The sequence below is a fragment of the Haliotis asinina genome, chromosome 11, assembly GCF_037392515.1.
Source record: "Haliotis asinina isolate JCU_RB_2024 chromosome 11, JCU_Hal_asi_v2, whole genome shotgun sequence".
Lineage (NCBI taxonomy): Eukaryota > Metazoa > Mollusca > Gastropoda > Lepetellida > Haliotidae > Haliotis > Haliotis asinina.
The window spans coordinates 6,535,720-6,679,898 of NC_090290.1; the positions used below are offsets into that span (position 1 = coordinate 6,535,720).

General features: G+C 38.7%; 3 protein-coding genes across 3 annotated transcripts; 2 read left to right on the plus strand and 1 right to left on the minus strand.

Annotated features, from left to right (window-relative positions):
- Positions 1-6,216: 6,216 nt before the first annotated feature.
- LOC137255611 (mediator of RNA polymerase II transcription subunit 1-like) lies at positions 6,217-78,308 on the plus strand. The gene is made up of 15 exons (XM_067793051.1): positions 6,217-6,497; positions 18,830-18,942; positions 44,925-45,003; positions 47,055-47,242; positions 54,048-54,076; positions 55,005-55,076; positions 61,986-62,060; positions 63,453-63,520; positions 65,340-65,426; positions 66,875-66,986; positions 67,472-67,596; positions 68,519-68,619; positions 68,984-69,176; positions 70,467-70,668; positions 72,321-78,308. The coding sequence occupies exons 1-15, from the start codon at positions 6,443-6,445 to the stop codon at positions 77,176-77,178; spliced, it is 6,357 nt and encodes a 2,118-aa protein (XP_067649152.1). The 5' UTR covers positions 6,217-6,442; the 3' UTR covers positions 77,179-78,308.
- Positions 78,309-92,207: 13,899 nt separating this feature from the next.
- LOC137255274 (serine/arginine repetitive matrix protein 2-like) lies at positions 92,208-110,796 on the minus strand. The gene is made up of 12 exons (XM_067792726.1): positions 110,313-110,796; positions 109,309-109,463; positions 108,510-108,701; positions 107,479-107,526; positions 106,353-106,410; positions 105,241-105,311; positions 104,297-104,321; positions 102,673-102,931; positions 97,635-97,794; positions 96,689-96,843; positions 94,565-96,057; positions 92,208-94,417 (listed from the first exon to the last, which is right to left on the minus strand). The coding sequence occupies exons 1-12, from the start codon at positions 110,341-110,343 to the stop codon at positions 92,208-92,210; spliced, it is 4,857 nt and encodes a 1,618-aa protein (XP_067648827.1). The 5' UTR covers positions 110,344-110,796.
- A 636-nt stretch (positions 110,797-111,432) lies between these two features.
- LOC137255758 (WD repeat-containing protein 74-like) lies at positions 111,433-112,909 on the plus strand. Its single transcript, XM_067793276.1, has one exon. It carries the CDS (start codon positions 111,446-111,448, stop codon positions 112,631-112,633), a length of 1,188 nt encoding a protein of 395 aa, XP_067649377.1. The 5' UTR covers positions 111,433-111,445; the 3' UTR covers positions 112,634-112,909.
- The last annotated feature ends 31,270 nt before the right edge of the window (positions 112,910-144,179 follow it).

Consider the following 144,179-nt stretch of genomic DNA (forward strand, 5'->3'; position numbering starts at 1 on the left):
GAAGAAAAGCCATTTTTGACATTTATTGCGGGCCATGTTTAATGTTGAGCGTATAAAGTTGTGCATTAGCACATAAATCCATTCCACATGCACATATATGTCGTTCAGACACCAGGCTGTGTTTCTCGCACTTTCTCTTTTCGTATAGATGACAAATTAAAACAAATCGCAGCAGAGTGCTTTTATTGGTGCACGATAAAAAAAGAAATAAACGGAGAAATTGTATGTTTTTTAAAGCACACAAAAGTTTTGGACAACATTTAGCAGTGTCTATTTCTCAAACCCCTGAAGTAGTCGCAGTTACATTTATACCAACGGATAGGAAATTAAATATTCTACATTTCTGCGTAATTTTATAGCCGTACGAAGATCCAGGACCATGCGAGCGCATTTCTCGCACAATGTTCACTTTTCAAGCCTTACGAAAATGTGCGCCTGAAAAAAAACTCGGCATCCAGAGGATTAAGGGTCCACTTGGACAGTCAAATCAGAAACAGTCAAATATCACCAGCCAACAGAAATCAGCAAACGAGTATGGACATAAGTTGCGGTATCCCTCTGACGTCATCAGGCGACTGACGTCATAAGTTATTGCACTGTCATTACACCCCTCCAAAGAATATCTGGAGAACTACAACAGACCTTTTATTGCAATGACCTTTATGAAACTACCCTTTTGGACTCCACCTTAGTCTGTCTCAGAGTCCCAGAACCACGTGATTTCCCTACCGCCAAGTCCTATCTGCAATGCTATTAGAACACCCTAGAGCGATGAAAGATGCCTGGATTTCCCCAGGTTCTGATTTTTTCGTCTGACTGGGGATCCTTTTCAATTCAACAGGGTTTTATTTTCTATCAAAATCATGCACACTCAGTCTAGACTCCACCTGCGTTCAAGTCTATTTACACAGGGGTTATTGTGCGCTTAGTTTACTGTTTACATTAAATTAAACATTAAATAAAAACATTAAATATTCTATTGCAGTAGTTTTTCATAGCTACATTTGTTTTTACTTTCATTCATATTTAGCGGGAAGTTTCACACCGTCAGTGAACTGCTATTAGTTAATGAGGCGGTAGTGTAGTCCAGTGGGTACAAACGAGAACCCACGTTCGATTCCCCCATGGATACAATATGTGAAGCCCATTTATGGTATTTTGATGGAAATATTACTAAGAGGGACTATTAACTAAACTCATTCTCTCAATCGCTCTGTCTAGATGAGTGAGTCGATGTTGTTGTAATGAAATATGTATATCTGCATTTGTAATTAGTTTTATTTAAAAAACATAATTCATAAAACATACTGCGACGTGTTACAGACTATTGCCCATGCATGACATTAGCTTCACCGGCAACAAAACTTTGACGTCATCATGAATAGCACGTGACGTTCACAAATCTGTATATTAATCGAACAAAAATGTTAAATGTAAATAATAGAATGTTTTCTGTCTCCAAGTGACTGCCTACTGTTCATCCATAAATTTGGATGGTACGCACTGTGCTGTCTTGGAATTTTAAAAAAGATGTTGACAGTTTTTCTCATGTCTTGCAGAGTTACGTTAATGAAGCAGAGTCGGAAGTCGAACACTGAGTTTAGTTTCAGCAGAAATTCGGCTCATTTGGAAGTTTCGTAAAATCTGCTCAACAATGTCGATTGTGTGTTTTGTTTATTCCGCAGTCCAGTTACACGATGCCAGTCTGAAGAATATCGAGTCGTGGACCAGACAATCCAATGACAGGCGCACTGAGCGTAGATCAACCGTTGAAATATATTTGTCATTCATTATTAGCTTCTCTTGTCACAAAATGGCTGAAATATTGCTGATGTGACGATAACTTCATCTCTCTCCACCACTCTGACCGGACATCACTGTGAGCCGACTCGGCATTGGACGCTGATGACCATCACAGTGCTCTGATTTCGTCACATTTAAATGGGTCTTAACTATTCATGAAATATTGTTGAATAAATCCTAGTACCTCTTTCAAAAACAATATGCCATATGAAACCTTTAGTGTATATTAAAGGGGGATATTTATGGATGTCAACTTCTATAATATGGGGATACGACGCATATACTCCGCAACTTCGTGTTCTTCATGTAACAGAATTTGACATCCATAGCTTCCCCCTTCATGTGTATCTCTTTTAAATGGAATTCAAAAACAGTTATTGTTGTTTAACGATGAGCAAATAACTGAAAAGAAAACAAAGGGCGAAAACGTTTGCATGCTCATCTGCACGACATTGCAATGACACAGTGTGAGGAGCTACCAGTATAAAGATTCATACAGAAGAAACGAGCATCACCAGCAGCACTGAAAAATGTAAATATACACGAATCTTATAATTAATGATTTACTACATATGCAAATGAGCGTTTGTGAATGTTCAATTTTTTAGAGTGGTCGAAAAGGCTAATGCATTACTCCATTTGGAAAATGGCTTTTATTAACTTGCGAGTAATTATAGTGTTTTTGTTAGTTAAACCGCGAATGTTACAAATATAGTACAATGGACCCCATTTACCGTTATTAATAATCATGATAACAAGTAATGTTTTTGTCAAGGACAGGGGAATACATCTAATGTTGTAGAGTATCCTGTTTGTTGTCAAGGACAAGGAATACATCTAATGTTGTAGAGTACCTTGTTTGTTGTCAAGGACGGGGAAGACATCTCATGCTGTAGAGTATCCTGTTTGTTGTCAAGGACAAGGTAGACATGTAATGTTGCATTGTATCTTGTTTGTTGTCAAGGACAGGGAAGAAATCTCATGTTGTAGAGTATCCTGTTTTGTTGTCAAGGACAAGGTAGACATTACATGTTGTAGAGTATCCTGTTTTGTTGTCAAGGACAATGTGGACATCTAATGTTGTAGAGTATCCTGTTTGTTGTCAAGGACAGTGGGGATATCTGATGTTGTAGAGTATCCTGAGTGTTGTCAAGGCCCAAGTAGACATGTAATGTTGCTGTGTATCCTGTTGGTTGTCAAGGACAAGGAAGACATTAAATGTATCATGTGTTTGTTGTCAAGGACAGTGGGGTCATCTAATGTTGTAGAGTATCCTGTTGGTTGTCAAGGACAGTGGGGTCATCTAATGCTGTAGAGTATCCTGTTGGTTGTCAAGGACAAGGAAGACATTAAATGTTGTAGAGTACTCTGCTGTCAAGGATACTGAAGACACCAAATACTGGACTGTAATCTGTTTCTGTCAAGGATAAGTGATCACTTGTTTGGGTCAACACACTGCAGTCACTGTGTGAATTGGGTTTTCGACCGCCTTTTGGCAATTTTCCGCCAATATTACGGCGGGACACACCAGAAACGGACTTACCCTCAGAACATCGGGACGCGTGGAAGAGCGTTTTTTTCCAAGAGGACTTCACAACAACTGAGACCTGCTTTATTGCTGTTAAGCTTTACATCAGCTGCTGAGACCTGCGTTATTGCTGTTAAGCTTTACATCAGCTGCTGAGACCTGCGTTATTGCTGTTAAGCTTTACATCAGCTGCTGAGATCTGCGTTATTGCTGCTAAGCTTTACATCAGCTGCTGAGATATGCTTATTGTTACAGTTTCACATCAGCTGCTGAGATCTGCATTACTGATACAGCTTTACATCAGCTGCTGAGACCTGCGTTATTGCTGTTAAGTTTTACATCAGCTGCTGAGACCTGCGTTATTGCTGTTAAGCTTTACATCAGCTGCTGAGATATGCTTATTGTTACAGTTTCACATCAGCTGCTGAGATCTGCATTACTGATACAGCTTTACATCAGCTGCTGAGACCTGCGTATTGCTGTTAAGCTTTACATCAGCTGCTGAGACCTGCGTTATTGCTGTTAAGCTTTACATCAGCTGCTGAGACCTGCGTTATTGCTGTTAAGCTTTACATCAGCTGCTGAGATATGCTTATTGTTACAGTTTCACATCAGCTGCTGAGATCTGCATTACTGCTACAGCTTTACATCAGCAGCTGGGATCTGCGTCATTGCTACAGCTTTACATCAGCAGCTGGGATCTGCGTCATTGCTACAGCTTTACATCAGCAGCTGGGATCTGCGTCATTGCTACAGCTTTACATCAGCAGCTGGGATCTGCGTCATTGCTACAGCTTTACATCAGCAGCTGGGATCTGCGTCATTGCTACAGCTTTACATCAGCTGTAATGTGGGCTGACGCGTGGGCAGTATTTATGGGAACTAGGCACTGAATATTGTGAGAGATGTCAAATTGTTGACGGTAGTGAATGGAGTTCATATGAGTCATGTTGAATGTATAGTTGGACTAATTCTCGATCTACTCACCCTGGGTCGACTAGTCTTCGTTTCAGCTTCTGACGCTGAGCGCAGGCAGGGTAATAGGAAGTAAACCCAACACCCCCATCCCAACCCCCATCACCCCTACCCCTACCACTCCACTCCCACCCACGGCTCTGCCCATAGGTGACCACCGAACAAATTAACAAACACACCCAAATTACCAAACCTACAAAAAACAACCAACCAACAAACAGACAATGAACATGTAACCGTATCTAATTGTATCACGGGTCTAATACAACATTGGATCGCGACACGATAGATTCATTTCTAATTACAAGTTTAAATTATGTAAATAATAATGGAAAGTGTTCAACAACCCCCCACCCCCACTCCACCCCCCATCTCTCTCTCACTCTCCTCTATACAACCCCCTATTTGTCCAGAAATTCTGTTGTATGGCCATGGAATTGAAACTCGGGTGAAAAATAACGGATGCAACCCCATCCCCTTCCCCTGTTCCCCATTTTGTCAAAAAGCTGTATCCGCCCCTGTTGTGTTTCCTAATATGCTGTAAATATCTGGTTATGCTTGGTGCTCCAAAGCTTGTATTTTTGCCCCTTGCAACATCCATTCCATTTCCGCGTATATAACGAGTACATGGGTGACAACCATTTCTTTATTATATAACACGACATTTCTGGGCTACTTCTTGCCCCTTCTTTAGGTGGTTAAAGAGAGGCGTAAAATGTATTTACAAACTTCTAAATGCCTCTCAAGTATCTCCATTTCCGCAGTGTAGAATTGTGATTTCGCTGAAAAAAAGTAGAATAGGCACTTATGAAATGAAGTCCTGTATCAACATATTGTCGGGATATACCTTTCATCATGGGACATACGTGTATGAATTTAGTATAATTTTTGTTAATTGCAACTTTGTGCTTATTGTGCGCGTGTGCATTGATGCATCCGCGCGGTTGTGCGTGATCGTGTGTGCGTGCGGACATGTGCTTGCGTGACAATTTGTGAGTATCATTGGACAAAATTCTGTGAGTGTATGTCCCATTTCATCCAGCTGCATGAGTTGAATATCCCCATGGATCTGGAGTTGTTGATAAGCAGTAACAGTGAAAATGAGGCTATCCGTTGATCAAGGGAACACTCTAGTAGCGGGGAGATGTGCATTATATAAGAAGGAATACCCTATAATGATATCCTATAATGATAATGAGTGAGTGAGTGTGTGTGTATGTCAGAGAGAGAGAGAGAGAGAGAGAGAGAGAGAGAGAGAGAACGGATTTTCTGACAGCATGTGCTCTGTATGCTAGTGATTTTATGCTAATACACAAGTAAATGACAAAATAGCTTGACGGACTCTTTGACCAGAATCTTTTGCAAACGATCTCAGAATAATCCCTGCTGTTTGCATTGATGAACATTTCAAAACTATATTTACGCTCAAAATATTTACAGAAATATCGTAGATTGATAAGATTAATCAGTAAAACGAACAGATTTGTATTCCAGCGAACATAAACTATGACATGTACAGCACAACAAATGCCGGATAAACCGTAGACGGGCATTTGCTTTTGTCGATATGACATAATGGCGTGTACAGAAATTTGAGAATAAAATATTCACTTATACGTTTCTCTATTTAAAAAGCCATGTCAGCTTATACCCAACCTTGAACGTAAGAGGTTATTTTTAATGATTTGGAAACGTGATACAGACATTTGTTTCTCAGTCTGTGGCGTTATGTGAGACTGAAATATTACCATGCGATATATATATTTTGTCTTAGTCAGCAAATCGTCGATTCTATAAATTTCATTGTTGACGCAAAGGAGGGGACATAACTGTGTGCGTTTTACTCACACTCACAGGTATTTGGATAGTTGTTCGGGAAATAGTGTCTCAGTGCCCGATGACGTCAGAGCGACCCAGCCAGTGACCCCGGCGACCGGGGATAGAAGTGCGTTTGTACACCAGTGGAGTTTTTCTTCCTGGGAATTTGCAGAGATCGTGCAATGGATTCATTAAATTTACCGATCACTTAACTGCATATTCGACTAATGAAATGTGAAGTTTACAGTTGCAATGCCTTGGAATATTGTTGGTTTTGAAGGCAGAGCTTGCCCGTAGGCTTGTTGTACTGGATCCAAGATGGCAGATCCAACGGGGATATTTCCCGTTAGTTTGGAGCAAAATAAACCCGAAGGTAAAGTTACACGACCATGTTACATGCAGAGGCATCCTATTTTGTCTAAATCAGTTAGTAAGCTTTCGTGGCTTTCAGTTCTGTGGATTCTCAATCGTATATATCTGTGATAATGAGAAACTACATCAAAATTTTCCATTTTCTTTTAGTCAGTCCGCAATTTACATCTGTCAAGTTTTAATTATTCACACTAGTGCCTTGTTTTTTTTAAAAACACATAGATTGCTTCTTATTGATAATGTTCTTTTCTTCAACCTCTGTGTGATAACATTCAGCGCTGAGTTACTTCAGCTACAGTGTGTGTGAGTTTGTAAGATATCTTCCATATGTTGATTTCATAGGCTAAAAATATTCAGGTGATCGTACATTGTAATGCTACGTTTTGAAATAGACTTTGTGTATTGAAAGTTACAACAGCCTTCAGATATCAAATTAAAGATGGCATGTTCAGAAAGTTGAACTGAATCCACACTGTATTATTTTGAGAAGGGTGTCTTACATCTGTGGATTAAGTTTCAGCTCGTCTCTTCTGGGTCAGACATTATGTAGGTCAGAGCTGGCTTGCATCTAGCAAATATTATTTTCTCGTTGATCACAGACACTTTCAAAAGTGTAGGATGACCATTTGCAATACTAACAAAAGTGCATTGTTGTTTGTGCAAGTTAAACACATAGATTTCATTTTGCGTCTTAAAAGATTTGTATGACAGCTATATCTTTTAAGCATCACATCCGTGTACCCATTGACATTTCAAAGGGGGTCATGGACAAATCGTACATTCCTGTCTTTGCATGTTTTATCAATTCTTTTGTATTTAGTGGAGTTTCGTCAGTATTTTCCATAGAATTGACTGAAGACTTAGCTGAGAATGTTTAAGGAAAAAAATTAATGAATAATATTACCTCCCCTGACAAGAGGTCAAGAGGTTAATGTGAATGTATGTAAACAAACTGACAACTTGGGCTAGATATTGGCTATGAAAAGCTTTGGGCTATTGTTTGGGTATATAAAGGAGTTGCTTCAGATATTCAGTAAATTCCGTCAGTGAGTCATACTGAAAGTTTAACTGTTGAGTGTTTTTTCAATGAATCGAGGGAGATTTCTTTGTGCACAGCTGTACTTCCATGAGCAGATGGTACAATATCAAAGCAACTCAGGTATTTTCATTTAAAAATTGAATTCAATATTTTTATGGTTTATGGTCGCATAAACACAAAAAATATGTGCTTTGTTATCCTGTCAGTGTTATATAATGACTTGCGTTCTATTTATTGTCACTTACACCTTGTGTTATTTATCATTTATATATGATCTCGAATCTTCACATTTCAGGAATTGAAGAACAGATCTGAAGATATATGATTTGCATTGTTTTCATGTGCAGAAACCCCTTGGTGTTTCAGATATTTTAATTTATTGCTTTACTGCAACAGGTTTGCAAACCATGACACTTTTTCATGTTTTTATCTGCACAAAATGTTTGTTGTTTATTACCTTTGTTGCCATAGTAACAGGGTTATTAATTTTAGGGATATTGATCATAATTATGTTTGATGATAATTTTGACCTGTCTTCTATTGGGAGATGTTGCAGTCCTTGAGACCTCTGTTAATCTCATGGCTAGTGATCTTTGTGTATTAGGCCAAAGGAACAAGGCAAAGGAAATTTTATCCCTTTTTAGTCTGAAATTTATAGTTAGCAAGTCAGGACAGTCCCAGGTCTTTTGACTTTTGGTAGTTTTAGACATGAGTCCTGTTTTTTCTTAGGGGGATGCTTAACCCTTGACATGTAATTGCCAATTTTATAGACAAGCTCAGGCTCTTGCAATCTGTCACTTTCAGCTGACCATGGTAACAGCAGATTACATAACTGGCACTCATTCTTTGAATGAGTGGGTGGTATGTGTGTCACTAGTCTTATTAATATTCTAGTGATATAGCGGGAGACACCACACATTCCACCCATGTGCAAAATCAAATCTGTGTCACAAAAGGATGTTTTAACCACCAGGGGAAACCCAGTGGTTAATAAATCATTCTCTTATGCTGAAGATCCAGGTTCGATTCCTCACAAAGTCACATGGTTACAATGTGTGTATTACATTTCAGGTATCCTCTGCCATGATATTGCTGGAATATTGCTAAACGTTGTATGAAAGCCAACCCAACTCACTCACACATATTCTTTGACAGTCTGTTTAGTATCCCGACTGCCAACAGGTTTTTTGGTAACCAGTTGGTGTTCAGCTGTAAAACCTATGTCAGCTTCCTGCTCAGCCAGACCTCAAGTTCTCACTGATCTGAAGTCAATCACAAGTAAATGGTGGTTCAGTAAATTCATTCTAAGTATTAGATTATCAAGTATATGTTGGGGCAACTTAGCAGGGATTAAAATATTTCTTAAACTAAAGCCACTTGCCATAGGGCAAGCAGCTTTAAGAAAGTCACTTGTCCTGACTAATGTTCCACTTGCCCTGATTTTTATGACATGATGATGATGATGATGATGAAATTATGAAAGAATAAATCAACATGGTATTTGATGTTAATATTTAATGTACTATTTATCAAAAAGCGACAACAAGCAAAGAATGATAACCCTATATATTATCATTATGAAATTTAGCAGCTACATTTTGAGCAGATATGAAATGAAATCCAAGTTTATTTTCAAACTGAAACTTTAAGTGGGAAGTATGTAGTAGCCCATGGACAAGTAAGATACCATTATTTCATTGCTCGAATTGAACATTGACTTTTCCCTGGAGTTGGGCGATGGGAATTTTGAACTCCTCCATAGACTAAACTCACATTAGAAATTGTCACTTTGTATCTTTGTGTAGATTTGTTGTATGTTAATTACACACTCATGGAATATCATGATATTTATAATGTTAGCATTTTTTGTGTTAGAGGAATTCTGAATATCTCTTTCTTCTTGCTCAAAACAAATCGTCTGCCATTTATTCGAAGCCAGAGTCATATAGAAATGTGTGATCTATAAATGTGCTAGTAATGGGTACCCGGTGGGATAAGTCATGTGGTTATGAACCTTCTAGTGCCTCACAGGCAGCTTGGATTATCATGGGTATTAATCAATTTAATGTCTATCACGTTGAATGCGCTTAGAGAAAGTCCCCACTTTGTGGGGTTCAGTGCTTTATATTGGTGACCTTATTATTTTCATTATGATTAAGATAGCGTTGAAGTGCACCAAAGAAAATAATATGTTGGGGAGTGGACAAAGGCTGTGACAGCTAATAATTGGTTGGTGGCTTTTATGGCGGTGGTGGGGGGTAGCCTAGTTGTAATGTGTTTGCTTGTCACACTGAAGACCCAGGTTTGATTCCCCACATGGGTACAAAGTCTGAAGCCCATTTCTGGTGTCACTTGCTGTGATATTGCTGGAATATTGCTAGAAGTGCTGCAGAACTATGCTCATTCACTTTGTTTTTGTAATACAGTATTTCCACCATTAGACTTACGCTTTGATTTAACAAAGGTTTGAATATGACGACATGCTCATACAACCTTTTTTTTTTCTCACACAACAATGATTTTTGATTAAATAACCTTCTAATCATGAGCCAACAAAATGTACAAGGGCTGCTGATCAAGTTCTGATATTTAATTCATTTAAGTAGTCTTATTATGTTAGCAATATAACATTTGATATGATTACCATGTCTGTGGTAGTAGATTGTAACTCCACTTTATAACCTTATCTTTGGAGTCGTGGAAAAATCCAGATAAGAATCAAGTCATGGGTTCCATATGATATTAACAATACAGTCCTTTGAATAATGAGACTTGTATTGATTACTGGTAATTTTCCGGAATGGAGGCTAGGTTTGGAATTTCTTGGTTACGTGGTTGCTGTAGTTGGTGTGAAATACACACCTGCTCAGCTACTGCTATTTTTGATCGTTTATTGGTAACAATTCTTGCACTTTGTTTGCTTGGTGTAACAATAAGATTTCAGCGTTCGATGATGATTGTATTTACTAGCCATTCAGCTATACAGTACAAAAGTAGTCATTGAACATGTTAGATATTTTAATATGTCCATAGATGCCAAAATTTTAAGCACAAGCCTAAAGTCTGCGTCTTTTCCAAGATCAGATGGTAATAGTAAAATTTTGTTAGGATGTGAATAACATTTAATTATGATGAAAGTGTTGTCTGTGCTAGAAGACGCAGGTATTTCTGTCACAGGTCACAGTGCCAGTAGCCAACTGCTTGTGGTATGGTGGGGAAGCCCAGTGGTTGAAGCATTCGCTCATCGCGCCAAAGACCTAGGTTCAGTTCACCACATGAGCACAACGTGCGAAGCCCATTTCTGGTGTCCCCTACTATGATGGAATACTGTTTAAGGCTGCATAGAATCATGGAAAATGTTTTTTTTTCAGTGTGAACTGAACTCACTCTCTGCTTGTGTGTATATGATATGTATCATTATCATGATTATGTGCAGAATATGCATGTGCTATGAAATGTGAAGCTTGAAATTACAAGTGCATCTAAGTGAATAGACATGACAACTCATTATGAACAGGATAATGAAAACAGCTGATTCTAATCTCCATTTTATTATCATAATTCCTTGGGCCAATTTGCCATAATGTTTTCAGGCTGGATGACATGCCTCCCTACCAGCAATACCTGTCCAGTCTAGGAACTGTTTAGGATTATATTAATATTTAGATGACCAGAGTTTGAAAGTAACGTAAACCTGCAAGGCAAAATTACACTAGTAAAATTTTGGAGGAATAGTGCCATTCTTTTTTGACCCATCAGTTTTACCATATCTCTGTAGCAGTTCGATTTTTATGCACTAGTGGGGATAAAAGTTCATTTCCAACCCTGAAAAATGTGGGTTTTTAATCTGTGAAACTTTGAGGGCAGTTAGGTCTCACATGTCATTGTTAAGAAAGGAGGTTGGGCTGGTGGTAAGGTCCATGAGATTTGTTGCTGCAGTATTTCAACCTGTAAGCTTACTATATTTGAAGGGTTGAAAGGGAGGATTCCTTTGTAATTGTTGCTGTAGTAAATGAAGTCAGAGTTATTTAATGCCGACAGCTGCAGTGTTACCTGTAAAGGCCTGTGTCTCATGCTTGATGTAAATACCTGTGTATTGGCTGTCATAGGTCTCAAGTGCCTCATGCTTGTTGTAAATACCTGTGTCTAGGCTATCATAGGTCCTCAGTGCCTCATGCTTGATGTAAATACCTGTGTATTGGCTGTCATAGGTCCCCAGTGCCTCATGCTTGATGTAAATACCTGTGTCTGGGCTATCATAGGTCCTCAGTGCCTCATGCTTGATGTAAATACCTGTGCATTGGCTGTCATAGGTCCCCAGTGCTTCATGCTTGATGTAAATACCTGTGTCTTGGTTATCATAGGTCCTCATTGCTTCATGCTTGATGTAAATACCTGTGTCTTGGCTGTCATAGGTCTCCAGTGCCTCATGCTTGATGTAAATACCTGTGTCTTGGCTGTCATAGGTCCCCAGTGCTTCATGCTTGACGAAAATACCTGTGTCTTGGCTGCCAGAGGTCCCCAGTGCCTCATGCTTGATGTAAATACCTGTGTCTTGGCTATCATAGGTCCCCAGTGCCTCATGCTTGATGTAAATACCTGTGTCTGGGCTATCATAGGTCAGCAGTGCTTCATGCTTGATGTAAATACCTGTGTCTTGGCTGTCATAGGTCCCCAGTGCCTCATGCTTGATGTAAATAAATGCATCTGGGTTATTATAGGTCCCCAGTCCTTCATGTTTGATGTAAATACCTGTGTCTTGGCTATCATAGGTCCCCGTGGCTTCATGCTTGATGTAAATACCTGTGTCTTGGCTATCATAGGTCCCCAGTGCTTCATGCTTGATGTAAATACCTGTGTCTGGGCTGTCATAGGTCCCCAATGCTTCATGTTTGATGTAAATACCTGTGTCTTGGTTATCATAGGTCCCCAGTGCTTCATGCTTGACGAAAATACCTGTGTCTTGGCTATCATAGGTCCCCAGTGCCCCATGCGTGATGTAAATACCTGTGTCTTGGTTATCATAGGTCCCCAGCGCCTCATGCTTGAAGTAAATACCTGTATCTGGGTTATCCCAGGTCCCCAGTGCCTCATGGGTAGCTAGGCTTGCGTTCTTGGTTGAGACTGTCATTGTATCCCAGTTCTGTTGATCGATGCTAATGATGTTGATGACAGGATTGTTTGATGCAGACTTGATTATTTAGACAACCACCATAGAGCTGGAATATTACTGAGTGTGGCTTAGAACAAAACTCACTCATTCTTTGTGCTCTTTGCTCATGGTACGTATGGTTCACTTATACTGGTTTACAGTATCAAGTCTGGAAAACTGCATTCATGCCTGTCCGTTTGTTTTTGATGTCTCCCAGTTCATAGTGGTAAAGCATATTTCATTCGTCAACCTATGTGAACATTTCTACATGCCTTCATAAACAAGAGACTGCATATTGAGACAGCAGTTGCTGAACCTGTTCTGTACAATTGTGTACATGGTCCAGGTAGTATTTTTGGAAATGTTGAAATTTCATCAGAAAGATTCATACTTGCTTCTTTTTTCATTAATGTTTGTCAAAGTTCAGAGATTTGGGATCCAGTTATGTAGGTACATGTTGTCACAGGAATGTATTTTGTTTTCGGAAGTTCAGTGGGAGGTAGAGTTTGTATGTTGCATCATGCTTTGTGCTGCCTTAATTTCATGTGAAGTAAATTGAATAGTCAAAGTATGTATAAAACATACTACAGTCATTTCATTGAGGGATTTAGGAATTCACTGGAGATATAGTGAGTGAGTTTAGTTTTATGCCACACTCAGCATTATTCCAGCTATATGGCATTGGCCTATAAACATAATCGAATCTGGATCAGATAAACCAGTGATGAACAGCATGAGCATCAATCTGCTGATAGATGAAAAGAAGTCAATGGTTACCTTTTCTTTGATACTATGGATAATATGTCAGAGTGTGATAGATTAACTATTGTGATTTGAATGATCTGTGTGGTCTTTCACCTGTTTGACTTCTATATATCTGCCACTAGTTTGTAGAGAATGTATCTTAAGAATGTTTTGTGTTGTTGTGATGGAAAGTGCCTAAACCTTTGGTTTGAGTGTGACCTGGATAATTATGTTGACAACTTCCTGCTTTTAACTGTTTGTCAAATTTCACATCCTGAATATTGAAGTGTTTGTGTCTGTGTGTTTCATTTTGAAATGCAGCTCTGTATTCTATATTATTACCATGTTTGTAGTTTGGGACTTTAACCACTAGCCTTAAAGTTGTGTCAGATAATATTCCTTCACTAAAGTTTACAAGGTGACTTTATGGGTCAGGTGGTCTGGTTCAGTGACTGTGTGATTGCAGGTCAGTGTAACCTGATGACATGATATATTGCTCATGGGATCAGTCCCAGGTTTATAGTGGTGAAATAATTGAAAATTGGTCATAATGACTAAACAGTCATGTTTTCTCATAATCGAACACAAACAGCACATATTTGCATAACAATATTTTTCTCTGTTTGGTTTGTTTGTTACACTTCGTAAACGCTACAAGTTCGTTTCAAGTCATGATTGAATTTAGCTTAAAGACTCAGGAAATGTTTGTTCCTAACATACTGGCCATCCTTTAAAAATGTATTTGCTGCTATTTGACAAAAACAACCCCAAAAAAACACATGCTTTCTTTTTCTCTATTTTTTGAGAATTAACAAAGTTAACCAGGAAATACAGTGGAAGCTGTCAAAACGGGCATCTGTCCATTCCGACAAGTTTTCAACACCGGCATAAAATCTCAGTCCCATTTGTGACATGTACATTTATCATCAGCTCTCTAATCCGGCACGTCGTCTAAACTTGATTAATTCTTCAGTCCCGATGAGTGCTGGTTTAGACAGCTTCCACTGAATTGATGAATGACACTAATCAATTGTTTTCGATGACTGATCGGTTGTAATCAACCAATCATCAATTATCACATTCTAACCAGTTCCCAACACTACTAGTTTGCACATTCGAAACTCCATATTTGTAAACTGTAGAGGCTGTATAATGTTATTACTGAGTGTGGCATGAAACAAGAAATGATTTATTTTGAACAAGAAGATTTATGGTGTAAATATTTAGCACAAAACCAGGAGTATCTTTGTACTTCTTGTATTGTTGTAGTGAAAGTTGTACAGCATTTTGAAAATATTGAAAAATGAATTTTTTGTATGGAAGTTGTGTGGTCATTATCACGAAAGTTCCTCCCAACAGAAATTCCTTGAAAGGGCTGACAACAAAGCAGGCACACACAGATGTGTGTCTGACAACAAGAACTGTTTACTATATTGTCGTTCGCAGGTATAGCAAACATAGTTGTTGAATAGATTTTATGAATGAAATTGGCAACAACTTAACAGCTTTCCTATGAATCAGTTTGAATGAAAATATTTAATGCTGTCTATAAGTCAAGATATCGATGATTAGAATAGCACCAGTGATATGCTGGTTGTAAGAGGCATTAAAATGGATTGGATGGTCAGGCATATATATGGTTATACATTTTGTCATTTTACATTGTGGTTGTAGATATGTAGATAGCTGCACATCATATGAATGGCTTGGTTGAATATTTACTGACTGTTGTTAAGCACCTGAGTACTACCAATATAAACTTAAACAACAAATGGTCCATATCCACAGATTGCCACAAGTACAAAGTTGAGTCAGTATAGTTTTACGCCACCTTTGGCAATATTGCCTCAATATCACATACCCATATAGGGAATCAAACCTAGGTCTTCGGCGTAACAAGCAATGCTTTAAACACTGGGCTACCCCGCCGTCCTCCTCCAGTTCAAAGAGTGAATCTCAAAACAATTCTGTTCAGACTGTATGGGTAAGGATGGTTTTAGTGATATTCCAGCATTCTAATGGCAAAGGACACCAGAAACAGGCTTCACACTTAGTATCCATATGGGAATCGAATCCAGGGCTTCGACATGACAAGCGAATGCATTGGGCCACCACACTGTACCTCTGTCTGTGAGATCAGCTAACAAGTGCGACAACAGGAATGTCTACTGAGAACAATGTGCAAAGTCTCTCTGGACTAACACTAAGTGTCTGAAAATATGTATATATATATTGACAGTTATTTGATATCTGTTCTTAAGTTAAGAACACAGGATGTCACATTTTGGTAGATCAGAAATTTAATACTTTTTTTTCTTGAATTATGTATAACAATAGCATTTACATTGCCAGCAGCTGTTGAAGATATCTGTTGTTTTTCCCACCAGACCTGGTCTAGACAGCTGTCAATAGATAATATTGATTTATCATCTTTTTTTTTGCTCTGATGTTTTTTTGTATTTTCTTTCTAAATGTAGGCATGGTTTAAATGTAAACAATATTAGTGAGCTGAAGTTTAATAATTCAGAAACTGGTTTACAGGGTTGGGAAAGTAGGATTTCGAATTCTCCGTATTTTGATGGGCATTTTGGGAAAGGTTTCAGGAAAAGTAAATATGTGATAGGATTTATTAAAGATGTCTTGGGAATTTGTGAGACTGAGTGTTTCATTCAACAATATTGAGTATCCATCAATTCATATCGAACCAATTTTTTATTATAAATGTATCATGAAATTATGAATGGGCAATAAAAATAGAATTAGAGACCAAAATGAAGAAGTCTATCTATGAAAATTATCTTTTAGCAAATTCAGGGAAGGCAGCGCGTTGAAGCGCTGGGTTTGATCCCTGAGATGTACAATGAGTGGAGCCATCTTTGGTGTCCCCTGTCATGATATTGCTGGAACATTGCTAAAAGCATTGTGGAGCAAACTCCCTGTTGCCTCCAACTATCTGGTAGATCTGATACCAAGATACAGAAAGTACAAGTTTGATATCAAGTATTGATTTTTCTAAAAGAAAATGTGAATTGCTCTGTAAAGCTTTTCTGTTTGCTGTAAACGTGTGTGGAGAACATTAGGCAGAAATACAGCTTGGATTCGGCTTTCAGTCTGTGCAGAGAATTCCTTTGTACATGTTGCATTGAATATGGCATAAAAGTTTCATATCCTGGTGCAAAGGTTAATTGTATGGTATCATATTTGGGCGTGTTGTGATACCCTTTGTGATAATACACAATTGTAATGAATAATGCCTGAATTTTACTTCTATGTATGCTCACTCAAGTAAATCATGAGATTCAGTACATGTAAGGTCAGCGTGACCTGCTGCAGCAATGGAATTTACAAGTTGTTCATGTTTTAGAAAAGGTTATTCCAATGGTGAACTTTCCCTTAAACGTTCATGGTGCTGTTTCTGTGTGAAAATTTATTTTGGCTACAGTATTTGCCAACAACATTTCAAAAGATGTCAAGGAAAGGCACTTTGTATCCGGTTTGGCACTTGACTTGAAAGAAATATGAGGAGTGGCCTGCCTTGAGCCTGTAGATTGCGTGGGGTATCTATGTTAAAAAACAGTATCACTGTGGCTAGGCTTATATTATAAAATGGGTATTGGACAGAAATGTTTGAGCAGCCTCACACCAGTAAATGTATGAGTTTGGTTTTACGCCACTTTTAGATTTCTTCTAGCAATATCATTACAGGTTACACCAGAAATTGGCTCCACAATTGTACCCATGTGGAAATTGAACCCAGGTCCTCACCGGACACATTAACTAACCATCAGGTTAGTCCACAGCACAAGCCCCTGTTGTAAGAGTGATACTGTGGAAAGTGATGTAACCCCATTTAGTCTCACATCTACCAGAGATAAGATGTGGGAGGTTGGTTAGGATAGATGCATTTATTCCTTATTATTGGAAGTGACTATGTTGGATTAGCTGCCTAGACTTGATTGATTCTCATCGTTGTACACTAGCCGCATGGGATGTGCCTTGTAATAGCTTTAAGTGGTTTGTCTGACCTAGGCTGTTGTGGTACAGCTGGAATGTTGCTGGAATGTTGCTGACTGGCATTTAACAAAATATTCACTAATGTAGTTAATAACATTCTGCTTGGTTTTGTTAGTCCCAGCTAGTAACAGTTGTTGATCCAGGTTTTTAAGGGAAAGGGCTAGGGACTTTGGGCTAAGGAGTTATAGGGGGAGCTGGGAGTTACTGGTTGGGGATATGGATCCAGGGATGGGGACTTATTGGTGAGGGGTTGGGAAATGGAGAGTTGTTGGTAGGGAATTAGTTGGGGGTAGATAATTATTATTGGTGGTAGGGAGGTGGGTGTTATTGGTTTGGGGATTTGGAGGTAGTAGTGGGGATTTATTTGTGGAAAGTGTGGGGAATGGAGTTATTGGAGTTGGGGGTAGGGAATTGGTGGTCGGGAGTCGGGGATTATTTGTAGGGGGTGGGATTCAGAGTTATTGTTGTGCCGTGGGAAATGGGGAGTTATTGGAGTAGGGGGTATTGAATAGTGGTGTTGAGTTGGGGGTTATTGAAATGGGATGGGGAGTTGGTGGTAGGGCATTGGTTTTGGAGAGGTATTGGTAGGTGTTTAGGGATTTGGAGGTGGGGAGTTTGGGTCTAGTGAGTTATTGTTTGGAGTAGGTGGTGGTGAGTTATTGCCTGGGGAGTTGGGGTGGGGAGTTATTGGTTGTGGGAGGAGAGTTTGGGATGGAGAGATGTTACTATGGCTGTAACAAATATTCCATGAGGCGAATATGATACATATCATGAATATATCATAACGAATTATAATATTGATCCACAAATACCTTATGTTTATTGTAAAGAAGTCAAACTGCTTTACACTACAGAATTATGAATTGAATTTAAGAAGAGATATGGTTCGATTAACCCGAAATAAGAGAAAATTGCAACATTTTACATTTTACTGAAGTCACAATTACAGTTGGTTGAAGAGTCAGTAACATGTAAGGTTTCAGAAATATATTTTCATACACTTATTTGCAGGGGAACATTCATGGAAAAAAACAGCCCCATATCCCCCTACTCAATTTCCCAACATCCCTATCTGCTGAATCCACCATTGAATAACTCAATATAAAACCGCAAAAACTAAACTTCCAGTTTGATTAGAACTGAAGGTTTGGCACAGTTGTGTATTGAAAAATATTTTGGTCGATTGAATATTAAATTTTATGTATTGTTCTATGCTGCAATATTCAGCTACATGGCGGTGGAATGTAAACAATGGAGTCAGGACCAGACAGTCCAGGGATCAACAGCATGAGCATTGATCTACACAATTGTGATATGATGACATTTGTCAAGCTAGTCAGTGAGCCTGATGTTAAATGAGTTTATAAGTGTATGTTTTTTTTAGGGGAACGAGACAAACGCCGGCGTCTCACCACCCTCATGGAATCGCTCCGTAGCCGCACATCTCAACACAAGACATGGGTAGATTGCGTCAAGGCCGTGCGCACCGCCATATCGGTAAGTGAAATTTATACCAGACTGCTTGATTAAATGCACGAGTGTCATTTTTAGATTCATATTGTTTATTACTTCAGGAAAAATGCCAGTATTTTTTTCAGGATGAATTTGAATAAGGACATGAGGATATTGTTATTTGCCTTTTGGATCACAGTACCATTCACATGGTCCCATTCTACAAAGTGGTCTAAGCGCTATGGTAGCTAAAAGTTCATGTTACAATCAACATTAGCACTATGGTAGCTTCCTGAAGCAGGGTCTTGAGGGTAGCTGTTGTAGTAATGTTTGGTATTTTGTACAACACCCCGGGCCAAATATGGACTTATGACATTGGTAACTCTTTGGTTGCTTTGTACAACACCCCGGGCCTAATATGGACTTACGACATTGGTAACTCTTTGGTTGTTTTGTACAACACCCCGGGCCTAATATGGACTAATGACATTGGTAACTCTTTGGTTGTTTTGTACAACACCCCGGGCCTAATGTGGACTTATGACATTGGTAACTCTTTGGTTGCTTTGTACAACACCCCAGGCCTAATATGGACTAATGACATTGGTAACGCTTTGGTTGTTTTGTACAACACCCTGGACGTTATACGGACTTATGACATATGGCATTGGTAATGCTTTAATTGTTTCGTACAACTCCCTGGGCCTAATATAGACTTATGACATCGGTAACACTTTGGTCGTTTTGTAGAACATCCTGGACGTTGAGATGGACTTCCTACAGTTGTAACAGTTTGTGGTTGTGTATAACACCCAACATCTTTGTGTTCTTATCTTAATGGACAAAGTTGGTATATACTTTTAAGCAATTCTGCAGTTGAAAAATGTATACATGGATTTAGAATATGTGAGTTAAGTATTGACCAATAAATAACCAATAATATGTGTTTGGTGTTTGCACAAAGGTCCCTTTGTACAAGGCCCATCCAGACTAGTATGGATCATATACATTTCAGGAGGGGAAATTTTGTCAGTGTTATGTCTAACTTGACTAAATAACTTCATGGAGATTCTTTGATAAACACGCACGCACGCACGCACGCACGCACGCACGCACGCACGCACGCACGCACGCACGCACGCACGCACGCACGCACGCACGCACGCACGCACGCACGCACGCACGCACGCACGCACGCACGCACGCACGCACGCACGCACGCACGCACGCACGCACGCACGCACGCACGCACGCACGCACAGAGAGAGAGAGATCGAGATCTTGGTCAAGTGTTACTTAGGTTAGGTAGTCCAGTGATTTGGTCTATTGAATGTCATTGATGTGCAACCAGAACATAAATGACTTGCTTGTCTGTTGTTGAGTCTGTGACATAGATCGATTATGAGTGTGTGTGATAATAATAAATGTACTGGTCTGAAATGAGTTAAACTTTGGAAGGAGGAAATTCCATCGTCAACTACAAATATTTTCTTTGTGAAATTTCTCTGGAACTCTGAAACATGTTATTTGTTGAGGAAAAGTGAAAAGATTAATTCTTTTTGACTGAAATTTGGTGTTGGCTAATACAAATTCTGTATTGATTCCAAGCTTTCAAACTGGAGACACCTCTACAGGAAATCTCTATCTGATTTATATCTGATGTTTCTCTGAAATAACAACTTACTGCTACGGGCAACGCATCCTTATTCAGTTTACTGATTCTAAATGTAGGATGGTCTTCCTCTTACAGCAGTCAGATGTCAGCTTCCTAAAATGACTTTACTTCATTTTGGAAATTGTTATTCCAGCATAACACCAATATTCCTTCATGGCTTCAATGGTACTGCTACTATTTCGGTTTAGAATGAAGTGCAGGGAAACCTTTCAAACTTTCTGACAAGACCACAGGACCAGTGAGTGGACAGTAATTAGTGGTCCTGTCTGTATTTCACTGCTCCAAACCAACATTTGTAGATTTACTTAACTATCAATACAAAATTCACTAAAATTCACTGGCCACAGGACCACTTTAAGCTTATCATTTAGTGGTCCTGATGCATTTTTACTAGCAAGGGACCACAGGACCAGCGTAAATTTCACACACTCTCAAGTTGAGATAATACAGGATTTTAAAAATATTATGAATAATCTACAATGCATGTATTCCAGAAAAGGTCGTTAAGTTAATTTACCATATAATGAAATTAGATACGCATGTCTGAATGTTCAGCAGGTTTTAATGTTCCGTGCATTCATACTACTGTTCGGAAGCCTTGACACTGACTGGCTGATTAGAAAGTTCACCAGACATAAGTCATATGGTGTGTTGTCTGATTGTCAACTGTACAAATAGTCAAAGGATTCAGGTGTCCCAAAGCATGACATGACACACTTCTTACTTTGGAATCTGTGTGTCGTTTGATTGTTAACTGTTCAATTATTCAAAGGGTCTGGGTGTCCCTAAACATGACATGACACACTTCTTACTTTGGAATCTGTGTGTCGTTTGATTGTTAACTGTTCAATTAATCAAAGGGTCTGGGTGTCCCTAAACATGACATGACACACTTCTTACTTTGGAATCTGTATGTCGTTTGATTGTTAACTGTTCAATTAATCAAAGGGTCTGGGTGTCCCTAAACATGACAAGACAACAACAATACTGTGGAATCCTGTCCACCATTTCTAGTTTTCAACACAATGCGTTGAAATGCTCTGAGTCTACTTTTCAAAGCTTCACCTTGCCGCCTGTTATCATTTTCTTCAGATTTTTGTGCCTATTTTGGGGCATTTTCAGTGAATCTTCAACGCCAAGAGAAATTTATCATCATTGTCTTACATGTGTATGACAGAGTAGAAATTGCAATCTGGTAGAATTGGAGTTCTACCAGTAGAGATTGCAAGATGGCAGTCAGAATCTCTGTAGAGATTGCTACTGATATATATTTAGTTGAGCGAGAAAACTGATAGAACCTGGGCAAAAGTTACAAATTGATATTTGGATTTAATTGAATTCTTACTTGTATCTCAGGAATGAATGTTGTTTTCAAGCTTTCTCATTCATGAAAAGGGATTTTATGAAAAGTCCTCAGATGCCATTATTTGCCTGTAAGTCTGTAGCAATGACAGGCAATATTGTCAATTTGACCTAAAATTATCTCATTTTGTCAGAGGTCATGAACATAACATTTGAAGAAGCCAGTTCCTGACAATATCACCAGTTTTTACCTTTTTGTGTGCCATTGGTTCCTAATTTGAAATTCTAGATAATCCATGACAGTATTTTGTTTTGTCTCTTAGTAATTCTCTATAGTTGTGGAATCCATCTATTCAAAATGTGAGAGTTTGCATGTGAGATAATGAATATCATGGTATATACCACCTGTAATTATTGACAGTGGTTTAGTATGACTCAAGGTAGGACTATCTCTCATTATTTGTTTTTGAGAAATGAAATTGTGGGTGTTTTGAGGATTGAGGAGCAGAATGTATATTTCATCATCCAGTCCATCCAAGCCTTTATATATTTCCTGCTATTTTCGCAGTCCGACTAATCATAATTGACCTCCCATCCTGCCTTCCAGTCAGCCACGCTATTCTTGTCATATTTTCTTGGAACCTAATTGTCCAAAGGCATTTCATTAGTAAATATTGGCTTGGTTTGGTTGGTTTGTTGTTTAACATAGGACTCCGCCATATTTCAGTTATAGAGTGGTGGTCTGTCAGTAACTGTGGTGGGACCAGACAGTCCAGTGATCAACATCATGAGCATTGATCTACGCAACTGGGATATGGTGACATATCTCAAACAAGTCAGGGAGCCTGACCATCTGATACCATTAGTCACCCCTTAAGACAAGCATGGGTTGGAATCATCAGAGGTCTAACATGCATTGAAGTGGAATGTATTTATGATGCTTTAAATGCATACATTACAGTTTGTTGGTTTGTTTGGTTATGAACACAACACATTGTGGGATTGTGTTCAGGTACTGAAGATGAATCAGAGCTACTAGTTCGTTCGTCTGTACCTCTTGATATTATGGAATAATCTGTTGTCTCCCCCAAATGTACCTTGAACAATTGTCTACTTGGAGTCAACTCATTGGGCTACACTGCCTTAGATGATGATTTGTGCATGTTAGGTTCTGACGATACTGTCCTCATCCCAAGAAGCAGGTTTTGTTTCGACAACATGCTCAGAATCAATAAGACTGCTTAGATCAGCAACTTTAATCATGCATGCCAGACAATGCATAGAAGGATTTGCACCTGTTACTGGTTGTTGCATGGACCAATACTTGTTGGTTACTCTTGACTTGGCGTTGAAATGGGAATTTCTTAGTTTGAGGTGTAATTCAAAGTCCTCTTTAGGTACTGGTATTGTCAGGGTTTGAATTGTTTCCATTTCCATTTTCATTTTCATTTTATTGAAAAGTCATCTCTGAATGACTACTTTCGAATTGCAGAGGGTTTTTTTTAGGAGGAGGATTTATGACTAGTTTTTACTGAACTTAACTTGTCACAGGCTAGTGGTCTAGCGTTCACAAGTAAGAATGAAAGTCAAGGAATAAATTCATTCCCTAAATGTTCAAAGTTGAAGATTTGGGGCATCTTTTGATTCACATGTTTTCGGTCCAAATCTCAAGGACCTTGTAACTTATGTTTGTGAGACAATATTTCTATCTCAAATATGGGTTCATGTTTTCGGAAAGACAACTCAATATAGTGCATGTGCTTCATTTTTCTTGCTTGAAAACTCCATCTTGGTCATCTTCCTGGAAACATAGTTTCGATATTGCCTCAAAACAAATCAGTTCCTTTAGACTGTTGGAAATTTGACGCTACTGGTCCTGTGTAGCATATGTATGTCATGAATAACACAGTCTGTGCCTTAATCATTGAGCCTCCTGCATTGGACACTGCTATTTACCTCAACAAAGCATAGACTTTAAGGAGTTGTGTGATTTATTAGTGGCCAATATTACCAACCAAAATATCACCAGACCTTGAACTATCATCCAGAGACTGTAAGAAAGAACTCAAGTAGACCAGGTGATGTTTCTATGCGATGGATCAATAGCCATGGTGTCTCAGTTGTGTGGACCATTGCTCATTTCAGTCACTGGATTGCCTGGTCCAGATTCCATAATTTTCTTCCAATCCAGGTGTAGCTAGAACATAGGTTATGTTGGTATAAAATTCACACTTCAGTCTGGGCTTTAAGAGTTGGTGGTATTCACCTGTTAATGAGCATGATGAAATGCATTGGCTTCAACACAAAGGTATTCTAAATCCGTGCAAACCAGTTTAGAAGATCCTGAGATCGTGAAGATTATGATCAGGTGAGGGAAGAGAATATGAAGAACGGGTCATGTAGGCGTTGTCAGTTTTGGATGTCTTGTAACACCTTGCTTGTGAAACCCAGGCTACCTTCATTATGTGCAACAGCACTAGGCTCTCCCAGAAGAGCACTGGTCTCTGAGGCCAGGCTAATATTGATCTGTAAGCCGTGGTCTTGCTACATTGATCAGTGACTCATATCACATGACCTTCACCTTGCTGCAGACTGACCACATACTCAGCTGTTAGGGAGGACTGGAATGGGCAATGACCTGCCATGTTATGGGACATTGTAAAGCTGCAGAAAGGGTTCTGTTGGTTTATTTCTGGTCTTCCTGAATAAACATATTGACCTTGAAATTCTTTGATATAGCCAACTGTTGGTGGTTTATATGTGGACTCTTGATGGTTTATTACCTGTTAGGGACACTGACATGAACTAGTTGCATGTTTGTAATGCAGGTGTGTTATGCTGACCATCCTGTTGTCTGTTCGGTCAGTTTACTACAAACCACCAAAGGCTCCCAGTCAGGGAGTGAAATTTGTGAATACATTGTCCTCCCTTGACCACTCCAGGAAGTCATGATTGTTGGTTTGAATCACCATTTCAACAAAATTATCTTTCCAGGTTTGTAAGCATATCCACAGTGGAAGGTGGGAGGGTAGCCTGGTAGTTAAGATGTTCGCTGATCACACTGGTCAGGGTTCGATTCCCATTGGTACAGTACGAAGCCTATTTCTGGTGTCCCCACTGTGATACTACTGGAATATTGCTAAAAGCAGTGGTAAACAAAACTCCCTCAATAAAGTGGTAAGCGTCTAAGACCTGCGTTACTTACAGCTAACCTGAAACAGTAAGCAGACATGCTGAGGGGACTGTGGTGTGAAGTCCTACTTACTTACTGAAGCCACAGTACAACCAGTAGTTGTCAACGTGAATGAACCAGCTTTAACACCAGAGCTGTTGAAAGCGGAATGTCATGTTGTAGGCTTGTAAACAGCTTGGCATTATCTTGAATAGGTTTGAACCATATGTTCTTGTTGCTTGTGAAAAGGAGTTGAGATCTGGGAGATTGCTACTTTTGGCAAAAACATGGCAACTTGCTTATAGTTTGTGAGTACTTGTTGACTTACAGATTAACATAGTGTTTGCAGGAACATCTATCGCATCATTCGCATGTCAGCTGATCATTTAGCCATGTTGATGAGTGGCTATTAATATGTAAGTGGTGTTTACTACTCCGCAGAGGAAATAGAGATGGTGTTGTTTATCAATACTGCTCAAAATAAGTTTTAGAGAACACTGATTTTGGACCTGTGAATATCGAAGTGTAGGTCTGTGTATTGGCAGATGAATTGCATTTCAACATACTGCGATTCAGGTGTGTTCTGTTTTGAGATATATTGGAAACTTAAGTGTTTAGCAGTAATTAACACTATTTGTGCATGTGAATCCTATTCTCTACATTGTGAGTCCCTATGCATATGTTATGGTTCTAATAACAGCAATCTTAAAATTAGGTTGCCTAGTCAGGGATTCTATTTTCTTTTTTATACAATGAATAGTATCACAGTATGGCATTTTGTCATTGATTAACAAAGGAAAGTTTGTGTGTAGTTTAAGTTAAACCATAAAGATATGTGTGTAGTTTAAGTTAAACCATAAAGATAGTCACAAAAACTTCCTATATTTATACCCATATACTGTTTCTCAGGAAAAATATTGCAATATATATCATGTGAAAAGTGTATAGCAGTATACTGATAAAAGCACACAGACCCAGTTAGACTTGATCTTTAGCAACACATTCATGTTGTGAGAGGCGACTAACTGGATGGGGTGATCAGGCTCTTTGACACTGTTGACATGTCATCATATCCCAGTTGCGTAGGGATGGCGATCATCTTCATCACTGGATTGTCTGATCGAGACTATATTTATTTACAGACTGCGACTATTTTTCTGGAATATTGGTGAGCATGGCGTAAAACTCAACTCACTCATTTCATAGTAATATGGCTATGCTGTCAATTAGGAAGTGGTTAAGTTTTATTTTTCTTTCTTTGAGCAGTGTACGTCATCCACCACAAATGATATACATATAATATGTCATCTCGATCAAAGCTTTTGCTTTGACTGGAATATGATGAAGTTTGAAATTCCATTTTGTGGTGCAAATTCATGAATATTTTAAATCGTAAGTGCTGCTCCCTGATAATTTGCATTGAGGCAGCGATAAAATTGTCTGTCATCCTCATTATATCCTTAATTAATAACATTATCATAGTAATGAGAATCACTTTGCTCATACCTAGCTTTAACCTTTGGAACGAAAAGTCTCCCACGGATGAAAAAATGTTTGCTTTAATTCCCAATTCGTATGCATGGTGTAGGGTATTAAATCACATTAACTATGCAAGGATTTTCTGAAACCTTGAATTTTTCATGAGATACCATATCTAATTACAACAGTGCTTTGCAGCATTTAGGAAAAAATGAATTTTGACCCAGCTTATTACCATTTAACCTGTAAACTAAGATTTGTTCTGCAGGTTCATGCATATAAATAGCATTGAACTGAATTACATCAAAGCAGTTTTTAGCAGTTATTAAGTAAATTGTAATATACAAGTGCAAAATGATGTGCTTAGGTACAAGAACGATAAGATTTCAGTGCAAAGATTGGATATAATTGCAAATGGAATAAATGTGTTTGGCAGGCGCCCATCTCAAAGCATTTCAGTGTGTCTATCACATCAGGCGGCCTTATCAAGTTGATGTACTTGGAAACTTGAGAAATTGCAAATTGTTAGCAATAATTTCAACTGGGAAGTGATATTGTTTATCAGCCAGCTGTCGCTTGCATGAAGCCTGCTGTATATTGACATGTGTCTGATGTAATGGCAAAATGCCAAATGTTTTCATCCATGACCAGATATTCATTGAGGTGACATTATTGCATTGAACTCTTGTTTAACAGGTTAATGTAATATTTGTTATAATCAACTGGTTAATTGGCATTAGAGAATGGATTGGACCCAGAAGTTGCTGTTTTAGTGTGTCGAGGGAAAATGACAAAAGACATCACTTTCCTTTACTGAATATGCAACTGGAATCAACATGTTCTGGCTATGTTATGTAACTTAGTATTTAGGAGATAATGTTTAATAACTACTCAAGTGGGACTCTGGATAGAACTTAGTTCCCCTCATCTAAAGCTGGTGAGGTCATCCCATGTTGATTAAATGTCATTCTAAGTTTTCAGTGTGGATAATTGCTTCCAATATCAATCATTGTATTGTCTGGTCCAGACTTGATTACATAAAGGCCTTTGTTGTATACTTCAATCCAAGTTTTTTGTGTTGGTATTGTCATGCCAGATGGTGCATCTCTATCCACCGCTGTGGTTCAACTCTCTGCCTGTCCACTTAGTCTTTTGAAAGAGTGTCTGCTTGGAGAGTGGAATGGTGCCTTTGGGCATTGGTGAATAGATGTTAGAAAGTGGTATTTGAAGGTGCATTGCTTGATGAGAACACAGATTCACACATGCACATACACACATTCATATACACACATTCATGCATGCACATGTACAGATGAGAATGCTGACATATGCACACACAAAACAGACAGAAACACATATGCACACAGATATAAGGACCAAACCAGACTTACTTCACACGTACACAGGAAACAAATATGCCATGAGTTCAAAAACCCCATCGCCCAGCACTGGTTACTAGTCAGTTTTAATTTTGGGCAATCAAATAATGGCATCTTCTTTGTCCGTGGGCTACTAGATAATTTTCGCTTATGGTTTGAGACTGCAAGTAATCAAGGATTTCAGTTCATATCTGTTCATAATGTAGCTGTTGGATTTCATGTTATGATAAAGTAGAGTTATTGTTCTTTGAAATTTATCATTCTTCATTAAATAGTCCAGTAAACATTAACATTAAACATTGTGTCATAAAATGAAGGTAAGTGGAAAATTGATCAGGACAAGTGACTTTCTTGAAGGCACTTGCCCTGTGGCAAATGGCTTTAAAAAAAATTGACCTCCTGCAAGCATGTGTGCACACATGTACGCACATGTACAGACACACGTACGTACGCACGCACGCACGCACGCACGCACGCACGCACGCACGCACGCACGCACGCACGCACGCACGCACGCACGCACGCACGCACGTGTGCATGCATGCAAGTGCAGTAATCTTTGCTGCAATATTACACCTGATTCCACCTCACTTATTGTGAGAGTGACTTGCTCAGTGTTCAGTTGATGTGATAAGTAAATACTTTTCACTTCCGTCTTCACAGTGGTATAGGATCTCAACTGAAGGTAGAATGTTTGAACAGGCTTGTGTTGTGACTTGCTTCAGACTGTGCTCCCTCTCCTGCTCTGACTTGTCCCAGGCTTGTCTTTGTTGACCCACAAATATCCAAACATTCGACTAAAACACAAGCAAACAGACGGCCTATAAACTGTCACCATTTCAACCATGTTGTTGCTGTTTCTTTTCACACAATATTCAACACTGCCAGGTGGTAACATGGTCCCTCAGATATTCAAATTTAAATGTTTTAATTTGCTTTTTCTGCTCGGTTGCCATGACAATGTTCCAAGCTATTTCACAAGCAATGCATTGTTGGAGATATTGTCCTTTTAAATTCAATTATGGCTGAATTTCATTGGTTGATTTTTTTTTTATACATGCTACAAGTGTAATCAGTTGTGAAAATGAGTGATTAAATATGTTCAAAATATTTTTAAAAGGCCTATGGAGCCACATGCTGTATTACATTTTTGTCACAGGTTGAAATTCAGGTATTGGATACAATATCAGAATAAATTTTGCAGATAGTCATAGAAATGTTGTATTTATAGACACTGAAGTTTTTTCAAATTGTTTTTGTTGCTAGAAAATGTCTAAAAATTTAAATTCTTTCTAAATATGGAACATACTCATAAATATATCAGTATTGTGTGTAGTTCCATAACTGCATTCGATATTTTTTCAATGTTATTGTTAAAATCTATGTTGTATTGCCTTGCAGTCTGGGATAGCGTTGAATTTTGAATCAACATGTCTAAATTAAGAGCTGTCTATTGTACACAGCTGTTAGCTGATTTTAATGGCAATTTTTATTGATAGAAAATTTTGCAAGCTTATATTAGAGGCTCTTACGGTATGGTATAGCATACACCAACAAAGCGATATTGTGAATGTGGGTCTTATATTTTATCTGTCAACTCAATCAGTTTGTCGGTTTGTGGTAGCGTTACTTGTCATTTAGAAATTTGTCCAGCATTTTAAGTGAAGATAATCAATCATTTTGCAATGATCAAGTGCAACGAGTTGGGTTTTATGCCACATTTAGCAATATTGCAGCAATATGACGGCAGGGTACACCAGTATTGGCTTGATACACTGCCCATGTAGGGTATCGAACCCGGGGCTTCGGCGTAACAAGCAAACGCTTTAACCACTTGGCTACCCCGCTGCCTGTTTAATCTAGGGATTAATTGCAGCAATATGACGGCAGGGTACACCAGTATTGGCTTGATACACTACCCATGTAGGGTATCGAACCCGGGGCTTCGGCGTAACAAGCAAACGCTTTAACCACTTGGCTACCCCGCTGCCTGTTTAATCTAGGGATTAATGAGTGTTGAAAGGTGCTGGAGACTAAAAAGCGATTTTATTTTGTTTGTTTTCTGTTCGCCAACCTTTGCATCCAGAAAACCATAGGATATGCTGAACCGGAGATTTAATATGTTGGAAGTGTGGAGGAGTTTTGTGTTAAGATACATAGCCCTTTTTCTTCTACATTCATGAATAAGTGGGGCGTGGTTGACTGGTCACTTGGGTGCCAAATGTCGTAATCATTCATCTTTGTGGAAATCTATGGTCCATGGATTGAATCCTGTTCACTTTGATTTTGTCTTCTGGTTCGTCAGTAATGTTAGTCATGTACCCGAAGCTGAAACCCAATTTATCATTGTTTGGGGTTAACAATGAATTATATTTATGCATGTTTCTATTTCACATAGCTTTTTATATTATGCATGTGAGAACTATAGGGCATTTAATCTAATATTTAATAAATCAATCCTGAGTTAAGTTTTAGAAACCTCATTATTAAGAGGAATATTTATTTTTGCATATATATAAATATTAAATGGAAAATTATGTCTTGCTTTGTTCCTCTGTGTTTTCCTGACCCTCCTTAAGCGAGAAATACTGGAATACAAATGATGCTTTGAATTTTTTTTAATCATTTCAGTAAAATCATTAATGCAAAGAAATAAAAAAGAACTTATTGTGATCCTTATATTTTTATGAAATTGAAACCAGCTTCTCTGTATACCGGTAGTTGTTATTGATAATCTTTGTTAATGTGAAGGAAGCTTGTGAAACCTGTAAAACCTGTATTTTCATGATCTTAATTAACACTGCCTAACCAAATCTCAACCAACATAAGCCCACTAAGTTAAGTGACTGCTCATCTTTGCTCTGCATGTATAGATTGAATTACTGACTCCTTCACTTGGCCTTGATTTGTTACTTGACACTGTAGAACAGCAATGGTTGGCATATACATTTAGATTTCTTGAATAAAATGCCTCCTACGCACAGTTTTGAAAATATCAGAGTCAGGGTCTTGAAGCAGAGGATAGATCATGTGTAATATCACCTCCCTTTCAAGTCTGCTTGTGATCCCAAAATAGACGTGCGAAATGAGGTCACAGTCAGAATGGTGTATTATTGGGACCTGCCGATTTCTCTCCGCACCAGGGAGGAGTAATTTTAGAAAGTTGTTTTTGTTGTAAAATTCATAGGAGCTGTTGCTGTCCGGCCCTGAGACTTTGCCAGTGTTGCTTGGGAACTTGTGGCGTCCATTGCTCACTAATGACTGGGCTACTGGATTCTAAACATAATCAGGGGAGTTTTGTGATGAAAATCAATGGGATTTCAATTACTAGGCTTCGTCTGATGACTTGCTATCGATTGTTTTTGTTGCTTGTTTGTCCAATGATTGGACGGCTGCTCGAACTTATTCTGATCACTGATGGCATCCAAATTTCACCCGTCTTTCCTTCTGTAAGAGATGTGATGGTGAATTGAGTAGAACGCTATGGAATGATTTTCAGTTTCAGGATCTATTTTGTCAATGGAAGGTGCTGGCTGGCATATCCATTCTGGCAATATCTAAGTGAGGGCTGTTTTCCTTGCAGAATTTAATATTTGAAGTATCTGTTCATGAATGTTTAACATGTTTGAATCGAGAAATGATTGATGATAGTGATATTAAAATGCATTTGAATGTGCTCATGCATCAATGAAATATTGATTTTTAAAAAGAATTTTCAGTTCCATTAGAACAGTCCACCTCTCTTGTCTTTCCAGTAATGTGTGATATATATATGTATCTAAATGTACAGTCACTGCTCAGTCATCATGCTTCTTCAGTAAGACATGCCATGGTACAGTGGAAACAGTCTGCTGGATAAGAAGGAGGTCAGTGGTTTGAACTCCTTCTTTCAGGGCTTGCAAAAATGATAGATAATCGGAAATAAATAATCAACAGGAAAGATATTCTTGGTGTTTATGCTGAAACTTACCTTTCCGATATTTATCAATAATAAGTCCATATTTAGTTATGAAAATAATAAAAAATCAATCAAAAGAAGGATTGAAATTGATTATCGATTGTGAAAAACATCTTTTCGATTAATCATAATTTTGTTGTTTTAATATGACACCTGAATGAAGTAAACTAACTGTTAAATTTGATGAATATTCACAAACAAATGTGCTTAACAGCACAAGGCTATGTCCATTGTAAAATTGTAACCACTTATAATTGTTTAATTACAATTCCAGTGTCTGTCTTGCATGCTGGTATTAGTTATAAAAATTATTAATCAGAAAAAAACAACTGGGTAAAACCCCGTAGAATTGGTGATTACATTTAAAATGTAAATATTTCGATTATAATCAATAATCATTCAGCTCCAGTCCTCCAATATTGACAGTGGTTTCCGTTTCCAACACTAATTATTGATCTATATGATATGTATTGCTAGTTAACCCTAAGTTCTGCATCACACAAGAGGTGTTAAAAGATGTTTCTACTCTGGTGCTTTGCGTTAAAGGGACAAAACTAGAACTGGACAGCTTTGGGTCAGCATGTCATAGATGGGTGTCGAGGTTAAAAACAATCAAATCCTGACCCAAGACACACATATTAGTGTATGCAGACACATAGGTACACATATACCTTGCTGTATTGTCATACAGTTGTAAAAATATTTCACCCCACCTCTCCATGCCTCGGCTCGTCGTATCTCATCAGAAACTTAATGTTACAATTTTTAGGTTTTTCGGTTTTTTTACTATCACACTGTCTATAACTATCATGAACTTTCATTTCTGACACCACTCAGAGCAGATTGATTTCATGTTCATACCATAAATCTGTAATGGCAAATATGCTCTGAACTTAGTAGCATGTGAATTATTTAGCATTTTGTTCAGAGCCAATGAAAAATAGTTGAACGAGGAAGTTTAAAAGGTTAGAAAGGTTTTACTTGAATGGCTACTGCTATTGCCATCTTCTTAATGAAAAATGTTAAGCGAAATGAAATGTCACAAAACATTGAATTTGATGAAAAACTGACTTTTTTTTGTGGTTATGGAGCGTATTTTCTTCAATGACTTGGTTGATACATGTCATCGTATCACATTTGTGTAAGTCAGTGCTCATGTTATTGATCACAGGATTGTCTGGTTCAGGCTTGATTATTTGCAGACAGTTGTCATATATCTGTAATATTCCTGAGTGCAACGTAAAACTAAACTCACCTACTCACTTTCTTCAATAACAGCACAGTGAAGGACAGCATCAGTACACTGATTGAGAACAAGATATTATCCCAAATTGATTTTGATACGGTCCCTTGTTCAGTGGAGAATGGCCATGCGTGGCATTCCAGTGGCACCAACAAACCTACAGACATGACTCACGGTTCTCTGAATTATTAATATCTCACTGTGTGGTCCTTCTTAGTTTCCTTTGATGCCAATTGCAACTTGTCAACTGCCATATTAGGCACCACTTCCACTGATAAAAACATACTGGTGAAACTGGGAAAGCATTTATTATTGAAATTGCGATTTGAAATGTCGATGAGATGGGTTGTATCATAAGCAGGCAAACGTAAGTGACAGTCAGGGATGAGGATTATGATCGTCCATAGGGATCTGTGTGACAAAACATTAAACACTCTTCACAAATTTCAAAATATGAATTAATTTTTTTCGGTTAAGCAATCAATGGTTGTTGGCGTTTTATCCTTATTCATTATTTTTGTAGTCAGAGCTAAGTGTTGAAATTTCACTTGTGGAAGTGCAGGAGTGCGAACTGTAGTTAACCACAATCACAATAAGATCAAGGCTAAAGTGATCATTACTAACTCATGCTTGACATCCAAGGTGTAACCCAGTGAAGATCCGGTAATTGATCACCAGTAACCCCCCCTGCTTGACATTTGATTGGAACCCCATGAAGATCCAGGTTAAAATTGATCTTCATTACCAATGTTTGATGTAAGTGGTGCTGAAAGGATCAGATGGTTATACTTGCTGTAGCTTGCTGTTATATTGACAGTAGTATATGGCATATATAGTATACTGCACATCATGCCATAAACCTATGACGATTATGTGGCTTGTCATCATGGATCATTTGGCCAATTATTCAAACATAAATGCTGTGAGGTGTAGAAAACATTAAGAAGAAAACTCATAGATAACTGTAGAATGCTGTCATCTGCCGCTGTTGGTTGATGTTCCTCACAAATGTTTTAGCAGTCTGTCATTATTTGTCCTTCCAGATTAGAGAAGAAGGTATCAGCTTATATTATGTTTTTCATGTACACTTACGAATGACCAGACTCTCATCCAGTGGAAAACTATGTCTTGGAAACTTTAAACAATACAAGCATACCTGTGTTTTAGGTTCAACCACAATGGCTGGATAGATTCTGTCAGAGAGTTTTTCGTGATAAGACTGAATTGTTAATTTCAGTGTATCCACTTGTGCATGCTCAGTGCTCTGATGCAGTATTATGACAGATAACCCAAGCTCCCCGTGAGGCTCTAGAAGGATATTAGTCATGACATATCCTACAGGGTACCCAATCACTTCTGGGTGAACAGAGCAATTTTGATCTAACTTGCCTAAGGTGAGACCACGTGTGTCATGTATGCTTTATTGTGACGCAGGATGAAAGTTAGAAACTCCCAGAAGTCAAACTGCCAAACACTTTCACCCATCAAGGACTGTGCTGTTTAACTTCAACTGATTTGTGACATTGGCTCGATGGACAGGTCATCACACTAAATTATTCTAAATATATAGACTTATGCATCAACTGCTGACTTGTTATTAGTTTCGTTTTAACCTAATATTCATATTCGTTCCACAAATTTCATGACGTGTCATATTCGCCTCATGGGAAATTCTCTACAGCCCAAGTAGTGTGGGGATTAGGCTTTGTTTTGAATGAGTGCATGATGACTTATCCCTGGGCAAAATGACAATTTCATCAATTTACCTTAGCTTTTAGACAAACAGACCACATCTACAAAGTGTCAATACTTAATCATCATATCCCTTCTCCGTCAAACCTTAGTCAGAATTTCGCTTGTAATTGAACACTTAACCCGATTCTATAAAACAGTCAACTTTGGCTGAATGATATTTGCAGTGTATACTGTCTGTGACCTTAGCCATTTGGTCTGAAGAAGGTGTTAAGTCAAATTTCAGACAAGTCTATACTGCTCCATGTACTGAATAGGAAAACCTATCATTCTTGTCAGAGGCATTGGTAAATCAATTGGGTGGTCAGACTTTTGGGACTAAAAGCCTCAGCTTGGCTCTCAACATCATTTTCAGCAGAAAATAGTGTTATTAAAGGGACTATATTTAGCTGGGCTTACTGGACCTAACATAATTTTACTAGACATGTATCTGGGCTAGCGGCTAAAGTTGAACATACAGTGGTCTGTTACTTCTTATACCAATCCAAAGTCAAGGTGAAAATAGTTCTGATTTAGTAACATCATAATGTATTCTACCATAAATTTAGAGAAAATGTTTTTTTTTTAAAATTGTGACATTATGCATCATGGTCTGTAGACTCAAAAGTCTTTGCACAGACTTCCACGACCTGTTTAATTTCTCACACTTTACATAGAATATAAATAAGTCTCTTAAATGTCAGAGACTGAATTCAATTTCACACTTGATCACAGCTTCTTGTGAGTATGAGTATAAATCATCATTTTTATTATGGTACCTATAAATCATTTTGACATAACATGGCAGCAGACAAACCCTGTGTGTGGAGCCATTTGTTATGAGGATATTTTAAACAATATGGACAGAGAGCCCTGATAAACCTCATCCAGGACAAGTGGTTGGACATTCATTTGAGGGGTTTCTAATCTCGCCTGCTGTTTTGAATAACTCATCTGTAAGCTTTCCTGTCTGGTCTTTATTGCTTGACCTTCAAGCCAAGGTCACTTGAACAAGGCTGAACGTACATTTTCCTGGTTTGTTTTTTCAGGTATATCAGCCAATCATACTTCTGCACAGGAATGGTTAAAATCATCTCTTGCCTGTGTCGTATCATATTTGTGAAAGGAAATTAAAGTTTTGGTCCCAAACCAAACCAACATGTCTTGCACAGGCTTCGATTTTATGTTATCACTGATAAGACTTTTTAAGACTGAAGTTCCATCGTAAGCCTGCCTGTATAATCATAGATTCAAGTTGATGGTATTTTAAACTTTATGACAAACTTTAGCTTTAGTGAACTAAATATATGGACAGGCTAAATCTTCTGTTTCCATGATTGTCAGATTGTCATTGTTTGATTGTTTTTCTGATGCTGAAAGGTTACTGAATAAACCAGATTCTGCTTGGGATTTGGCAACAAACATGTGGCATTGAACATCCAAGCAGCTAATGAGAGATCGGCATGCAAGATCAGCTCCCCATGTTACCATCCAGATTAATGCCAATCAAAAAGCCGAGGGTTCAAGTTCTGTCTTTTCTGCAAAACATTTCTTAAGTATATCTTCATGGTTGTTCATGGTTGTCACATAGGGTTCTTACCAATGAATCTGTGGCAATTTTTTGGTGCTCGTCATGAAACCTGAGTATTGAGGATTGGGTAAGAGAATATGTCTTGGGTGATTAGAGAATATATCGGTTGAATGATCAAAGAATAATGGGTTAGGTGGTTAGAAAATATTAATTGGGTGGTTAGAGAATATGGGTTGATTGGGTGGTTAGAGATTAGGTGGTTCCATAAAATCTTTGCACAAAGATGATGCTTTAACATATATTTGCAACAGATTTAGCATTACAATTGCTTTGTTGAACAGACCTGGGACTCCTTTCACGAAGCAATCATTACTAAGGTTAGCCTCAACTCCCATTCTTTAACAATGCGCTAAGGTTACCTTAATGACTTACAATCACCATAGTGCTTTGTAAAATGATGCCCTGGATGTGTGCTCGATGGCTTTGATGATTACTGCTAACCTTGGGTTTGTCAGATGAAAAATGTTAGTGTTGACTGGACATAAAACTACATTCATTCTCAATGCTGATTTCCCAGGCAAACCTATTTTTGCTTCCTGATGAATCCACAGAATTCTGTTTTGAAATGGTGATAGAAATTGATTTCTGGAAAGGTCAAGAGGTTCTGAAAATATATGAGTGTGGGAGTTCCAAGATGAGAATTGGGACCAGAATGGCCCTGTATGCATTATTAGGAGATAATCATTGCTTTCTGAGCTGTAATGCCTGTCTCAGTCCCTTGACGTGCCCTGTTACACCATATGATGATTTCCTACAGCTTCTTGTTACAAGAAAAGGGGTAATTGTGATTGAGGGGAAAATTATTTCTTGAAATCTTTTGACAAAAATAGGGTTAGGAGGCAACAAAATTGATGTGCAACACAAGCATCAAGAATGATGTGAGTTTTCTATGGAAGTATTGACGTGCTGATTATGTTCCTGGAAGGATTTTCAGATATTTCAAGGAATAATGGGATGACCACATATGTCGGTGGTATTAATCTGTAATAGAAATTCTCATTCAGTCTAAGCGTCTCATATGGACAATAAAATCTGATTTTTATGTATATGTTTTGAAAGATAGTGGCAGTTTGTTCCAGGAGATATGGCTCATAGACCATATTTGTAAAGATGCAAATTGGTTCTTACTGCAGGTATGAAAGCTTTTGGCTATATTCTGATTTCATACACATCATCTGTGTTCCCTACTCATCGTTAAGTATGAATTATTGTTCGATTTTAATAAGAAGCAAAGAAAATCTCATGTGTACGAAATGGATGGATATGCTTGTATTGTGTGAATGGGCTTGCCTGTCCTGTCAGCCCTTGGCTAATCTAGGCATAGAATAACTCAGCTTTCAATGAGATGACTTGTCATTAAGAAGCAGCATTTGAGGGCTATGATTCTGAACCAGTTCTGTGTGTTTTTATGTAGTTTGAATGTGGAACTGTATATCATTGTCAGAAAATTCAGGCACAGTAAGCATTATTGTTTTGCTTGAGTAGGATCAGCTACAAGGGATGAGGATCAGTCAAACAGCAGTTATGCTATTCTTCTTATTTTACCATTTCATTGCGAAATTTGTAGGACTCTAATGATCCAAATGTACGACTTTGCTGACTTAGATTTTTGTTTAATCTTGTTAACACCATTGACATGACAGTGGTCTGTTAATAATGAAGTCTGGACCAGACAATCCAGTCTCTGACATCATGATCATCTAGGATGTGAAGAAACCAAGATATGACTGATCGGACCCATAAATGTTGGGAACTTTATTCTTCCATGGAAGTAATACTCTCTACCTTGATGAGATTAATATTGCACTATTTTTCCAGCTTTACGACAAGGTTCTAAATATAATTTTGTCAATCCTGACAGGAAAACCAGAAAATCAAGTGATTGACATAATGAAACTTGATCCATGCAGTAGGGATACGATGACATGCATCCACCAGGTTGATGTGCCTGACCACCCAGTCCCATAACTTGATGCTTACAAGCATTGATTGCTGCAAATCAATTGTAACCTGAATCTTCACTTGATGCATACATGAGATACTGCACATACACATTTGTTAATGGAGTAGATCTGAAAATCACTGTGATAAATCACATTGTGAGTCAGTTATTGTCTCTACCACTTCTTGTAAGTCACTGAATTGTTTTGACCCGTAAGGGTCCCAGGGTAGAAAAGGCATTCAGCAACCCAAGCTTGTCGTGAGAGGTGACTAACTGGATTGGATGGTCAGGCTTGCTGACTCAGTTGATACATGTTATCGGTTCCCATTTGCGCAGATCGATGCTCATGTTGTTGATTACTGGATTGTCTGGTCCAGACTCAAATATTTATAGACCTCCACCATATAGCTGGAACATTGCTGAGTGCAGTGTAAAAATAAACTCACTCACTAATTATTTTGATAAGTTCAGTATACATTGCATACAGATAGACAACAGTTTGTAGGACATGTCCTAATGTATTTCACACCCTTTTTGTCCTCTTTAACAAACCAAGGCGTGTCTCCTTTCACAATCAATAATTGTGTCAGGAATGTTGCTTGACATGTGTTGGAAAAGTGAAATATTGGTTTTATTAACTGTATTTCATGCATGCCACAAGTTTACAGCCTCAGGCTATCCTGGATATTTTATGAAGGTTGAATAAATTCCTCACAGTGATGGTAGGCGGGGTAAACAAAGAAATATTTGGTTGCTAGGCTTCATACGATTCGTTGGACTAAGTTGGTGTGGTCAGCAACGTTTTGGTCCCTGGTTTTGATGCCCTATGCATCATTTTCTGTAGTTGTTCATTTTTAGCATTAAACTACTAGCCCTAAAAGAAAACTAGCGAAAAGTACAACATAGCAAGAAAGTCTTTATTTATGTATTAGTTGATGGCATTGATATTCATGTTATTTTATTTTCATTCATTTTATTTTTTTAATTGTTTTTTTGCTGGGTTGGGGAAGACATGTCAGAATGCTCAGATCAATGAATCAATGAATGAAATGATCCTCAAGTGTCTTTTTACCCCTTCTTACCTTATCACTTGATTGTCTGGTCTAACATTCAAAACTACTACTACTACTACTACTACTACTACTACTACTACTACTACTACTACTACTACTACTCTTCATTAGATAAAGAATAATACTTGAGATTTCATGATGCCATAATTTCACTATATTTGATTATACTTATAGAAACACAATACAAGGTATTCATTTGTGGGTTTCTTGAGTTAACATTATTCTACATAGCCTCAATGAGGTCTTTGGCAGAATCCCTGATGGGAATTTTATGGGAATTTGATTGTTAAAGGAAGCATACATTGCAGACTATATTGTCAGGTCTTGTGTTCTTTTACATGTTGCACTAATGTTACACCTGTGGGATCTGGCAATATTGTGGCAGGCCCTTCCTTGTGTAACATGTTGCACTGATGTTACAACTGTGGAATCAGGCTATTTGTGGCAGGCTATTCCTTGTGTAACATGTTGTACTGATGTTACACATGTGGGGTCAGGCTATATTGTGGCAGGCCCTGCCTTCTGTAACATATTGTACTGATGTTACACCTGTGGGATCAAGCTATATTGTGGCCAACCCTCCATTGTGTAACATGTTGCACTGATGTTACACCTGCAGGATCAGGCTATATTGTGGCAGGCCCTGCCTTCTGTAACATATTGCACTGATGTTATACCCATGTGATCGGAGCCATATAGTGTAGATGCAAAGACTGGGTTTACTTCTAGTACACTGGAGCACTTAAATATACTCTAGAGCTCAAAGGCAACAGGTTGACAGTGATGATGCGTCATTTATAAAAACAAGGTGTCAACTGGTTGATTGAACACTGCAGGAAACGTTCAATGTAGCGTCTTACTCCTTTAGGCATTGTTTCAGTTTCTTGTCCTCATGAACTAATGCTATATAAATGAGTTGACCTCAAGTCACAGAACATTCTAAGAAGTCAATTTCTTGATCAAACTCACCAAACCCTTGTTGTCCTTGACCTTTCTGCTCTTTAGTGCAGTTGATAGAGTTCTTTGAGGTTCTCTCTCTGTCCTTGTTATACCAAACAATATGAAAAAGATGGTAGTCACTACCCCTAATGCTGGGAGGGGTATTCATTATGAAACTGCTGCTTTGTATCTCAGTGAGCTTAGTAAAGCACTCCACCAGTCTTGACTAAAGCAGCACCCTCCCCATGCATGTTCATGAACTTCAGCCCCAGTACACTGAAAATTCATCAATACCACCCTCCACCCAGTCCTTACCATGACATGTCTCGTTGTTTGCATAGTATGGTCAGCCCGTTGACTCTGATGAACAGTCACTAGGGAACATGTAAGCTAATTTCCATGCTTCTCCAAATGAGAAAGAAAGAAATCAATCTCTTTCGCATGGCTTCCAATCCAAATTAGTCCTAGCTAGGGTGATATGACCGTCTTCTTCCAGTGTTGCAGATGCTGAGCTCAACTCATAGTAGTCCAGGCGATACCAAGGGAAATTAATTTGTCCATACTTTCACAGCTCCAGTTTGCACCCTCAGCTGCCCTTGAAAAAAGGCAAATTAATCTAAGGGAGGTAATTCTGATTTAGTGTCTGAAAAGTTGATCATGACATTTTGAGCAGTAGTTTCCTCACGACTGATTTCAAGTGCCTTTCTAACCATGTACCATTTTCAGATTGCTGGAAGGGGAAGGTTCTTATTTGAGAACATGCTGTTTTTGTGCTTGAGTGACATTTCCAAATGCAACAAGGGGGAAATTCCTCAGCCGTAAACATTTAACTAATCATCAGGAAAGACAAGCATGTTTTCTGAATCGTTTTTATCAGTTAGTCAGTTGGTGTTAAGGAAAGGATTCTGATGGAAGTTTTAACAGGGGGGAAACTAATTCTGTTGATTTCTTTGTCAGTATTTATTCATAAACATGTAATGATTTATTTCAGATTTTAATAAGTTTAAATTTTATTTGAAAAAATGAAAGTTTCATAAGTTTAAATTTTATTTGAATACGTGTAATTTTTTTGTTAGATTTTTACTCCCTGAGTTCTATGGCTTAGAAATGTTAGAATTGTTTTGATTACTGGTTCAGATCTCTGATAATGATCCTGTTTGTTAGTAACTCATCCCTGGTTGTGGTTTCTGTGAAGGCGTAGACATCTAGGATCTACATCACGCCTGGCTCTGTTCCTATTTTCATTTGACATGCATTGATTAAATAGAATAGCATTAAGCCTTAATCAGTCAATCATCTACTCTGTAGGGATTCAGGAAAATATGTAGGCCTCTGCAACCAATGTTTGACACATAATTAATAGCCAAATTAACAAGTGGTTTGACTATAAGACATGTTTATAGTGTGTCTTGGTGCCTCGATGGTGTGTGGGCAGTGGGGTAGCGTAGTGGTTAAGGTATTCGCTTGTCATGCTGACTACCTGGGTTCGATTCTTCACATGGGTTCTGGTGTTCCCTGCAGTGAGTTTGCTGGAATATTGCAAAAAGTAACATAAAACCAAACTCACTGTCTCACATTGATAGTGTGGATCATCGATGTGGTATCAGTCACTGGATTGTCTGGTTTTGACTCAATTTTTTGCAGGACTTGAATATTGCAGCTTTGAAATCATACTGACTCAGTTATGTTAGCAGTGTTCGACTTATGTCACAAAGTCTGACTAAACAAGCATTTCCTTCTTCCTAGTTCATAACAGGATGTAGTAACATGGATGCGTCTACTGTGAATCATGCTGAAGAAAACTTGTTTGTGCAGATATCTTATTCAGAGATAGAGTGGCCTTTCTACAGGCTTGAAACGCTGACCTGAAACCTGTGTATTGTATTTGAAATGCTATCAGGAAACTTTTGTATTGTGTTTGAAACAGCAAACACACAAACTTAGATCTTTAGAACTTAGATCTTTATCGGTCTGGCCACTAAATACAGGTCATTATAGAACATCACACTTAATATAAACATCTGCTTGCTGTTTGCCAATCAATATCATTAGAGGGGTGTCAGCTGAAGAGATTTGAGTTGTGTCATCTGTCATTAATGGCTTGCAGCCTTCCCAACATCAGGATAAGCATCTCTTGTTCACGGTTTGCTGGACACCACTGAGGACTTCCCACCTGTGATTGTTGTTCCCAAGTGTTCAGGAGAGTGCAAGGTGGAGCTGGTGTTTGACGATGCTTTAGCTGTTGTACTTCAGCCGATTGATGGAGTTTGTTTGCATGCACAGCATGCGTAGGCACCTCGCTCTGCATATGAAATGCAGCAAAAGTGCCTATTAACTTCCAGTATTGTTACACTTGGCTTGTGTTGGAGGTATTATTAAAGTGTGAATTTAAGCATGAGCTCTACGTTTGTTTATGGTCGACGGGTGAATAACTTGGTCCTTAGACACCTGGCTAATTTCATTTTAATTCTGTGCCATATTAGTTTATGGTGCATCTCTTGAGTACATAACAGTGTGCTGATGAAGACACTGTGTGTTGGAAATAAGCTGTAGCAGCAGAAGGGTTTTTATGCTTTTTTCAGAGGCTTAACTTAATCTCCAAATCTCATTTTTCTTCAGAGTTAAGGATTTCATCATAATATCATTTCTAACAGTTTCAAAATCTAAATGTAGTCAAAAGATAAAATGTATGAGTGATGAATCATTATCTCAAAACCAACGTCACAGTCAGCAGGATAAGAAATAAACTTATTTCTGATTTAAACAGTGTCTGTAAAAGTCATGCTGTCTACTAAGTTGTAAACATTTACTATGCAGAATATGTCACTAGCCTTTCCAGAATTTTAGTGATGACCAAATTTTGAACCTTGGCTGAGTTGTGATGTTTTGGTGTAAATTCTGTTTTGTGTGTTCCCATTATTTTCTCATAAACTGTCATGGGTATTGTTTAATGTGCTTAACCAACCTCAGCTTTGAAGCAAGCTTACGGAATCGAGGTTATTGCTGTCAATCTTTTCTTGTCCGAGAAATATACATTTCACGATGAAGTTAACCACGAGACTGTCTCACACTTCTTAAGTTGTTATGTTTACAGTCGAACCCCGTTTACCTGGACCCCACATATCCGGAAACCCTGCCTTCCGGACGATTTTTATGTGAAACGAAACTTACGTTGATTGATTGTACTCGCTTAACCGGGCCCCACACTTCCGGACCCGGACGGCGAATTTTGAAAGCATTCCCATACATTTCCATTGAAAAATGATCCAGTTATCCATACGGAATTGTCGTGATGCAAGTTAAATATAGCCTGCCACATGATGTAAGTCATGTGATCCCGTCCGGAAATTTACTTTCTGCAAACAGCATAAATTCGATACGATGTCGTATGTTTTTAGGCCATTTAAAATTAACAAAAGAATATGCAATTGGCAAAATAGAAACTTTGTGTCATAAATTTATGTTTTTCATCTAACTTACCTTCTAAAGCTCCACACGCTACATGATTACGTCCGAGACAACTTGACAAGTGGTGACCTACGTTCCGCCTTCCATGTATTATCGGAACACTTACATGTTATGATGTGGGATAAATCACTGTCAGAAGTACTTGTGAATGGATATGTATGGTAATAGTCCTGTATAATATGTATACAGGTTTCTATGAGAAATATTGGATGTGTTACGATTATATAGATTTTGCTGCATTGTCATGGTCATAGACTCTCAGTTAAATATATCAGATATAATCCATTCAAGTGTTTGGTAGTTCTGTGTTAGAATTGGTCTATAGTAGCATATATTTGTTGTGAGAAACAACTAACTGGATGCTATAGTCAGGCTTGTTGATTTGGTTGATGGATGTCACTGTGCCCTGACTGATCGGTGCTCATGTTGTCAGTCACTAGATTGTCTTACCCAGCTTGGATAATTCAATATGTTGCCACATAGCTTGATAATTACTGAGTGCAGTTTAAACAAATGTGGTTATTGTGATAATGAGGTGTATCTTCATCAACTAAACAGTTGCTACGTATGAAGAATAAAAACTTGACAGTTTTCACATGTTTGCAAACCTCAAAGAACTCATCAAGTCCCCTTAATTATAAACATTGCTGATGATGGCTTAAAATTTCTACCATTGAAGTGCTAATGGGACAGGTTCAAATTGTAATGGCCCAGTTTAATATGTTGCATGTGGTAACATGCTTTAGGGTCCTCTTAGAAATTATATTTTGTGAAATAGAAATACTGTTATGATTTTTAGGATATGAAGCTGATGATAACTGTGTTCTACATAACGTAACTTGGCAAAGGCATGGTAAACTCATGACCATGCTAAATTAACAGGAGTTAGTTTTTAGTTTAGCATTTAAATTTTTCACTTGAAGTATAACTCTTGCTCATTTAAATCTAAAAGGGCACACTTGAACATCCTTGAGTGCTTTTTGACATGCTTGAAAAGACTACATTTCTTGTTTTTGTGCCATTTGTTTGGTGTGTATGTCAGATGCAAGACTTATGCCTGTCCTCTTTGTTGTAGGACAAACGACATCAGCCAGACGCTCTGGACAAAGGACACCTGCAACGATGTCTTGACTCACTGCAAAGAGCTATCAAAGGTAGGGGAGGTTCTTAGAGACTCATAGCAAGTCATATTTTTTACTTTCGAGTTTTCAAGTTTAATGATAATAATTTACCTCAGTTACTCAGGCTGTGATGAATTTTGTATGTTGTATTGGACAGCAGTTTGTCAACATGCAGCTTGAGAAATCAGAAAAATCTGTTGGTTTTTAAAGTGAAGATACAGGTTAGAATTTGTCTTCAGCAACCCATGCTTGTTGTAAGAGGCGACTAACGGGACCAGGCATTCAGGCTTGTTGAGACTTGGTTGACACATGTCATTATATCCTTGTTGTGTAGATCAGTGCTCATAATGGTGATCACAGGATTGTCTGATTCAGACTCCGTTATTGACAGGCTGCCACCATACTGCTGGAATATTGCCGAGTACAGTGTTTCAGACCAACCAACCAGTTTGATTCTGGAGTCATAATCATCAAACCATATTGTGACTGATGTTGTTTCTGTAGGATTTTGTTTGGTGGCCTGCAGTAGGGCCTGTTTGAGAAACTGGCTAGGACAGTATAAACCAGTGCTCTGCATGGTTGTTAGGTCTCCTGTGGCATTTAGAAGCAGGTATGATGAAGAGGAATACTTTTCATGGATTGAAAACTTCTATAGATAGAAGTGACATCTAGGTGTAGATCACAACTCTGTTGACGTCATTTACTTCATAAGGGTATTAAATCTACTCAGAAATATCGCACAAATTCCAATACTGAAGTTACTTATCCATAAAAAGTGTTCCTCTCTGTTACAGATTTGGAGTGTTATGTACCTTTGTGAACTAACCGTAATTATACCTATGGTATATGAATACTACTCTGTTTAGTGACATCCTATGGTATTACACATTACACAACACTCTTACAACTGCTGGTATTTTGGGTGGTGCACAACTTCCCAAGGCAAGGGAGTTAATTGACCATTATAGTCTAATATACAAACAACCTAAAGACACTTGTGTTGATCAATATGTGTCTGTCATGTTACAATATTATCACAAATAAAAAGATCTGCTTTTAGTTTAGTCTATGAAGCATTAAACTCTTGAGATGTTGTATATTATGGCAAGGGCCCCTTGACTTTGATGCTAAGTTTAGAACATTGTTTGTTCAAGACTTCTGAAGTACAGATCTGTGTCTGACATCTCTATATTACTACAGTAGGTCAGTAGGTTGCAAATGTATCATATTGGGTTTAGATTATACAATAACCAGCCTCATTGAGGATGTTGAAACTGGTATTTGTTATTGATATTTATTATTGGTTGGTACCTGTGCTATTTTGTCCTGTTCGGTTAACAAGAAAATACATCTGTGCACAAATCAATAACGTTACAGTTATAATTAATATGGTTGCCTTTGGTTGGAAGTATTTCATTATTTCCAATTCTATAGATATATCAATTTAAAAAAAAATAGACGGAGTTTTTTCCCATGGCTTTATGATGTGCATAACAGATTTTGTATAATATGCACTTTTTAATATTAAGAGGATAGGTAGGGTCACTGAAGGTCTTTCTATACCACTGTTCCTCGATCAGATTTGTGACATATTCTTGTCAAAAATTGTCCAGAAATTTTGTAAACCTGGAGCTTTAGGACAGTGGATGTTTCCTTTCCAATCATGAACCAGTATTCAAACAAAAGCTAATATGGATATCATTCTACACTGTGTGTCATTTAAAATAATGTATCATTATATGGGGGTATTTAAGATTAGGGATCTCCTAATTCTTACAAAGTTACCGAAATGGTTATGACAAGAGTAGTTTCACTCTGATGCTTAATTTCCCAGATGCTAAATCTTGAAGGCTAGTTTGCCATTGGTGGTGTCCTTGAATGTTAATACTCCATGTCCATCAGTTATCAGCCAGCAGTCTCTGATTCAGAAGCTGGAGACAATAGCCAGACAATAGCCAGACAGAGGCTGAATACAGTATCCGGACAATAGCCAGACAGCTCAACGGTTTAGTAACGTTCCTGATGCTGGTACCTCTGAGTATCTTCACCCATCCCTATTTGACCTTCAGTGTGTGTTGTTTCAGTTATCAGCCAGCAGTCTCTGATCGAGAGGCTGGAGACAATAGCCAGACAGCTCAGCTTGAGTTCCAGCATCCAAACTGGTCCAGAGCAGCACCTGATCATCTCCTCCGATATGTTCCATGTCCAGATCATCTTTGACAAGGGCGGAGGGGTCAAGGATGTCAAAGTCGCCCATGGAGGAGAAGCTAATGTAGGTTCCTTGTGTCACCTTGCATGACCCTGCAAGATCCAGGGTGTAGATTTTCAAAGCTCTTTTGACGCTAAGATACTCATAAGTAAATGTTAATGTATGGCTACCTTAGTGCTAAGGGAGCTTTGATAATCTAGGCCAAGGAATTAGGAAAAGTTCCTTGTAGCAGGGTATGAAACATGACTCAGGTGGAATGGAAAATTGACCTGAAAGTGTTTCGTGTTCATCGTCCTCTGGTTTGTGGGGGCCATTATTTGCAAACTGGCTCAATATGGCCGAAATAACATTGATAATGACTGAGTTGTACAAAGAAAGTAACAAACTTATTCACTCTGCAGTAAATTTTAACTCTGTATATTTTGTGTCCTTGTTTGCTTAGTTATCATGAGATATTTGCATATGCATCAAAATAGATATTACTTCTGTCCCTATACAAAGGCTGAATAACCATTTGGAAGCAAGTGATCACATGTGGTATGTTGGCCCAAAAGTCAGTTTCGTGGCAAAACACTGGTACTTATTTCACAATCTTCCTTGATCCAAGGAAAAGCCCGAGACTTATCAAACTTTGCAATCAAATTAAACATCTTGTTATCCCCAACTGCGCGTTTAGCGTGAGCTGGGAATATAGTATTAGGCTCCATCCATCCATCTGTAGCTACATACAAATAGGAATATCTTAAGAACCATTCACTAGATTCTTTTCATATTTGGTATCTAGGTTCATCATAGTAAAAGACTCAGTCTCAGTCAGGTTTGGTCACTTTTACCTTCATTTCAAGGTCATATGGGGACTTTAACGTTTTACCCTTGTCAGATATCTCAAGAACCATTCCCAGAATTATCTTCATGTGATGCTTGTTTAATCATCAGTTAGTCTTTTGGGAGCAGTGTCAGCATACTTGAAACTGTTTTCTGAAATAAGGTCAGGTTACCATGACAACGTGATAATTGTATCTGTATCCCGAAAGAAGGGAGACATGACCCCCCCCCCCCCCCCCCCGTGGTCCAGCTACATGGGCAATTAGTGGATGGTTTTGTCATCGACATCACAGATGACAGGTTGGGTCATCAGTCACAAGCAGTATCTGATTTATAGTTTCTGATGACATGAAAGAAATTGATATTTTCCAAATCTCAATCTCAATGTCATGGGATAAGCCCTTGAGGCAAAGGTTTGACTTAAGAGCATTCACACAATGTGAATTTATGAAGTGTTATTTGAAGTGTCCATGGAAGGGGAGCATACTGATAAATGTCAACTCATTGTTGAATTACAGTAATAACTCAATTACAAATTAGGAAAAGGCACTGAAAGCATAGGCTGTGTGTGAAATGTCTTCACTGTGTATCACTCCTTTTTAAAGTATTTACTAAATGCTTTCGAGAATGGTTGCCCTTGTACGCCAAAGCTCAAATGCATTAAACATGTCCTGAATTTATTGTATTTCTCAACTTATGTATGAAGATGAAATTTTTGACTCATGATTTGTTTTTAACAGTATTAATTTGGCATAGGTGACACATATGACATGCTGATGGGATTAACATGTATTTTTGTTTTCATCAGGTTCTGCTGCATAGTTTGATGCTCACTGTAATTATTAAATAAGAATATGTGGGAGAGAAATATTGACTGATATTTAGTTTCGAATTTTTGTTATCTTGGTTTTCAAAATTACTCTTGGCCGTTTCCAATCAATTCTGTCTTGAGAAAATTGTCTACCCTTCAAATGAAAGTGAGAATTTGGACAGATGATCAGGAATAGATAATTAGTTCTGCCAGATCATTCATCTTTTTGAAACCAAGGTATTTAACCAAGAGAAGTTATCATAGCTACGAAAGATCAGACCTTTTTCAAAGCCTTATGAATTTCCAGAGGCAAAATTCCTGCCAAGAAAGAAGAAAAGTGTAGCTGATTGATAAACCTGGAGGTACAAGCATGGTTGTGGTCGATACAATCAATATCAAAGTATTTTTTACCATTTCAGCAAGGCGCCTTCTGAACCCTGTATCTGATGAGATTCGAGGCACTGAAATGTTTCTGTCTCAATTCTGGTTAAATTCATGTAAAAATTCCTGTCAAAGGAGGGTGGTATATATGAAAGTGAGGTTTGGAATATTGATTATTTTCACTTTGGCTTCGTAAAGCCTTGTCCTTTGTTTATTGTAATTCTTACACTCTCTGTGAGTAACTTTATTCCAGTTTGGTAACTGGATTTAGAATGGAAATTGTCTTGAAGCTGGCAGCAGGAATCAATTTTGTCAGCCATGGTTTGGTTAGGTTTGGTGTCTTATCAGAATTCCATGTGGGTAATTGTTGTTTTGGATGGAAATAGCTTTGACATTTTGCTGGTGACTCTTCTCAGTGTCTTTACATCTTATTAATCTAAGGATTTAACCACCTTGATTTGAAGCTGATGTCACGCCTAGTCTGAACATGCACACTGACATTGTACTTTTGACAATACCGAAATGTTTTAAAAGTTTGTGACTGATTAATGATTCTTTTACAAAGAGACCTGTAGCAGTTGTGTCAGGTTTAGGCAATAATGTTGGAAATTTCTACTACAGTCTTTGTATCACAATTATGTAGATCAGTGTTGATGATTTTGATCACTGGATTTCGTGGTTGATTATTTGCAAACAGCTGCATGCACCTGTGATGTTGCTGCATGCTGTGTTAGACAACAAACAGACAATTCATATAGCACTCTGCAACATTGTCTGAAGCCTGTGTTTAGTAAAAGTGAGTTTGGTCACGTAAGTCCAGCTATTCATAACATCCATTGTTTGGCAAAGTGGAATTAGGTTGTTGTCAGAGAGTATAAGGTACTGGGGAATGTGTGCTGAAAGCAGAATTGTCCCCTTTCCATGAGCACCTGTGAAGAAGCAGATTAGAATACTGGTCTTCAAAAAGAAATGCTTTTTGTATGATTCGACTATCAGGCTCGGGTGGTGAGACTTGTTGACTTGGTTGACACGCCAATGGTACCCATTTGCATGGATTGATGTTCATGCTGTTGACCACTGGTTATTTGGTCCAGACTCCATTATTTACAGACTGCCACCATATAGCTGAAATATTGTTGAGTGCAGCGTAAAACTATGCTCACCCGATCATTTTGCTATGAGTCTGTTGCTAGTAAATATTTGCAAGGACTAGTAAAAGGTATATGTTGCCAAGCCAGCTTTTGTAATTTTCCACATAACCGTTAAGATAAATTGCCATGGAATAAATGTAAATCGTTTTGCAGATGTTTTTGATACATTGTAAGTAGCACTCAATGTATGGTATCAGCAAACATGAACATTTTGAATTAGTACCTGGATTCAGTATGTCACAAGTCAAGGGTAAACAGTCTTATGTTACGATGAAAAATGGATCAGGAAGGTTATGGGATTGTTTGATAATTAATTGTATAAGTAATTACGGAAATGTCATTTGAAGGAGGAAGAATGCACCCATGATAGTTCTAGCTTCTTTGAGAAAACAGCCTGTGAATATTGGCACTTGAAGATGCAGTCTATGGTTGATGAATCTTCACATTTTCTTGTTTATATGACACATAACTACATACTTTAAGTTCATTGCTGATCTCTATCTAGTATATACTAAGTTTTTTTTATATTGGAAAGACAATTATCAATATTTAAACATGTGGTGAGAAGATGACAAGGTGTTGCTATGCACTTACTTGAGGCACACAGCCAAGTTAATTCCCAGACAGTTTCTGCACCAGAAGTTAACTTGACCTGCTGCAGGATTTCAGGTTTAGCTTGTGTTTTTCAAAACAGGAATTATGCTCATTGAGAGTCAGTCAGTGGTGTTGAATTGTCAGTTTGAAGCTGCTAAGTGTTGAAGGACTTTGGCGGAAACTTGCACTCATGTTTAGATGTTTTGATGTTTGATTTTGTACATTTTCACTTTCCTTTGGCTAAAACTTTTCTTCTCTTGCTATGACATTTGTAGATATGGGAGTGAAACTGGACAGTATTAAGGGGGTCCAAGATATTGACTGAATCTGTGTGGGGTGGTGGGGTAGCCTTGACAAAGACCAGAGTTAGATTGCCCTCAGGAGTACTTCCTGTAAAGCGCATGTATGGTCTCCACCTCTGTGAAGTCGCTGGAATATTGCAAAATTAGCACTAATCCTCGCTCGCTTACTTGCTCGCTTGCTTGCTTGCTCACTCACTCACTCACTCCTCACTCACTCGAACTGTGACAGTATCGGGGTAGAATAGGCCTTCAGCAACCCATGCTTGCCATAAATGGCGACTATGCTTGTCGTAAGAGGTGACTAACAGGATCGGGTGGTCAGGCTTGCTGACTTGGTTGACACATGTCATCGGTTCCGAATTGCGCAGATTGATGCTCATGTTGTTGGACACTGGATTGTCTGGTCCAGACTCAATTATTTACAGACCGCCATCATATAGCTGCAGTATTGCTGAGTGCGGCGTAAAACTCACTCACTCACTCACTCACTCACTCACTCACTCACTCACTCACTCACTCACTCACTCACTCACTCACCCACCCACCCACCCACCTACTCATTCATTCATTCAACCTGTGTGTGGGCAGTTTCAAGGAAAAGGCTCCCACCATGTATTGCTATGTCAGTGTCAATGTAATGTGTTCCAGATATTGATTTCATGGCATTCTGTCCCACATAACTACCAGTCATGAAATTGGTTCTTGCAAATTGTATAAATTTTTCTTGTATATTTGTCTTGTTCACTTAAGTAGAATATGAAGAAGGTTGATATTCATTAGAGCTGGTTATCGTGAACTGAGTTGTGAGATGATATGTTCTGATACATCATGAAACTATTGGCAAGGAACCTTTGAGACAATTATCATGGCCTATGTGGCGAGAGGCGAGACAATATATTGTGAGAAGTATTGGCAAAGAACCGATGAGACAATTATTGTGGCCAAAGTGGTGAGATAATATATCGCGATAGCAGGTTAATGAGGTGGGACAGTTCATCAAGACGCTATTGGCAAGGAATCTTTGAGACAGTTATCATGGCCTTAGTGGCGAGACGATATATCCTGGTAGCAGGTTAATGAGGCGAGACAATACATCATGAAACTATTGACAAGGAACCATTGAGACAATTATCATGACCTATGTGGAGATGCGACGTATCCTGAAAGCAGGTTAATGAGGCGAGACAATACGTCATGAAACTATTGACAGGGAACCATTGAGACAATTATCATGGCCTAAGTGGAGATGCGACGTATCCTGAAAGCAGGTTAATGAGGCGAGACAATACGTCATGAAACTATTGACAGGGAACCATTGAGACAATTATCATGGCCTAAGTGGAGATGCGACGTATCCTGAAAGCAGGTTAATGAGGCGAGACAATATGTCATGAAACTATTAACAGGGAACCATTGAGACAATTATCATGACCTATGTGGAGATACGATGTATCCTGAAAGCAGGTTAATGAGGCAAAATGATGAAAATATTGGAATTTCTCACATGGTTATCATTGTGTTGCAATGATGGCATAATGATACACATCGGAAATTTCTAATAGCAGAACATATATGATAGATAACATGACTGTAACTTTATTTGTTATACAGCAGAACTTGTATTACATTCATTCACATCTGATAAAATTTCAGCATTTAATGCTTGAGAAAGTACAGTCACAAATATTCGTGTTGCCTTGACATAACATATATAAATTTGAAACTGAGGTTTCCCTTGTGTTTCTGCACTAATGTTTTCACAAACAATTCAGTGCAATTTATATCAGGATCTCTGAAAAAAACTCTTAAGTATGCATTCTAAATTTTATCCTCTCTTTGTTCTCTTTCTTAACAAAGCTAAGACATCATTCATAGTTGTTAATAAATGGTGTAGTCAAACAACTAAAACATATTTCAGTTACATGATGACAAGTATTCTTCAGTTCACAAAGTCTGAAAAACGCACATTCTGTCACTAATACACTAACTCGTTTGTTCTTGTAACAAAGGTAGCAGTCACAAACAAGTTCTTATAAGGTTCAATTTGTTTTTAAAATTCAGATGAATTTCAAAGTGACTCCTTTCCTATTCCTAATGCAGTACTCCTCACAATTTTGAGTAGTATGTCAGTCTTATCGGGATATATCGTCTCAGATATCATTATAGTGGACCATAAATATTGTGATAAATTGCCTAAATGTTTCTCTGCATCGATGCACTTTTATTGCGTAGTTGACTGCCAACAGTTGAAACATGAATACTATCAGTGATTCATTACACAACTAGTATTTATGTTGTTATTTACATGATGTATATAGGTAAAAGTTAGCCTGACTGAATTTTGTCATAACTGTTCGTCATTTATTGTGATCTATTCACCAATTATTGTGATCTATTCATCAATTATTGTGATCATATACTCAAAACAATGATCAGTTCATTAGCATGCCTATTTTAATGTGGATAGCTCATTTTATGTTGGCAAGCATATCAGTAAGGTTGGGTAACAAAATCACAATTGACTACTTTCAAGATGACTTACCAAAAAGAGATGAAAGTGGACCAAATTAGAGTCTATTGTTGCTGCAGAGTTGTAAAACCAGAGTTAACTATGAAGTGATCAGAGTAGCCTCCCTTGGACATTTGGCTTGAAGAGGAACATTGGTATTTGTTTTGACCTGTTGAAACTGTTTTGTATTTGATAAGAGAATGTAACCGCCAAAACTGATGATTTGTCTGAGATTAGATTTTAATTACCTGTGTTATTTTAGCATTAATTAATGTCATTGTTCTTTCCATTTCAGAGTTGTCAAGAATTAGTGGAAGTATTGAGGTAAGAGTACTAATTTGATGAATAAAAGACATTTTTCTTTTTGTCAAATATGATGTTGTTGCTATTGGGATTGTGAACAACTACTGTCATTTGACATTTTATGTATATTTTCAGTTGACTGATGTTTAATTTTCATTTCTGTCACAAACAATATGCCACATAATGACAACTCATTCAACATGATCGCTGCAATCTTGATTATTCTGTTTGACCCGGAAATTGAAGCAACTGTCTTATCGCAGTGTTGCTGTTTTCAAACTTTGGCAAGTGGTATAAGCAAACGACACTTTAAAACATTTACTAAGACAAACAACGAATCTAAGTAGTTGTATTGTTAAAAATTATCTAGGAACTTAACTCTCATTGGTAATATTATCATGTTTTCAACCCAAACATCTGAAATTTCTATTCATTTGAATACAGCGTAAAAATAACCTAACAAAATATTGTTTTGCTGCCTTAAGACGTATCATACAATTTGCTGTAGTGTGTAAAGTGAAGTTCCAAAATATGTCACTTCCTGTTATATTTTCAGCAGGAAAATATGCAAATGATCTTCTAGATGCCACAGGAGTACTCTTGACAAAGTTTTGATTCATGCTACATGTAATGGGAGGAGGGGATCATGGTGGTTGCAAAATATTCCAGAAGTTACTGAAATGATGAACACTTCAATATTTCTGTGATTAGACATGAAATGACAATGAAATGAATGACTTTTTCTAGAGTGATGAATGTTTTTACGCTGTTTGCGTGTTTAAACAGCTGATGTGCAGTGTGGTGTTTCTGCTTTTGTTTTTCACTTGCCACGATAATAGAAAGTCACAGTATAACAGTTTCTTTACTCATCCAGTCAAATGTACTCTCAGCTCTTACATTACAACTTTACAAGTAAAAGTTTTTACCTAAAGTATTTTTTTCTCTGCAGCCGGAGAGATTTTGTGGAGTTTGCATCCCACTTGGAAGGATTGCTGAAAATATATCAAATTGTTGGTGATAAGTAAGTATATGTCTCCCATTACTGTTTTGTTAGGTTGACTGACATACTGAAGAGTATTGGAGTTAAAATAATCATACACATTCCAATATCAAAATCGACTGACACCTAGACTTCCCCTTAGATTTACAAAACAATGGCTGACTTCATAAAAAGGGCACTTTGTAGTTTATATAGGGCATGTTGGTGATGAATATTGATGAAAAATCTAAATTAAGTCGAACAGGGCTTTAAAAATTTTGTCTTAGATGCATTATTTAAGAAGTGGATGACATTTTGATACTTCAGCCTTCATTGCATCTTTTCTTTTCGTTTCCTTTTGATTTTCTCCTGCCTGGCATTATGAAACCGAAATGCAAATGATATCCCCAGGACATCAGCATGATTTGAATGCAATCTTCTTGATCTTCATCAAAACACGCTGGCATCGTCTCAGGAATGATGGAGAACTCTATGCAAGTTAAACTTTAGAAAATATTCCAGGAAAATTTAAAATCAAGACACGGCAAAAGTAAGAAAAGCACCGCCAGAAATGTGAAGTGAACTAGAAAGGGTAGTGTGGAAAACGAAAATCTCATGAGTTATCTTGTCTAGAATAGGTTATGACAACTGATGTACATTCTGAGAGCTGTATTTATTGATAATGTGGAAGGAATCAGTCTTTGTTGATTAATTACCATCATGTACCTGAGTTTTAATAAAACACTAGAATGTTTTGAAATTTGGCCGACTCAAATATTGAGGAGTGTGGCATCAGAAATGCCTTAAGTCTGTGGGTTGATTCATGGTACTCTCTATATTGGAGGATAATAATGTATAGAGTAGGTGAGTGAGTTTAGTTTTATGCCACACTCAGCAATATTCAAACTATCTGTTTGTGCAGTCTGCACATAATCAAGGCTGGATCAGACAATCCAGTGATCAACAGCATGAGCATTGATCCACGCAATTGGGACCCAATGACATGTCAACTAAGTCATAAAGCCTGAACACCTGATCCAATTAGTTGTCTTTTACACAAGCAGGGGTTACTGAAGATCAATTCTGACCTGGATCTCCACAGGTTACATATACAGAGACTGAGGTGTGAGAAATATGCAGCAAGGTGTCAGGTCCATGTGATCAGATTTATATGAGATAGATGTTTATAGCGAAGGTATCTGCATTTTGACAGCTGAGAATCAACATAGCATTTTAGCCTATGAAGATAGTGATTTGATCTTCAGCTACCCATGCTTGTCGGAACAGTTGATTTGCAGGATTAGGTAGTCAGACTTATGGAAATACATTATGCAAGTCATCGCATCACAACTGCATAGATCAATGCTGATGTAAATAACTGGATTATCTAGTCTAGATGTGATCATATAGTGATATACAAACTACCACCATACTGCTGAAATATTACTGGGTGTGATAGTAGACAACGACCAGGCCCAGATTTCTCGAAACAAACTTGAGTCTGAGGTTTGACTGAAGTTAAAGTCTTTGCTCAAATTTGAGAAAACACAGGAAAAGGCAAATCTAAAAATGAACTGAAATGATATTAAACTCAAACATAGTAGACATTTTGAGTTTGGTGGGTAAGTTTCTTATATTTGTGTGGGTTTTTTATTATTCTGTTTGGTTAAAAATTCAGCTGTTTCAATTTGTCAAACTCAGTTTGAAATTTGAGTAAAAACTGAACTGAAAACGTGAAATCGCCAGCAGACTTAATCAGAAGTGATTAACTTTCTGAAATACATGTCACAGTAGACTCAATCATGTAGGGATGGTAAATACAGAGTTTAGGTATTTACTTAAGTGCATAGAATTCATTAGCATATGCTTTACTAGCTCTGTTGAGTCTACAAAACATTATACAGTAATTGATGTTGCTCCTTATTCTTGCAACTCAGGCGCATACTCAAGAGTAAGACAGATATAATTACTTGTAAATTATCTTTGAAGAACATTCACATGCATCCGATACTGCGGATATGGTCTATTTGTACTCAAACTGGTGTGAAAACGCCTCATTATTGCATGGTACACACTGGTAATAACATTACTGTATTTCCTCTATTAGAAGCCCTAGCATGTATGTTCCGCTTTTAGTAGCATTGACAAATAGTGATTTGTGCAAGGCATTGAACCAGGGTTTATCAAAGGCATTTTGTGGATTGAGTTCCTGTGTGTTTTCTTTTAATGCTGACACAGTTGGAACTCACCTCACAAATCCAGATTTCTGTCCAGCATAAAGTATGTTTATAGGAAAGTTTGTTTTTAAAGTTGTATATCACAGTATTACCCTGAATGTACATACAGGCAGGGATCTATTGTTTTTGAGAAACCATTTGATGCATTTGGTGGAGGAAAGACAGTACTTTAATTTTTCTAGATAATTATTAGAGGCCTGGCATTTGATAGAGAATATACAATAGGTTGTTTTCTCTTTGGATGTATTAAAGGCCTGGCATTTGACAAAGAAAATACACTGCTTTGTTTTGTCTTTGGACGTATTAGAGGTCTGGCATTTGTAGAGAGAATACTGTGCTTTGTATTGTGTGGGTATATATTCGAGGCCTGGCATTTGATAGGGGAAATACGGTACTTTGTTATATCTAGGTATATATTCGAGGCCTGGCATTTGATAGGGGAAATACGGTACTTTGTTATATCCAGGTATATATTAGAGGCCTGGCATTTGATAGAGGAAATGTGGTACTTTGTTACATCTAGGTACATATTAGAGGCCTGGCATTTGATAGAGGAAATGCAGTACTTTGTTATGTCAAGGTATATATTAGAGGCCTGGCATTTGATAGAGGAAATGTGGTACTTTGTTATGTCTAGGTGTGTATTAGAGGCCTGGCATTTGATAGAGGAAATGTGGTACTTTGTTATATTCGGGTATATATTAGAGGCCTGGCATTTGATAGGGGAAATGTGGTACTTTGTTATATTCGGGTATATATTAGAGGCCTGGCATTTGATAGGGGAAATACGGTACTTTGTTATGTCTAGGTGTATATTAGAGGCCTGGCATTTGATAGAGGAAATGTGGTACTTTGTTATATTCGGGTATATATTAGAGGCCTGGCATTTGATAGGGGAAATGTGGTACTTTGTTATATTCGGGTATATATTAGAGGCCTGGCATTTGATCGGGAAAATACGGTACTTTGTTATGTCTAGGTGTATATTAGAGGCCTGGCATTTGATAGAGGAAGTGTGGTACTTTGTTATATTCGGGTATATATTCGAGGCCTGGCATTTGATAGGGGAAATACGGTACTTTGTTATGTCTAGGTGTATATTAGAGGCCTGGCATTTGATAGAGGAAATGTGGTACTTTGTTATATTCGGGTATATATTAGAGGCCTGGCATTTGATAGAGGAAATGTGGTACTTTGTCATATTCGGGTATATATTAGAAGCCTGGCATGTGATAGAGGAAATATGGTACTTAGTTATATCTAGGTATGTATTAGAAGCCTGGCATTTGATAGGGGAAATACGGTACTTTGTTATGTCTGGGTATATATTAGAGGCCTGGCATTTGATAGAGGAAATATGGTACTTTGTTATACCTGGATATATATTAGAGGCCTGGCATTTGATAGGGGAACTGTGGTACTTTGTTTTGTCTGCGGATTTTTTGGAAGTGTATATGTAATGGCGTATTTGTTACAACTTAACCTCATCTCTGACGTCTGCAATAGGAAATCATCATTTTGAAGACTTTTTGTTCCTGAATCACCATAGCTTAAAGAGCTGCGTGCAGTGCAAATAACTTAGTCCATGTGTTGTGATAATTAGTTTGTTGTAAATGTCAAACTGTTTAATTACTGTGTCGTAATCAGCATTACATATGCTGATGAAGAGGAAACGCTTTTATTCGTCATTCCTCTTATTTATCACTGCTTTTGAAAACCTGAAGATATGATTTAGAAATCTTTTTGAAAATCCAATAACATGTTTTCAAGGTGCTTGAAATAATTTTAAACAAGTTGAAACAGTAGCAGGGAAATTGTGTGAACAATATGTTGTCAGTTTCTGATTTAGTTTACTACCAGGGTTTCCCGAAAACAAGGGCTTTATTACGGAAAATAAGATTTTTGACAAGTGAACATTGACACTAAATAAAAGTCTGGGCGTATATTCAGAAACATGAGCTTTTATTCGGTAAGTGACAATCATATGGAATAAAAAATCATAAGGCAATAATTTAAGGAAATCTTTTTGATATTTCTTTCACGAATATTGCAACAACTATGCTATGGACTGGAATGCATATAACTGCGCTATAACTCTTGAAACTTTGAAATGTTTTGAAATTGGTCATTAGAACTATGAGATTCTATCTCGTCAGTTAATCACACAAAGGATCAGCGCAGTCGATACAGCTCAACAGCGTTAACAGATATGGTCGTCATGTCAAATTTAGGAGGAAATATCATTGACAATTTGTATTGTAGGAAGGGGAGACCATTCTCATTTGACACACTTTGGTATTAGATAGATGCCTATGGGCTTCTATATGGAAACATTTTTGAGATAGTAGCCCAGGGACTTTTAAACGAGGGGGCAGTTTTTACACCTTGGTTACAGAAATATCTTCATCCTGTATAATAGCTGTAATCTGTAGGGGTGACACTCTATTGTGATAGCAGTAGTCTTTTGCAACATCTGTTGCGACCAACTATTGCAGTACTATTCCAATGGATTGTTTCTCTTTGAATCTTCTCATTTCCCAGATGAGACTATTTGGTCCTAGGCCAAATGCTAGGAAAGTCCTAATCATTAAGGATCCCTCAGCTCCAGTAAAAGTGTTATCCAGTAATTAGTATGACACCTCCCACCCTCCACAAATTCTTGTTAATATGGAATTATAGCCACAGGATGTATAGGGTTAATAAAAACAAACAAAGGTTACCACCCACTGTTGAAATAGTGTCCACATGTTCTTTGACCAACTGCAGGAGTATTGACCACGTTGTCTAATGGATAGTAACAGGCCTACCATACAAACGGTAAACAAATCATCAAAAATGAACTCATATACTCTTTAAATTTCCATTTCAAACGATTAGTTTTCCGTTACAGGGGATTTGTTTCAATTTTAGAGGATATTGTGGCAGCTTCTGCTGATTTCTGTCCAGTTTTGGTATATAAGTGTCCAGTTTTCATGATTTGTTCACCGTCTGTATGGTAGACCTAGGTAACATGCACTGGTGTTCAACATGGTCAAGATATGCAGTATGGTTGACAAGGCTGGGTGTATCATATTATCTGATTTTGATGCTGTCTCTACATCTGGCCGAGGAGTATATTGTTGATCTGAAATAACAACAAGCTGAAGTAGTTTCTCTTTTAGTAACTGACAAGAAACTTCAAACCCAGATCAAGAAAACCAGTAAAACAAAAACTCCATGAAGCTGCAATTCTGCGCCCATACATCCTGTATTTTGCATGGCACGTTTATCAACGGAAGTCCATTACTAAACTCTCTATAGTTAAACATTCTATTGATGCATTGACAGTTTTTCATTTCTTCCATAGATTAATTGCTACCAGTGACTCAACAGATGCAATCCATTGATAGTTTGATGCAATAATACAGCGCTAGTAATCACACTGTGAAGGTCTTTTACATTCTCAATGCGTACTTCAGATTCAGCTAACTCTAATTTGTTGAGTGGATAATAATTTGCCTCCATCAGTGCATATACTTAAACAAACATATACTGAAAATATGCCAAAATACAAGCTGTTTTTGCTGTAGACTGCATCATGTCACATTTATTTAAAAAAAATTTAAGTTCTACTTGATGGAGGAAATTCAAAATTTAAAGTCACTTCTCAAAGTGTAACTGCTATAGTAATAATCTTCATTCCTAAATCTGTAATCTTTGACGTTGGGATAAGGATACGGACATATGCTTACCAAAATAGGGGACATAAGACCATTCAAGAGTCTTCCTGAGTAGCTGATAAGGGAATGACATTTTGTAGTCTAAGATAGTTTTTCTTAGAGTGAAGTACATAGTTTGAAGCCAAGGTTAGGTCGCTTTTCAGAGTCAAGTTAAATTCAGCCAAGATAAGTGACATTTCCTTGACGACTATCACTGATAGATGGCAGATTTTAAACATAATTTTTGTGAAGTCGTGAAAATATGATCATTTTCGTATAACCTGGGCTTACATTTTATGCTAAGGGATTTTGTCTTATTAGTAGTAGTAGTGCTGTTTTGGATGTTATATGTGTCCATTCACATTATTTATGTTTGAATTGTAGACAGTGTTTTATTTATTTCTGAAAAAAAATCCTCATACAAGAGTAACTAAGTCATAGTTTAGAAATATGATAATATCTGATTACATCATGTAGTATTTAAATGAAGTACTGGAGAAAAGATAAAAAGACTGATCTATCAGATATGACAAAGTCACCTGGCTTTGGCCCATGTTAAAGTTTGTTTACATTGAAAAGACTGATTTATGTTATGAATGTTGTACGTGAAACTGCTGTGCTGGACATTTTAGGCACATGCTGAACAAAACTACAATTTATGATGATAATAAAATTATGAAACCCGATATGGCTCAAAACATGTTGTGACTGCCACAAATAATGGAACCATGTGGTCGGTATCGAGTTTAGAGGACTTCTTTGCAAAGCTAGACAAAACAAAGGGTGAAACACTGTATGCTTAAAACTGACTTTCTGCGAACTGCTGTTGGACGGGATGCTGATAGGTAATTTTATGAGTTTTTAAGTCATCATACCCTGAGGGTGTAGATGGTTGTGTTTGTGGATTGTATTTCTGGATTACATGGGCCAGATGTGTACACATGTTGACTTCTTTCTACATAGTGATTGATTTTTGAAACATTTTGATTTCATTTTGTGTGAATGTTGTGTTTCAGAAAAGTGAAAAGTAAGGCCTTTCTCTCTCTTCAATCTTTGGAATCAGATCTCAACCTTCTTGCCCAGTTACAAAGGTAAAGTATGACTAAATATATTTTTAAAAAGTTAAAGGATACATAATTTTTCGCATACACCTAGATGATCTGTCATTCTGTGGGTAATGCAGCTCACGGTCTTCCACTTACTGGTGTGCTTTAACTTATTTCCATCAGGTCATGAGTGAGTGAGTTTACTTCTGATTTTAAACTCCTTAAGCAAATTCAAGCAATGTCACATCTGGTGTTTTCATAAGTGTACATGTCAGAGCTGTTTTATGTAATTCTGAATTTTTTTGTGTCAAAATTGTCCTGTGAAATGAATAACTAGGACAGCAGTCTGCTTAAGACTGAGTTTTCAACAGATGTCTTCAAGTACGATGACTCGGTACATGCCCATGAAAATCCAGGTTTTAACTGGTCTTCACCCATGCAGGATTGGGCAAGGGAGGGCCATGGGCCATTTTGCACATTAGAATACAAAATGGCCCATTAAAGTTTACTATTGATACACGGGCAGTGGCCCATTCTAAACTCAGAAAATGGCTAATAATTATGAAAATGGCAAATTGTCAAAGTTCTCTTTCCCAATCCCTGCCCACGCTTGTTGTCGGAAGGGACTAATGGGTTTGGGTGGTCAGGCTTGCTGAGATGGTCCAGAAGTCATTGTGTGACTGTTGAGTAGATCAGCTCTCTTGATGTTGATCACTGGATTGTCTGGTCCTGTGTAGACTTTATTAGAAGATGGCTGCCGTATAGCTGGAATATTGCTGAGTACCAAGTTATACAACAAGCCAAACCAACCCATTGACTTACAACTTCCTCATCTCAACATGCCTGGCATATTTAGTTGTTATTTTACAATAAAAATACTTTGCTTCAAGCCTGAGTAATATCTGTGTATAATCAATGCATTTTATGCTGATTTATGGCAGCGTGCTGTCTGTATGGCAGCGTGCTGTCTGTATGGCAGCGTGCTGTCTTTATGGCAGCGTGCTGTCTTTATGGCAGCGTGCAGTCTTTATGGCAGCGTGCTGTCTGCATGGCAGCGTGCTGTCTGCATGGCAGCGTGCTGTCTGCATGGCAGCGTGCTGTCTGCATGGCAGCGTGCTGTCTGTATGGCAGCGTGCTGTCTTTATGCTTGTTTCCTTTAACTCTTTACTGTGTGCATCTGTGTTCTGGATAGAGCACCCTCTTGGAGAGAGGATGTATTATTCCTACAAGGTGTTGAATTATTGTCCTTGTTGTTTTCATGGATTGTTAAGCAATTGTAAAACTGAGTTAGGACTGTAAAATTGCCATTAGTCTGATCTGGTACAAACATGCTTACGTGTGTGTGTGTGAATAATCTTGAAGATAATGTTAAAATCAAATTAACCTTGTCTCTTTTCGTTTGCTTTTATTTTCATAGTGACATGATTTTACTTTCAGCTCTATCAATGGTGTTGGAAACTATATACACAAGTCTCCTCTAGGTATCCTGTTACCAAGGAAGGGAGGTAAGCAATACTGTGTACTTAGGCACTACAGAGTGAGTGTTGTTTGCCGTGAGTGAGCGACAGTTGGTACTTTACAAGCATGTGATTGCAGAATAAGGAACAGCCACTCAGCCCCTCTCAGGTCCAGTGATCAAAATAATTTTTCAACTCAACTAGACAGTCAGGCATGTGACCAATAAATGTTGCCAGTTCTTCTTGTAAGTTGCCTTCCCACGCTTTTGGCGCACGAATTGCTGGGTTTTTTCTACCCCCCACCAAGCATCATTGTTTCAGATGTGAATTAAAATTCAAAACAACAAGCATGAACGCTCAGTCACATGCCCAGCCTGTGAGATTTGAAATAGCCTGTTAAACTTGTATTACATTTATTGGTTTACATCATCAAAATAATATTTTTCCGAAAGTTTTAATAGTGAAAGTTAACACCGATACCCGACTCCAATATATCTTCTCGTGTTATTCATACAAAGCTTCCAAAAGGGAGGTATTTGAAAATATCAGCCAGACGATTGGACTGGTGGAGATTTTTTTCAGGTAGCCCAACACGAAAGTTGCAAACCTTTAGCAGGAGGTCAAACTGGTATTTAGGTCACTGCTCAGAACCCATAAATTCATAGTAGAATCTGTCCTTTATACTTATAATTGTCATTGGAGAAGATTACACTGAATCAACTGGCCTGTATCTCTGATACCATGGAGAATTTACACATTTACAGGTTCCAGACTCCAGTATTTCCAATCTGATTTGGCGTAATGGTCATTTCACTGATACAAAATTTGATCAGTTTATATTACCACTAACTGAAATGATGGCAGAGGGAATAATATGCTCTGTTTTGTCGTCAACTGTGCTAGTTTTTACTTATCATACCTCAAGTATTGTGATTATGATTGAAAATCAATTGCAAGAAGGATTCACAATAATTATCAATTGTAAAAAGCATATTTTCCATTAATCAGAATTTTTATTGTTTCAGTATACGTCTCTTGAATGTAGTAAACTGACCATTAAATTTAATGAATATTCACAAACAAGCATGTGCTCCACAGCGTAGATATTACTGTAACCTGTCAATATATTTTAATCTGATGTGAATATAATGAGATATACTGATAAGTATTTGTTGTATAAATAAACATAATAATAACATTAGCATTGATTAGAGAAAAAAATAACAACTTAAAATTGGTGATCACATTAAAAGTATATATATTTACATTATAATTGATACTCATTCACCATAAGTCCTCCGATTTTGTTTTGATTCCCAACATTACTCCAGTATTCGAGTGTGGAGATTGAGCTCAGAGTGCTTCGACCTTTTGTTTAATGATGACAGAGATGTTTTGTAGGAACTGATTCTTGCAGTGCATGTACATGTGTATTATACCTGTTGACATGAAATAGGCCTTGCATAGCTGACCCATGAAGATCCGGGACAGAAGAGGTCTTCAAGCAACCCATACTTGTCATTAAAGGCAAATTACGGGATCAGGTGGTCAGGCTCACTGAACTGGTTGACACATGCCATTGTATTACAGTTGTGTCAATCAGTTCTCATGCTGTTGATCACTGGTCTGTCAGGTCCAGATCTGATTATTTACTGACAGCTGCCATATAGCTGGAATATAAGCAGAGAGTGGATTAAACAATAACTGAAGAAAACCCTGTTCAGCTCTCATTGGTTTGAGCTTTAAGCCAAAGGATAAAGATTTTGATTTGAAATGCGTAACAGTGAAATTATAATAAGAAAGATGAAGTATTTGTGTTTGTATTAGACAAAATGTTATCCTAAGAAAGAATGTCTTTTGCTTTCAGGTTTGCCTATGAAGCTAATTTATTTTGTATCGCCCTATGATTTACTAGACAAGAAGAGCAAGTCTGCCCATGCCATGACAGTGGAAGGTATGCCAGTATACATCTAGAATCTTATGAGGGTCAGGAATTGTGTTCAATATGCTTGTATTGAGGTCCAGTAACCGTCTGTTGTGAAAAAGTCACAAAAATCAATAATTTGCCCTAAAAACTATATCTTTCTTATCAATCTCCATCATAAGAAAACAGATGAGAAATATGTCAGTTTGTTGGTGTGAAAAAAGAATTGTTGGATTTTGTTAGAAACTTCAGTGAAAAATATTTTTCAAAATTGATCTGTAAAAGTAGAGGTATCTCCCTTCTAACTGCCAGTATTTCTGTTTGCATCTAATCCTACAAGTTTTATGAAATGGCCCTGAACATATCAAGTTTTCACATTGAGTTTCATTTCAGGGAGATTGTTATTTGTGTCAGTTCTTTATTTGTATAAGACATGCTAGGATGTTCGTGAGCAATTCTATTTGGGTTCTAGAAGGTCAACAGGATGGCCATAAAAGGGACATAACTCATTATTGCCTCTTGGTGTAATAATAAGACTGAGCTATGAAATACCAACCCAGTTCATCAAGGGTTTTAACTGAAAATTTAAAGTCAGTTATCTCCCTTGCTTCAGAAAGGCCATTGTAGTAAACCACAGAATTTAACATAACTTGAAACACGTTGAAAACTTAAATTATATATTCTGGAACTGCACCATTCAGTTTAACACAACTGTGGGTTCAGTTTACTAGGTTTTTACTTCATATTTTTCTCTTTTATTATTTTGTTTTGACACATTTTCATTCTTGGTCCTATATATATGTGAAAAAACTTCAGCAATAAAATGTGACCTTTTATTTCTCTGTAACTATTTTGTTTTGACACATTCCCATTCTGAGAACTTGTTGCTGTCAACTCAAGCACTCAACTGACAAACTCATAAATTGTCAATCACATGTGACATTCTTCGTGCCTGTGAAACCAAATCTTGTCATGTCCAGTTCAAATTTCTCTGGGTGTATTGGAGGCACTGACCTTCGTCTGCGTTTACTCATACTGATTTGAAAATCCTCAAACCCACCATTTTTGGCAGTGGGACGTTAAGTTTGTAGAGGTAATAATGAGCTGTATACTTGCGTAAAATATACTGAGCATTTGGGGCCGTGGGGTAGCTTAATTGTTAAATCTTTTCCTCATCATGGTGAAGGCCTGTGTTTGATTCCCCACCGGGGTACAATGCGTGAAGCCCATTTCTGGTGTCCCCGGTGTGATTTTGCTGGAAGTTAAAAGTGGTATAAAACCCAACTCACTTACTCATTGAATCATCATTTCCCCATTAATGTAGTGTACAAATATGCAGGAAGGATTTGAAAATGACTCTGGAATAACAACACTCTAGTCATCTGATTCCACTTTTGTCCTTTACAGACATGCATTTTTAGATTAAAGTCATGCTTCACACAAGTATGGTTTTGGATATGGAGCTATGTCTGTTTCAGCCATCACTGAGCATGGCCTGGGTCAGAGTGTGACCGTGTGTCTGGAGGCGGCCACACCCAACAAGCTGCAGACTATGCCCCTCATGACTGTTGTCAACAGAGATGGGAAAGGGTGAGCTAACATGGATGTTAGATTCTGTCAGTTTTGATCAGTAACTGCTTTGCCACCATCTGTCATTCAGATATGCAGATGGTAACCAGCATATAGTAAGTAAAATGTCAATTTCTCAGAGCAAATGCTGAAAATCTTCCTCTCTTCCATTTCTACAACCTCCTTCTCCTGATCACCTTCTAACACCACCAGATCTTCCTCAGGCTCCTTTTCCAATCTTCCTTCACTTCTTATTTCTCTTCCTCATCTTCTTCCTCCTCCTTTTCTTACAATTCTTCCTTCTCCTTCACTTCTTCTTTCTCCTCCTCTTCATCATGATCTTCCTCCCCAGTCCTCGTTCTCTTCTTATTTCCCCACCTCCACATCATCTTCTTAGCCCTTTGTAAATAATATAACCTTCCGGTGTGACTGTCTTCAGTAACAGCACTAATGTGAGACTCCCATGTGTTGTCAGTCCTGTTGCAGTAGTATGATTGTTGTTTCAGCATCCCATCATTTCAAGGTCTCACCCATGTCAACAGTTTCACGTTCCCAGCCTGCTTTGTGCTGGAGCTGCCCGAGCCAATCCCTCTGGCCCTGTCCATGATACAGAAGATACAGTCACATACAAGTCAGTAGATTTCACATGTTAAGTTTAATACATCACCAGGTCTCTGGTAGAAATAGCCCCTGTAACCTGAGTTTGTTATTTAAGCCAAAGCAAATGGCTCCTGTTGTCTGGCTATTTCACTTGGTTGATCATGTACCATTTTACCTGAACATTGCTTAATGTGCATTATTGCAGTGGGCTTCCCTGGACAAGACTTTATTTCATTACTAGAGCTGACCCCTGTAACCTGTGCTTAAAACTAAATAAAAAAGAAATGGTTTAATATTATAGTTGGTTGGTCTGGACCAGACTTGGTTCCTGAGTTTCTGGCAACACTACAGATGAACAATCAGATGAACCTAATTTATTAGCATCTTATACAGGGCATACAAGCCTAATGTAGTAAGATCCTATGACAAACAAGGGAGAGCTGATCTGAGCTTTGCATCACCTCCATTGGGTGGGGAATAAAGTGTTGTGTGTGTGGTTCAGTGCATACAGCTCTGGTCATTAATCAAGTAAGTTCAGCAACATTGAGCATAGGGAGTCCATCGATGGGTCACCTTGTTCGGGAAGGTTGAGGGTTTCTGACACTTCTGACAGTCCTGACCCACAGTGAAACACATATGACACATGTAGTCTTAGCTAAGTTTGTTCAAAACTGCCTCTGTTTACTCCTCTGACTGATCTGTGAATGGGTACCCGGCAGGAAAAGTCTAATGACTGTTAACCTTCTAGTGCCTCACAGGCAGCTTGGGTCAACTTGGATGATACTGTCGTGGCGCTTTGGATGGATACAAGTACTGTATAAATGTCCATCATTATTCAATGTGAAACAGAACTAATGACTTATGAATGTATTATCAAAGTTTTTACATGTGGCATTGCACTGTTAATTGAATGAAGTGAAAACTTTATTATTATTGTTGACTGTTTCTTGTAGATATGGACATAGAGAAAAGTGCCGATCCCAAACCACTTTTTTCACTCATAATGGAAAAATATTCAAATGGAAAAACTCTCAATGAGAAAGAGCTTTTTGTGGTAAGTTGTGTGGCTTGTTCTCTTGATATATATAATTATAATTAAATTATAGATTTGTTTGGGTTGTGGAAACAAAAATACTAATACATTTGGAAATCTGCTGTTGGAGGTATGTGAAATTAAAGCTTTACTCTCAATTAGTGTTATCCTTCTCAGAATCCATTGTGATAATGAGTATTTAGTTCACTACGAATTTTATGGTCAAACTACCAATTTTGATCCTTGAAACTGATTTTGCATCACTTTGGAGGTGGCATATTGAATGTGCTGCATTACTCACATTGATAATTCCGTTATGCACCTTGATGATTCTATTACACATATTGATATTTCTGTTGAACATATTGATGGTGTCTGTCTTCAGTCCTTGCCTGACCAGCAGCATGTTTACTTCATGAACAACGTAAACGGAAGCTCTCTGGACCAGCCTGGTGTCATGGTGTCCCGTATCCCGTTCACACATCCCATGAATGTTGCTCACATCCTCAGTCATCTACGTCAGCAGCTTGTCTTCAACACTGTCGTCAGCAGCTGCATCAGGCCCAACTCCAAGCAAGGTCAGTTGAATAAAGTTTCCCTTATCTGAAAAATGGGAAGCTAACGTTTGTCTCTGTGTTACAACATGCTGCTTGTCTTTGTAGTGGATGCCAGTGGTGGGGTAGGATATGCTTACATCTTGGTGAACACCTTGAACTTTGATGATTTGAGAGTGAGTGAGAGAGTAAGTTTGCTTTTATGCCGCTTTTAGCAATATTCCAGCAATATCACGGTGGCGAACACTAGAAATGGGCCTCACAACATATGGTGTGGATTGATAAGTTGTTTATGTTTACAACATGGGCTTCACACATAGTAGCCATGAGTGGAATCGACCTGTTTTCAGCTTGACTAGCGGATGGTTTATCCATGAGGCTACTCCAGATAAGTTGTTTATGTTTACAACATGGGCTTCACACATAGTAGCCATGAGTGGAATCGACCTGTTTTCAGCTTGACTAGCGGATGGTTTATCCATGAGGCTACTCCAGATAAGTTGTTTATGTTTACAACATGGGCTTCACACATAGTAGCCATGAGTGGAATCAACCTGTTTTCAGCTTGACTAGCGGATGGTTTATCCATGAGGCTACTCCAGATAAGTTGTTTATGTTTACAACATGGGCTTCACACATAGTAGCCATGAGTGGAATCGACCTGTTTTCAGCTTGACTAGCGGATGGTTTATCCATGAGGCTACTCCAGATAAGTTGTTTATGTTTACAACATGGGCTTCACACATAGTAGCCATGAGTGGAATCGACCTGTTTTCAGCTTGACTAGCGGATGGTTTATCCATGAGGCTACTCCATCGCCCCGACTGGAGAGTGCTTCGCAAGCATGTGTTTCTGATGTAGTTTGAATCAAACAAAAGTCTTCTTGAAGGAGAGGTTTCTATCAAGATGGAAATAGTTTTGTGGCTTATTTTCCTTGCAGCTTTGAGAATAATTTACATGTACAAGGGTGATTGACAATTCACTATGAACTAAATAATTGATGTAATTCAATTTTTTGGGCAGGCCCAGTTGTGGTAAGTAAATTATTTGGTCTGGAACCATGTATTTATTGACTGCATCAAGAGCTGACGCACAGCTGACGGCGACAGACAGTCTTCTAATTTCCAATGAAAATCAAGGGGTCCTTGTGTGATGACCAAGACATTTCTATTGAGACTGAGGTCTCAGTGTTCTGCCTGCCTCTTCTTGAGCAGATATCTTTATGCTTGATTTGACCAATGCTGTTGTCAATGAAGTCACAAAAATCTCCCCATCCAACTCAATCAATTTTATCAGGGTTATTTTATGTTTCAGATATGGCCAATGCTGTTGTGATAGAGCTGACAACGATCTCCCTCCAACAGATCTGTATAACCATGGAACACCCTGTGTATGACTCCATGCTGAATGTGGAGCTGGACCTGGGAGACATCACAAGCCTCAAATGTCGCCTGTCATCAGGTCACACTGACCAGGTGCTATGTACTGACGACTTTGCTTCCAGAGTATTCCAGAGGTAAGGGAGATAACTGTTGTATTGGGTTCTGTCTAATTCTGAATTTCAGTTTGTAAGATAGTTCATAGTTGTTTAACGCCACACTTAGTGGTATTCTTGGTTATATGGCTGCGGTCTGTAAATATATGAGTCTGAACAAGACAGTCCAGTGATCAACAGCATTAGCATCGATCTGTGCAATCGGGGTACGATGACGTGTGTCAACCATGTCAGTGAGTCTAACCATGTCAGTGAGTCTGACTTGTTAGTCACCTTTAGAAATGCATGGATTTCTGAAGACCAATTCTTACCCAAATCTTCATGGTTGTCAAGCTCTACAATCATGTTGTATGTGACCTTGTACTTGATGACTCCATTGTCATGAACGTAATGATATCTTGAAATTATTCCCCTGTCTTGACTGCCCCACAATATGAATGTATATGAATTCAAAAGCCCATGTCAGTTCTCAAACCTTTGACTTGGTCTCAATTTTGACTTTGCTGCAAATGTCTTGTATGCAAAAGAACAGACGTCTCATTTCATGAAAATACATAGCATGTTTTCATGAATATGTGAATACCACATGCAGCTGTCAGGAGTTTTCAATCCCCACATGTATCCACGTGTACATGTGTCAACATATTTTATTGATTATCTATTGCAAAACATCTGTTCATGTGAACATAGTGGTATAGATTTATTTGCACAGCCTGTTACTTGATCTGACTTAAATATCTGAGTATCTCAAAGTTATGTCACATTACTGCCCAGTTTAAGATAACAAGGCTTACTTGCTGTGTTTCATTATTTGAACATATTGTCTTTGAAAGTGCATATGATTTGATGCATTTTCTACAAAAGTGTTGAACTGTTATGTTTTGCACTGATATTTTATTGAAAATGAAAAGTAAAGCACTAAAACAATCTGCCCATTTAGTTGGTTGTTGTTTGACACCGCTATCAGCAATGTTCCAGTCTGTAAATAATTGAATATGGTCAATGCAGTGTTCAGCATCCTGAGCATTGTTCTGTACTATTGGGATATGATGACGTGTCCACCAAGTCTGCAAGTCTGACCACCTGATCCCATTGGTTGCTGAAGACCAATTCTAACCTTGATCTTCATGGTTTAACTGAAGCAAGATGCCAATCTTGCCAATCATTACAATCTGGCAGAACCGCAATGTTTTAAGTTACATACCAGACCAAACGTGAAATACGAAGCAAATCCTAATGAAACATTAGGTTTGAAGAAGAACTCACAATCACATGTCAGATTGATAATCCATGGATCAGATGGTCAGCCTAAGTTACTTGGTAGATGCCATGGTACCCTGCTGCTCATAATATCAATCACTGGATTATTTGGTCAAGAATTCATTATTTACCAGCTGGAAGATTACAGAATTAATGTGGCATTAAACAACAAAGAAAGTATTAGAATAGGCCATCACTCGCTGTTTGTCCTTAATTCTTGTTAAGAGGTTAGCTTTAGATGGTCAAGCTTAGTTGATTGCAAATCAGTAATACTGTCTGGTCCTAACTTGTTTATATGCAGGTCACTGTAATATAGCCTGAATATTGCTAACTGTGGACTAAAAGAAGAAATATGTGTATAAGCTGATGCAAGACAGTGGCTTCTTAAGTAACAATGCGTTGTCTTGTTGCAGATGCCTGTCAATCCCAATCACTCTGAGGTCGATCATCAAGAAGGGGAGAGAGCAGCTGCAAAAATTACTTGAAGAAAGGCTGGCAGCCATGAAGATGGCCTTGTGGCAGCGCAACAACCGCCCCCAACCAACACAGACACCCAGTGTTCACGCTAGGGGGAGACAACCAGTGTTTGTGAACCCAGCCCTGTCCCAGGTGCCCCAGCAGATGGCCCCTATGCAGCAAATGCCACACCCAGTCTCTCATCATCATATGCCCCACCCCATGGCTCACCAGATGTCCCATCACCACCATCATCAACTGCAGCAACAGCAGCAGCAGCAGCATCAACTACAAGTCAACCAGCTGCCTCCACCAGCTCAAATGACCGACATGAGGGGTCCCATGCAAGACATGCGGGGACAGATGCAAGATATGCGCAGTTCCATTGCTGATCTCCTCTCACCCCCTTTGGACAAAATTGGCAATAATCCTCTGTTGGCTGGACTTCTGGACCAGGAACATGATGGCTCTAGTCAAGAAGTGAACGACAGTCCCATGTTGTCCAAACTCTTAGAAGATCAGACTACAAGTACAGCTTCATCTGCAGCTGCTGCTGGAGTGGCAGGATCTTTACCCATGGCAAATGCAACAAAACCAACAGCACTTCATAAACGTGTACGCAAAAGACGTTCTACTTCTGACCAGCTAGGTCGGAGTCCAAAACATAGACTGAGTGATGGCGAGGGGAATGATAAGATAACCACTATAGACTTGGACTCAAGCTGTAGTCCATTTGATTCTAGTTTACAAAGCAGTTCTGGTCTGCCCCCTTCTGCAGGCCTGCAGTCCATTATTGACTTGACAGAAGATTCATTTGGGGAATCAAATCTGAAGAAGCTTGCAGATAGTATGGACAGTTTGATTCCTAAGGATCAAAAGCAAGCAACAGATAGTGAACTGACAGCATTGTTGTCTGATGGGGATCCTGGGAGGAGTCTTTTATCCAAAAATTCATCACCGGGTTCAAAAAACGAGAATGCCTCTACCTCTCTTGAGGATCTCCTCGCTGGGTCGGGAGAGGGAAACGAGGCTCTAGACCCAGCTTCTTCTCTCAGTAGTTCCTCTTCCAGTATAGCATCTGATAAAAACAGTGGAAGAAATTCTGCTTTTTTAGGCTTTAAGTCCAGCAGTCCCAGGCAGGACTCCAAATCTCCCATCTCCGCAAGTTTTCACAAGGAAGTTTTTAGCCCTGATCGTGAAAGGTCTGATCCTCTACATAGTGCAATGTTTGATAGGACAGCGTTTGATCTTCCTGAGACCAAGTACTCTGTTAAAACACCTCCGATTAAGTCTGAATCGAGTACGTCGGATAGGAGGGAGATTACAGGTCTGTTTGAAAAATTTGAAAAGTTAAAAAATGAAAATGTGGAACCAGTGGGTACAAGTATTGTGAAATCTGAGGAAGGGAAGGGGTTGAAGCTGAAGCTGCCAGCTCTGAGGCATAGTGATAGTCGCAGTGCACCTCCAGTCAGCATGGAATCTCTGTCCAGTAAAAGCCTAGGTAAACAGAGCAATGTGGGTACATTTGACTTTAAGAGTGATGAGGATGAGGATGAACCCTTGCCAAGCCTCAGTGGCTCAGAGAGGTTAGCAGTTTATGCAGCATCACCTACCAGGCTGCAGATTACTAACAAATCAAAAAACTCTTATGATACCTCATCTCGTAGAAAGAGTGAAAAGTATAAAAGGAAAGAGAGCAAATATGGCTCAAGTGGTGAATCTGTGAAGCGGAAGAGAGGGAAGGATGAATCAAAGAAGGAGAGAAAGAAGCGGAAGTTGGGTGAGAGTAACCAGTATTCTAGTGTGGCTGTGAATAAAACTGTATATCATGCTGCGACTGTGGAGAGTGATCAAAAGTCAGTCACCAAGCTGAAAATTAGAGTGTCCAAAGAGCCTTCTTTTAAGATCGAGGAGGACACCTCCAAGAAGTCCTCCAAACACTCCTCCACTCCAGTGGTAGACAAGCTGATTGTCTCCAAACATGACTTGAAAGATCCTGACATAATTTCAAGCCATAAATCACAGTCATCCTCTCAGAAGAGTCTTCATCGCTCATCATCATTATCTCAGAGATCAGCAAGTCCAAATCAATCTCAGGGTAATAGTGTTAGCAAGTCAGACCCTAAACTGGCAACTAAAACTACAATCCGACTCAAACCACTCAATATTCCTAACTCAGGATCTTCAGTAACTGTCCAGACTGACAAAAAGAGTCCTTCTGCTTTAAGCACGGCAAAGAGTCTTACATCCACTAAAACGTCTGTGTCTAATTCATCACGACCTCAGACGCCCATAGTATCTAAAGTATCTCTGTCACCCTCTCCAGTGAGGACACCAACATCCTCCCCCTCCAAGCTTGCTTCCCAGTCCTCGGGCAAATCAAGTTCGTCTAAATCCCTCACAACCTCCAAATCCTCTTCCAGTCTACCAAAACCTCCCACATCACTCAGTTTGTCAAAAAACCCTGTGTCAAACCTTTCTAAGTCACCTTCAGCTTCAAATTCACCAAAATCTGTCACCTCTACTTCAACTAAATCGTCAACACCCACCAGTAGTGCTAAAACTCCAACTACACCTGTCACTGCTAAAACTCCTTCAAGTTCATCTAAAAGTCATTCATCCAGTCCAGCAAGGCCATCAAGTCAAAACCCAAAACTGTCTTCATCTCAGACATTACTCAAATCCTCTTCTTCCTCCACCACCTCATCCTCAGGATCACCTAAAACCAGCACAAGCTCATCCAAGTCTTCAAGCTCTAATAGGTCAGTCAGTAGCAGCTCAAACAAATCATCCAGCTCCTCAAAAACGCAAACATCAAGCTCTTCTCGTCCTCAGTCCAGTTCAACAAAATCTCAGAGCTCCAGCTTAACAAAATCTAGTAGTAGCAGTAGTTCATCAAAGGATAAGACCACTTCAAAAACCTCCAGTATGCCAAAATCCTCCAATGCTTCAAGTTCTAGCTCCAGCAAAAATTCATCTACCTCAGGTCCTTCCCTCCCAGCTGCCCTGTCCATAGCTAGTTTCCTCCCAGATGCGCCCACAGCAAGCAGTGTGGCTAGTCTTCCCCCAATCCCCAAATTATCCTCTTCCTCCTCCTCTTCAAGCAGTGGAACTAGTCACAACAGCAACCCCAGTCAAGGCTCTGGAGCTTCTAGCTCCAAGGATCTCTCCACCAATACATCAGGTGCTGCTCCCAACCCCAGCGGAACAAGTACCACCAGTGCATCATACAGTTCTAAAGCCTTGGCAAGTAATTCCAGTGCTAGTGTTACTAAAGTTTCCAGTGGCAGTGCTTCAGGGAATACCAGTTCAAAAAGTAATGCCACTGTAAATAGCAAACCTGTTGAGTCCTCAAGTGCTTCAGAAGGTGCTGGCGGGAATGGTTCCAGCTCGGGATCTGGTGATGCTGGTGCAAATAAAGGCAAACTGCCTGCAGCCAGATCAAGGAAGGGGTCTTTGTCTGCTGTGATTGATAAGCTGACTAAGTCCAGCACCACTGCTGTGCATGTCAGTACAATGACACCTGGGGAAGTATTGGCCAAACAAGCTCGAGAGAAAGCTGAACAAGAGAACAGAGCTTTGGCTGAGCAAAGAGCTGCCCGCTCTGACAATAAGGCTCAAGATCATGTGTTAAATAGTGCAAAGACAGAGCGAGATAAAAGTGATTCTGGTGATAACCGAAACAGAATAGATCCTCAAATCAAAAGGAATATATCAGTGGGATCGTCAAATAAGGATTCACCCAAAGTGTTATCTTCTGTGAATAATAAAGTGAGTCGTAATGAAATGATAAAACTGGGGCAAAATTCATCTCCTCTAAACAAGGTGGTTACTTCGGAAAACAATTCAGTGTCTTCTTCACCAAGGACCAACAGTTTGGGTTCTTCTAGATCTGTTGGCAGGGCCAGTCCTGTGAATAAGGAGGCCCTGAAAAATAGAGACAGCCCAGTGGGTCGGGCTAGTCCTGGAGGCAAATCAAGCCCTGGGATTAAAGATAGTCCAGGCAGGCCAAGTGCTTCAACAAACTCTGTTCTTGATGGAAAGGATAAAGTCAATGTCTTTTCAAAGGATGATAATAAAAACAGAAGACAGTCTGTGGAAAGTGGGAGAAGTGGGTCGCCAGTGACAGGGAATAAGCCTGTGGGAAATGTGTCAAATAATAAAAAGTCTGAACCCTCAGATAAAGGCAGCATTAAAGGGGGCAGTGTCTCTCCTTTGACGATTCAGAATGTGCAAAATGTAGGTGTGGAGAAGCGAAGTCCTTCGCAGAAACATTGTACTTCGCCTCTTGTGTTCAACAATACTAAATTCAATGGAGAAAGTTCCAGAGAAAAGACTCCAAACAAGGAGGAGCGAGAAGCATTCAAAGTGCCGACACCCAAAGCTTCCACTCCTGAGACTCGCGATATGGACGAGCTGGAGTGTTTGCCACGAAAAAAGCAACGAGTAAACAAGAACGTGTCCAGCCCTCATAGTGATGCAAGTAGTCCCGAAAATGGGCTTGTTATAGATTGTCCGGGGACGCCCAAGGTGAATAGCAACGGGGCGTCGCCCATGTCAGTTCTTGAAAGTCCAGTAAAAGATGCACCAGCCCCTCTACCACCCACTGATGGTAAACAGACTCCTGTGAAATCCTCTACTGTGTCAAGTTCTCCAAAATCCAAAGTGCATCAGTCACCACGCCCCAGCCAAAGCCCTGCGGGGGTCAAGGTCACGAGTAACTCCGAGACCCCAGGGAGTGGCGATACCCGTCACTCCCCTTGTGAAATAGATGATGAACTCATGGATGAAGCTTTAATGGGGCTGAATAGCTGATGATTGTGTTTTAGCTGGGAAATAGAAAAACCACAAATTGTCCATTTTGACCACTAGGGTCAGAACAATTACAGGATATGGCCCTAATTTCATTCATTTATGGATTTCCTTTCAAGTAAGAATCATTGTCAAACTAGCCTAAACATTCCTAAACAGAAATGGTAAGACTTGGAATCTTCTTGTAATTCTTATGCTGTTCAACACATGTCATTCAGGGTAGATCTGAGGAAGGTTTATTGTAATAAAGCCAAAGAAAAAAAGTTTTGATTAGATTATTCAAGTTTGAACCTGCCTTGTAAATTAGTTCACTACAGTGCAAGCATTTGTAATTATTGATTCATTTGACTTTTTTGATGATCATTAAGTAACGAAAAGAAATTATGTTCAAAATGTACCACAAACTCTGGTCCCAGGATGCTGTTGTACAAGATGACCATAGGGCTAAGGTGATCGTAACTTCCATACCTTAACATAGACTTACGATTGTCTTTCATCTTAGGTTCCTTTGTACAACAGCACCCAGGGTCCAGATCCACAAACTGTTCATAGTGATACGACATTCAAAAGCATATGATAAACTATAGGTTTTCAGCAGGTCATAGCGTTGTGAATGCTTTGTGGAAAGGGACCCACTTCTGTACGAATTGATAGTCATTTTTCACATGGGTGAAGTATAGTTTTCTTTGAGTAGGTGTTATTAAACTGACATGCAAAGCCAAACTGATGTACTTCATGGAAATGACACAGCTACCAGATAAGCTGATACCGTTGCCAAAACCTCTTCCTTGTTCCTTATAGTGTTTGAATGCAGTTATGGGCTACAAAATGATCATAGTGCTTCGACTGGTCTGACCTCTACACATGCCCTTTACTCTGTCGTTGCAGTTTTCAGGGCGATCACTTTGGGTCCTCAATGTTTGCTGATGTTAGTTTTTTTTCAGGTGTGACACTGGTCTTCTTTGATGGAGGAGAGATGTGCTTTGAAAACAAAACTGACATTCTCATAAATTGAATCATGAAATAATTGGAAATATTTTGTTCAAATGTTGCTAGCCAGTTTATTGAGGAAAGATAGTGGTGCAGTGGAAGGAAAATTGACAAATTCTCAGAGATTGAATCATAAAAAAAAATCATTCTTAAAATTTGCAAAACTAAACTCGCCAATAGTGTGTTCATCTTTATTACTTTTTAGGGTTTATGAAATCCTGGGTTCCACTCCTCAAACTCATCTTACCATTCAGATGTTTGCAACACAGGCTTGCAGTAGTCAAGGTGCTAAGACGTTTTTGGAGAAAATGCACCTGGTGTCTTTTTCAATTTCTTAGTTACGTTTATGAACCATTGTATCTTTGTCCAGCTGTGGAATATCTGTTACAAAATGTGACATTCATGCAAAACGGCATCTTGAGAGGGCAAAAATTTATATGTATGATCCGGGCTGGTTCTTTCATTAAAATGGCTGGAACATGAAATGATGTCATATTTTGGATCACATTCAAGAGTAATGAATCTCTGAGCTAACACACACTTTCTTTTCTCAAAAAATTGATGACCAGTGTCCCAGACTGAGAAGTCAGCTATACATTGTCTGCCCATACATCGTCTGCCCACATGCTGACTGTTGATAATTTGTTACTTTTGTGTTGCTTTCTGAAGTCACGACTTTGTATGAGTTATTGTACTTGTTTCTTAGACACATCAACTTTCTCAGGGTTGTATCTCCATGATAATGTGTGTTGCTTGTCAGACAGTCTGTTGTTGTAAAATGTTACGTCTTTGGACACGCAACCAGAAACTATTTCCCTATCAACTTTTTCATGCAAAGCCAAAATCTTAACTGACTCATGTAATCATGAGATGGGTTATTAGTAGTGCTGAGCTGTGCTCACCTCGGCTGTCAAGTTGTGTTAATGGCCTCTTTGTCAGATGCCTGTAAAAAGATGAAACTTTTCACTTTCTCAGCATGATTCAGAAGTTGGTTCAGGATTTATTGTAAATCATGAAATTGATATGTCACCAAATTAATGAGTGTCAGCTCTTGGCACTAAGTGTGTCATGAAGTTATCATGAGCAGTGTGACTGTCCCTGTGTTAAGACTTTAAAACTTAATCAGCAGATGAAAACCACAAACTGTGGACTTTAATTTCCTTATATTCCACTGTTGATACTTGAACGTTGCATGCAGTTACATGGTTCATGTTTAAGCTTTGCTAATATGTCATTTATTGTCTGCCATGTGCAGTAAGCCTGACATGATCAGTGTCAAAATCTCCAGACTAAATGCCACTTCATTAATGTGAACGAGGGACACTATCAGTTTTATGATTTACAGAATGTATTTAAAATGAAAACTGATTTTTTTTAAGAACACCTCAGGAGATGACTTCATTGCTGATATAACAAATTGAAATTATTCTGATTGTATTAAATTATAGATGTACCTTTTATTCTTTTCCAAATTAAGACAAGCGTTTGGAAATGATACAAGGATTTGAGATGTTTGGTTTAGTCAGTTTATTGAATCAAGATAAATTACATAAAGTGAGTCTAAGAACATTCTGATAGGAGAAAAAGCCTGAGAAGGAAACATTTCTCATTTGCCTTTGGTGATATGCTGTCAGATTATCATGTGATCAAAGTTCAAGACAATACCTCAACACATGTATAGCTGTTTTGTAGTTCAAGGTTAACGTTAATGATGTTTACTAGAAGTCAAATACACTGACTTGACTTATACATACACACATGCTGATACACCATTGCTGGTGTGTGGAATCTGCTTCTTTGTCTAATTGATTTCAAAGTAAGATATTGGTAACACTGCCTGTTTCTGTTTGGCATGATTGTAAAGTCACAAGAGTCTGGTTTTATAGGTTCACATCTTCGAGACTGTACAACAGTGAAATCTGCGCAGTGTGTTTACAACACTATATTATAGCATACACGTTATAATCTTTTATTGTAAAATCAAGATGTGGAATGAAACGATTTTATTCATTCTTCTGGTACAATTTATTGAGATTTTTCCAGACTGTAAGCGTGAAGTGTGTCCCAATAGTACTCTGTATAAGTTGATTCAGTTTTTCCTCTGTCCCTAAATTTGAGACGAGGAAACACTGATCAGTGATTATTTTGAAACTTGGTTTGCTCAGACCCAGAGTCAAGTGGTAGTGTAGGGTATATCGTGGCAGCACGGAAGAGATTCAACAGTACAATGCATATTATATGTTTCTGTGATAATACAGCTTCAGTCAGTTGGAATTATACACTGCTTGGCTTCTTAGCTTACTTCATCAGTTGTTCTGGTAATGTCTGTGGCCATTGTGGCCTAAATCAGTGATTATGTAGGATGATTTTCAAAAGTTACTCATAATTACTCCTGTTTATCTGGAGATGATATTTCTGTTTGCCCGAGTCATGTTGGTCTGTTTCAAGTCGAGACTATTGTGACAATATTGATGTTTTCTGAATTTCATTGGTACCATAGCCTTTGTGATTGTGTGTTGAACAACATCATCAGCACAATGTGTTCTTTTGAGATATTACTTGCTAGGTCCACTTTGTAAATGTTGCTGATGTTGAAACTGCAGCTAGAGGTGTGATGAAACATGATACAACACATTACAGCTTTGTCATTGTACATGTGCATGGTGTTGCCAGGTTCAACATTGTATCTGGTAACGTGCATGCATGGTGTTACCTGATACAATGTTGTACTGTAATACATGCCCGGTGTTGCCTGGTACAACATTGTATCTTGTAACATGCATGCATGGTGTTTCCTGATACAATGTTGTAATGTGATACATGCATGGTGTTGCCTAGTACAAGATTGTATCTTGTAACATGCATGCGTGGTGTTACCTGATACAATGTTGTACTGTGATACATGCATGGTGTTACCTGGTACAACATTGTGTCATGGACCATGCTTGCATGGTGTTGCCTGATACAATGTAATACTGTGATACATGCTTGGTGTTGCCAGATACAACATTGTGTCATGGAACATGCTTGCCTGGTGTTGCCTGAATACAGTGTAGTGCTGTGATACATGCATTCTGTTTTCTGGTTCAACATTGTGTCATGCAACATGCATGCATGGTGTTGCCTGGTTCAACATTTGTATCATGTAACGTGCATTAATATTGTTGCATGATACAGTGTGATACTGTGATGCATGGCATTGCCTGATACAACATGGTACCATGATACGTTCATGCTGGATGTTACCAGATACAACATTGTATCCATATATGCATTGTACCAAGGAACACTGACAAGGTAAAATGACACAACACTGTATCAAGGTAAATGCATGGCAGTATAGTACCACAGTACTTCCAAAGGTCGTAGAACTTAGATGAGTTTGTTTTGAATTTTAGTTTTTATCAAAGATCACAGTTTTCATTTATATTTTTCTATTGGCTCCTCTATATTATGCATTTCTTTGAAACTTTGAAAGTGTTGAAGTTAAACTGATTAGAGGTGATGCCAACCTTTAATCAAGGACATAAAGATTTGAACCACAGGAACTGTTTAGATTGACAAGTAATATTATACGCACCACCTTCAGTGCTTACTTCTCAGTGGTTAAGACGTGTCACTCATGACGTATCCATGCACTGTTTTCATTTCCTCATCTTCGCAAGGCTGCTTTACCATCTAAACTTGTTGACGAAATGAAATATTTCATGACTGCGGATTCGTGATAAGGCCATACCATAGATATCTCTTATATGCATCACATATCTATTTAATCATCATACCTCTAGCTGCAAGTCTCTCGATATTTAGTAATACCCTGATGGTGCAATACAGTTTTTTAGCTAGTTGTTGCTTTGATCAACTTTACACGAAATCTGGTAGGATCTTGTGTCATTGATTCGAGATCATCATGAGATTATGATTTGAACTCACGATCATGGTTGCTGATGTTAACTGGAAATTTTGATAATTCCATGGGGAACGGAAGCCCAACTAGATGTATTTTCGGTTGACTATTTCTGCTCTGTATTGCTATGCAAGAACTGCAATGACTTTGTCATGTGTTTAGTACTGCTTGATCCTCTTGTACTTCCCAAAAGACATTAAATGACATGATTTATTGACATTTCTGTAGTTTCTCCTTCATGCACTGACTGATTTGCTACAGTAATGTGAAAATTCAGAGTGTCCTTAAGTTATTTTTATTAATAAAGATTGCCCTGTTTCTACAATTAATTGCTTCTGGCAATGTTAAACTGCCTCCTTTTGTATGTAGTGTGTGTGGACCAAATCTGATATTTAACCTCATTTGGAGTAGGGAAAGACATGAATGAGTTCCTGACAATGTAGAATCTCTAACCTAAGATAAATACGTTAGGATGTTTGATAGAACCATGTAACATTCCCAACATACAAGTCGGGATGGTTATGTCATAACTTGTAAGAGTATTAAACCATCACAACATCATCGAAAACAGGTGTGCCTTGGTTTAATGAATGTTACACAGATTATCTGAAAAGGAAGCGTTGTGTTTTCAGAGCGGTTAGATATCAGATTTCATCATTTTTGTGACGTAGAGATTGTTTAAAAATGAACTTTATTTTGGCAAGTGATTTATAATTGGGGAACATTTAATGTAAGTTTGATGTGTTTGTGAAAACAGAAATCCTGGTAGAAACTTTGCGTAACCTGGATCCCTTCAGAGAAACTGAACGTTCTTAGCAAAGTTGGAATTGGACATTTTTGTACTTTTTTTATAAATATGCAAAATATCACATTGTACACTTTTCCGAGAATGGTGTGAAAAGATATATGTCATAATGATCTATGAGTTGTTGTATTGAATTTTCAGGCCATATCCAGTGAAAAATTCAAAGGCTATGGCATTTATAATCATGACAGCCAAATATATGTTGAAAACTGGGGGATATTCCGTGAGTGGTAGGGTACTGGTACATGGCAACGATAGGGGCGTTTATGATGTGATACACAATGCAGTATGACTGAGCTACTTGGCACTGACCGGGCTGGTGTATTAGGCTGGATAAGACTAGTTGGGGATCATTTCAAACTGTATACAGCATCTAACGTCTCTTGACTGGCTGGCAGAGTTATGTCCCTTAGCTCTCAGGATAAGTGGTCATTGGTTGAATATCTGATGCAGACAGTTTGTGATCCATTGGTTTTCAACACTCTCTGTCCTTGTAGGTTCTGTTTTGTAGCAGGTCTATAACCCTTCTGGTCATTATGTGAAAGGCACTGCTGGTAAATACTTGATTTGTTTAGAGATAACCTTAATGGTAACTGAAAGAACTTCTGCAGTCCATGATTATGGTCTCACAGTTTACTATAGTCAGTGCATTAAATCAGAGACTACCACTGGATAATCCACAAGACAGTTAAGTTCATAGATCACAGTTGTGACCTTGCCACAGGATACTTAGGTCAGTGCATCAGTCAAGTCTATGATTGAACTACAGAATGCTTATGTCTGTGTATCAAGTCAGTGACTACCACACCGTAATTAAGTATGTGCCTCAAGTCAGTGACTACCACATGGTTAAGTCTGTGCATCAAAAACAGTTACTACCACAGTATAGTCTATATATCATCATTGACATTACCACAGGATAGTTAAGACCAAAAAACAAGTTAGTGATTGTATCCATAGGAAAGTGAAATATGTGCATCACGTCAGTGACTGTACCATTGAAAGTTAAGTCTGTGCATCTATTCCGTAACATGCCACAGAGCAGTTAAGTCCAAATATAAAGTCAGTGACTGTAGCACAGGATAGTTAAACATCATCAAAGACTATTCCAACGGTAGGTCAAGTATGTATTGAGTGACCATATCACAGGTTTGTCACGTCCTCATGTCGGTGACTGTATCACCGCATCATTACCCCCTATCGTTGATGCTGACAGTTGCTGGGCCTAGTTGTTGTTTTTCTGGTGACTGCGAGTGTTTGGCAGTACATGTATTTTTACATGACTGTTGCCTGTGTCTTGTTACAGCTGGACTAGACTGTAGATATGCCATCATGTTTTATGGATCTGCATTGGCCAAAGGTTTTGTAGATTATTGAAGATATTTATGTTGATTGTATATACTGTAAGTAGTAGTGACTATCAAGTTATGATAAAGATATACACATATACATATATATATATTATGATACAAGCGCATAGCATGAACTCCATTCCTGTTGTTTGCAGTTTGCAATGTCAACGGTTGTCGCGCCCAAGTGTTGGCAGGGAGAACAACTGCAATCACTGATGTTCACATAATCGGTTTGAATGATATGTCATTGTCTCATTGCGGAACTTTGTGTTCAAAGTTCATCGTCATAGCCATTAAAACCAAAACCTCTCAAAATGAATCTGGTGTTGTGTTCTTTGTACATTGGATGTTGTGTAGCTTTGTGCTTAAAGTGTTTGCTTGTTCTGCTGAAGACTCGGGTTCAAATCTGCACGTGTTTATAATGTGTTAAGCCCATTTCTGGTGTCACCTGTTGTGATATTGGAATATTGCTAAAAGTGGTGTTAAAACTAAACTCACTCACTCTTTGTATATTACTGTGTGGGTCAGTGGTTTGAGGAGTGTATGTTTTCAGGAAATTATTAGCATTGTTCCAGCACTGTCACTAAGGCACACCAAATATGGGCTTCATACTATGTAACCCATTTGAGGAATCAAACACAGGTCTGGGATTACGTGACCAGTGTGTTAGGAATGTGGTATGCCATGACGTTCAAGCACTTGTATTTACTCGTCACACTGAAGACCCAGGTTCAGTTAACCACGTGAGCACAATATGTGAAGCCCATCTCTGGTGTCCCCTGATATGATATTGCTGGAATATATCCAAAAGCAGCGTAAAACCATGCCCACTCAAGCACTTGTATGGCAGTTTTATACACATGTAAGTGTATATCCAGATCATGAAAAGGCTCACTCAGCCACTGATGGTCCGTGCCACAAAGCCTGGTAACAACCACCATCCTCAAGCATCTAATGGCATCATGCAGCAAAGATATGTTTGTATGTTGTTTAATGCCAAACTCACCAATATTCCAGCTGTATGGCGATAGTCGGTAAATAATTGAATAATCGATAATCAAGTGATCGACATCATTGACCTACACAGTTGGGATAAGATAACATGTGTCTGACCACCGAATCCTGTAGGTAGTGTCTGAGGACACATGGATTACTGCAGACTATTTCTGACCAAGATCTTTAGCGTGACAAGCTGACGATTTAACCACTTTCTACTCAACCGCCTGATGCTGATCATAAGAGGTATATATGAGTGGTTTGGCTGATGTCATCAGCCTGCCTGTGGATTGATGCCAGTGATGTCATTCAGTGGTTTGTCTTGTCCAGACTTGATAACTTAGAGTTTTGAGTTTGGATTTGAGGCCAGAGTGTTGCAAACAGTAGCTTCAAGGATCAAAATTAGTCGTTCGACCATTTAAAAAATTAGTTGTCAGCTAAATACTGATCATAATGAATTCTGAGAAATATGATACTAATCAAAATTGAAGCTTTTATTTCACATGCAAATTGCATGTAGTGGAACGGAAGGAATGATCTCTTGGTTAAATCATTCTGATGGGATTGCTATTTTCCACCAGTGCGCTATAAGTGGGTCAAATTACAGATGTATTGAAATCAGCTTCAGATTTGTGATTGACAATTTCGCTGAAACTTTATTTATTTGCAACAAATCTACTTCAAATATTCATTAAATCTAATGAATGGAAAGTAAGTGAAGTCCTAAAATGTATTTAATCGATGAAAATATATATGGTTTTGTCTATATATGCGAATTTCAATGAAATTTCGTCACATTTTGTAGAATTTCTAGTGCAATTGTATTGGTGCACTTTGAGGCTAAAATTCATGGCAACTACGATAAAATCATAGAGGTTGGCATTTCTGAAGATTGCTTGAACACTGCCAAGTCGAGCAGGTTGTACAAACAAATCACTGTTCATAAAACATGGACACACAAAACAAGCAGTAGTCACGATAGATTGTTTATTTGGGGCCTTCATGACTTACACAGATAAGACAACATTTTCATTAACAACACACATTTTACAACGATTATATCAATATTTTTGTGAATCATATTACTTCATGTACACATCTGATAATAATAATACTGAAAGCTTTCAAATCCACATAGCCCAAGTTCATGCTCAATAACTGCAAACAATTAAGGTTGATAATTTCTTACAGCTGAACACCTCAGGAAGGACACATATCAAACAACCAATACTCTCATTACCATTGAAATACTTGCACAAGACACAGCACAAGAAAATTTAGAAGTGTGCAAGTTTCAAAGATACATGGAAATTTGTTTTTGATTTTGTGCAAGTGATGGCACAAGGGAGGTTTGTTATTGTGATAAGTCCTTTCATTCCTATCCATAACACTGCTAGGGCTTCATTAATGAGTCAAAAGTCAAGTACCCATAGATGACAAACAAGGCAAATGAAAAGATTTGTTCAAAACTGGGACCTTCTCAAACCTTCAGATTTTCTAAAAAGTGGGGGAATTTAAATATTTTATCCAATGCCAAAAACATTAAATCAAACATTGTTTATTGGTTGTGTTAGCCATGAAATACAGGATACCTCCTCACAACCATCACATTATTATGACAGAAACTTGGCAATTTTATTTTTCCAATTTGGGATTTTTTCTCTCTGACAAATGCAGGCCAACATAAATCTCACATAGCCATGTGGAAAATCAACCCTGGTCTTCGGCTTGACGAGCAAACACTTTAACCATTAGGCAACCAAACCACCCCCCTTTTGATAAGAACTGTCTGAGGAACAGTTAAATCTTTATTACAAGAGTCTGAATTTAGTCCTTATTGAACAAGACAAAGTGTTTATGATTTTAAATTTTTCTGTCTGTTACATGTAGTATTGAGTTCCCCTTTATAGCAATATTTAAACAATTCAGACTTTTAGCCCTGCATACAACTTATCATCAAAACTGCCAGCGGTAATTCTTTCACTGTTAGGACAATACAGTTGCTGTGACTACTGAGGTAAAGGTACCAAGTATTGCAATAGCTTTTTCTTTCCTTGAAATGTCTCATTTGAAGTCATTTCCCAAATGAAGTACAGCTTATATGAAACATAAATAAGCTGAAGTAGTTTCAGTCTCTTTAAATAACTGACAAGAAACTTGAAACCCAGATCAAACTTGTTTAACAGGGGCCAGATAACAGGGATGGCAACAGGTGAAAGTGATTTCAACTGACAATCAGCTGAGGGTCTGGAGGCCACAGGCCCTCAACAGCGTACAAGATTGATTGATTTGCATTTAAATCTATGTATTTCCATGAATTTGCAGAAAACTGCCATCCCTGTCTGAAAATAAAAAAAATAAATTCATAGAGCACATAGGCGAAACATTTCCAAGATCATGTACAAACAGAATGTCTGACATATTCAGTTGAGGTATGATGAATTAAAATCTTGTCTCATATGCTCTCTGGGTCAAAAGGCAAACCGAACATCCTTTTAAACTGACAAACATGACATAAAAATGATGGAAGCATATTTGTCACCCTAATATAGTATTTTCAAAATGCCATCACTAAAACTCAAATCAAATCTTAGCATTTGCTACGGTCTCTGCTATCACTACAAAAATATCTCACCATCTCATTACAGGTCACTTCAGAATAACCTTTCGTCACCTTGACTGACCAATGAAATAACTGACAAGATAGACTCCACTTGAAGGCAGTGTGTAAATGTGCCCTAAATAGCAGCTTCCAACGATCTTGATGTACAACTTAATATGATCACAATAAAATTCTACAATTGGTTGACTTTACATGGCATTGCTTGCGTCCTAATGTTTATTCCATAGAAATGAGCAAGAGACGATTAAACAAAAATTAAATATTCATAACCTAAAACAGTATCTTAAAGATGCCATTATTGGAAATATAATTGAATTAAAATCAATCTTAGCACTCGCTACCACTACACAGGGATCTGAGGTCATTCCATTGAAGGTCTCATCAGATGATTTTTTGTGAACTCTGATAGACCAACGTAATACTGACTTTGACTTGAAGGCAGCTTTTACTTATGGCCTAGTTTTAAACTGGCAGCTTCAATTCCAGAGAATGGTTAAAAAAATGGAAAACATTGTTGACTAAGTTCTCAATTGAAAATTTGTAAAATGAGCAGAACAAAATTCTATGTTGTTTAATAAGTAACAGTAGTTCTCACAGGCTATGGAAAATATCTCGTTTCAAATGTTCATCCCACTTAAGCTGGAGAGATGGATACAATCGTACAACCTATAACTGTTACATGAAATACTTTTTCTCTTTGAGCTGGCGTGGTAAGAAAACATCTTGTGATGATCACCTTCCAAATCTGACGACCATCTCTCATACTGGTTGCATGAAAGGCTGTTCTGACAAGAAACATAACGATTGTGCTCAGATCATTGTTTAGTTGAAGTGAGAACTAATTTCTGTTTGAATGAATTTGTTCAACCATAAATGAAAAACAAAAAATATACAAAGAGTTGATGTCAGTATTATTAATGATATTCTGCCTGATCAGGCCGAAAATCATATTTAATTCATTAAAACAATGTTGAATTGAGACAGTTTCGATGTCTATCAAGATTCTAAAATGTTCATAAAAGACAAAACACAACACTTTGAGAAGGTGACAGTAAGTCAGGTAAGTCATGCAAAGCCGACCACTTTCTGGCCAAACTTTGTTCAGAAAAACCTGATTTGTTAAAAGAAGATTAATAAGGCTATCTAACAGAGACGCCAACCCTAATTTAGCCCAATTAGTATTTGGGGGCCAAAATTGATATTAACTTTTCCAAAGAATATTTATATCTAATGTGAAACCCAAAAACATACAAATATTCTAAATATTTGATATGAACATTGTACTCACCTCAATCAGTTTTAAGTGTCCACATATAGCATAATACTAAATAAAATGTGGTTCAAATTTCTTGTTTAAGGTATGTATGAAATTTGATAATGTAATTAAACAATTTTTAAAAACATTCTTTGCATATTTTACTGCAATCATGGTCGTGTATTTTGTGTTATTGTTTTCTTGACAACAAGGTCATATGGGTTGGCATGTCTGTGTCTAACATTAGCTTCCAAGAAACTATATTGTCCCTGTCTACATAACAATAACATATTCAGTGACCATATAAGAATCATAAACAACAACTAAAACAAGTCTCCATTTGGAAAACAAAATCATAAAATTATTCATAAAATAAATATTTTTCTAACTAAAAAAAGAGCCATGAGCATAGTACTCAAATGACATTTAAAGTATTGCAAATTGTTTCCAATTTCTAAAATATTAATTGAAAATCTAAAATCAATGAAACAAAAATTTTGTCAAGCTACTGAAAAGCACTGTAGTGATTTAATAAATTTATATTGTGAAGTCATTTAAGGGTACACATAAGGACTGATGTGAAGATAATGGACATCAATACTTCAAAAAGCTAATGATCATCTGTCCAGTAGGGGTGAAACGGTTAAACACTGAATTAGTAGAACTGCTGTATTTTTTCTTAGGTCTGATATGCTGTAATGCAACAAAAAAAATATATTGGCATTTCAGTTTTCATACCGCCATTTCAATCCATAAAGAATCTCACTTTCACAACATTTCTAACTAGTCACAAAATGAGAGTTTTGCTCACTTAAAATAACAAAGATTATGGCTATTTTTTTCATATTTGACTAGATCAATTTTATTTCTTGATTTATGGATATTTGTCCTCAGAAAACCTAAAGGCAGAGGGAAAGAAAACAAAAATAAAAGTCACCAAAGTATTTTTTTTTAAATACCGAAAGCAATGTGACTATTGGCAATTCATGCAGCATATGTAGGGGAAAAAAAAAAAAAAAAATCTGGGCAACATTTTCTTGAAAGATTACATTTTTGCCAATAAAAACATTAGGATTTTATTTCTATGCAATTAATTATAATTATTTTCTATTTTTATTTATGTTTTATTTATGTTTCTTGGTTGTTAAAAAAATACAACTGGCAGATCCGTAAAACAAGAAATAAAATTGGTCTGGCCTTCTGAAACAATGTAAGGTTCAGCTCTTGTTGTCAGTTCTCTGCATCATGACTATATCTAATATACCAAACCGAAATGGACCGAACCAAAAGTCTTGTACCGCAATCATACTGTGCCGTACAGAGCATACCGTTTCACCCCTACAGTCCAGGGTAGCTAAAAATATATTTCCTCCATTAATGATTTGTTAAATAAATACAAACTAACGACTATACAACAGTGTTGGTGTGGTATACACTGAAATATTTCATCGGCTGCAGATTTTGAACAATTAAGATACCGCACTGTAACAATGGCAAAATCACTCCCAGTGCCTCTAATAGGATTTAGACAAAATTGCCAAACAGCACAGTATTTTTGACAAGAGTGTCAAGTGAATCACAGACAGATCCAACTGACTCATATTACATTTCTGCCACTCCCTTGTATGCAGATTAAAGCATCTCACAGCAGCAGATCATGCTACACCCTTTCAAGAAACATTTCATTCCCCACGGTACACGTTCCTTGAAATCATAATTGCCCATGACGGTTCTCAGAATTCTAAGAGCCATATACAAATTCAAAATACTTATTGAAGGGCAGGACTAAATATGTATAATATTCGTATATCTAAAGTCATAAAAACAGTTAATACAGTAATCAGAGTGTTTAATATGTACACTACCAGAAACAATGCACTAGAGCTGCCTATCAATCTGGGAAAGTTGACGGGATCAGGTCATTGATAATGTCATTAGATGTTGTGGCTGATGATATGCCAAGGTTGACAAAAGTACAGTGGTGTGACAACACTTCAAATTTCTTGACATATGCATACAGAGGTGACACCACCTTCAGTTTGTTGACACCTGTACACTGAGCTGACAACACATTCAGCTTCCTGATACACGTATAATGAGCTGATGCCATCTCCAGTTTCTGGACATATGTACAATGGGGTGACAACACCTCCAGTTTCCCGACACATGTATACAAAGTTGACCTCACTTGCATTTTCTTGACACATGTACAGTGAGGGGATGACACCTCCAGTTTCCCAACGCATGTACAGTGAGGTCATGACACCACCAGTTTCCTGACATGTCAATGACAGAGAGGGGTGACAACATCTCCAGATTCCTGACACATCACAGATACACTGGGTGACAACACCTCTACTTTCTTGACACATTTTAACAGATTCATTCCAATATCGCATCTTTGCTCAAACATTTGAGCAAATTCATTAACAAATACAGAATTCAAGAAGAAAAATCTTTATATGTGATAGTAAGACCAGAAATAAAGCCTGTCCTAAAGTTGACCACTGCTCAATGTTCCTCAAGTTCACAAGTAAAATTACATATGTGCATCACAAGACAGAACATATAAATAGCCCAAAGTAGTGGTGCACAATAAACAAAAGAGTACAAAAAACAACTACTTGTCTTAATACTATAACTCACAGCAGGCAATTATGTTTTTGTCAATATTAAGAAACATATTCCTCGTCCAATCTTTGCCACCAGTAAATACTTCCGATCAATTTTCTTGACACCATATAATAGTAGGTCAGATACGAGTGAGTGAATATAGTCTTGCACCACTTTCTCAATATTCCAGCAATGTCACAGCGGGGTACCACAAATGGGCTTCACACATAGTATCCGTGTGGGAGATCAAACCCAGGTTTTCAGTGTGACAAGGGAATGCTTTAACCATTAGGCTACCCCACCGGCCCATGTCAGACATAACAGTAATGAACAGTTTTATACATCCTGTCTTGTTCTCAAACGTCATCTACACTCAGCAAATTACAGCCCCTTAGTCAGTTGGGCCATTCATCCCCTCAAAATGCCTGAAATGTGAGACACATTTCTAAAGTCTTAAATTTCTCTGATCGGCTGTAAACAGCCCACACAGATTACTTTAACTTCCCTTTCGGGGACACAACCACAACTGTACCTGCGGCTGGTATGTTCACCCTCCGAGGTTTTGGGGACTTTGTTGGTTTAGCGACATAACTCATATGAAACGTCTTCTTGGTATTTGAGGCTTTCTTCAACAGCCGTAACTTCCTACCCGAGTCCCCAGTCTTTCTGTACTCAATACACAAACCATCATCAGTAGTTGTTGCTCTGAAATTTTTCTGACTGCTTCCCTGTCTCGGTGCCTTCTGCGGACTTTGGTAATTAAAGTTATATACAATACCTTTGTCAACAGATTCATCACACTCACGGTGTAAATTTCGAGGAGATATTTTGCGCGACTTTTTCGGCGTTTCACATGAATCAGATGCCACCAAAGTATTGTCTAAATCGTCGTCCTCTTTCACAGTATGCAACACGGGACTGTGGAATGGACTTCTATTCCTTGTCCTTGGGGTGCCAACTTTGGTGCAAGACATCACAAGTGGAGTACTGCAAGCATGACCACTGAGTCTTCTCTCGCAGGCAGTCTGGAGGAAGCTATCACAAGCCTCGCCCCATGAAGAATTGGAAGCTTTATCTGGGGATGGGAAGAATTGGGGAAACCACAAATTATCAGTACCATCTTCCCCATGATTTTTCTCAGCATCACTTCTCTGCTCTGCGTCATGGTCAGGTTCATCCAAGACCCACTCTCGCGTAGAATCGTCACTCATATCGACTTCGGACACTTCCTCATAAGTCAAGTCTGATGGAAGTCTGGAATCAGACTCCTCTTTCTCAAAGCCGAGAAATGGTTGTGAATCTTCTTCACTCTCCAACAGCTTTGACATGCTTCTTTCACTGAGAATCAACCAACTACGATTTAATTTTACTGTCTTTCTCCCCGAGCTTGGTTTTGACCGACGCCATTTTCTTTTGGCTCCAATTCCTTTTTTCTTAGGTGATGAGTGTTTCTTTCTTTTAGGACTTTTCTCAGTGGAAGATGACCTAGATTTCTTAGGAGTTTCAATTTTAGAGGGCGAGACATTAGGACTGGCAGTTTCACCAAATTCATTTAGTTTGTGTCTTAATAACCTTGACCTTGACCTAGGAGAGTAACTGATTTCAGGACATTTTCTTTCTGTAGATTTGTCTTCAAGCATGTCCTGATGAGATTCATCAGACTTCCTGGTTCTTCTTGACCTTGACATTACTGGTGAACTACACATTTCGGTATCACTATGTGACCTTGACATGACCCTTTTTAAAGGGGTTGTATCATGGACATGCTCATTTTTCTCCCCTGTTTTGTCATCACCATCACATACCGTTTCACTTAACAAGCTGGACCTCCGACTTCTCCAAGATCTCTCGAGCTGCCTTGGTGTTGAACAATAGCCACTTTTGGGTGTTTCCTGCTCCGTTCCACCGTTCTCTTGATCTTCAGTTTCACCTTTCTTACAATACTTTCCTCTGCTTGGTGTTCTGAACCCCATTTCAACAGACTCAGTATTTTCCTTGCCATCATGGCAGAGTTCCTTGATGGAGTGTCTTGACTTTCGCTTAAACACAGGTGACTGAGACTCCCCCTGTTCTAGGGAAGTCTTTTTCCTCGGCGTTACATCAGATGTCTTAGCAGTGACACATGAGTATTCACTACAAGACGACTCATCCAGCTTCAACTTGGTCAACTTCCTCCCCTTTGTTCGAGGACTAGACCGTATAGCTTTCTTCCACTTCTTCCTCTTTGTGAAGACCACAGTCGTATCATCAGAAATACCTATTTCCCCTGCCTGCTCTTCTTCCAACTTTTCACTATGAACTTTTGTCCTTCCCTGTGAAGAATTTGTTTCTTTACTCTTATGAAGTATTTTCACATTTCCTTCTTCCGAACCCCTTTGTTTTTTCCTTGGTGATGTCCAAGAACTGCTTCTAACTTCAGTCTGTTGGATTTTGTTTGGACTTACTGGGGGCTTTGGAAGAACCTGTTTGGACTTTGATCTTCCCTTTGTGGGAGAAAGATCTGCACTGTCTAGGTTGTTTTGTATGAGATGTGTTTCTGAGCCATGTTTCATCAGACGTGGAGACTGAGATTTCTGAGAATCTGAGTCCGGGTTAGAGCACTCTGGAGGTATGATGCTTATGTCCTGAATCACTGAATCCTCTGTGGAGTCTTTCTGCTTTCTTTGCACTGAAGATCTTTGGGGATCTTTCCCATCAGCTTCTGAACCCTTACAGTTCCTACTTTTTTGTTTCTTTGAAGGTGATTCTAAATCACCCTTCTCTCTGAATCCATCGTCATTTGCTTCAGCATCTGAAATATTTCCACAGTTCTTACTTTTTCTTTTCCTTGAAGTAGATCTTAAATCACCCTTCTCTTGGGTTCCTTCACCATTTGCTTCAGCATCTCTACCTTTTCTTTTCTTTGAATGAGGTGTTGAGTCATCTTTTTCTTTAAACTCTTCAACATCTACTTTGTCAACTTGTGAACCTTTCACATGATGTTTTCTTCTCTTAGAACGAGATCTTTGTTCATCGGCTGCCATCGACCTTTCCACAATCACTTCAACTTCAGAGTGGGACTTCCGTTCAGAATCTTTATCTTTTCTCTTTTTAGGGCGAGATCCATGATCATTCACATCTGCTGACATTTCCACAATCACATCAGCCTTATCTTCAGAATCATGTCCACAATCACGATGTTTTCTTGACTTGGAACAAGATTTATGCCTGTCTTTTGATTCCGGATCATCTTCAACATGCCCCTTATCATCTGTCTGATCATCATGAAACTCACCACTCACAGATCCACGATAAGAATCTTTCTGCCTGTTTTTCCCAGACTTTGAACGAGGACTCCCAGCACTTGTCAAAGACAGCTGCAAGTCGGCTGACTCCATGTCCTGTTTGGAGATGACAACAACGCTCCTACTGGACAAGTCTATCACATTTTCACCCATCTTTACAACATCGCTTAACTGACTCACGTTATCTGTATGTGATGACAGTCTGTTGCTTTTCCTAGGACTTATTACTTTGCATTCAATGTCAATCCGTTTCCTAGGACTCGACCGAGTTACTCTGGAGTGTTCGATTTCTAACTTGTACTTGGGACATTTCTTTCCCGGTGAAAGTACATTTGTATCACTCACTTCACCTGCCCCATCCTTCCCAATATCAGATCTCTGATATTTTAATGATTTCGTCATTACATTTTCCCTTGATATCGAATCATGCTCTGGGGTTTTGTCTGAGTGCCTGTGTCGCTTCTCCACCTGCACTGGTGACTTGGTGTGATCAGATTTACGTTTCCGTGTTTCTTTTTCACCAGCATCATCAAACCTCGAAGACTTCTCCCCATCCTTTGAACCTGTGTTGGTGGAATGTCTTTTCAGGAAATCTTTCAAAGGCTGCAAGCCTGCTATTGGCGAGTCCCGAATAATCAATGTCTTTTCTGACCCCGATGCAGATTGCGATCGTCGAGGAGATCCATACAGACCCCTTGTTCCTGACCGCCGTATCACGACAGCAGAGGTGGACTCCGATTCCTTACCGTCTCTGCTGACTCGGGGGAAGCTACCAGATCGGGCTTTTCTTGGAGATAAGTGATCATTGTGCTTCCCATCTGTGACAATTCCTAGTCTAGATTCGCACGTTTCAACATTTGCCTTAAGTTTTGTCTTTTCAACACTGGCTTTAACTTTTAGAGAGTTTTCTATTTTTCGGTCATACTTAAGTCTCCTGTTCATCTTGCGTTCCACTCTCAGTTGCTCTGGAGGAAGGTTTGAAGCTCTGCTGTTTTCACCCTGTTTTTCGGAACATTCTTCAATTAACATTACTTCCCCATCTTCACAGGCTGGTGAGCTGAAACGGGAAATCAATTTGATCATACAATCAAATTAGGTGATATGCACCAAGAGTAACTGACATTACAGAATTTTTTCTAAAAGACACATGACTCTGAATTAAGTCTTGGTATCAAAAAGACGGATCAACATTGCCTAAAATACTTACCAAAATGATTGGCACCAGATTTAAAAAAGAAACAATAACGCAACCTCAGTGCCATCCTAGATTTGATTTGAAATGCATTCCAAATAAAAAAAAATATCTGATCGAATAAATAATATCTTACTGCTAAATAACACCAAAAAGTGGGACTTTTCCAACTCTAGTGGCCAAATGAGTTCAGCTTTTAGCAACATTCCAGCAATATCACAGAGCGGAACACCAGAAATGGGCTTTGCACAATGTACCCAGTTGGGGAGTCCAACCTGAGTCTTTGGCGTGGTGAGCTGCGTTATATTCACCGTCCTTTTCTCAGTTTCCAACAAGAACATATGATTCTGGTGGTGCTAGTAATCACACTATGGATAAGTATTTAATCATGCAGATGTTTCACTGAAGAAATCAAAACTTGCAAAGCCATAAAATATCATAGGTTTAAATAATATCCCTTTCACTCAAAAAGAGAAGCGTATTCTTCAATACTTACTCTTTGGTTCTATCCGCTGCCTTTTGTACACAGTGTCGGAGCAGGATCCGCTGTAGAAATGAAACAGTGTTGGGGCCTTTGTGGATCAGGTTGTCAATGCAATCGAAATTCTTCTTGTTCCGTGCAAAGTTCTTGTGCTGAAGTCCTCTCATATGCTGAAAAACAATGTAAATAACATAACGCTAGAGCAAGTGTTTAAGATGCAGCAAGGAATGAGTAAGTGAGTGAATGAGTGAGTTTAGTTTTATGCCGCACTCAGCAATAATCCAGCTATATGGCGGTGGTCTGTAAATAATCGCACTGATTTGCGCATTTGGGAACTGATGACATGTGTCAACCAAGTCAGCGAACCTGACCATCCGATCCCTTTAGTCGTCTCTTACGACAAGCATAGTCGCCTTTTATGGCAAGCATGGGTTGCTGAAGGCCTATTCTACCCCGGGACCTTCACGGGTCAAAAAACATCAGAATCTAGCAGGAACAAAGGAGGTACTTCTTTGCAAGAGCAATGGCAAAACCTTGGATATCTGGGCCATGTGTCCCCAGCTTGGACAGAACCTGCTGATCTTCAATAGAGGGTATTCCTAGAATCCCAGCATTTCATTTAGATATAGGTTATGGTTTTTGCAACAATGCACTGAGCAATATAGTCTACTTTCACACCACTTTTGGCAAATTCCTGCAATATCACAGCAGAGGACAATAGAAATAGGACATATTGTACCAATGTGGGGAACAGAAACTGGGTCTGTGTTCTGATCATCTGAAGTTCATGTATTGATAGACATGTCTCAGTTTGGTAAAACACCATTTAGAACACTATTTGAGCTATGCCACAATGTGTGATGAACACAGACAGGAGTGAAGCAGGACCTCACTTCTGCTAAAAATCCCGACAAAGATGTTTGAAATCGACAGAAAATAAACAAAAACATGTCCAGCTTACTTTATCAACATCATCATATTTTTCTTTGCAACATTCACAGTATCCCTTGCGCTTAGTCTCTCGCTTCCGCCGCTCCCTCTCTCGTTTGATCTCACCGGCCGTCAATATTGGAACACCAAACAACTTGCAGTTACTCGGCTCCTCAAGCTTTGCTGTCTTACTGGAAACAGGCAATGGTTTTATTTGGTTACATAAGACAGTCTAGAACTCAAGAATCCGATCTGAAAATATGGATAGATGAATCCAGTCATGTTAGCAAAGCAATAAATGGCTGTAGAGAAACGTTTTCAATTCAACTCGGCATCACAACTCGGTGCACGTTTTAACCATTAGGCTACCTTATTATATAGGGGTGGACGATAATACAGGTTAACTGGGCAATCGACCAATCCAGTCCGGGTCGATAAGCCCCGCCCACTTCGTTTCTTGACGTTAGGGGGGACAACCTCTCACTAATAACAATGGCGTCACCGCCGACGAAACGTAAGAACGGCGTTGATGACTTCTGCTTGCGGTACTTTTGTATCTGTCGTTTGTGAATGATATTTAAAGCGGAAAGGAACACATATTTTATTTTTAATATATCATAGCTGACAGACTTTAATTAGCGAATGAAAATGAGTTACATGCCCGATGAAAAATCGTCTCGGCCAGTGGCTGCGTGTATGAAGCGTATTTTCTTTCGAAATGATCAATTTATCTGGCAATTCACGTCCATCTAAGATGCCATCAGGGAAGTGAAACTGAAGTATGTTGTTTAGGTTTTTTTCCCTCTAGATTCCCATCGTTATTTTATAATAACCGTGAACACTGCCACATGTTCAAGTTGCAGATCGCTTTGGTAGCTATAAATAGATTGTCAGCACTGCGCGAGGAGCCTTCAGTTCGATCATTTATCCGATGTACAAATTTAGTTCAATCATTTATGTGAAATCATCATGTAATTTTACATACTAGTAGATGTATCTGGACACAGATCTACCCAGAAGCAAATATTCAGCAGCTAATCTTAGCAAATCTCAGTAAAATTTCCATCTTCAAATTACTACACCATCCTAGAATGACACTTAATATATAGAAATATATTCTTTTAATCATCCTCTTCAATTTATTTTTCTGTGTGTACTTTGTTGTGGAATTCTAATTTACAAACTTCCACAATACTGGACTTCATGAACTGCCAGTGTTTATGTTCAGGTATATAACACCACCATAACAAAAAGAAGATCCAAAAAAAACTCTGCAGCTGTACACTGACCCATCTTCCAGAAACAGTATAATCTCTGAACAGAGGACCCACAGTTACCAAAACAAATAACTAGGTTTCTTCAGAGATAATTACTAACATACATAAGGTGCAAAGAATATCTCCAAGTTTCAAAGGGTTGTGTCAATAAAATTACATTTAGACATCATTGCTTCTTAAACAATGATTCTAGAAATATTTGTTTTATTATATCTGAGACCATATCTATTTCCTATTTTGGAATACTTAGAAATGTTACCAAAAACATATTCGAGTTGTTTCAAAATGTGGTAAAAGTCATAACATAACTTTAGGAAAATATGCTAAAGCATTCGCATCCTGTGAACCAGTGTGCAATTTAATATGGAGCTAATTTTCCAAATAACCATGCACCAATAAACCTTGAACAATTTGTCCATCTTAATAAACAACACTTTGGCTCAGTGATGAAACATTGGTAACCTCCTCGAAAGATGGTGATTTCTAAGAAGCATTACATCAAATCTGGACTAAATGTGTTTCAATATACATGAATAGTCAACTAATATTTAGTAAGTTATTCTGTTTCAAGACTGAAAAATGCCAGACCAGGGTGTGGCCAAAACGTAGCATTTGCTAAGTTAGTGCCAAGCTATTGCTCTGCCATGACATATCTATAGTGTTGTCTAATTATGCCTGGTTCTGCTTTCAAACCACATGAATCTGATGTCAGTCAGTTAGGAATTATTGTTTATAATTGGTTATATTATTATGTATTTTACTACCTTTCTATGTATGTTTACTAAAGGATGTAAGATCCTTAAAAGATATCTTGCTATCAATTTTAATGACTGTAATATTCCTAAAGTGTACCAATGTACCTCTCCTGCATGAACAAATTTATGTTGTAACAAAAATTAAAGACAAATAATATTCTCTTAGTTAAGAAATACAATTTTATTTAATTCCCTCCAATATTTCAGAAAGTCACTATTCTTCTGGCATAGTTTTCGTCTCGATCCACATCTCTTTTTGGAAATTCCGAAATATTTAAGGCATGGTTTTATAGACACCCAGTGCTTTTCATATTTTGGATATTGCGTGATAGGCATCTGCTTACACTGTCCCTTTGAATTAAAAATACTACTCCTCAAATATTTTGAGCTATTGACGGATAGTGTACTGCACAGTAGCCCTTCAGATTGTCCTTTTGAAACTTGACAACATCATAAAATGTGTGACAAATTTAAGAATATGTAAGATCGAAGGCAACCATATCCATCACATTGTTCTTTAATGTAACAAAGTGTGCCATTTGGTCTTGCTTAACTGCAATCAGATCGCTGTCAGATTTGTTTACATTGTGTCACGGCCTTCTCGCCCGTCTCGTTTCAGCTTTATGGTCTACCAAATTAATGCCTAGTATTGACTAAAACGTTATGCAAAAACAATTTTGTAGTTACAAAATTTATCAATGTTTATAACACTTGCGAAGCCTAAAACTGCTAGTTGTTGTCATTCAAATGGTAATGGTTTTACACATGTGCGAAAGTGTGGAAATTCATGCAAAGTCTCAACTTCGAGCAGACGTAGGTTTCGAGGACGATGGTGCCGACAATTAACTGATCGTGAGGCCTATCGCATACTTGATCCACCTTAATTTTGTTTGTCTTCACCAAAATGGTTTTGTTGAAGGTACTCATTAAATCACAGTAATGTTTAACAGATACTGCGAGTGTGAATGGCATAATTCGAAGCACATCGCTTCGAAGGCTTCATTTGACCCCGGAAATAAGTCTGACAAATCCACAATGCACACCCGGCCTGCTGATTGGCCAAAATCAACGCATGCGCCAGCTTTGATTGACAGACTGGATCGGTCTATTGCAATATGAACTGCACAAAACAATATATTGCAGTACACATTTCGCGAATCAGTTCACCTGATACTTTTGGCAATTTCTCTGACCTTCATCAATAATTTTTGTGATGTATTTCCTTTATATTACAATAAATTAATAATTTTGAGAATGTTTATTGGTCATATGATTACATTTGCATGACTTCTAAACCATATAAAAAAATTATGTTAGTACTGGCACTCGTTGATACACAAACCCAAATAACGGTTGTCGCTCGAGTTCCAAACTCTGGAGCACAGTCTTCAATTTGGAAACATTTTCAAATGATTCCTTGTACAATTACATCGGGATCCTGGCAGTGGCCAGTGGCATTGTTTCAAAGAAAGGAAAAAAATTAACAATAATTTCATTACCTTCACCATGTGTTACACTTTCACAATATAGTGCAATACATACTGCAACATGCCAACACATATCACAATATATCGCAATACAGAAATTTTGGCAAAACCAAACCCTACTATTACAATATTCTCTTTGACAGATCAAGGGTTCCAATGTCTACTATTACAATATTCTCTTTGACAGATCAAGGGTTCCAGTGTTAAATATACACATAACTAGTCACTGGTGCTGGTTATTGCTCACAGTATGCAGATCAATAATCGAAACAGTGATCGATCAATACATGATTGCATTCGCAACCCCTCCAAAAAATTCATAAGGGCAGTAACAGGGAAAGAAACCTTTTAAAACTTTCTGGACCAGTGAGTGGAAAATAATTGGTGGTCCTGTCTGTACTTCACTGGTCCAAAACAACATCTGTAGGTTTACCTAACTATTGATACAAAATTCACTGGCCACCATGACTACTGCTAACTTATCCTTCAGAGGCCCTGGTGAATTTTTACTAGCCATGGACCACAGGACTAGTGTAAATTTCGCGCACTGAATAATGATCAAGATGATATATGATATGGTATACATCCTGGTCTCTCTCTCTCTCACACGCACGCACGCACGCACGTACACACACACACACACCCCAGTAAAAGCAACCTGCATCAGGTATTTATGTCTCAATTTAACAATTATGACACTGAAAAAAGTTCATTTCTTTAGAATATCTCTTAGTCTCTCGAGTCAATTGATAATTGTTGATACATGCAAGATTGGTCAGTCAACTAATTAATTGCCAAATCGCTCTAGTCCTTCTAAAAACTGCTACTGCACTTCAATGTAAGCTCTACTTCACTGAAAACAAGATCATAAAGGAGGAGGTTTTCATATATTTCGACATTGAATATAACCTCAAAATGCAATGCAGTATACATCCCTTAATTTGGACACCTTGGTAAAATCCTAATTACATCAGGGCTTAATGTGCAGAGGCCATGAAAAATTGAAAGCAATGAACATAAGTAGAGCACTCCTGAACCAAGAAATAGGACATGATCAAATGATTCTCACTTACCACAAGGGTGGAACTCAAATCCTGAAAACATCCATCTCTACATGACAATTTGTTACCCCTACCCTACCCAGCTCTGCGGATTTGCCTAGATAACAACTCTGCCCAGCAAATCCTGAATATACATGCAGTGCTCATGAGTAGTGATTCAAAATAACAAGGCATTGGGTCGTGTAAGTTTCAGATGTTTGTCTGACCCATTCAAAATTCACAACACCCATACAATAGAACATTTAACATTTCTTATGATGTGCAGTGAAATTATTTACAAATGTAAAATGTATAAACAGCAAACAAGCGTCATATAATTGACAACTTCATTCAAAGTCATTGTGAAATATACAGTCGGATACTGTGGCCGACGGGTTGTAGACTTCCACCAGATCGTCAGCAAATCTGCCAGACTTGTCAGAGAGGCAGACACTATTTGTGACCACTGTAATCCATCTACATGAACATCTGTTACTCCAACCCACCCACCTCTGTGACTTTGCCTGTGGAGTGCCTGACAGATCATCTCTCTGTGCCTGTGGTGTTCCCGGGGACAGGATGTTCCCAGCCTCCTCTCTGTCCCCTCGCTCTGAGTTCTGAGGCCTCCCTAGCGCCCGACCATCAAACGGACATGTTCCTGGGGGTGTCTCAGTGTTGAAGTGTGGCCACGTCTTCAACTGTTGCATGATGGGACGGTAGTGACAATTCTCCGCCTCATACTTTACATAGGGAGTCTTCAATCTTTGAACTGCAAGGATGCATTATGTAAAAATGCTAGAGTCCATCGGCTCAAAATATGTTAATGACATCCTATTCTTTCATATCACTACATCTGAAGTGTCACACACTGACCCATTAAGTCCAGCATTTTGAAAACATTTGCTGGTCCTTTCCATATTTTGAGTCGTATATGTTAAAGGCACGCCAAAGGCCAATAGGATGATCTTTGGGTTTCTTATGGGTACAGGGAAAATTCCTGCATCCTATATGCATTAAAACCAGAGCTCTAGATAATTTTTCAAGCAACTGGGTATTTACTCCCACGCCAGCTTATGTATGAGTAATTGCATGTTTTGGGGAATAACTGGCATTTTGTGTACTCCCACTAAAGAATTAAGTATTTTCAACCCAAGTTCTTTATTATTATTTGTACAAGTCGACTGAAAACCTATTCTGACCCTCAACTAAAGTATCTTGGCACAAATGGTGGACGACAGCCAGCGTCGTCCAATGAGAGGGCTTGGTTCGACCACACACCCTTTATGCAGCCTTATATCCTAGCTATCCGTCATTTGTGTCAAGATCGTTTAGTTGAGGGTCAAAATCAGCTTTCAGTCGACTTGTACAAATAACAATAAAGAACTGGTAGGTGTCATGAGTGGTGATCGATAGGTCAATCACCAATGACTGTTTAGATGAAGTTTTAATCAAATGCATGCAATGGTAGCATAGCGATCAGCAAAGCAGATGGGTGGTGTACACTGAAGAGTCCGGCCTTGTCTAGATATATCGTACTGTGGTCAGGGGTCATCTCAAACTTTTCATATTAAAAAAAATCTTTACTCCTCGCAATGACATGATCGCCTGTGGTCTTGTAGTCTTGGACCCCTGAAAATTGTAGCATGAGTCTCAGACCCTCAAAGGACTCAAGGTAAATCCCTGCGAGAAATGCTTCGACATGGTGCTACCCTTACTTGGGGTGGGAATGTCATTGTTTGACATGTGTCATTGATTCCTAAATAGTTCAAGGTTGCTCAAGTGGGTTTAGTAAAACTCTCAGTGCATTTCAGTATTTCTGTAATAAACACAGTGATGCAGCAACAAAACCCAAAGTGATGGGCACAAGACATTTACTATCTCAAGGATATGCCAAGACATGTTCACAGACAGTTTCGTCACCCCGAAGACTTCACGAAATGTCATATTTCCTTATTAGGTGAGTGAGTTTCGTTTTACATTACTTCTAGCAATATTCTAGCAAATCACAACAGGGTACACCAGAAATGGGCTTCACACGCTGGTCTTGTAACTACTGAACGTTTTAACTACTAGGCTACCCAAGTGCACCCCCAAGACACACAGAATACAGGACACACATGCTGAATCAACTCACTTTTGGTGCCCCTCCTTCTTGTTTCCTGCAAAACACAAAGCAAAAGTGAAAAACACAAATAAGAAATAATCAATACCAGAAAACAGAAAAATAAAACCCTGCACACAACCACAGCTCCATGTGTGTCCAAAGAATTATTACGACAATCTATCACTGGAGGTTCTGATGCCATTCACTGATAATGTTTACCTTTTTCGAGAAGATATTTCTGATTGAAATTGACTGTCTGAAATCTGATTATGCTGTAAATTCAATCAAACTATGTTTTAATTAAATTAATTTTAGGGTTTCAAACAGACATGAATTTTTATTCCAAGAAATTTGAAATCATGTAATCTGCAACTTTTATAAAGAAGAAAATACACTGGACAAAATATTTCTGGGATAATGGTATTTTTATGACTGATATTTCATCAGACTGTCAATGAAAAAAAAAGATAATTATTGATAGTTTCAAAATTTACATAGATCATTAACTACTTTTGTCCAGTATATGAACTTGATATGCTTCTTGACATTCCATGAGATGAAACAATACTTCATCATTAAAACACAGGCCCCTTGTAAACTATGATTGGCATGAGAAGTCACAAAGTGAATCAAATGAGTGCATGCATTTAGTTTATGCCGCACTCAGCAATATTCCATCCACATATAAGGGGACGGTCTGTAAATAATCGTGTCTGGACCAGACAAGCCAGTGATTAACACCATGAGGCATCAATCTACACACCTGGGAACCGCTGACATGTATCAACCAAGTCAGCGACCCTGACCATCCGATCCAGTTAGTCGCCTCTTATGACAAGCATGTGCTACTAAAGATCAATTCTAATATTCATGGATCTAAATCATCAAATATGGCTGGTTTGTTGATTGATTCATATCAGACATTGTGACATTAAACAGACTCAACAACAAACAAATGTTAAAACCATGCCTACCTGTTTGTTGGATTGTGCAACTGCCACTGGTTTAATCTTGTGAATCTCTTTATCTAGCCATGTTATAGCTCCTGAAAGGAAGAGGCAATTAATCTTCCTGAGTGAGAGGGTCTCCTTCATCTGGGATCGGGATGGAGAACTTTGACAATGGGTCATTTTCAGGATTACTAGCCATTTTCTGAATTTATAATGGGCCACTGCCCTTGTACCAACAGTAAACTTCAAAATTTTCTAATGTGAAAAATGGCCCATGGCCCCTGCTTCAGAATGATTGCAGTCTATGATGTTCCTTTATGAGTTATTTCAAATTGAGACATTTCCAAATATAAAACTAACACATAACCACAGAACAATATTTGTAAACATGACACATTACAAAACAGATTTACAGATAACCAAGAACTGAAGGCAGATCACCATATTAGGGACCATGGGGACTTAGTGCCTTTGCTACCTGCATGGACAGTGTTCCCGGTAGGTTTTATATGAGTGTGTGCAAAATAAAATTATAAATATCCAGTCCACATCTGCATTCATTAAAATTCTGAATCATGTTAAAATGTATTGTTTGTCATATTTTGCAGTTGTAAGGCACTTTTTAAAATTACGTAGATCAGAATCTATGCGTCCAAAACATGTCTGCAAAATACTTTTTGCGTGGTTCTATTATTTTTTTTGCATGAAAAACGCAGGTTTCAGCGTTAACACGAACACTGATGGACCCAAGCTGGATTTACACCATCCCTTCAGCTGCTAGTGATCGATGGGTTAATTGCTGCTGAACAACTGAATTCTGTCAATAAAACTAAAAGGGAGATTTTGCCTTGATTAGAAAACTCTTCAAACAGAGAGAGTGAGTATGGTTTTATTGCTTTTAGCTATATTCCACAAATATCAAGGTCATGGACTCCAACAATGGGGTTAAAACATTTCACCCATCTGCGGAACTGAACCCAGACGTTTGGAGTGACTAGCGAACACTTCAGCCGCCTGGTTACCCCACTGTCCCTCTTCAAAAGAGAAAGTTGTGCAAATTATCATCTGCAGGCCAACAAAACAAGGCGTAGTAATGAAAGGATAAATCAGTATGAACTCTGCGGACTGTTACGTACCATTTAGGGACACAATTTTTATCCCCATTTTCTTGGCTGTGTCTATTACACTGGTTTGCTGTAAAAGATAAAAACATAATCACATATCTTAATGGAAAAACATCAACTTTGCTCAAAATATACTAGTGTAAAGGCAGAAGAGTATGGATTCCCAGTAAGAGTGAGCAATATGTAAGGCGGCAATATGTAAATAATACTGGACCAGACAAGCCAGTGATCAACATCAATCTCCACAATTGGGAACCAATGTCATGTGTCAAACAAGTCAGCAAGCCTGACCACCAAATCCTGTTAGTCGACAATTGGGTTACTGAAGATCAATTCTAACCCGGATCTTCATAGGTCAGATCCCCAGTAAGATGAGATAGCTATGTGTCTTAACATTCTAGTGCCTCACAGGCAACTTTAGATGTATTCACCTCAGGGAGCTGAGAATGAAAAATGAAGGTACACAAATCTACTGACCATGATTATAATGTGGCAATGGCAACATCAACATGACCAAAGAAAACAATGAATGTTGCTGGGAGGATATGAGTAGCTATCTTAAGTAGCATGGCATAAGTAGGATGGCTTAAGTTTTTTTTACAGTGGATAGTGTTGGTTATCACAGATCGACAAACAGACCGATAATCAGGGGTCAGTAATCAACCAATAATCGACTGGAAATGTATATACCACCACTAAACTCATGGAACACAATCATAGCATTGTACAGACAAACTAGGCACCGATCACATCACAATCAAAATATTAACAGATTAACGATACTTTTTGTTGCAACATGCATGCAAAGCATGCATATACAGTTTTATGACACAAGAAACTGCATGAATTGGTTATGTCTTGATTTACCAAACATAACAACAAAAAATACAAGAAAAAACAAAAAACAAAACATAATTCCAAATTTCATGTCTCAAGAATTTCAATTAGACTCCAGAGTCGCTGACCTAAGTGAGATTGATTGACTGACTGACCGAACAGTGAATACCATATTCATGAGGAAAAATTCCAATGCTATACTGGACATTTTAGCTTTTTGTAATTTAGTTTTTAATGTATGCATTACTTTCAATGTGACAACAAAACAAGATTCAGAAAAATATAAAAACACACAACTTACTGAGCTTTTGTTCTTTGCTATCTGAAGAATTGCCTTTCCCCGTGTCACCTGCAATGAGAAATACAATCACTGATCGAATTAACGCTGGGTCAGCTGACAAAAAATGTAATAAATCCTTGCCTTGGAGATGTTGAACAAAAGTAAACTTTTAACCTGTCCCCTTGTAAAACATTAGGAAGAGAGGAAAACTAAAAAAATGCTGATTATGTTGGAGATTTCGCCCCCATTAAAACTGAAACTCACTCTCATGCAAATCCTGGCTTGAATACAGACCAAAGTTTAGAACATTTTAAACACAAACATTTGGTGCTATTCAAGGACTTAAACTAAGTACCAGGAACAATATGAGTCGAAGTGTAATAGTTAGGGAAGAGGAAAATGTTATGTTTTCTGCAGGAAAAGGGTTTTAAATTATACTTGGAAATTCATGAAACAATGCATCAGTGTTCGCATTAGAATAAAACACAGAGCCGTCATCATTATTAAACTTAACTTTCATCCATTCAGAGAGATTTGCAGTTTCATGAAGAATTTTGTGAGGCATGGCATACAACACATAACTCAAAAATCTCCAAACCACTAGTACATGAGGTATAAATTTGTTACAAATATGGTCATACACGGTTACACCCATCTGCCGCCGTCACTATTTATAAACCAGGGGAATTCCAAGTAACATCTCTTGATTCACTACATCAAAACAGGATGCTACATTTCAATATTGTGAGAATTAAGGAAGTAATGTAGAAATGTAACTGCCTAGAGCATAAAATGTCTTAAGTGAAGAACACGCAAGTGGACAATAGCGTGCATAAAAAGAAGATTTATTTGTAGACTAGAGATTCATAAAAGTAGATTTATTCATTTGCGTGAAAGTGACTCTCTTTAGCGAGAATGTACACACACACACACAGATGCATGAAAATGAAACAGGATCATTGTGGTTTAAGTTTTGTATTTGGATGCTGACACACAGATAATGATTTATCTGGAGGATTGTGTGAAGAACAGTTATTGGAAATTGGCCTCACAGTTTCCTTTTTAGCTTCAGTTGCAGTTGGTGATGGTGACTGCCCCATGCTGAAGGGACTGGGTGTAGATTGGAAGGCAGGGCTGTCCGGTCGATCTTGACCCTTCTCCCCTTTCTTCTGACCACTGCCACTGGCTGGAGCATTGCTGGATATCACGTAATTCACATCCTTGATGAGAAATTTCTCAATGGTCTGGAAGGAATGAAAACAAAGAAATTGCTTTAGATGCTGTTGAATTTTTCAACAGTTTTCAATGTGCCAAGAAAATACCTGATCAGAAGCCCTGACTAAGCCTAACTATCACAATAATGTTAATACATCCATGATTATCGTAACTGTACGAAGAGTGAGTTTAGTTTTATTCCAGCTGCATGGCGGTGGTCTGTTAAAAATCAATTTTTGATGAGATAATCCTGTGAATCAATCGCTGGTATACCTAGACTTATATGATCCATAATTCCTGAACATTTGTCCACAGAATTATGTAGAATACTCTCAAAGCATTATATGTAATACATGACATGCAATATTTTTTCAAATAAGTGTACATTATTTATTACAAAATATGCAACCAGCTCTATTTCGAACAAATAATGGAAAAAATCAAACACTAAAATCTATTTTATTAAAGTTTTTTTTAAAACAATGTTCCGGTCCAGACTTCAAGACCTGGCAACTGTCATACAGCTGGAATGTATCTAAGGGAAGAGTTAAAACAAAAAACAAACAATAAAACTAAATCTTGGCTTCCGATTGTTTGGCGAAGCATGTATCAAAACTGCAGTGTTAATTTGCTTACCCCTCCAAGTTGTTTAAGTTTCTCCTCAAGACTCCTGGCTTGGCGAACATCTTTAACATCAAGATACACTATTTTCCCTGCTAAGGGCAATTTATTTGTCTTCTTATCAAACTCCAGTTTCCTCTTCCCTTTGTTGGAACTATAACTTGTACTAGCTGTGGGAAAAGAATTATGATGACACATGTAATCACAGTAACCATAACGGTGATGGAATATTGCCATTAAGGTCAAAGGCGTTTTGTTATGACCCAACTGATAAAATAAAAGGGGAAAAGATTTCCCCACTTAAATTTCATTCTAGTCAAATCATATCACCTGAATCTGTGTTTCTCATATGATGAGGATGAGTTTCAACATGTTTCTTTAATTATATCTCAACATACTGAAAGACATATCCAACTTCTAAAAATGTCAGTTAAAAGACATATTTGCATATCTATATAATTGAGGGAGGATACGGACGGAAGTCATACCTAGAAGGGGTCTATGGAATCAAATAGCACACAAGGCCATAAAATGTTCCGATTAAAGGGGGTTAAAAAATTAACGTCCATCAGAGTTTGAAATACAACTGAGGTCCAGCATTGAGTCTTTTTTTACATTTGCATCTAGCATGGCACATTACTATTGTATATTCCTTAATTCCCTAATCCTAATCCAAAGGAAATATTTATTGGCAAAGGAAAGAAAAGAGGTGTTGAATTGTATTCTTTGGTTAATAAACAAGGAACGTAAACACGTTGAAAGGAATTGTGATCGTTTCTGCCATAATATTTTTCATGGATAAGGTTTGGGATGGGGTTACCCAACCCTGATTTAATTCACAAATTACTCATTAATCCAAGTAATATAAAATATAATGACTGGGAATCTTAAACGTGACATCAATTGTTTAAAATCATTAGTAATTCACATAAAGGCAGGATATTGTCAAAACAAAACTTGAACTTTGGGTCACTTTGACATGGATACAGTGAACTGAAAACAAATATCATGATAATTACGTTTATGCTTGTCACCATCCTTTTGCTTCATTCTTCAAGAACGCATTCGTTTCGTTGTTTACTCTTTAAACATCCCATTCATCACATTTCACAAACTTCCAGGTGGCGAGCAACGATTCTAATCGTCACAGTGTCAATCGCAGCATATGATATCCAGCTTCTGGTGAATATAACATCCATTTTGATAGTCAGATCTTCCATTCATAATGCTGTGTTACATAAGGGTTCATTTTGATAAACCTGCTCGTCATTGTGAAAAGTCTTGATTTACCTCGAATATTATGCAGAAGTCGTTTTAGAATACAAGCAGCTGTACGCGATGTTTATCGAACGAAACCATTGTTGTAGCCCCCATACGATGGTTTGACAAATGGGTTGATATTAATCTGTTATCATGGTCATTTTTTTTATCATAGCGTAATTTCAAAACCTTAGTAAACCCCGAAGTTGAGCCAAGTTTGTGTTCCCGCTTTCCGGCTACTATGGCTGCAGTGAAGTTTTTCGACACGTTCATTGGATAAAAAGCAGGTTGAATCGAAATTGCCGATCCCTTCACGAAATAGGTTTACGCTTCACGGACATGGTAAGATCATATTTCAAAGTAATTTATGAGATTGTCCTCAGATCATCTCTGGTGTCTCCACAAATATTGCTGGAATATTGCTAAAAGCGACGTAAAACTAAACTTAATCAATACAGCCACAAATAAGACTATTCTGACTTCGACTACTTTCAGTGACTTAAAATAACTTCTTATGCTGACACGTTATCATTTTTGAGCATTTGAGTAATGCCGTTTCTACTACTACTACTACTACTACTACTACTACTACTACTACTACTACTACTGCTACTACTAGGAGGAGTAGGAAGAGGAGGAGGAGGAGAAACGGTGGGAACACAAAATCAGCAACCATACATTATTAGAAGACAACTAATTGGAAAGTGTGTGTTTACCTTTAGTGTACAATAGGTATTTAGCACAATTTTGTGTTAACAGTGCTTCTGCTACCATTTAACTGCAAGTAGCTATGTACACACGTAAATGCCTATTTGGTTCGTTTCGGTTTCCGCGTGTGTGTTTTATATCACCTTCGATATTATCAACTTCCGGAATAACTCGACTATGTAAAATGGCGGCTCCCATGTACAACGTGTTTGTGGGAGCTGAAACTGGTTTATTGAAAGGCATTACCTTGAAAAAGGCACAGTGGAACAATCTAAATGCTATCGCTAGTGCAGACAGAGAGAAAGGAATATGTGCCATGTGTTGGGATAACATTGATGAGTCGAAAGTATGCTTTGGTTTGAAAAACAGACAGGTGCTTGTTTATGACATTGATACACAATCGCTCGAGGATAAAATTCATACTTTTGACGGAGGCATTGGGAAGTTCCGTGCTCTAGCGAAAGTTGAAGGCAGATATTTGACAGCCGTGGAGTCTGGTTTAGTCAAACTCTGGGGTGACGATGACGAAAACTCAATCCATATTGAAGCCGGGAAAGATCTGTTTTGCATGGAGCAAAATCCACAAAAGTCCCATATCATCGGTACAGGCGGGAAGGAAAACGAACTTAAATTGTGGGATCTTCAGAGACATTCCGAACCAGTGTTCAAAGCAAAGAATGTGAAAAATGACTGGTTAAATCTGAGAGTCCCAGTTTGGGTAATGGGTGTTAAGTTCCTTCCAGGAAGTGACAAAGTTGTGACCTCAACAGGTCATCATCAGGTCAGGGTGTATGACCCGCAGAGTTCACAACGTAGACCTGTCCTTGACATTGAAGTAGATGAATATCCTCTGACAGCAATATCATTGCGCCATGATCAAGACAATCAAGTTCTTGTTGGTAATACACAGGGGAAAATGGCTTTGGTTGATCTGAGGAATGGTAAAGTCATGCAAGTCTATAAAGGTTTTGCAGGAGGTATACGAGATATCAAATGCCATCCGTCTAAATCCCTTGTTGCTTCTTGTGGTTTGGATAGGCATTTGCGTATACATGATATTGATTCCAAGGAAATGGTGAATAAATTGTATTTAAAGTCAAGACTAAACTGTCTCCTCTTTTCATCAAAAGAAGGAGAAAATGTGTCAGGAAGTAAGAGTGAGGTTCAAGAAATAGAAGCTGACGCAGAGTCAGGGATTGAATCAGATGATGAGGATGTTTGGGAGAATCTTGAACAAGTGCAAACCAAGACTGTGAAAAAGAAAGAGAAAGAAATTATTGTTAAAGAACATAAAGAGGACAGAAAAAGGAGAAAGAAAAAGAAATCAGATCAACCAAAAGAGGCTCCCATGACTGCAAAGAAACGTAAATGATAGAAATGACAGATACTATTCAGTGAATTAACGAGTCAAAAATGTAAAGACATACATTTATGTAGAGGCATGTGAAAATAAAATTGGCCATCTAGATTCATAAATTATATGCCTGTGGTGCCTGTCAAAATATTCTTTTCATCAAAGGAGAGAAATTTGAAAAAAAATATGTTAAAAATGTCTTTCATCAGAATATCAATTTTTTTAACTTGAGATGAATGTATGCGCAGTGAAGCCTCAGTAAGTTTGGATACATAAAAATATCTCTTAGTCAAATTGTCTTTGTGTTCTGTATTTAATTTGGGTTGCAAATATTCAAGCGATGTGAGTGAGTGAGTTTAGTTTTACGCTGCACTCAGCGACATGCACAGCCGCCTTTTATGGCAAGAATGGGTTGCTGAAAGCCTATTCTAGTAATAGATTTCTACCCCAGGACCTTCATAGGTTTAAAGCGATGTCCAGTACTTTTAATATTATTTAGTATAGTGTATTGAAATATGCGAAAGAGAAGAAAAATGTTTCAGGGTACATCTTGTGACTTATAATGTTTCTCTTGTTAATATATTCAGGGCGAAATGCATTCCCACTGAGGTTGTTGAGAGTTTGAAACCAATTACTGTTAATGCTTACTGTACACTTTTGAGAAAAAGTAAAGTTGTTATGAGTGATTAAGTTAAATACTGTACGCATTGCTTCATTAAATATACTTCATGAATAATATGAGTGATGGAGATATGTTATTTGTACACCTGTGACTATGGATTTCCTACACTGATGCTTTGTTACCAAAGTTCTGACATTGTGGGATTACCTCCCTTTGCCTGAGGTAATCAGAATTCCACTGTAAGACAAGCCATTCAATAAGACAAGGGTTATGTCTAGACAGTTTAATAAACTGCTTTGATGAGGTAAATGTGTCATCACCTACATTGAAATAACATTATGCAAACACCAATTAAGGGTCGTTAAGATCACTCACTCACTGAACAAAGGGTTTAGCTGGCATGCTGCTGAACATAGTGTTTTGCTGGAATGTTGATGAAAACAAGGTTTAGCTGTGGCGTTGCTGAACACAGGGTTTAGCTGTTATGTTGCTGAACCCAGGATTTATGTGTGGTGTTGCTGAACACAGGGTTAAGGTGGTCAAACCCTGAACACAGGTTTGAGCTGGGATGCTGCTGAACACAGGGTTTAGCTGTGGTGTTGCGGAACACCAGGTTTAGCTGGTTTGTTGCTGAACACAGGGTTTAGGTGTACTGTTGCTGAACACAGGGTTTAGCTGTGATATTGCCGAACACTGGGTTTAGTTAGGATGTTGCTGAACACTGGGTTTAGTTTAGTTAGGCTGTTGCTGTACAGTGTTTAGCTGGGGTGTTGATGAAAACAGGGTTTAGCTGTGGCGTTGCTGAACACAGGGTTTAGCTGCTATATTTCTGAACACAGTGTGTATGTGGGAAGTTGCTGAACACAAGGTTTAGTTAGGATGTTGCCAGTCAAAGAGTTAGCTGTGATGTTGAACATGTCATTTCAATAATGTTGCTGTACCTGTCGCCTACATATGGCACTTACTGTATCTGAACCTCAAAACACAGACGCACTTAGTACGCGCGCACACACATCCACTCACACAAACAAAAACAAATGGTTTAGGTTAGATGTTTTTAACATATTGTAAACATGCTGCACCAGTGGATTTTAAATGTGAATTGTACCTTGAGGTGGTCATGGGACATTTCCTTCTGACGGAAGACCCTGGGTCAGGGTCGGGGAAAATAGAATCTTTTCAACTTTGGAAGTGACTGAAGCGTGCCTCAAATGTTCTTATATGAGACTGACAAAGTCATTCTGTGTCAACCAGCATTTTTGGTTTGCCCCATCACAAATATATAACACAAACTCTCGCAATAGTTTTTACTGAATTTAACACGTACATTCTACTCTTTCAACAAAGAACTGAACATATAAATCATTATCTAAGATATTATCTAATGACGAGCCAACGCTTTAGCCACTGGGCTTAACCTAACGTCCATGCCGGTCTTACAGCTGCCTCCTGTTGCAGAGTCCAACAACATAAACAAAACTAACCGAAAACAAATCCAAAAGCAAAACGAAAAAGAAACAAACAAACAAACAAACAAACAACCAAACATAAAAAAATAGATAATTAAGAGAAACACCCTCAGAAGAAATACGCGTGGCTGTATTTATTTAACAGTTGGCATGTCTCAAGCATGCTACTTTCCATCTTTACAGGCTGCATTAGAACGAAATATACATCCGGGCATTTTATTTCTGCATGTATGAAAGTGCCTTTGAAACGCTTTTGACACCTGGAAAGAGAGTTATGGGCTGTTCCGATTTACACTGACAATGGTGGTACTTGATCTGACTGATGGTCAGCATGTTTCATGTTCCTGTGGTTTCAATCCGAAACCGGTGTCTCATTTTGCATGACGTCACTCTTTAATGACGTTACAACGTCTATCGCCTTGGTAACCGACGTCACAATGCATGTCAGTTCGTGCAGCTTCCGACTGTAAACTACTCCGTTGCAAGCCTCTTCTTCTTGCTTTACAGTTGCTTCACCCGGCTAACACCACTGGTGGAAACATTGCGTTTATGAATTTTGGCGGATGTAATGTCTCATTTCGACTTACAATTATACGAGGCAACGTTCGGAATATTTACATTCCCACAATGCATATTAAAATGTAGAATGAATGACTTTCCTGTTTGTCATTAATGAAAAAGTAGTTCCGGCACCTGACCTACCTTAGAGATCATCCTTAACCAATCAACTCGTTAGAATCTCAGGTCAAGCCGTTACGACACAGGTCAACCTGGGTGGGTCCTAAATCATGTATAACTTGGTATAACCAAGTTGGTAATACCTTATGACGTAATTTATGAAACTTTGTTGCCAAAGCCAGTGAGAAAACACACGCTGTGTGTGTCTCTGAGCACTGATAGCAGAATATGTCGCCAGCAGTGTCAGCAGTTATGCTCACACCATCACGGTTTGATAGCACCCCTACAGGAGGTCTCGTCACAGTCACGTTCTAATTATTCAATCACTTTGGAAGGTTTTTACGGAGCGTACGTCTTCAGTGTGAAGTGGTTACCGAATACGCCCCTTTCACGTTACGTAGTGCTTCACGAATACGTCCCCAGCAAGTAGTGATTACGAGATACGCTCCCAGTATGTAGTAATTACGTAATAAGTTCCCAGGACGAAGCAATTACGGGATATATCCCCAGCACGTCGTGATTACGGAATATGTGGCCGGGATGATTTTATTACTTCTGTATAAATGTTTTAGAAACGTGTTTTAATCTATTTTGTTTCTCTTTCATCAAGTACATGTACAAGCTAGATAACACAAGTAGCATAGTTAGAATACTTTGACAATAGGTTCAACCCAGCACTTACATAACTATTAACTCTTCAACAGCCAGCTTCAGTCTAATGCCAAGCGCACTGCATTGTCTGCCTTTTTTCCTATCTCTCCATTATGTAAGTCATGTTGCCCACAGTTCAACTTTTTCTGATCAAGCAGTGGTAAGATAAGAGTGTTACAAGTCAGAGGTCCAATACTTTGCTCAGCAAATAGTTTGGCTTTTTGTGGACCGAGTGGCTGAGGACTTCACCTCTGCTTATATATATAAGGTCAGTTTGTGTTTTGTTCTCATATTTATGTATATATAGATATGCCGGTGTATAGCTATATAAGAATTAAATGCATTAAGCTAATGCATTGATAGGATATATTTCTCTGCTGAACCAACAAATTAACTTGCAATTTATGGTGTGTTATTGAAATTCATATTTAGTGTGTAAGTATATTTATATGTGCGGATATTAGAACGGCTTTTAAGGTTATAGTTTCACTTCTAATCCATGAACTTATGACCTATAGATTTATTGCCATATTTCCTCATAGTTCATAGTTGTGTAACATTTATAGGATGTCTTGATTGGACACTGGCAACGTCGTTATGAACTGCCCGCTCATTGCCACACAGTGGTAAGTTAGCTGTACATATTGTATATATATTGGCTGCAGATCTTAAAGTTTGATTGTAATGTGTCAGCCTTGTAGACATATTGTTTATTCTCAAGAAAATAATCTTTTGCAGTTTAACTGTAGTGACTATTCCATTTCTATGTTATTCAGGCATAATTTGTGATATTGTGTGATATGGCTGGTACAAGCAATTTATCCCATGTATGGTAATAGTATATTTATATAATATTCACAGAACTGGAAAACACTGACTGGGCTTGCTTAATAAAGTGCATACTGTCAGCTCACCATCAAGTAGCTGTTCCGTGTTATTTATACAACTGGAACCTCGTCCGCTACTACATTTTTCCCACATCGCCAAAAATGCTATCCATCTTTGCCAAAATGGCGAAAATATCTACATGAGCTCCTAACCTAAGTAAAGCCCTGGCTGCTGGACCCTTGAGAGATCGTCTAATAGCTTGCCTCATGGTATCATCTGAGTGGAGCTTGTCCTGACAAAGACACCTAACTTCATACCGCCATAAGTCATAGCTTGCATCCTTGCCAGTCTCACCGGAAAAGAAGGGTAAACGTGGGACATCTGCCACTTTTAACACAGTACTGGGTTTAAGCTGAACCTCTGGTTTCCCCCCCATGCTATCTGATTCTACCTTGACCCCAGTGCTAGCCATGCCATTGTATTCATGCATCCAAGCCAAGAAATCCTCAGGGGTATCTGTCTTAGGTTTCAACTTAAGTGCATTTAGGGTTTTAACCAGTTTATCAATGTCCTCCTGAGACATGCCACCTTCAGCCATGTTGAGAAAAGAAATACTGCCCTTGATATGGTAAATGTAAATCTAGCTAATCATGCAATAAAATGTGTAAGGAAATTACACTTTCAGCTAACCTTGGAATGTGTGAAGTATTGCTGCAGGGCGACACACTCACTTCATCGCTTACATCATGCACTAGCCAGTTTTTAGCTCAGCCAAATACTGCACACAAAAGTGAGAGCCAGTGCAGAGAGCACTAACATAAAGCAATGTCTCCTGTGCAAACAAAGAATGCAGTGTTACCATGTGTTCTAGACTTAATTGTGTTGAACTTAAGAGTATGTGGTTTCGAGCATGTGGTATCCCTTATGGAGAAAAACTCCAGAGCCATTAAATCACATGCACACTGAAAACCTACAGAAACCCAGGTATATTCAGTAGATATAGCCTCAGTTGGCAATAATATAAATATACCAATAAACATTTGCCAATTATAAATACATAAGTCCATTCAGAGAGTGTTCAAAGGCAGCGTGTCGCACAACAAGCAGATAGTGCTTAATGGCACGCTAAGCATATGCAAATACAGGCATGACCAGTCATATAGACACAAAGCAAATGGTATGTAAATATATCCATCAATGAATCTTGCAGATCTCCCTGTGCATCAATTAAGGGTTAAAGCATATCGAGTAACTTATAAAGAAGTCAACCACATTGCTGTTGAATCTAAGTCTATAAATGCGTGAAAATATCTTAGGTAAATACAACTTCCAGTGGATAGATGTGTCTTGTCATCATACACAGTAGGGTGACTTCTCACAGGAAAATTTTCCACCACGACAACACAATGTTATACAATGATCTCAATATAACCGTGGCAGTAGTATGAAGAAAGTCAGTTCCGAAAGATCAGTCACTGCAATGCAGAGTCAAACTGCAATGTTTCACATGTATAGCACATTAATAGTCACAGCTGATATCTGTAATTCACAACAAACAAGATGAGTGATACTCAAGTTCAGCTTCTACTTTCCTCGATCTTCGAGCTGTGTTCTTCCATGCTGTCAATCCTCACTGGGGGCTCCAAAATGTAGTAGCGGACGAGGTTCCAGTTGTATAAATAACACGGAACAGCTACTTGATGGTGAGCTGACAGTATGCACTTTATTAAGCAAGCCCAGTCAGTGTTTTCCAGTTCTGTGAATATTATATAAATATACTATTACCATACATGGGATAAATTGCTTGTACCAGCCATATCACACAATATCACAAATTATGCCTGAATAACATAGAAATGGAATAGTCACTACAGTTAAACTGCAAAAGATTATTTTCTTGAGAATAAACAATATGTCTACAAGGCTGACACATTACAATCAAACTTTAAGATCTGCAGCCAATATATATACAATATGTACAGCTAACTTACCACTGTGTGGCAATGAGCGGGCAGTTCATAACGACGTTGCCAGTGTCCAATCAAGACATCCTATAAATGTTACACAACTATGAACTATGAGGAAATATGGCAATAAATCTATAGGTCATAAGTTCATGGATTAGAAGTGAAACTATAACCTTAAAAGCCGTTCTAATATCCGCACATATAAATATACTTACACACTAAATATGAATTTCAATAACACACCATAAATTGCAAGTTAATTTGTTGGTTCAGCAGAGAAATATATCCTATCAATGCATTAGCTTAATGCATTTAATTCTTATATAGCTATACACCGGCATATCTATATATACATAAATATGAGAACAAAACACAAACTGACCTTATATATATAAGCAGAGGTGAAGTCCTCAGCCACTCGGTCCACAAAAAGCCAAACTATTTGCTGAGCAAAGTATTGGACCTCTGACTTGTAACACTCTTATCTTACCACTGCTTGATCAGAAAAAGTTGAACTGTGGGCAACATGACTTACATAATGGAGAGATAGGAAAAAAGGCAGACAATGCAGTGCGCTTGGCATTAGACTGAAGCTGGCTGTTGAAGAGTTAATAGTTATGTAAGTGCTGGGTTGAACCTATTGTCAAAGTATTCTAACTATGCTACTTGTGTTATCTAGCTTGTACATGTACTTGATGAAAGAGAAACAAAATAGATTAAAACACGTTTCTAAAACATTTATACAGAAGTAATAAAATCATCCCGGCCACAAATACGTCCCCAGTATACAGTGATTACATATACGTCATATCTTCCTAGTATGTGGTGATGAGGAATACGTGGTAAGTACGAACTGATTATGGAATACGTCCCCAGTACTTAGTGATTACTTAATAAGTCCCTAATACGTAGCGATTACCAAAAACGTCCCCAGTGCGAAGTGATTACTGAATGCGTCCCTTGTAAGTAGAGATTGCCTAATACGTCCCTGGTAAGTACTGATTACGGAATGCATCGTAAGTACGTGGTGATTACAGAACAGGCCCCAGTACACCGTGATAACGGAATAAACCGCATTAATAAGGAAATGCATCCTAACGTAGGGTTTTGGGAATAGATGCACAGTACGTAGCTTTTACTGAATTCGTCTTTATTACACAGTGACTACAGGATGCGTCCCCAGTACGACAATCTTGTCTTAAGCGTTAAATGAAATAGGAATCTTATGATTGGTGTACGATGTGGGCCATCCTGCTTATTACTGTAATACTGGTATCGCGGCGTAAAACAACGACCAATCACTCAGTTACATCAGCATACATATGTGGAACACAACAGCCACGTGACCTCACATGCTTGTTTGGAATCCGTTGCTGTGAATCATGTTTGATTTAGTGGTATTCGATCAGCAATTTGGCAGACAATTCTGATAGAACATGTCAAGTTTAATGCCACTAGAAGAGGTCGATATATCGCCCGAAATTGTTATTGAAAGAATGACAAATTTTTCCTTTGCATTGGAAGATCGATGCAACTTTGACTACATAATACTCAAGTATTGATTCAAGTTTTTAAACTTCAGGTTCCAATTAATTCGAATCTGTTTGAGCGTGAAACAGTTTTGATGTATTTTTGGTGATGAAAACCAGTAAACCATCCCTTTAAGCTCCCGCCATCACGGTATTAAGCTATGTCAATGTTCTAAGCTGCGGACGGAGGTCCCGATCCGCTGTGTCAAATATTCCCTTCTCTTAAATGGTTCTTAGAAACACGCCTGTAAGCTTAGTCGGGATTTCGTGTGTCGTAGTTTAATATTAGTTTTTGATGCTTGAGAGTGATGGGCCTTTACTGGCAGTGTCTGCTGGGAATGGATATTGAGCGGGACCGGAACCGGAAGTGGACCTTCGTTCAACATCACATCAAGCCACGATTATATAGTAAATGTGTCTACTGGTTTAATGCTTGGTCCTATAAAGTAGAACCCTTAAACATGTTCGTACGACTGCTTTAGTATTGCAACTGGATGGTTTCATTGTTATAGGACGACGTGGGCCAGTAGACTTGCAGTAGTCTGAGTTATCTCCTTTGGATCTGCCTGATGAACCGTTTGCTTCTGTCTTTCGTGTCAGTTTTGCTGATTGCAGTTTTGTTTTAGGTTTGTGGTTCTAGGATCTGTCAACAGACTGTGGACAGAGGAGTGCGGAGATCGATACTCGTGCTGTTGATCACTGGATTGTCTGGTTTCAGCTATTTATAGACTGCCGCTATAAAGCTGGAATGTAGATGAATGTGGAGTAAAACTAAACTTACTGTGAGGTTTTTGTATATATCAGCAACATGTTTATTAAATATATTTCCTATACAATTATTTAAACTGATAAGTCTGTGGTAAATGAGCATTTTCATTATACATTTTGATTGACGGAATAAAAACACCCACTCCTTTAAATAAAGACATCCATTTAGATTTTACTTTTTCAAAAACACCTCGTCTAAGATATAAAACGAGTTATAAGCGATGCTGCTGAGAGGGCATCCAGTAAATGGCTTTCTTGCTGCCCAAGTATGGCTCCCCCTGGGGTAATGCCGCCTTATCTATCATTCATCCGATTTTTATCTCTCACCATTTCTTGCCAGTAATGGAAAAACAATGGCGATGGGAAAATAATTTTCTCCATGATGTGTTTTCTTTTAAAAATACATGCTATTATTCATGGTTATGGGTTTGAAGTAAATTTTCTTTCTGGATGGGTATTAAAGGTGTCTTTTATCTAGAAGTAATTTTAAAGCGATACAACGAACCAGACAATAAAGTGGGCTAGGTCGATTTGCACGGTGCGGTCGTTGTGACTGTACAAGACCAGGCTGTCTCGACCTTCTGGCTGCACGAACTGTGAATTCGAAACAAACGACGAGATCCGAGTTCGAGACAAGTGTATATTTCATTATTTACAGCGCTTTTATGGAGACAATGTGAGGGATATGAATTCCCAAACCTAGTAGTAGTAACTATGCCTCTTGAACGAAGTTAGGTCATGTGAAATGAGGTAGACATTAAGAATACTGCACCATAAAGCAGCGTGCATACACGTGCGTGTGTTCATGTCTGAACTTGTACTGGTCCAGGCTTATGTCTGACTGACATATGTGCTAGCCCACTGACATACCATGCCATTGTTAAATGTGGGTGTCACATCAGACACAGTCTACGGAATCAGAGTCCCTGTGTGTGCCTTTACTGTTGAGCGCCAGGCAGGGTAGCTAAAAGTACCATGTTTTAAAGGTATGACGCAACCGGAATCGAAAACGCCAAAAAGTACAAAAGTGAATTCCACCGAAGTAGGAATTGAAGCGTATCTTTTCGGTAGATACGTCAGTTATCGATTCGAGATCTCGTTGTTGCAGTACTTTAACACAGTCGGAGAATAATTCTGGTAAAGCACTACGGTTTCCTGGTGAAAACTGAACGCTGTGCTGTGACGCCTATATACACTTTTCAGTTGTGTAAAACCTGACTCATTTTACAGTTACGATAACCATGAATTTATTAACATTAAAGTGATGGGTGGGTTCAGTGAGTGATTCTGATTAGATATTTTCTGGCACATTGAGAACTAAATTCCCTGCCTCCCTCTAACACTGAGACATCTATCCCTTTGGTGACAACGTGGTACGGACAGGCCAAATTATATATGAACAATCGGATCACAGCTAAGATTCAAACCTAATATCAAGGAATCAAACTCAGACTGGTTTATTCAATACTGCAGGCCATGTGACCCAGGGTACAATTACACCACAACATATTATTTTGCCACGTGGATTTGACATGAAGAAACAAAACTAATGATTAAGAACGGCGTGCGGCATTCAAATACGTGCTTTAAAAATATTGATAGCGATTTGATTGTGGATTTTGTGAACAAATAAGTTTGATTAAATTACATTTGTTTGGCAGAAAAAAAGGCAAAGGCCAGGTGAGAAAAATCTCCCAAAGATTTGTACCGGTGACCATCTGCTCATCCGTGGTCAAATAAGCTTCACTAAAGAGACGTTTAAGACCTATCCAGGCTAGAAGTTGTGTAGGTGAAAATCTTCTTGACGTCCAAATGGTAAACAAAGACCCAAATCGTATAAAGGAGGATATATTGGTTCATTCTTGCCATAATGTGATGTACGTTTTGCTCTTAAGTGCTTTTGGACACCCGAATTGAAAACTGACGCCATCTGTCGTCACTCCTCTGCCTCTCAACACGCTGGAGTCGACACACGCCTTCCTCGCTGTAACAGCGTCCAGATTATGCCATTACGCCAAAGGTCAAACGGTCTGTATTTGCCCACATACCGTTTTTATTGCCGTCCCAATTTCTTAAAAACCCTCAGGCGTTCCCGTTGCCGCTTTCTTTGAACATCGATCAATCGGCGGCTTGTACAGACGTCGTGGATTACCAGGGATTAGTAAAATCCTATTAATCCGCTGTCTTACTTTACTTGAAATTGCTTGTGTCTTGTGAGTGGCTGCCATTTTGTGATTAGGTCATCAAATAAGACGAAATAAACTCGCTGGTGGTGGTAAGGCTTGTTTGAGAATTAGGCCAGTATTGGCAAGCTACGGCCAATTATGATAGATAGACATAATTGACAACTAACGCGAAGCCGTTTCAAGCCCAAATGATGTCTTGGGCTAGCTTGTGGAAACTACTAACAACACAGGAATTCTTTTTTTTGACAGAAACACCAAATCATCGTACGATTTTGACTGATTCATTTCATTTTGTTTCAATGCATTGGTTGGTTGGTTTTTAAAACCAGATACCCTACTTGGATACGACAGCTTCCAGCTATAACAGTCGAGGTGACCATGCAAGGTCGGGTCATGTGAACTTTCTGAAACGTCGAAGCTTCCAAACACCTTTAAAGATTCTATTTCTAATTAGTTTTCGGCAACACATGCTTGCCGTAAGAGGTGACTAACGGGAACAGATGGTCAGTTTCGCTCGTAAAAAATGTCAATTCATATATTGTTGACCAATGTATTTTCTGGTCTAGACTCAATTATTTGCAGAACACCGCCATATAACGTTACCAGTGCGCGGCGTTAAACAAACAAATACATAAACAACAATCAGGCAATCAATCAGAGAAAAGTTTGATTGATTGATAAATTGATTGATTGATTGATGAATTGATTGATTTAATGATTGATTTATTGATTGATTGATTGATTGATCGATCGATTGATCGATCGATTGATTGATTGATTGATTGATTGATTGATTGATTGATTGATTGATTGATTGATTGATTGATTGATTGATTGATTGATTGATTGATTGATTGATTGATTGATTGATTGATTGATTGATTGATTGATTGATCGGCTGGCTGGCTGGCTGGCTGGCTGGCTGGCTACCTGGCTGGCTGGTTGGTTGGTTGATTGCTTGATTGAATTTTCTGAATACGTTGTTGGTATATGGTCCCGTGTTTAGTAAATTTGTCACAAATCAGGGGGAGATAATCATGACTGGCCACTTAGAATAAGTGGATGGGTGACCGTGACTCCGGAGTGTTTGATGGGCTTCGGTCACGCCCCCAACTGAACCACATGCTACGGTACGGTAATGGCGTCTCTCTTAGCGAGTGCCTTTATATGAAATAGTCCTCTCTTCATCCAGTAGTGAATTGCATTGCTCTGTGAACCCTCTAGAGCTTCACAGATAGACTGGTTTGTACACTCCCGATGGAGCTGAGAATGAAGAGCGTGGGCACACTGATGAAGTGGTTGACTTAATAACACCTATTGTCACCCATTACATTTTCAAGTCTACGCAACCTAATTATTTACGTGGATGAAAATTGATTCTTTTCATGCTGAATGTTTGTCCCTGCAATCAAGCTTGTGTCGTCAAGACTACTTTCTAAACATTAAAGGTACCATTGAGTGATATTATTAGACGTGATATAGGAGGGAGATGGTAGTTGGTCCTCGTTGATGAAGATAATCGTCCTAATTGCCGTCTTTGTGATGGTTGTCTACATGCTCCGACCTTGGAGCCAAACGCACACAGGGTCTCTTTGACAAGTGAAATGGTTTGTGTGACAAGTAGAATGGTCTGTTTCCATCACCTGCTAAGTAAACTCCAGCCAATTAGAACTAGATAGTCTGACTTCTTTATGTGTTTGGACGGAGCTGGACCCATATATACTTATAATTAAACTTATGTATATAGACGTCTATGTTTGAACAGATTGTCTGCTTGCAGCATGGCTCGTCAGCCTCTTGTTTCTGTACAGCACATAGCATCAGAACATAATGATAATAATGAATCTTAATATACATAAGGCCAAAATACAGCCATAACAGTTTTAGCTTCCCTTCTGCCAAAGTCATTCACAGCTCTTGGATCTTTCTTGAGATGACACGAGTTGTGATTTCGATGGTGTCTAAGTCTGATCTGTCTGGTCAAGACGTGTGTATTTCTCAAGTGGTCGGTTCCAGAATGACTCAAGAAGTTCTGAATGGAAAATAGTTGTTCCAAAATAAAACGAGTGGTGATGAATGAACACCATTCTTAATTCTCCGATTGACATAAGCGGTCATGATTCGATGACCGTTTCTCACGGAACGAGATGAATGGCCAGTCATAATTCCAAACTAACATGAGGTGTCTTCACAAAATAGCCCTATTTCCGAACATTACGGAAACAGAATCTTTCCAAAAGTTTGTAACTTTATGTCAATACAAGACCAGTTGCACATTGTGCAAAACTGAAATTGACGACGGAACCTTTGTGAAAAGAGAGGACATGAAGGATTGGCATGGTATTTTTTTCGCTGACTTGGTTCCAGTATGTCATGGCATCCCAGATGCAAAGTCCGATGCTCATGACGTCAATCACTAGAATGTTTGGTCCAGTTATGATTCTGACAATAAATCTCGAATATCGTCGAGGGCAGAAACAACGTTAAATACAATATCTTGGCCGAGAATGGAACGTAAAAGGAGCCAATATGAACCTAGTTCCTCTCTACGCAGCGCTTGAAGTGTACGGGCGATGACTACCTCTAGGTTATGACAACGTCCCACAAACTCCCATAGCTGTATCCTCCGTACACTGTCTATCTATCTGTACAGTCTCAATTACATCGTCACGGGACAATCCATCTCTAATCAACTGTAGTAAAGAGATACTGTCTTATAACGAGATCCCCGGAGGTATGACTGTAGAGAACTATAACACCGGTATTAAGGACTTCAATCGATGTTGTTTCCATCAGTTTAAGTGCTTGTATCACAGTATCACTGTGACTGGGCTAATCCCACCGCTACGTCTTGCGTAACCGCTCAGACATCTCCCGTGTAGACGATGTATTGGCCTGGCCGGATCCCCGTAATTATTGAGCCCCGAATCGGCGTAATGGAGATCTTTGATACAAATGAGTTTCTTTACTGCAGCCGCCATCCATCTTCCCTTCTCTCCACACCCCTACCTCTCGTGCCTATCTCGCACGGGCACATGCACGAGCAGGTACACGCATGCGCACAAAAGGAGACGCTTGAGAGAGTGAAAATAGCCACTCAGATTGCTGTAAGGAAGTACAAACTTTACACCGTCTGCGTGTTCATGGCAACAGTGGAAAGAAAAAAACATTACCTTTCGGTACTGAGGAAATCTCGTTAAAATCTCGTTATGAAATATTCAGATTTCTTTCATCCCAGAGGATGTCTGTCACATAGATTGTTTCGTATCTGTAAGTCTAATTTTGTAGATTATATGACCATCCTAGGTTCCCAGGGGTCTTTTCCCTCTAATTTCGCTTCGACTGTACCCCGGAGATCACTGGATTCCATACCATCGATAGAAAGGAAATCTGGTCCAACATTGATTGCGTGTTAACACGTTCGTGCTGGATAATTCAACTGACGAGTGTTCATGGTAGATGGGTTTAGGGGTATTATTATATTTGTAGAGGATAGAAATACACCCTAAGGATTTTGGTGTGACGATATTGATGCCATATTTAAAGCGTTGACAGAACTTGTTTCACATTATGAGAATCGAACACGCGTTGTCGATGGGAGGAGTGAGAGGCTTGGCCAACATTGACACAGGCAGCTAGACCAGAATAAATTACAAGATATATATTCTTCAGGCCAGCCAGCATTGTCTGATAAGTGGTCCTTATCCAGTGGAACCAAAGACGTATATACTGCTTTCTAATTTGTGAACATAGATATTTACATATACTGGGATATCTAGTTTAGATTTTCTATTCGGAAAGTCATTTATTGAGGATGTTTCTTTTGTTCTTTTCTTGAGCATTCAGGCATTTTACTTAAAGTCATTATTACATATTCATGGTTTCTGCATTACTAAGTACCCCGTCGCCTTTGTGTGTATGTTAACATGGGTAACACTTTCCTTACTGAATGTTTTTGATGCTCACATTGCTGTGGGATGAAACGGTTTGACCTTGAGGTGAAGTCTTGAATTGCTAAGTCTGTTCTTTTACCTGAATGTGTCAATCCCCTCTGTCGTTTTCTGTGCATTTTTAAATGTGAGATTTCGATTTTATTTCTCACCAGAGTCGATAAAATAGTCCATTCATCTCACAGCACAGTTAAAAGCCACAAGTCATTATGTCTCTCAAAGAAATGTCATCATGTTCTTTGGAGGTAATTTAAAAGTTAAGTTAATGTTTAAAGTTTAACAGGCTGAATTACATTAACTATTCACGTCAGCAAGTTGTTCGCTTGGTTATCTGACTGTGGTTGTCTGTGATGAGCAAACGCGTAGAAGCAAACCGAGACTAGCAGAGAGTAGTTTGGTCATGATGACTTAGATACTTTCACGAGTGACATAACATGCAATGCTTATCAGCCCCCGATGATTAGTGTCTATATCTCAGCTGACTGCTTGAATCACGTCTTCATCTGTAACAACTGAAACGCCATTACTACTGCGCTCTCAGAAGTGTTCAAACAGAACTCTTTGGTTATTGCTGCTTCCTGACTGTAACGTCTGTATCACAAAACACAAACAATTTTGAATATTTTGCAGAGAAACATTAACTCTTTATATCCCGGACATATATTTATTGCATAGTATAGATATAAGCATAGTCATCGGTTTTAAATGACGTCTACCATCAGGCTTAAAGTGAAGATGGAAGGCAGCTGAAGTTTTATCTGAAACTCGGATGTGGTGTGTCGGCGCAATGGGCGGGTACGCGTCATGTTCTACATTGTGTTAACCTAGCACAGGTTATGAGTAGGAGCATGAAACAAACCAGGAACCAATATTAATTAGAACTGCCCTGTTATTATTACGAATTATTCGGAAATGTGTGGGTACTGTTTATTGGAAACTTACAAAATGTATTTCCTATTTTCCCTTCTCGATTCTTATATGAAGTGACTCGTTTCTGGTTCTTTTCTTTCCAAGTTTTCAAGTGTAAAGACAAATGTGTTTTGATATCTTGCCAAGGTCATACACCCACACAGGTAAGCCTTTCTTTAAGTGCAGCAACACAGAAAGAATTGTACAACAACTTTTCACTGCCATTTAGACATCGCCTCGACCACCAGATAGTAAACAGACCATCTTACAGACCACCATGGAGACCAGTGTCTTGACGTTCATTTGGGAGATTATTTACACTACAATCTTGTCATACATCAGCATCTCGATCATCATCTAGACTGTCTATAGATGACAGTCTTTAGGAATATACTTGGGAACCAATGGCAAAAAACTGCTGTCCACAATGAGGTGTGATATTCTCACGCATTTAAAATCGTCACGGATAGTCACCCCGTAGACACACTGGGTAAAGGTCAGCCAAGATGCAGATTGTATTGTGTTGAACGCACATTTTCGGTGCATGCTCATCAATCGCTTCTTTTGTTGTCATGATTCACAGATATTTAAGGTCGTGTCTAAACATGTACATGGGATATTAGGAGATATATACACCCAGCACTGCTGCATAACAATAACACAGGACAGGAATCAAATGTCTACGGTTCCTCTCAGTGTTAACACCGAGGAACTTTGTTTGCAATTCATAGCCATGAACAGAAAATTTATGATTACTTTCGGAACTATACAGTAACTCGTTTGACCTGAGGAACCGGGAGAGAGTTATTAACGATCACGCCGTGTGTTAAACGTCAATACACCTAGAGAGATTGCTCGTCTTATCAGAACCGAACACGCTGGTTGTACTTTTTGCTGACACTTCCACTTCCCGTATTGATGCATATGAGTTTTATCGTTGGGTAGACGGTAAATATTTAGCATATTTAGTAATTAAAGACCGAACTGGTGTATGTAACGGATGTGTTGTTGGGACAGTATTCTCAAGAGAATTATCGTCCATCGATACGAGCAACTTGTACAGGAGCTGGAATACACGAGAAAAAACCCCACCAAAAACACAAAAAAAACCCAAACGGACAAAAACTTAATGAAAACAGGAAATAAAACAACCAAGCACAAACCCAAAAGATAAATAAAAAATAAAATATAAATAATAAGAAATGAAAATAAAAATATTAAAAAGCTAATACCCCCAAACCAACTATTGCACAAAGCTCTGTATCATTTGGCATGTATCAGTCATATTACTTACCATCGTTAAAACAAAATATAAATCCGGGCATTTTATTTCTGCAAGCATGAAAGTGTCTTTGAAATGCCTTTGACACCTCATTTCGTCTTAAAATGATACGAGACAACGTTCGCAATATCTACATTCCCACAATGCATATAAGATGTAGAATGAATGACTTCACTGTTTGTCATGAATGAAAAAGTAGTTCCGGCACAACCTGACCTACCTTAGAGATCATCCTTATCCAATCAACTCGTTAGAATCTCAGGTCAAGCCGTTCCGACACAGGTCAACCTGGGTGGGTCCTAAATCATGTATGTACCTTATGACGTAATTTATGAAACTTTGTTGCCAAAGCCAGTGACAAAACACACGCTGTGTGTGTCTCCGAGCACTGATGGCAGAATATGTCGCCAGCAGTGTCAGCAGTTATGCTCACACCATCACGGTTTGATAGCACCACTGCAGGAGGTCTCGTCACAGTCACGTTCTAATTATTCAATCACTTTGGAAGTTTTTTACGAATAGTGATTACCAGATATGTCCCGAGTACGTAGTGCTTCATGAATACGTCCCCAGTAAGTAGTGATTACGAGATACGCCCCCCCCCCCTCAGTATGTAGTAATTACGTAATATGTTCCCAGGACGTAGCGATTACGGAATATATCCCCAGTACGTCGTGATTACGGAATGCGTCCCCAGTACTTAGTGATTACATAATACGTCATATCTTCCTAGTATGTATTGATGAGGAATGCGTCATAAGTACGAAGTGATGAGGGATCCGCCATAAGTACGAAGTGATTGTGGAATACGTCCCCAGTACACAGTGATTACTTAATAAATCCTTAATACCTAGCGATTACCGAATACGTCCCCAGTGCGAAGTGATTACTGAATGCGTCCCTTGTAAGTAGAGATTGCCTAATACATTGCCTAAGTACTGATTACGGAATGCATCCAAAGTACGTGGTGATTACAGAACAGGCCCCAGTACACCGTGATAACGGAATAAATCTCCGTTCGCATTAATAAGGGAATGCATCCTAACGTAGGGATTCCGGAATAGGTTCACAGTACGTAGCTTTTACTGAATTCGTCTTTATTACGCAGTGACTACAGGATGCGTCCCCAGTACGACAACCCTGTCTTAAGCGTCAAATGAAATGGGAATCGTGTCTCCTGATTGGTGTACGATGGGGGTCATCCTGCTTATTACTGTAACGCTGGTATCGAGGCGTAAAGCAACGACCAATCACTCAGTTACATCGGCATACATATGTGGAACACAACAGCCACGTGACCTCACATGCTTGTTTGGAATCCGTTGCTGTGAATCATGTTTGTTTTATTGGTATTCGATCAGCAATTTGGCAGACAATTCTGATAGAACATGTCAAGTTTAATGCCACTAGAAGAGGTCGATATATCGCCCGAAATTGTTATTGAAAGAATGACAAATTTTTCCTTTGGATGGGAAGATCGATGCAACTTTGACTACATAATACTCAAGTATTGATTGAAGTTTTTAATTCGAATCTGTTTGAACGTGAAACAGTTTTGATGTATTTTTGGTGATGAAAACCAGTAAACCATCACCTTAAGCTCCCGCCATCACGGTATCAAGCTATGTCAATGTTCTGAGCTGCGGACGGAGGTCCCGATCCGCTGTGTCAAATATTCCCTTCTCTTAAATGGTTCTTAGGAACACGCCTGTAAGCTTAGTTGGGATTTCGTGTGGCGTAGTTTAATATTACTCTTTGATGCTTGAGAGTGATGGGTCTTTACTGGAAGTATCTGCTGGGAATGGCTATGGAGCGGGACCGGAACCGGAAGTGGACCTTCATTGAACATCACACCAAGCCACGATTATATAGTAAATGTGTCTACTGGTTTAATGCTTGGTCCTAAAGTAGAACCCGTAAAACATGTTCGAACGACTGCTTTAGTATTGCAACTGGTTGGTTTCATTGTTATAGGACGACGTGGGCCATTAGACTTGCAGTAGTCTGAGTTATCTCCCTTGGATCTGCCTGATGAACCGTTTGCTTCTGTCTTTCGTGCTGATTGCAGTTTTGTTTTAGGTTTGTGGTTCTAGAATCTGTCAACAGACTGTGGACAGAGGAGTGCACTCGTCACACAAAGTAAATGCACAGCATGGAACATTTCGTACCGATATAGATTGTTACCTCCTCGTATCATGACGAAGGAGGAGAGGAATAAAGAGGTTTCACTGTATAAGTCGATTGAGTGAGTGAGTCAGTCGGTTTGTAACGGATTTCCCCTCGTGTTTCCCCCTAGTTGTTTAACGGGTTCAGGTGGCTAGGCTCGCTGGCTTGGTTGACACGGTCATCGGTTCCCAGTTGCGGAGATCGATGCTCGTGCTTTTGATCGCTGGATTGTGTGGTTCAGACTCAGCTATTTATAGACCGCTGCTATAGAGCTGGAATGTAGCTATACAATTATTTAAATTGATAAGTCTGTGGTAAATGAGCATTTTCATTATACATTTTGATTGACGGAATATAAACACCCACTGCTTTAAATAAAGACATCCATTTAGATTTTGCTTTTTCAAGAACACCTCGTCTAAGATATAAAACAAGTTATGAGCGATGCTGCTGAGAGGGAATCCAGTAAATGGGCTTTCTTGCCACCCAAGTATGGCTCCCCCTGGGGTAATGCCGCCTTATCTATCATTCATCCGATTTTTATCTCTCACCATTTCTTGCCAGTAATGGTAAAACAATGGCGATGGGAAAATAATTTTCTCCGTGATGTGTTTTCTTTTAAAAATACATGCTATTATTCATGGTTATGGGTTTGAAGTAAATTTTCTTTCTGGATGGGTATTAAAGGTGCATTTTATCTAGAAGAAATTTTGTAGCGATACAACGAACAAGACAATAAAGTGGGCTAGGGTGATTTGCACGGTGCGGTCGTTGTGACTGTAGATGACCAGGCTGTCTCGACCTTCTGGCTGCACGAACTGTGAATTCGAAACAAACCACGAGATCGTGTTCGAGACAAGTGTATATTTCATTATTTACAGCGCTTTTATGGAGACAATGTGAGGGATATGAATTCCCAAACCTAGTAGTAGTAACTATGCCTCATGTGAAATGAGGTAGACATTAAGAATACTGCACCATAAAGCGGCATGCATACACGTGCGTGTGCTCATGTCTGAACTTGTACTGGTCCAGGCTTATGTCTGACTGACATATGTGCTAGCCCACTGACATACCATGCCACAGTTAATAGTGGGTGTCGCATCAGACACAGTCTACGGAAGCAGAGTCCTTGTGTGTACCTTTACTGTTGAGCGCCAGGCAGGGTAGCAACAAGTAACATGTTTTAATGGTATGACGCAACCGGAATCGAAAACACCAAAACGGTACAAATGGAAATTTGAATTCCACCGAAGTAGGAATTGAAGCGTATCTTTTCGGCAGACATTTCAGTCATCGATTCTAGATCTCGTTGTTGCAGTAGTTTAACACAGTGTGAGAACAATTCCGGTAAAGCACTACGGTTTCCTGGCGAAAACTGAACGCTGTGCTGTGACGCCTATAGACACTTTTCAGTTGTGTAAAACCTGACTCATTTTACAGTTACGATAACCGTGAATTTATTAACATTAAAGTGATAGGTGGGTTCGTTCATGGATTCTGATTAGATATTTTCTGCCACATTGAGAACTAAATTCCCTGCCTCCCTCTATCGCTTTGGTGACAACTTGGTACTGACAGATCAAATTATATATGAACAATCGGATCACAGCTAAGATTCAAACCTAGTATCAAGGAATCAGATTCAGACTGGTTTATTCATTACTGCAGGCCATGTGACCTAAGATACAATTACACCACAACATATTATTTTGCCACGTGGATTTGATATGAAGAAAGAAAACTAATAGTTAAGAACGGCATGCCTCAAATACATGCTTTAAAAATAATGATAGCGATTTGATTGTTTGTGGAGTTTGTGAACAAATAAGTTTGATTAAGTTACATTTGTTTGGCAGAAGAAAGGCTATGGCCAGGTGAGAAAAATCTCCCCAAAGATTTGTACCGGTGACCATCTGCTCATCCGTGGTCAAATAAGCTTCACTAAAGAGACGTTTAAGAACAATCCAGGCTAGAAGTTGTGTAGGTGAAAATCTTCTTGACGTCAAAATGGAAAACAAAAACCCAAATCTTATAAAGGAGGATATACTGGTTCATTCTTGCCATAATGTGATGGGCGTTTTGCTCTTAAGTGCTTTTGGACACCCGAATTGAAAACTGACGCCATCTGTCGTCACTCCTCTGCCTCTCAACACGCTGGAGTCGACACACGCCTTCCTCGCTGTAACAGCGTCCAGATTATGCCATTACGCCAAAGGTCAAACGGTTTGTATTTGCCCACTTTTTTATTGCCGTCCCAATTTCTCAAAAACCCTCAGACTTTCCCGTTGCCGCTTTCTTTGAACATCGATCAATCGGTGGCTTGTACAGACGTCGTGGATTACCAGGGATTAGTAAAATCCTATTAATCCGCTGTATTACTTTACTTGAAATTGCTTGTGTCTTGTGGGTGGCTGTCATTTTGTGATTAGGTCATCAAATAAGACGAAATAAACTCGCTGGTGGTGGTAAGGCTTGTTTGAGAGAATTAGGCTAGTATTGGCAAGATACGGCCAATTATGATAGATAGACATAATTGACAACTAACGCGAAGCCGTTTCAAGCCCAATTGCGCTAGCTTGTGGAAACAACTAATAACACAGGAATTTTGTTTTCTCGATAGAATTTCTAACACCAATTGACCGTACGATTTTGACCGATTCATTTCATTTTGTTTCAATGCATTGGTTTTCTGTTGATGACTGGTATCCAGTCTTTTAAAAACCAGATCCCCTACTTGGATACGACAGCTTCCAGCTATAACAGTCGAGGTGACCATGCAAGGTCGGGTCATGTGAACTTTCTGAAACGTCGAAGTTTCCAAACACCCTTAAAGATTCTATTTCTAATTGGTTTTCGGCAACCAATGCTTGCCGTAAGAGGTGACTAACGGGATCGGGTGGTCAGATTCTCTCGTACAAAATGGCGTATATCAATGCTCATATTGTTGACCACTGTATTTTCTGGTCCACACTCAATTATTTGCAGAACACCACCATATAGCTTTACCAGTGTGCGGCGTTAACAAGCAAGCAATACGTTGTGCTCAGTACACTTGCCACAAATCAGGGGGAGATAATCATGACTGGCCACTTAGAACAGGTGGATGGGTGACCGTGTTAGTCAGCCTGACTCCGGAGTGTTTGATGGGCTTAGGTCACGCCCCCAACTGAACCACATGTTACGGTAATGTGGTCTCTCTGAGCAAGTGCCTTTATTTGAAATAATCCTCTCTTCATCCAGTAGTGAATTGCATTGCTCTGTGAACCCTCTAGAGCTTCACAGAGAGACTGGTTTGTACACTACGATGGAGCTGAGAATGAAGAGCGTGGGCACACTGATGAAGAGGCTGGCTTAATAACACCGATTGTCACCCATTACATTTTCAATTCTACGGGACCTACTTATTCTTTTCATGCTGAGTATTTGTCCCTTCAATCAAGCTTGTGTCGTCAAGACTATTTTCTAAACATTATTTTTAAGTCCCTGAGTTACCATTGAGTGATATTACTAGCCGTAATATAGGAGGGAGATGGTAGTTGGTCCTCATTGATGAAAATAATCGTCCAAATTGCCGTCTTTGTGATGGTTGTCTACATGCTCCGACCTTGGAGCCAAACGGACACAGGGTCTGTTTGACAAGTGAAATGGTTTGTGTGACAAGTAGAATGGTCTGTTTCCATCACCTGCTAAGTAAACTCCAGCCAATTAGAACTGACTTCTTTATGTGTTTGGACGGAGCTGGACCCATATATACTTATAATTAAACTGATGTACATAGAGATCCGTGTTTGAAGAGATTGTCTGCTTGTAGCATGACGTGTTAGCATCTTGTTTCTGCACATAATGATAATAATAAATCTTAATATACATCAGGCCAAAATACAGCCGTAACAGTTTTAGCTTTCCTTCTGCCAAAGTCATTCACAGCTCTTGGATCTTTCTTGAGATGACACGAGTTGTGATTTCGATGGTGTCTAAGTCTGAACTATCTGGTCAAGACGTGTGTATTTCTCAAGTGGTCGGTTCCAGAATGACACGAGAAGTTCTGAATGGAAAATAGTTGTTCCAAAATAAGACGAGTGGTTATGAATGGATATCATTCTTAATTCTCCGATTGATACGAGCGGTCATGATTCGACATAGTTCCAAACTAACATGAGGTGTCTTCACAAAATAGTCCTATTTCCGAACATTACGGAAACAGAATCTTTCCAAAAGTGTGTAACTTTATGTCAATACAAGACCAGTTGCACATTGTGCAAAACTGAAATTGACGACGGAACCTTTGTGAAAAGAGAGGACATGAAGGATTGGCATGGTATTTTTTTCGCTGACTTGGTCCCAGTATGTCATGGCATCCCAGATGCAAAGTCCGATGCTCATGACGTCAATCACTAGAATGTTTGGTCCAGTCATGATTCTGACAATAAATCTCGAATATCGTCGAGGGCAGAAACAACGTTAAATACAATATCTTGGCCGAGAATGGAACGTAAAAGGAGCCAATATGAACCTAGTTCCTCTCTACGCAGCGCTTGAAGTGTACGGTCGATGACTACCTCTAAGTTATGACAACGTCCCACAAACTCCCATAGCTGTATCCTCTGTACACCGTCTGTCGATCTGTACAGTCTCAATTACATCGTCACGGGACAATCCATCTCTAAGGAACTGTAGTAAAGAGATACTGTCTTATAACGAGATCCCCGGAGGTATGACTGTAGAGAACTATAACACCGGTATTGAGGACTTCAATCGATGTTGTTTCCATCAGTTTAAGTGCTCGTATCACAGTATCACTGTGACTGGGCTAATCCCACCGCTACGTCTTGCGTAACCGCTCAGACATCTCTCGTGTAGACGATGTATTGGCCTGGCCGGATCCCGGTAATTATCGAGCCCTGAATCGGCGTAATGGAGATCTTTGATACAAATGAGTTTCTTAACTGCAGTCGCCACCCATCTTCCTTTCTCTCCACACCTCTACCTCTCGTGTCTGTCTTGCACGGGCACATGCACTGTCGGGTACACGCATGTGCACAAAGGGAGACGCTTGAGAGAGTGAAAAAAAACCCACCCAGATTGTTGTTAGCAAGTACAAACTTTAAAATCATTGGTCTTGTAACTGTTTACCTGGCTCAATTTATATTTGCCTCTTTAAATGACGGCCTCTCAGATCAGCGTAAGGATGAAGAGCTACATATCCAGTACCATATTAAAATACTGGAATTGAGGACTTTGCGACTTTTCTCATTTTTGAGACAAAGTTTGAGTAGGGTAACTTTGGAATAGACTATGCCAAATGCAGCGATGATGTACTCATCACGTGTTTCTTACCATCTGTATATGTTCACTGTATAATGCTGATTTTTGTCCTTTAACATCTAACATTTTAGGCACCACCAACATGTAACATAGACAATAGTCACGAGAAAAATAATATAAGTTTGATTTTATCTCGCTATGTTCAGATACATCTACCCATATATAATCTACTGTTTGTGTTTTTTTCATTGACACATTGTTCTGCAAAGTAAACTAAAGTAGAATTAGACATTTTGGTGAAAAACACCAAAGAATGATGGTCAAAATACAGAGCTAACATGCTTGTATTACCTTTGGTGGTCATCTTGAGAAATGGCGGCCATCTTGTATTTTCTGACAGCCGATGTTTGTACCACAAAGTAAACGATTAGGCCAGTTTTGGTCTGTTATCTGTCCAACTGGTAAAGATGCTCTGACATTGTTTGATCTCCATGAGTGGGTGTCTGTGCGTTGTCTTCATGTCTGTGCCTATATTTGTGTATGTACTGGTCTTACATCAGATTGTTTCTCTTCATTTCATCCTGTCTCTATGTCTGCGTGTGTGTTTGTCTTCTCTCAGAATGTCTTCCCATCTGTTTCCGTCTTGGGCGCGTTTTGTCTTCCATGTCTGTTTGTGTTCCTGTCTCAGTGCCTCATCTGTCAATCTGTCTGTTGTCTCGTTTTGACCTTTGTCTACAGCTGGGTATTTGCTTTGTTAATCTCTTTGTACATTTCTTTTTCTGTCCATACAAGTCTGTCCACCTGTATATCTCTGTCAACATCTGGCTTTTCTCTCTGTCTATTCCTGTGTGGGTGTCTGCCTTTCTTCACAACGTCTGACTTCTCTCTGTGTCTATTCCCGTGTGGGTGTATGCCATCTTCACAACGTCTGACTTCTCTCTCTGTCTATTCCTGTGTGGGTGTCTGTCTTTCATCACAACGTCTGGCTTTTCTCTCTGTCTGTTCCTGTGTGGGTGTCTGCCTTTCCTCACAACGTCTGGCTTCTCTCTCTGTCGTTCCTTCTGTCTGATTTTCAGGCGACTGTGGTCCTCTCCACCAGGCCCCCCGCTCTGTGTAGACCTCCTTATCCTGTCTGTCGAGAAGATTGGGGTCACGCTGGCTATAACCCTGTTGAACACAACGAGAGATTTGTTCAGTCCATTGTATCACTGAATGCGTCTTGCTGATCAGTTTTCTCAACCTTGCAAGCTATCTAAATGACTGATACTCTGCGTTTCATTCTGAATCTCGCTACTCTGTAAAGGCCATTATGCAGGCTGGCCAGGGCAAGAGATGTAATAACACGATCACGAGCAGTTTCTGAGGTGGAAGGTGTTTCGCTGAAAGAAGCTGATGAAACATGACAAGATTTTCTAATCAGAACAAAGGGTCCCCGTTTTATAGGGATGGGTACTGTGTGGGAGAGTTTGGTGATGAGATTGAATGTTATGTTGCTGACATCAACCCACCCATAATGCCGATCATTGTGACATCATCCCATTCTCCAATTTGTCTCCAATTTGCTCCTCACGACAAGAAAATCCAACCCCTTGATGTTTTCTAGATCAAGAGGACTTTTGTGTTTGTCGTCTAAAATAAACAAAGAGCTTACTGATGTGACGCTGCGATATTGACAAACAGTGATATTCGTTGGTTTCACATTAATTTAAGACTCGCTGTGTGCATGCGCAGAGCGTGTAAACATATCTACTGGCTAACTTCTGCTTTGGTCGTCCGTTTTACTGATAGAGTAAACACACTCTAAAGAAAACGAAAAACAAATACATAGTTATATGTCGATTACAACTTAATTGTATACTTGTATGCACCAAAGACCGTCAGTAGTGAGCTGAATATATTAAACTATGTCAATATGTTCTTGTATAAAGACATCTCACCACCATCATTCTTTCCGCACATCTTACAACTTACAAAACGGACATTTCTGATGCAAATCGATATATTTAATCCACTATGAAGAGTTGTCACTCGTAAATAAATATTTTAAAATTATTTTGGTTTGCGTGTATTTACACTATCGCTAAACGTACGACAAAAGCGGAAGTTAGCCAGTAGATATTTCTACACGCTCTGCGCATGCAATGTGAAACCAACGAATTGTACGTTTGCCGTCATTTCATCCGAAAATCATCGTTTTTCAAATCAAAGTATACTACAATCTCCTAATATATAAATCAAACCAAATACGTAAATAAACTCGTCCAGGGTTGTGGTTTTTGCATATAGCTCTGTGATTAGGAAAACAATCTGATAAATATATAGAATATAAAGAAAAATATTAAGAGCTTGGTTTTTAACGAGTAATTAACATGATGACGAATAAGTCCCAGGCATCATATTATACAACAGAGATCAAATATCTTTGCTAACCGAGGATGGGTGATAACTGAGTGAGTTATTCACTGCACTCATGAAGCATTGTGTTGGACAACTGAACCGTATCTTGCTTCGATCATTTTGATTTAGGTAGAAACGTCTTGTTGTTCCTCTTTTGTTCAGCACACAATCACCAAATATTTAGTCTCAGAAATATGGTCATCGTTTTATGAAAATAAAAAAAAATACCAGATACAAATTTAGAAAGTATAAGGTAAAACCTATGTGGAGCCGTAAACAGTGCTAAATGTTAGAGCTGAGACAAGTCGAGGTGAGCTGATTGATTTGTAATCATTTCCTGAAAGTCTTGGAGACAAACTACCCATATCCCCGCTCGTCAGTATCTTCAGAGAGGCATTTAGAAGTTGGGGCAGTAAGGAAGGATCAAAATGTATGTGGATGAACAACTCCTTTATTGCTGTGAGAGCGACGTTTGTAGTAGGTTCTAACACTGTTATCAAGCATGTGCCTGATAAGAGTGTTAGAACCTACCAAGAAGTGATTAATAACGTGTGTGCTTGATGACGGCGTTAGAACCTACAACGAAACGTCGCTGTCACAGCTATAAGGAAGTTGTTCATAGATATATTAGTATCCATCTGCGGAATTGTAAAATAATGTGAAGGGCAGACTCACATAGAGACGCCGTCAGTAAATCTTTTGGCAGCTTCATATTTTCTTTTAACATTCTCTGAGAAAGTTTAATGGTTTCCGGAGTTCCGTGTGTGTAGTTAACAACACTTAACCTCCAAGACTTGCACGAATCGAAATAGCATTGTTGGAGGTCTGATCATCAACTGCTTCACAGGCCCAGATTTTTCTGCCATTAATTGTCCATCAGGCAGTTCACAATGTTTCCATGGTGTGTGGGACATTGATTACAGAATAAGGAATGGACTGTAGGGTTGATTGCCTTGATCACAGTACAGGGCAATTGAGACCCGGGATATCGGTGTTAATGGCATTGGCTTTCGGTTGTATTTTTCATGTGATTTAAAAAGAAACCTTCATCAAATGTACTTCGTTTCCGTTCAAAGTGAAATAAGAAGGGTGGTGATCATTCGAGTTTTCCAAACAGTCAAAGTCACTTTTCTCTTGACGAGAAATCCGCCTCAGTGGTGAGGAGAAGGTATGTGGGTCGATCCCTGATCGTGTTATGTGTAAGGGTGTTAAAGTATGGCACTCATTGTTACCATGCCTTGCGGTCGTCATTAAAGGGAGAAAAGTACTGACTACAACAGTCCGTTTGAATCAAAAGTGAACCATTGAATTCCATTCTAACTCAAAAACTAATAACCATATGAGGTTTACTGACTGGAACTAGACGGTGAAGATGCTGCTTATACAGCATATAGATTCTATATCTGTTTATTGTAGGTATAACCCGACATTTAACTGCATTTTGGATTCATATGGGGATACGGATTGGAGGTGATTTTAATGTAGATTCGGATTAGAAAATCGACTGAAAGATTCTGTTCAAACGATTTGCAGTACGGATCCGCATTTACCCTATCGAGGTTCTGGGTTCATCTGAAAGAATACTACGGACACTGTCCTTTACAACCCTTGTCATCATCCCTATGGACAACCCAACTTCACAATCAGTCGAACAGCAGCACACTTTCGGTTCATTTAATTAACAATGTCCCTTGTTGAAATGCTTGAACTCTGATGATCTTGTGGTATACTTGACCACAGTAGCTATAGATCGTAGGTGAGTTTGAAAGGAGTTTGAAATCAATTTAAAGGGTATGAAATAAACTACATGAAAACTAGTAAAACATAGTTAGAATGGTATAAAAAACAATAGTCGGATCAAATTCAGTTAAAGCTTAAACCCTCGTTCAAATGTCGTTATTGTTTAGGGTTAAATCTTTGAGATGCGTTGTCATGACACTGAGAAAGTCTATAACTCGTCACATATGAAACGAGTCATTTACACCGTCTGCGTGTTCATGGCAGCAGTGGAAAGAAAAAGAAACATTACCTTTCGGTACTGAGGAAATCTCGTTAAAATCTCGTTATGAAATACTCACATTTCTTTCATCCCAGAGGATGTCTGTCACGTAGACTGTTTCGTATCTGTAAGTCTAATTTTGTAGATTATATGACCATCCTAGGTTCCCAGGGGTCTTTTCCCTCTAATTTCGCTTCGACCGTACCCCTGAGATCACTGGATTCCATACCATCGATAGAAAGGAAATCTGGTCCAACATTGATTGCGTGTTAACACGTTCGTGCGGGATCATTCAATTGACGAGTGTTCATGGTAGATTTGTTTAGGAGTATTATTATATTTGTACAGGGTGGAAATACATCCGAAGGATTTTGGTGGGACGATATTGATGCCATATTTAAAGCAGCATCACGTTGACAGAACATCTTTTACATGATGAGAATCGAACACGTGTTGTCGATGGGAGGAGTGAGAGGCTTGGCCAACATTGACACAGGCAGCTAGACCAGAATAAATTACAACATATATATTCTTCAGGTCAGCCAGCATTCTCTGATAAGTGGTCCTTATCGAGTGGAACCAAAGACTAATATACTGCTTTCTAATTTGTGAACATAGATATTTACATATACTGGGATATCTATTTCTACATTTTCTATTCGGAAATTCACCTATTGGGGATGTTTCTTATGCTCTTTTCTTGAGCATTCAGGCATTTTACTTAAAGTCATTATTACATATTCGCGGTTTCTGCAATACAAAGTACCCCGTCGTCTTTGTGTGTATGTTAACATGGGTAACACTTTCCTTACTGCATGTTTTAGATGCTCACATTGCTGTGGGATGAAGTGTTTTGATCTTGAGGTGATGTCTTGAATTGCTAAGTCTGTTCTTTTACCTGAATGTGTTTGGTATGCAAATGATCAAATCTATGGTTAATTCCCACTATAGTGTTCTGTGCATTTTTAAATGTGACATTTTGATTTTATTTCTCACCAGAGCCGATAAAATAGTCCATTCATCTCACAGCGCAGTTAAAAGCCACAAGTCATTATGTCTCTCAAAGAAATGTCATTATGTTCTTTGGAGGTAATTTAAAAGTTAAGGTAATGTTTAAAAATGAACGGTCTGAATTACATTAACTATTCACGTCAGCAAGCTGTTCGCTTGGTTATCTGACTGTGGTTGTCGTGGTGTTGAGCAAACGCGTAGAAGCAAACCGAGATTAGCAGAGAGTAGTTTGGTCATGATGACTTAGATACTTTCACGAGTGACATACCATGCAATATTTATCAGCCCCCGGTAAGTAGTGTCTAGATCTCAACTTATGAGATAAACATCATGTGTTGGCCAATTTCCGGGTGTTATTGAGTATTTGAAGCACGGGAATATTTCATTTGGAACCGACGGCGTCAAATATTCCCGTGCTTCAAATACTCAATAACACCTTGGCCAACACATGATGTTTATCGACATTGCAAACACAAAAGTAAACCAAAGGGTTTTACTGTCTGCACTCGTTTACATCGAGAACAAGTACAGCAGTGAAGTGTCATCAGCTGGCCGTTTCAGCTGGTTCCCATGGTAGCATCTGGAGTTGCTCATTTGTGACGTTATTCTAACTTTACGTCACAATATGATTTGAATGACGTCACCACTGTTGATGACGCAACAAAACGATATTTTGCGATGTTTCTACGTGTCAGTACGCAGTAAATAGTCTTGCAGTTTCCGGGAATCTAATACCATTTGATCATGTTTTTCAACCAATCAGATTACAGAACACAATGACTTTTGGTTTACAATGACTGCTTAAATCACGTCTTCATCTGTAACAACTGAAACGCCATTACTACTGCGCTCTCAGAAGTGGAAAACATTCAAACAGGACTCTTTGGTTGTTGCTGCTTCCTTAATGACTGTAACGTCTGTATCACAAAACACAAAGAATTTTGAATATTTTGCAGAGAAACATTAAGGTATCATGTCCCGGATATATATTTATTGCATTGTTATTGCATAGCATAGATACAAGCATAGTTATCGGTTTTAAATGGCGTCTATCATCAGGCATACAGTATAGGTTGAACTTATATTTCGTCAGAAAACGCAGCTGATGTTTTATCTGAATCTCGGGTGTGGTGCGTTGGTTCAATGGGCGGGGAAGCGTCATGTTCTACATTGTGTTAATCTGGCACGGGTTATTAGTAGGAGCATGAAACAAATCAGGAATCGATCTTAATTAGAAATGGCCTGGTGGAAACGAATCGTTCGGAAATGTGTGGGTACTGTTTATTGGAAAATTCCAAATGTGTACATTCCCACAATGCAAATAAAATGTAGAATGAATGACTTCACTGTTTGTCATGAAAGAAAAAGTAGTTTCTGCACAACTCATCATTATCCAATCAACTCGTTAGAATCTCAGGTCAAGTCGTTACGACACACATCAAGCCGTTGACGACGTGGGTAATAAATCATGTATAACTTCCCGAAGGATTGTCCAAGTTGGTAATACCTTATGACGTAATTTATTAAACTCTGTTTCCCAAACGAGTGACAAAACATACGCTTTGTGTGTGTCTCCGAGCAGGGATGGCAGAATATGTCGCCAGTAGCCCCAACAGCTGTCCTCACACCATGATTTGACAGAACCACAACAGGAAGTCTTGTCACGGTCACGATCTAATTATGCAATCACTTTGGAAGTTTTTATGGAGTGGGACAACATTTCGAAGACGTATGATATCGAATTTCTCAAAAATGAGCGGGAACGGGAAGTTCAGATAGTATACACCAGTGTCTCTCGACAATCTCCTTACTGTGAAAACGAATGGGAATACGTCCTGAATACCTAGTGGTTAATTAATACGCCCTTAGCATGTCTCCGGATGC

What these genes read in the sequence shown, in the direction of transcription:
- LOC137255611 (XM_067793051.1), top strand. Translation starts at nt 6,443, where the DNA reads ATGGCAGATCCAACGGGGATATTTCCCGTTAGTTTGGAGCAAAATAAA. An exon ending in TATCAAATTGTTGGTGATAA is followed by an intron (nt 55,077 to 61,985) that starts GTAAGTATATGT and finishes GTTGTGTTTCAG; the next exon opens with AAAAGTGAAAAGTAAGGCCT. An exon ending in CCATGCCATGACAGTGGAAG is followed by an intron (nt 65,427 to 66,874) that starts GTATGCCAGTAT and finishes TGTCTGTTTCAG; the next exon opens with CCATCACTGAGCATGGCCTG.
- LOC137255274 (XM_067792726.1), bottom strand. Translation starts at nt 110,343, where the DNA reads ATGAAGCAAAAGGATGGTGACAAGCATAAAC. An exon ending in GGATGGTGACAAGCATAAAC is followed by an intron (nt 109,464 to 110,312) that starts GTAATTATCATG and finishes CTTTTCCCACAG; the next exon opens with CTAGTACAAGTTATAGTTCC. An exon ending in AACTTAAACAACTTGGAGGG is followed by an intron (nt 108,702 to 109,308) that starts GTAAGCAAATTA and finishes CATTCCTTCCAG; the next exon opens with ACCATTGAGAAATTTCTCAT.
- LOC137255758 (XM_067793276.1), top strand. Translation starts at nt 111,446, where the DNA reads ATGGCGGCTCCCATGTACAACGTGTTTGTGGGAGCTGAAACTGGTTTA.